Source organism: Urtica dioica, chromosome 1, assembly GCF_054948205.1.
Source record: "Urtica dioica subsp. dioica isolate 48M chromosome 1, U.dioica_male_clone48M_v1_H2, whole genome shotgun sequence".
NCBI classification, from domain to species: Eukaryota; Viridiplantae; Streptophyta; class Magnoliopsida; order Rosales; family Urticaceae; genus Urtica; species Urtica dioica.
This window is the reverse complement of record NC_142756.1, coordinates 1627789-1750227: the sequence shown is the minus strand read 5'-3', so window position 1 is coordinate 1750227 and position 122439 is coordinate 1627789. Positions and strand designations below refer to the sequence as shown.

The following is a 122439-nucleotide window of genomic DNA, read 5'->3' as shown; positions in this document are numbered from 1 at the left end:
TATAGTCGTAAACATATCGGACTTCTCAAATTACCGCAATTTCGGTGTAATTTTCACGCAATTTCCTGAAATTTTTAACTTTGGAGTATTTGTCTACATTAATCTCCATGCAACTCCCTTGCCCAATTTCACCTTAAACTTCAAATCTAATACATAATTGCCGTTTCATCTGATATTTTACAAACATTAATCACTGAAGACTCGGTGTATCTTCAAAAATGGTAAAATTTCAAAATTCGTATTTCATTTTCTTCATTGACTAATAATCAAGCTTTAGGTATCACAAGTAAATATTACATAGTGTGAAGAAAAGCTTAGTTTTAGATACTCAAAGCTTAATTAAATGTAGAAATTGAAATATAAAGTCTACAATTTTACTATTTTTAAGCTACATGTGAGTATTTTGTGACTAAATTATGTAAAATATTAGACGGAATGGACAATTATATAACACCTCAGAAATTTTGCCAATTTCAAAGATCACATACGAGACAAATTATGATCGACACATAAATTAAGAGAAAATTTATGTAATTTATCATATATATATATTAATATATATTCGTATACAAGGTAACTAACTTTAATATGTGGATATATATAAGGGTACAAGAAAGTCTCGAAGTTGATCAAGATATACAACAAACCAACAACCTTAGCAATATTCAGACAATATTCTTCTCTTATGCATAATATAGTCATATACACTACAATCTTCATCTTCATATATTATATATATATATATATATATATATATATATATATATATATAATTCTATGCATATGCAAATGAACATGAAAATCTAGCTATGTGATTCAAACTTCAAAGACATTGATGTCACACTTGACAAGACATTGGGTCGAAAGTACTAGAACAGTTTGAGGCAACTCTCCGCTTAATTAGCCAATTGCAGGTTCTTCAACAGTATTTGACATTATTATAAAGCCACTGTCATACTCATCGCTCTTTTCCCTCTTTGTACCCCCATATCGTAATTTATTACTCTCTCTCTCATGCTCTTTTTTTTTTCCCTTGCTTTCCATTCAACTTCAATATATTTTCCCTCTTCCCCACTGAAAATTCTCTTTGCCCTTTCTCTCTCTCTCTCTCTCTCTCTCTCTCTCTCTTCCCTGATATACCCCTTTTTTTTTTCTTTGTTACAGTATTTCAGGTCTTTCTTTTCTGCTCTCATAAAATTAAAGAAAAATTTAACCTGAAAAACTACTAGCTATATATAGCTAGGGTTTTTCTGGTGTATATTTGAAACCTTTACATCAAACAGTGAAATTGATAATCAATTTGGTTATCTCTCTTCTTCTTGAACCTCTTTTTCTTTTTCATTGACAATATATTTAGTAACTTTTCTACTATTTTTCAACCTTTGGGGAATCAGATCTTGAAAGCGCTGGTCAGAGAAAGGAGATTCAGAAAAAGGTAATCATACAACTGTGCTATTCACATCTCTTTCCATGGTCTGATCATAATAATATCACTGATCAAGAAAATCAAGAATTAATAGTGGCTTTGGATGTGAGATCTCTTGTGTAATTAATAAATTTGTTGGATAATAAGTATAACTACAATGGATCGATTTTCCAGGTTAACTGGCTTTATCTATTCAATTTTAAATTTTAATGTGTACGCACATACCAAATTAACCTAATTAACTTTGAGTACGCACAAAGCTTTGGTAGATCCATAATTAATATATCACAAATCTACGCTGGTGTAGAGATAGCTATATAGGAGATACAGAAACTCTGAAAGAATTAAGATTTGGTAAAAAAAATTGAATATTATAAGCTTATTATTAGGTTATATAAAGATTATTAACTCAAGGGGGCTATTAAAGATTTAAACCTCAGCTTAATAGTGGATTATGTTTCTGATTACACAAACTCTGGGGATTATTAACGAATATATACAAATTAAAACTGCTGATGTAAAATATATATACTTATATATATATATATATTCGCAGCGCAATAAATTATGAAAAATTATAAAAAAAAAATAGACATTTTGTAATTAATTAATTAATAAAATAGTTAAATTTTCAATTTTCTGCAAAGTAATCGGTTAATTTTTTTTTTACATCAAAATTAAAAATTTTAACGATTATTATAAACAATTTAATATTTTCACCAAATTTAATTCTAGGATCAATTTTTTTTTATAAATTTGATTATTATACATTTTAGTTATTTTATTAAATTTGGAATTTTTTTAGCTATTTTATAAATTTAATAGTTTAAATGGGCTATTTAGCTAAATGAATGGTTGAACGAGTGTGTGTCTATATGTATATGTATATATGCGCGTGTACTATTAGTTAGAGTACACACACGTCACACACACAATATTCACACGCACGAGGGATTCAATAAGTTCAAGAAAAGCTGCACATAAGAGGCCAAATAATAGTAAGTCAAAGTTTGACAACGAAAATATCATCGGTGAGATCAGTCTGCTCTTTCATTTTCTTCTTCTATGTCTCTTTACCCTAGCTAGCTAGCTCTTGAACATTTGAAAATATTCTTTTACAGCTAATTAATTTAGGATATTTATATATATATATATGTATTATATGTACATACACGCACACGAGAGGGTAGTCAATATTCAATACCACGCGACAACAATCATTTCGGTGAAGATCTTGAACTCTTTATCAATAAACAGTACTATCATGCTGTAATAGAAATAGATGCCTATGATGCTTGTTAAATGACATAAAACGAATCCTTTTTATTTGAGAGTATTCGTATCCCAATTAATTAGAAGAAGATAAAAAACAGAGAGCGAAAATGCTATCAAATGAGATAAGTTACACACACGAGTACACGACAGAGAAAAGCTTATCAGACTAATACGTTAGGGTATTGTAAAACGAATATTAGTAAACGAGTTGCAAATAAGACCCGTCAAATTATAAAAAAAAGTTGTAATTGAGTTTTTTAGATGTATCTAGTCAAATTGCCACTTATCTATAGATAAGTTAACACAGCGAGCTCATACTTTAGTAACTTAAGTTCTTTCTGTATACATAAAATCGTTTCGTTGGAGGGTATTCCTCTCTGGATAAAATATATACGTAATTACTCTTGAACAAAGCGATTAATGATAGATTTTTATTTCTCAGGAAAAAAAAAACTAACATTTATAAGATTATGAGTTATTATCTTATTGTTAATAAATTGATTTTGATATAGAATCTATGATATGTATCAGCAGAGTCCAACAAAATTGAAACGAGTATCCGGTCTAATTTCTTAGTAAGTGAAAAAAAAAAAAAAGACCGCTTGTACCAATTTTTAAAGATAGAAAACTCAAAATATAAGGAAAATGTCAACAACCACAACCTCTTACGTTCATAGACCACGAGACAAAGGAAGAATTGGTCGGAATTAAGACGTAATTATATTTGTAATTACATAAGAAATATTCATATTAACCCCGTAATAAAAAAAATTAACAATTAATTGAGTAACTAAGCCACTAAAATTTGGAGATTTTCTAAATAATTAACATTTTATATATTTTAAGTAAATAATTATTATGGTGATATAATATTTTTTGGACTTTTTAGCATTTCATTTATGCCCTTGAAGTCTGATGATTATTTACAATTATTAATGAATATTTACGATTACTAGTGTTTTTTTTGGATTCGTTACTAAAATCTCATAGTTATTTACTTAAAATTTACCAAAAACATTTGACTATATATATGGAAACCATAAGTTTTTATATGATTATAAATCTAAAGAGTTCAAAAATTAATATGTCATCTAGCTCCGTCCTGATCAGAACGACGCGTCAATAATTTTTAACGTAACCCGAAAAATCAATTTTTTTTTTTACTTGTATAGATGTCGGTGGGTAATAATTCGAACACGACGTTGTCAAGCTACTCGAACTCGCCGTGCGCGGGTTGCAAATTCTTGAGGCGAAAGTGCACGTCAGAGTGCATATTCGCGCCGTACTTCCCGGCCGAGGAGCCCCAAAAGTTTGCGAGCGTTCACAAGATATTCGGGGCGAGCAACGTTAGCAAAATGCTCAACGAAGTGTCTCCGAGTCAGCGCGAGGACGCCGTGAATTCCCTCGCCTACGAGGCCGAGGCTCGTCTCAAAGACCCTGTCTATGGCTGCGTCGCCGCTATCTCTCTCCTCCAACGCCACGTCATCCGACTCCAGAAAGAGCTCGACGCCACCAACGCCGACCTCGTCCGATACGCTTCCTCCGCCAATAATAATAATAATAATAATAATAATGATATTAATAGTGATCATGATCAATTCGGTCACAATATCTCCTCTTCTTCCTCAGCTGGCTACTATTTTGGCTATGATCCTAATAATAATTAATAATCAATTGATAGTAAAATCAAAGAGGTAATAATTAATATACTTTGTGTATGTTATAATTGCTAGTACTAGTTACTTTTTAGGGTTTTGGTCGATCATCTTCTTAATTTATACGGTACTGTATAATAATAATGATTAGTACACTAGCTGCTACTTCATTATTAGGGTTTTGATCGATCATCTCCTTTTTTTTTTTTTCTATACGGAAATAAAAGTTGGAGTATATAGTTGTTACTGCATGATAATAATGATTAGTGGAAGTTTACACTTTCGACATGTAAAAGTATAGTTATCATTGTATGTATGTATGTGTCCTTTTTTTTTTTTTTCTTCTTCTGTTGGGCCTATGTAAATACATTATATATGCAGGTACATATATGTATACGTAGTCTGTGTTCCTCTGCTGCCTCTCTATGTATATACCAAATAAGTAGTGTTGCTCTATGATACAAGAGGAAAGTTCTATGTTTATTATAATGATGCGATTATAGATTGTAATTTTCTTCTGTTTTGTGGTGTACTGTTATTAACATACAGGCAATTAGTAACATAACTAGCTTATCGAAGTTTATCAAGTATATTATAAAAAGGGAAAACAGCTTCAGCTAATTTGGAACTTAGGCTTTTGCATGGCTAATTTAATTCGTAATGATAATAAAAATGGCCGAAATTTACATATAATTGCACAATTTAATGGACTAGAAATATGGGAGACATTTATTTTGTTTCTACTAAATCTTTATTAAATTCACTCCGTATTTTTCCTGATAATATGCATAACGTAAGTAAAGAGATCTAATTAGTCCGACACCCACATATACTAAGGGGAGATTCGCAGCGACAGGCAAACAACTCATAGTCTTTTTCTTGAGTATTGCACGCCTGAAGTTGAATAACTTCAAAGAAATAGCGTACGTACATACTTGAGAAAAAACTCAGTTGACTATCAATAAAATAAGCAAACAAATATCTCTAAATAGAATAAAAATACTATTAAAAACACAAAATATTAATATAACTATTAATACTAAAATTCCCTAATAGACCCCCATTTCATGAACGGTCCTCCCTTAAAAAAAAAAAAAAAAAAAAAAAAAAAAAAAAAAAAAAAAAAAAACCCCAAATCCACATTACCCGAAAATATGCGGAATATAGAGATAGCGCCGTAGCAAGACAACGAGACGGAGCACCAAAAATATGCAAACTCAAAGTGGGGATGCTTGAAAACGCGGACGCCGGGCTGGTCACGAGTCTGAAACTAATTGACGATCTTATATTCTTGCTAAGTTTTAATTTTTTTTTTATATGTGATCTTGGCCATGCAAGCTTAAAGGATCATGCTCTTTTTAAATAGGGTGTGTGTGTGTTAAAGTCCAACTTAAAATCAATTTGTATCAAGTGGAGGGGTACAACCGATATATAAACTCATATTCGTTTACATACATAACAAATGTGAGACTATCCCACTTCAATAGTGTGCACGGCCATCTTAAGTTGGTTTGGTCTAATTTTATAAACCAATCTTAAACGGTTAGATCCGATTTCAAAAATTGAAATTGTAAGTAAGATTGATTTTTTTTCCCTTCATTTTATTAAGGCATGAACGCGTTAAATGATAGAGTGTTTACATAATAATTAACATAATGTAAATTTTGAACTATTTTTAAGTTATATTTATAAATTATATTTATCAAGAAAAAATATTTAAAGCGGTATAATCAGACCAAGTCCTCATGATCTATCCAGTCTAAATTTTTTTGTTCAAATTAAGGTTTTTTTTTTTTTTTTTTTTTTTTTTTTTTTCATATTTTGGAGATCTCATTATTTTCATTACTTCAATCTATTTTCTTTTTTCATTTTCTGAAGTATGATTTTATACCAAATAACAATTATTATTATTATTTGAAAAAATAAGAGAGAGAAAGTGACGAATATGTTAATAAATAAAGGCAAATCAGACCTTAATTATTGTCACATAAGCCATTTGGCTATATCCCTAAAAATTATCAAACATATGCTAGATCCAAAATCACATGTTTAAAGTGGCCTAATTACTTACAAATATCCTATTATTATTATTATTATTATTATTATTATTATTATTATTTAAATTGACAGTACAATGAAACAAATCGCTTATTATTATTATTATTATTATTTAAAGTGACAGTACAATGAAAGAGATATAAGTTGATTAATGCCATTACTAATTTTTTTTTTATCTTTTTGTTAAAGCAATAAAGTACGAAAAAAACTATTCACATCCTAGATAGTGGAAATAGCATAGCCATTTGTCATAATTTTTTTTCAATATTAGCCGTTAAACCTTTCATTTTTCATAAATAATCGTTTTATATTTTGAAGTATTTATTTTGACCTTAATAACTATTAGCCAGATTTCAATAACTGATGACTAAATTTCAATAGTTGTTAACCAGATTTCAATAACTGGTGACCAGATTTCAAAAACTGTTGACTAAATTTTAATAGATGTTAAACATATTTCAATAAGGTTGTGACCAGCTTTCAATAATTGTTTACCATATTTGGAACACAATGATTACTGTCGAAATATTTTGAAAACATAAGTGAGATATGAAAAGTGACGCACGTTTTAGGTTAATTATGTAATTTTTTCTATATATATTACCTATAGGATAAATAAAATAAGCCCGGCCCATTTGTTTCATAACTCGATAACCCTAGTTTCTTTCACTTGCCTTCTTTCGTTCTTTTATCGTCGGATTTCAGTACTCCTTGAGAGATTACTAGTCATGGTTTCTTGCTTTTCATGACTCTCTTTATTTTCCTTGGAGGTCTTGTCGAATCACTTTCGACATCCCTGAATTACCGTGTGAACAAATCAAACACAGCCTCGACTTCCTGGTCGATCTGGCCGTGCGGTTCAAGTGTCAAGTTGACGCTGAATATAACATTCTTCATCCGAGTCGCCGATGACTACATTGTGGAGATCGACCTTCCTTTTATGATGCTGGCTGTCTTTGATACCGCGCTGGCACTTGTCAGTGTTGTACCTACAACGATGTGGATTCACAAGATTTTTGGCTCGTTGAAGAAGAGCGACGATATTGAGGATGAAAAAATCAGCTGGGTCTCGATCTAGATCGAGATCGTTTGGTAAAAGGATGAGTTATGAATATTCTTAAATAGTAAGCTAGTTAGGGAATTATATCCTTATATTAAGCTAGTTAGTAATTATATGTTAATGGTCTAGAATATTGTTAATTAGGAAATAGCTATGTAAAGGCTTACGTCACTATAGTAAAAGTCAGTCAATGAATGAAGAAATTAGTCCCTCTTTTATACGTTTCTCAGGAGTTTAGCAGGGTCGCATTACCCATAATCTTTGATCAACTCTTCAAAAGTGAAATAGCTTTTCTGTACTAAATTAGTAGTCTTTATTTAATTACTATAGAGCCTCACAATAGGGAACATAATAAATAATATAAATATTTCTGTAATAAAAAATAATTAATATAAAAATATGTATAGGACCAAAATCACATATAACATATATAGATTCTACTTTCAAGTTTCAACACAAAGATAATTACGAATGTTTTTAAAAAGAAAAAACGAAACAACACATTCTTGTTCAACACTCATTTTGGTGTTCGTGCTTTGTATGAGTCCACGATCGTGATCATGTTTGTGAAACTAGGGAAGAAAAAAAACAAATTGCTTTTATCTTTATGACCATTATATGAGAAATTGAGAAAAAAAAACAAAGATGACGTGTGGCATTTCTGTAAATATGTTGAATTCTCAATTAATGCCGAGAACTTTATCTAATACTAATAAAAAATTAGCCTAACAAACCAACAAAAGTCTAAGAATTGTTTTAAATAGCCAATTTTTTGCAAATGTTTTGTAAATAACGACCTCAACTTATTTACGTCACTAAAAAAAACAAAAATACTCAAAAATATTCCCGCTTATTTTGAGTTTTTTTTGTTTTTTTGAATGTCGTAAATAAGTTGAAATGACTATTTATAAAAAATTGATTATTATACAAAACGTTATAAATCAAATTACTATATAACTAAAAAAAAAACCTATATTAATTGATTTTGCGTCTATTTTTCTTTCACCCGTATACATAGATATCTTGTGAATTTAACGTGCGTCTTCATAGCTTTCATACATTTTCAATGCCTATGTCCAAAACAGTGAACTAGCAGACAACTTTTCCAACTTAGATTCTCAAAAAGAGATTTTGCCCATGTGATAAGTTTCCACGAAACTCTCTGTATTATGCTCACCGAATTATATATATATATATATATATATATATATATATATATATATATATATATATGTGTTCCGCTATCACTCCAGTTATTTTTACAATAAAATTCAGAAATATATTTTGAACTTAATTAAGAGCTCATTTTAGAGATGGTCACAATCAAATTAGGAACCAGAAACGTAACAAGTGGTTAAAAGAGTATGAAAACATTATTAAAAATTGTTTATCTACCAAACTATATGTTAATACAAACTGTAAAATAATAAACAAAAATTAAAAAAACTAGGAACACTAGGGCTGGTGATTCGCGGAAAAATTATAGTGATGAGAAGGGCCTTTTTTTTTAGGCATATATATGATCTACCTTCTTTAAGATTTTAGCATAATGATCTATATATCTTAAAAAAATAATCAATTTAAGGTAACAGCATTTCAACCCAGACAATCTCGAAAAAAAAAATCTCTAAATTCTAAAAAATCTCTAAATTTGTATATATATATATATATATATATATATATATGTGTGTGAAATTAATTGTGAATTCGATCCTATGAATTCAGTTGTTAAAGATTTTGGTCATTTCTCTAATTTTATACAAACTTGAACTTGCAAATTTATAAATTTGATTCGCTATTAACTGTACATGTATAGATATAGTGTTTGTACTGTAAGTGAACAAGGCTTTGGTTAGTTGATCATAAAGTAAAATATCAACAAGAAAAACCGAAAGTTGATTTGATGAAGAAGTGTGGGGTTTAGTGAAGTGACAACATGTCCCACGCTAATTTGAAAAAGCATATATGCCCGGATCATGCTTCAAAATATAGTACCTCTTAGAAAAGAAAAAAAAAATGAAAGACCAAGAGCATCATTGCTCATCTAAAAAATGAGTGCATTCTTCGCATCTAAATTTGATAGGTCACGATAAATTTGACTATTAATTCATACATTTTCATTTGGGATTCTTGAATTCACTACTACAAAACTAGGATTCTACAACGCTTAAAAACAGTTGTAGAATTTTCTACAACGCTTATTACGCGTTGTAGAATCCTGCGTTGTAGAAGCTTCTACAACGCTTAAAAATCCGTTGTAGAATCTAACAGCTTTCTACAACGCTTAATGATCTGTTGTAGAAACTAAGCTTCTACAACGGATATGTAAGCGTTGTAGAAGCTTCTACAACGGTTTAAATCCATTGTGTAATTTTTAAATGTTTTCAAACATCTCGTCGCGACGAAGTATTTATCTCGCCGCGGCGAGAAATTCTACAACGGATCTTCAATCCGTTGTAGAATCATGTCGCCGCAGCGTACATAATACGTTGCCGCGGCGACTTCTTAATGGAAATCTCTTCCTAGAATCTCAATTGTGTACGTGTAATTTTACTTTTAAGATAAAACAATAAGCTTTACGTAAAAAATGATCATCACTACATACAAAGTATTATAATCTCAACAATAAAATTTGTGAATTACAGTTGGAATACATCCATTGATAAGATATACATATATATATATATATATATATATATATATATATATATATATATTTTATCGATTATCCATAGATAAGATTAATTACGCGAGTCACATATTTAGATTTTGTTAATATATTTTACAACAATTAGGCAAAAAAAATAGTATCAAGCTTTCGAAATCGAGGTGCTGTAATGACACAACTTTCTACGGCGAAGTCATCTATATTTTTGTCGGTGATGTCAAGCTATCATCAACGACAATGTCGCCACAGATTTACAAAATCATGATTAAATGTATTTGGCATTGGCAATACATGATTATGTAATAATCTTCAATGACAATATTATCGTCAACGATGCTTGCCAACTATTATTTTCAGCGATGCTGTTGGGAAAGATTGGTAAATAATCCAATATATAGTGCAAATTATTTGGATAATTTATTCGCTAAAATCTGCAAAAAACACTAGTCCAAAATATATGTTTTCGGCAAGGTTTGAAATTCCGGAGAATCCCGGCATCGGAATGAACAAAACTGGAGTTTTTCGTGTAATCTGAGGAAGCCGGGCAGGGAACCAGACTGGGTTCCAGTTCGCACATTTTGGTCCAGTTTAGTTCATTTTTTTTTTTAAATCGGGGTATAAAGTCTGAAAACCAGTCCAAAAATTTCATTTCTTATGGTAAGAAATCCTAAAACTTTCCGCTAAGGTCATATGTTTTCTTCACGTGGTTCTGTGAGTTTCCGGGGGATCTGTGTACTTTTCAGGGCTCCGAAGGCCAAATTTCACATCATACCGGCGGAAAATTCTCATGGCTTGAGGTATTTGCCAAGATCCCGAAAGTGCTAATTTTTTATGATTTTAAGTTTTTCTTTGAAATTTCTAGTTAATTTTTTATGATTAAGTTTAAATTCAGAGTTTTTAACTTGATTATTGTTTATAAATTATAAATTGTGATGTCTCCTCTAAAATTATAAATTATTTTTTGTTTGGGAATGAATTTGCAATTAAAAATTTTGGTGCACAAAAATAGTGTGGGTGATTAGTTTCACACCAAATTTGATGATACACTATTCACCATACCATTTTCTTCACTATTTTGGTGCAAAAAATAGTGTGTATTGGAGCAAAGCCTACACTAAATGTGTCACTACCCATACCAATTTGGTGTGAGTTGGAGCTGCTCTTAGATATTTACAAGTATAATTAGCGGTACCATAATGTGGTTCGCTATAAATTGTGATGCCTCCTCTAAATTTAGAGTGAAAATAGCAGTACGATATAATGTGTTAAATATTTATCAATATAATTAGCGGTACGATAATGCGCTCAATTTTTGGCTCAGAATGCAGTGAAATTTATAAAAAACTCTATATTCACGCCACTAGAAAAATGACAAAAGATGACGGATTTTAAGTTCTATTATAAATAAAAGATGGCACTTAAAAAATGCTACCAATAAGAGTGCTACTAAAACTAAGTGAATTTTTAGTGGCGGTCAAATTTAGATGATGGTTTGTATAAGTCTACTATTAAAAATACATTTAAATTATTATTTAATTTGTCACATTTATTTAGCTTTTAAATTTATTTTTTAAGATCTTATTTTTTTAAAGAATTATCGAATATTATCACTTAATATTATTTTCTTTATAAATACACGTTATGTATATTTTAATAATATTGTTTTACGATGAAATACGAATACCGCATGATAATGTGATTTGCTCTAAAATTGTGATGTCTCCTCTAAAATTACACACCATGCATAGAGAAAACTAATTATTTAAACAGAGGGGAAAACTTTCTTATAATAGACAATAAATTTCCTAAATATCTCACATATGAAATAATTATTTAAATATGATATCTAACGAGCTGAATTATCCGATCTCTCTCCTATTTTCCTTTCCTTTTTCTCGATTGTCTTGGAGCTTTACTAGTTCATTTTGGCGCCTCATTTCCCATCTGAGAATCATCTTTGGGCCTCGGCCCGTTAGTAAAAATTGGACTAGACTAATTAGCCTAAAGCTTCTCACATAATGGGTTTTTACACGACGGCTCTTAGGAGTAACGCGTATTCGTTTATGAAGCACAAGCGTTGACACGTGTCGTGACGATGAGTTTACATGTCAACAATGGCATGCATTTCCTTTCAATTCAGTCAGAGGTTTCGGAAACCTTTTTGTTTAGAAGAAGACCGACCTTTGAGCTCTATTCCATCTAAAATCAAAATGCTCATAAATAATCCAAGCCAATGGTTGGGTTCAATTCAAATTTCAAACAATCAAAAAGGCTAATAATGTGACAAAGGTTATGATTTAATTGAAAAAAAGAACTCAGTCTCTAAATTCAAATATCGTCTTTCAAGTGACGTCCAGCTACAATATACAACAATACCTACGTTTTTTTTTATAGAACAGACGAAAGATAACAAAAACATCGGAAATGGGAATATTTTTGCCTTAAAATAATAAAAACGTTGCATTGCAATATTGCATAACAGTTAAGAAATGAAAGAAATGTGTCAATGCAACTAACAACAGAGATTTCCTTTCTCATAGCCAGTTCATATATATTATCAAAAACTAATGTATACGTTTATGTATATACCATATAGTTTATACACACACTTGAACTTATGTTTGAACTTTTGATTGCCAAGCACTACATTTACCTAACAACAAAATACACAACTAAGTTTAATTAATCTAAAATGACAACTTACTACAAGTTATAAATTGCAACGTTAGACGTATAAAATTCAGCCATTCGTTTTATTTCCTAAGAGGAAAAAAAACATTTTATTAATAGTGTTATGTGCATACCGAGAGAGCGGAAATGTTTTTATTAAACATAGGTTAGGTGGCAAGACTTTACATATATTGGATTCTAAAATTCGATCTCCACAAAATATTAAAATAATAAAGAAAAACACTTTATATATATATTTTGTAATTTGGGAACATATGTCTAATATAATGGACGATATAATACCTAATAAAACAAAAACCTGCATAAACATAAGTAAATACAAACCAGGTAACTTTATTATTTTATTCATTTCATATCTTATTTGTATTGGGTTAAGTTACCGAAAGAAAAAGACATGGTTTGATAATAAAAAGCTTGTGAAACCTGTTCCTCATGCAAACAGCTTACTCACCATGTCACCCCATAACGTGTCACCCCCAAAACCCTACTCTCCTCACTATATATACACACACATAATATATACACAGCATTTACTCGAACTCTATTTACTCTCAAGTTCTCAACCAAAAAAAAAAAAAATCTTTTTATATCTCTCGAGACCAACAAAAAAAAAATGGCAGACCGTCCGACGCACGGAGCTCAGCAAGTCCAAGTCCACACCCAGTACGGCCAGAAGCACGGCGGCGGTCCCTTCTCCGGGCAGCGCGGCGGAGCGGAGGGTCCGTCGGCGGGGAAGATTCTGGCGGTGATGGCGATGCTTCCCGTCGGAGGAACCTTTCTGTTCCTGGCGGGGCTGACGTTCTTCGGCACGATGGTGGGTCTGGCGCTGAGCGCGCCGGTGTTTCTGATATTCAGTCCGGTTCTGGTCCCGGCGGCGGTGACGATGGGGCTGGCGGTGGCCGGGATCTTGACTTCCGGCGCGTTTGGGGTGACCGGAGTTTCGTCGCTGTCGTGGGTTTTGAACTATTTCAGGAGCGGAGCGGTGCCGGACTCGATCGAACACGCGAAGCGCCGGGCTCAGGATGCGGCGGCGTTCGCCGGAGGGAAGGTCAAGGAGGCTGGGCAAGAGGTTCAGTCCAGGGCTCAAGAAGGAAAGAGGACTTGAACTTGATGAGGGAGAGAGAGAGAGAGGAATAATAATGATAATTTGTAGTTTCTGATTCTGCATGGTGGGTTTTTTCTTTTTTGGTAATTTGTGTCGTATTAGTTTTTTTTTTTGTTGTTGCATGCGTTTGTGTGTTTTTTTATTTATTTATTTATTTAAATGTTGTGTGTCGCTATGTACTGTGTGATGAGAATGTTGCGGTGTTGAATTTGAATAGATTTTTATATTCAAGTGCTTTCTTCAGGTATATCATATTATCATATCAACAAATATTCGTGTTTTAAATCCGAAACACATCAAATTGATGTCTAGAATCGTACGGGATATATTAAAAAACATGCAATAACTTATATAAAAAAAATTTAAAAAAAAATTAACTAAATTAATCATAGTAACTCCTTGAAGAATCATACCAAATACGCGAAAACTTGTTGAAACTTGGTGAGAGAGAATGGGACAAAAGACGACGAGCAGAACACGACGGAGTAGGACATTCGAGTAAAAATTAGTCATATTATATCAATATTCGTTAAATTTAGACCCCAAAAAAAAAAAATTAAAATATCATGAATATTTTTAATATTATATCATATCAAATTTCTCCGTAAAAACTATTAAAAAAAAAAAATTGAAGACACGTTGCAATTTATCTTGAAAGCTTAAAGAGGGATATTTTGTTGATTTTTCATTTTTCTTCTATTTTTTGTTTGTGCTTCCGACTGAAACTTGCTGCTTAAGCAAGGATTCCTGGGCTAACAATTAAGTGCCCGTTATAACTGAAAGCAAAATATGACAATGGGTGCAAAAATATTCTCTGGGCTCAGATACTTATAAGAAATGTTTTTTTTTTTTTTTCTTTTAATTTTGCAATAGCAATACAAAACAGAACTCTACCTCATCAAAGTTTACAAAACGGGTCTAAAAAATGTCTTATTTGTTGAGAGAGGTAGTCGGTATTTGGGGCGTGTCTTGTTGTGTGTTTGGGATCCAGAACGTGAGCACCGTCGAAGCCGCCGCGAACATGACTCTTCGCGGGGCCCACTTCAGGCACGACGCCACTCCGATGTTGCTGCTCCAATTCGCCACCTGTCCACACACACACACACACACACACTGAGATTGTACATAATCCATTGCAAAAATAGACGAGTATGAGTATTGAGATTGCGATGAGAGCATTTTCGCAGTCCGAAAACTGACCTCGTTTCGTGTGTTGACACTCCATGCGTGCAATGTTCCGTCCCCCGACCCTTCAAACCACACTCAGAATTAGTGCCAAAGCTGATGGGATTATATAACAAAATCGGTAGCTTTTGAAAGGTTGAAGAAAATTCAAATTTACACAAGAAAAAAAAAACGTTTTATTGTGGTTGGATTGGAGTGGATGATGAAAGGAACATTCGAGGAAAAAAATTATATAATTTTTTATAAGAAAAGAAATACATGTATGTGGGATAAGATTTTTTATTTTATTTAGATTCCGATTTCTACATTATTTTATAGTTGATACAATCCCTCAAAATTTAGACTTGCAAAAGTATAAAAACAGTGCTCTCTCTCCCTCGATATATATAATTCTTGTAGTTCAGGCATTTAAGACTCAGATTGTGTAAAATAACCAAGGTTCTCAATAATTAAATCTAAATAAACTCAAACTAGAAATTATACAATCAAACACAATTAGAGTGGCTAGTTCATTATATTATAGCAAATGGAATTTTTAAGCTTGGGTAAAGCGGCTTTTTACAATGTTTCCGTATATATAAGCAAAGAGCACATGGATTTGGTACCTGACACCACATATTGGCCATCTGGTGTAAACGTAGCCTCAATATTTGCATTGAGAGATGGTTCCAAACTGTACCCACAACGCTGTATAACAAACAAACAAACCAAGTTTTGTAATAAAAAATAAAAATAAAAAAAACCCGAAACAGAATAGACCGAAAAAAAGCTTCTTCTCGTTAGGATTATATGTCACCTTCTCTCCAGCGTAAGCGTCAAGAACATACACATGGTTGTCGGTGCTTGTCAATAGCATTGATTTCCCATCGTTGCTGAACTTTATATCGCACACCTCTGCCGTATCTCCCCCCACCAAAAACGTGTCAAACGGACCCTGAGAGAGAGAGAGAGATGATATTCAGTTTAGAGAATGAGAGAGAGAGAGAGAGATGAAATTTTGTTGTGTATAAACGCGGGACCTTGTCATAAGATCGCGAATCGAACAGTTTGATTGCACCGCCTTCCATTGCCACGGCAAACACAAGGCCTTGTTGATCATATGCCACTGTGGGCCGGCCTCGGAGGTGTAAAATTCCCTGAAAACTAAATCGAATAAGCATTCTTTTTGCAATTAACGCCTCTGAAAAATATGAACATACGGTTGATAGATCTCAGAGTTTGGTGAGTGCTGTTGAGCGAGATAGTTTGCAGGCAAACCCAAGAAGCAAAGTGATACATTCCCTATGTACTATGATATTTTCTAGGATATTCTTAAGTTTGGTGAGTGCTTATTCGATATTTTCTAGGATATTCTTGAAAAAAGTACTATTGCGACACGAAATTCCAGATTTTTTCTATCAGAACTTGCCAGCCTGCACTAGAACATGAATTGCACACAAAAAAAAAAAAAAAAAAAAAAACCCTTGATATCAATATGGTTTGATAGATCCCAAAAGTATCGTACATACTCGTATTGAACGACGAAACCCGTGTTGCATCATGAGAGACAGAAAGTAATGAAAGATATAAAGCAGACCTGGCAGGCATTCACGCGAAGATCCCATATTCTGACGCTGTGGTCCGATGAACCAGACATGAAGCTATCATTAACTGGAGACATACACAGCGATACAATCCTACACAACGAAAATTGATTGGAAATGATAAGTATTTGAAAAGAAAGTTGTTGGACATCCATATCAATATAAAATTGAAAGCGAAAAAGCAGATTGATTTTTAGATCGAAATCGGACAGCAAGTTCAGAAACAAAGAGAGATCAACAATATTTTCTAAGGCCAAGTGCCTCAAAATATAGAATTACAGCCAGAAAAAAAAATACTGAAGAATTGCTAACCTATCTTTGTGCCCTTTGAAGTAACGAAGGCATCGATTGTCATACATTGATAGATACCGAAGGGATTCTGAGAAATAAAAATATATCAATCCTCGCAGTGAAGCAAATCGAGGTATTGATTACCAATTTACACATAGTGACGAGCCTAACCTCCAGTAGATTCCAAATTATATCTCGAAGAACATATGACAGAGCTCGGGTGATGCGTAAAGCATATTCGATCGGCTCCGTGTTTCTTATGAAATGTCGTCTTAAGCAACCTTTAATTTCATAGAGAAGAACACATTTTAGTATTTAAAAGAACAAAATACACACCCAAATGTGTAGATACGTTCTTTGGCAAGAACATGGCTTACTTGGCATTTGCAATGTCATAGAGTCTCACAGAATCATCCTCGCTAGCAGTGACTAGAATATCGTCCTTCCTATGAAAATCAATGGAATTAATTTTCCCACCCTGAAAGAAAACTATGATCACAACCCCAATCTTAAAGAAATACTCGAAAAGTTTAGTCTATTGTACCTAAGAAACGCATTTTAAATATTAACTTACAGTGACTCGATAAACAGCTAAAGCCGATTCAACGGAATAGTAATAATAATAATAAAAAAAATATTATTTCGATTTGAGCCTTGTGCTTCGAGACTGATATTCATAGACCTTAAAATTGGAACGGTTTATTTTTGCTTCACGATGAATTAAAAATCTTGATTTCAACGAAAAATAGAACTTCAAAGGATCACCAGTTTATTGTAGAATATAGAAATGGCCAGGGAACAATTGTGGAAGGAACAAAAACTTACGAAATCGGCGAAAACAGCTCCAATGGCCATACTGCGAACTGTATCGTCGTCTAGCTCCGTCACTGAGGTCATTTTCTTCTTTGATTTGTACGGATATTCTCTGAAACTAACAATCACTTACTTTCAACTCAGGTTCCGTTTTCTCTTCCTCTTCTTCTTCTCTGCCCCTCTTGTTGGAGAACTGAAAGGAAGCGGAGGGTTTCCACTGACGATGTCGTATAGCCGAATTAGTTGTCGTTTTTTCAAAAGAAAAAATAATAGTTGTCGTTTCTCGGCCTGCTAGAGATTGACATACGATCATGCCCCAAGATGGTATTAATTGTCCTAATGAGTAATGATAGGGTTTATGCCTTTCATATTAAAAAAAATAATTGCACAGAATCATAGTTTTGGAATAAAAATAAAATATTTTGGTAAAAAAAAATTATATCTTAAATAGTTATAATTTTAATAGGGTAATTTCATTTTTTTATGACTTGGGAAGAAAAGAGTGTAAATTGAATAAACGTAAAATTGTGTGTAAAGTGACAAAAAAAAAAAAAAAACTCTTTGACACAGTAATTTTCAAATTTTAACTATCTCCTCTCTAATTCTCATTCCCTTCTCTCACTTCAACTTCCCTTACTTTTATTGACCCTTCTCACCGCATGTCCTTTTTGGCTGCCATCATCGATCGACTCAACCTCTTTAAGCTGTCACTCTACTTCTCGGATGTCACCCTCATGTTATTTATCGTGTTAATTTTATTTTCCAGTGTTTTATGCTAGAGGTTATATTATATGTTTTTCAATTGATTTGGGTTAGTTTAACACAAAGTCATAAAATATTGATCTTTATGATGATTTAGGTTGAAATCTTAGTTTATTGATTGATTTTGGTTGATTTTTTTTTCAAATCTAAGTTTTTTCATTTGTGTTTCGGGTCAGATCAACGATGACCTCAAGCTGTGGCCGCTTGCGATCGTTCTTAAAAAATCAAAATTAAATCATTCTTTGGTAAAAATTATCGTAGGAAGTTGTAGCCCACCGCGATAGACCGCAAGACATTGTAACTTATCACAGTTTAACGCATATAGAATGTAATTTTTACAATTTTAAAAGTGCTCGTCAAAATTTCAGAGATTCACTATAAATGTTTATATATTTGCTCTAATTTTCACAGATTCAAGTTTGAAATAAAAAAAAATAACAAATTTTTCATAGATCTTTCAGATTTGATTCTTTGAGTCTTGTATCATAGAGAGAGGGAGAGAGGGAGAGTGAGATAACGAAAGAATGAGAAGGGATATGAGAATGGAAAAATAAGTCCGTAAGAATGTGTATCTACATATATTTTAATCAAAGTGTACAAATATCCCAAATTTATTAAACTTCTCTTTCTTGTAATATTTTATATTTTTTTTAAGGAATTTTTTTTTTGGTCAAGCGGTTATATAGCCAAATAGAATTTAAGCTTTTACAAAATAGCCATAGTTTGCCAACTATAAGTAAACTAGCCTAAGTAAGATTAATCTAAGCTGGATTAAATTTAATCCCAACGAACTATAAAGACAGAATGTATGCTTTATGAAAGCTGAATTAAAATTAATCGAGGCAGGATAAAAAGTCGTAGTACTCTCAATTAGCTATTTTGCTATACCTAATGAAACTATGACTATTTTGTAAAAATCATAATTTGAATTGGCTAATTCATATCATTTTTTTTTTTTTTTTTTGTATGTTTGACACATAGAAAACAATATTTTAGCCCATAACAAAAATAGTTAATTCCACATAATCCTATTCCTTTCCCTTGGGCCAAGCAACAATTAGAAAGCCCAATCTCGGAACGCTAACACTATTCATACGACGCCGTATTATGTTTACCGCCAGTACATCAACTACTCCTTTCAGTTCCAAAGTTTCAGACAGTGCGCTTTCTCATTTTTTTTTCTCTCTCCAAACTCCATCGATGGAGTTTTATTCTCCTCTCCTGGAGAAACTCCGGGTACCTCAACCCTCGATCCAGAAATTCGCTGTCACGTCCATCTTCTCAAAGCTCCGATCGGCTCCAAAGCACTTTGACGCCGATTCCAATCCCGGCCGGGACGCGATTTCCCGGTGCCTCAACTCCGATTCCTCTTCCGTCGTCGACCAGGCGGTCCGAGAGCTATGCCGCCTCGTCGAGGATAATGGAATGGAGGTTTCGCGCGGGATTATGGAGCTCCAGTCCGCTCTCGAAGGCTGCGAGTCGCGGTTCGCCGACCTGTTCGTCAAAGGCTTGGGTTATCTGGTACGGTTAGGGTTTCAGAGGAAGGCCGTCGAATTGCCTTTCGGCTCTGATGAGACTCATCCATTTTCCAAGGTACGAGATGTTGCTGTTATGGAGTTGTTCAAAGTGTCTAGTTTGACATTTCGTTTCTCTGAGGACTTGTTTCCGAAGTTCTGCTCCGCGGTACTATTACGTTTGTGGTAATGTGGCTTTTAGAGTGGTCATAATGATAAATAATTTTTATGTCTTTTAGATAATTAGCTTAATTTTGTTCCGTATTCTCGGTCTATAGGATTTAGCGATTTGTTCAATCAGTTACAATTGGGAGTTGTAGAAGTTGAGGCAATGTGTTTGACTGGATTGTAGATTCTGTTGAGCCGATCCGAGGTTCAATTGGAACTTGTTCAGCAAGTTTTACTGTTGATAGCACTTGGCAAGAAGTTGGAAATGAAGGAAATATGCAAATTTTTGAGACCCTTCCTGTATTATTCAATATTGCGGACTCCATTCTCGGATTCTTCGTCCTCTTTGTTTGCGAGGAATTTGATATCGTCCTTGGCTTCGCTTTGCTGCTCTCTTTCTTTCGACGTTTTTCCTGTTTTTAAGCTGTTAACAGGAGGCCTTAAACATCTGTCGTGCAAGGATTTAGAAGTAAGTATCTGTTTTTACCCGAGTAGTTAATTAAATTTAAAAAACGATTAATTGTAATTGACTTTTCTTCGATGTACTGAATCCTAAGAAGTTTGCGTTTTGTCTAATTTTTTTTTTTTTTTCATTTTTATCAGGACTCTAGGAACTTTATTTATTTTGTGGAACAATTGGTCGATTCACATATTGTGGTGCTTAGACATTTGGCTGGAAAGAGACTAGTAAGTTCTTTAAGATTTAGTAACACAGAAATTATTATTGAATCCTATTGTCTGAGACCTAACTACCTGTTTAAGCCAGTGATTTACTGCCTTGGAGTGTTAGGTTAATTTTACTTATTAGTTTTTCTGTACTCAATTGACAGCTGATTGCTGAGGCTCATCTCTGCTGTTTGGAACTGTTAGAGACAATTCTTTATGTATGCTCATGCCACAGGTACTCCCATTGGATTGAGCCAATAGCTGAAATTTCCAGGCGTTTATTATCTGTCCAAAAAGATATTGGATTTCAATACATACCCGAATTTTCCTCGGTCATTTCATCCTTGTTCACTATCCTCACCCAGTCAGAACTCGAGCACGAACAACTTTCAATAATGAAGCTGCTCCAGCTACTCATGAAATGGAAACATGAAAATGGTCTGCTTTACATTAATTCTACAAAATTGCTTTTTATTTATTTGTTTGATTGACTTGACTGTATGCCCTTATGTTTGACTGAATTCATTTCGTTGTTGTACTATAAATATTAACCGAGTGTTTTAATGTTATTCGTTTTGTTTATCTTTATTTCACTCGCTTTCTATGGATATGTGTTTTTTGACTCTGGAGTTAACCATATTCTTTTCAGAATTATCTGTTGGCAAGGGTTCCTGTGCTCTGAGTGAAGAGCTCTTATTAACGTTTCCTGTTGTCTGCCTTTTATCATCACCTTCAAAATCCGTCAAAGTAGTAGCAACTGATTTTCTTAGCATGCTTGAGAAAGTGTTAGTGGAAAAATTTGTATCACGTAATTATGAATCAATGATAGAAGACGAGTTTCCACCTACCAGCTCGCCTGGCTCTGTCGTTTTTAGGCTGTTGCAGCATATATGGTATCAGGTTGGTAATTTTTTTTTTTTTTTTTTTTCGCTCAGTCCCCATATGGTCATATAGGCATGTTTCTACTTCCATACAATCTAAGTTTAACCACCAGATATAAAGCTCTATAATCTGCTGTAATGAGTTATGACTTAGATGGTCAACTCAAATTTTACTCATGTTCTCTTACAGGATCAGAATTCATCATCCAGTTTGTTTATAAGCTTTGCTTCAATGGAGAGACCTGATGATAAAGAGAGAGATGATGCGCCAAGAGCCTGGGCCTACCAAGTGAAGGATTATTGTTTATCCATTGTTAATAGACGAAAGTCCCTCCTACCACTCTCTCCATCTCAAGAAAAATTTATATCTGGTAATTTCATTAGATGGATATCTTTTCCATATCCATATCCATGAAGTTCATGACTTGCATTGTCAGTTTTGTTAATATATTCCCATTTTACTTGCAATTTGGCCTTGTAGAAATGCCATTGTTACTATCTGCCCTTGCTGGTGTTTTGCTGATGCACGAGTCATTAGGGAGTGTTGCTGTTGATCTTTTGAGTGCTATAGCCATCATGGATCCTAAAATGGGAAGCCAATTTTTGGTAGCTGTGCTGTTTTACAATAATATATTTACCAAGAAAGATGGCATTGGCCCAAATATGCTGGTAAGCTTCCCTTCATTATTTCTAACTCTTGATACTTAAAAACACGATGTTGTGCATATTTTATTTTCTATTCTATGATTAGTGTTGTTATCAAAATTCTCTATGATTAATGTTTACGATTTACTTATTTTGACTTATTTTTTACAGCTGAAACTTCTTGAGATGCTTCCCACACTTGCTTCACATCATGGGATGATGCCACTCGTTGTACAAAGTATCATGCCTATGCTCCAAAAGGATTCTAAACCGTATGTAATCATATATTTCTTTCATCCTTTTGTAAACAAAAATTATACTCCCAATGGTCATTTGATCAAGCTGAAGAGAACTTTTTGAAGGCATGTCATTTATTTTTTCTTATATTAAAAAGCTTTTGCTAAATGAATTGATTTTGAGATCTTTCTCAATGCATTCTTCAGAACATTGTATGCCACAGCAATTCGCCTGCTTTGTCAAACCTGGGAGATGAATGACCGCGCCTTCGGGAATTTGCAAGTAAAAATCTTGTTTTATGTATATGGTATTCCTCCATACATTGAATTGCCGCCTAAAAAATAAAAATGAGGCTCCCACAAGTGCTCTGTTCTGCCAATTTATTCATATCTGATAGATTTTGCATTTCTTCTTGTATCTAGAGAGTATTACTTCCAAAACAGTTGACGGAGTTCAAGTCAGACAGAAATATATGCATCAGCGTTGCTGCTTCGATTAAGGATGTTTGCAGAAAAAACCCAGACAGGGGTGTGGACCTTATCTTGTCTGTTTCGGTATGAAGTTTTGTAGTAACAGACACCAACCCAACCACCCACACTTACATAGAATTTTTGTTACATGCAATAAGTTCTAAGTTATTTTCTTTCTTACTACCAGGAATGCATTGAGAGCCGGGATCCTACAATCCAAGCTCTTGGTTTTCAAAGTCTTGCTCATCTATGTGAAGCTGATGTAGTTGGTATCTGGATTTTCTGAAACCTTTGTACTTTTATCTAGTATTTAAACATGGTTACTTTGTGTTTTCTTCCCTCCATTCATTTCCAAGTGCGGTGAAATTTGAATGATTGAACTTCCCCGAATACCTTTTTTACAATATTCTGTTGGTATTCGAGGTCTCATTCTTTTCCCCCCTTTTTATTGGGTTTACTATGTTCTCTTCTCTTCTCTTAGGAAAAATAAATGAAGAAAGCTAACTTACAGATATACAATGTCATAATCATATTTTTTTTAATAATTTCTTTTCAGATTTCTACACTGCATGGGATGTAATCTCCAAAGATGTGTTGGACTACAAATCAAATTCAATTCTCGCGGACAGGTATAAATCTCTGGTTCCAAAAATTTTAGCTAGTGACGTATTTAACTACATTACGGGTTTCATCACTTGCTCATGGATTTTTCACGATTCGAATTCAACGGTTGATTTGTGCAATGCATCATTTCACTGGAAGATAATTTGTTTCTCCAGATATTTCCATAGTAAAAGCTCAATGTTCATAGCAATTTGAAACAACATTTGTGCTTATTTGATTATTATCAGCCTGTGCCTTCTCTTAAGATGGGGTGCAATGGATGCTGAAGTATATCCAGAAGCTTCAAAGGATGTTTTGCAAATTTTGTGGGGTATTAGCTCCTCTACTTTCAGTGATAAACAACTTCAGTGGGAAAAGACGAGAATATCTGCATTTGAGGCCATGTCCCAATATGCGGTAAATTGTTATTGAAGATTCTTTCTATTTCCCTAAGACATTTACCCTCCGCATCAATGGAACATCATATACCCTATGATCTGTATATAAAATAGGTACATATGCCAATGCAGTTCGTACTGATATATTATTATGGCCTGCACTATTATAATAATAGCTAGATAGATAGGGGTTAAATATGGGAGAACATGAACCACCTCTCGAAAGTCCGATATTCACCATTGTAATTCATTCTTTATTATTTCCAATCAATAAAAAATATATTAGTTCACATCATATATCCTCGCATGACATCTATATACTCACGAGACATCCTTTACTTGTATCCATGAGTTTTTCTAGGTATCAGTCATTGATCAGAAAATTCCGGATTTTAAGAAACTGTATCCAGAGCTGCTATTTTCTGAGACAAATCCGAATGTACTAAGTGCCATGAAAGAGCTTGAAGTCAAGATCATTACATATGAGCATAGGTAAATAGTGCATGTTTCTTAAGCTTATATGAATGTAGGTAAACTAATTCTATAAACCTTCAAATCTCTTCAGTGTCAGGAGGCGACTGCATAAAGAAAAAGGAGTTGCTGGGAGTAAAGTTGAGAAGTTGCTGGATGTATTTCCTCAGCTGATCTTTTCTTCAGGTATCACATGTTGTTCTATGGTAAATGCATGAGGGAATCGTTCTTGACAATTAGATTCATGGTTACTTCTCTTTTAAGTTCTTACTATGATACATGTGTCTCTCTGCAAGCAACTTGTAGGTAATTTGAACGCTTACATCTCTTATGCAGGGAAAGGAAACAAAGCTGCAGACTTAGCCGGTGCTGCTCTATTATGCCTTTCCTTTACCCCTAAAGATGTGAAGACCCAAAGGACATCCAAGGTGACTAATTGTGACTCATCATTGAGTTCTCTTTAAAGGTTTTCCTCTTTTTATACTATTTAATTTACAGGAAAAAAATATCCACGCTGGATATGAGAAGGCACTTCTGGAATTAGCTGCGTCACTCCAACTCTCAAGAAATATATTTGTCGCTCTACTATCGCTTCAATCCTGGAAAGCTTTTATGCGCCGCTGGATAAGAGCCGGCACTTCTGTTTTGGACGCTAAAGCTCAGCCATCCAGCCTGGATAAATCCAGTAAAGCTGCAAACGATATTCTGAAGGTAAAAATTGCTTTAGAGGGGAATCCACGAGGGAATGTTCCGACCCATGGTTTCTTCTTGTGAGTTCTAGTGTTTGATTTCTCATGAGCTACCAACGAAAAAATAGCTTGAGTTTCCTCTTCCAGAAGAAGATTATTTATTTACTTTATATGCAGGTTTGCCTTTATGGTGCTTACAGCTGCAAAATTTAAAATTAATATTTCGTGTTTTTTTGTTTTGTTTTGTTTCTTGTCCTGGGACGCAGAGACTTATACATATAGCAAAAGATTCTATCCCAAGATCTTCTGAGAACATTGCTCTTGCCATTGGTGCACTTTGTGCGGTAAGTGAGCTATTGCAGTTTGACATTTCCTCCAGTATCTATCTTCCAACTCAATAGGTATTGGTTTCGTAGGTTTTACCTCCATCTGCCCATGCCGTTAAATCAGCTGCATCAAAGTTTCTGTTAGAATGGTTGTTTGAGCATGAACATGAGCATCGACAGTGGTCAGCTGCAATTTCTCTGGGTCTGATATCCAGTTCCTTGCATGTTACCGATCATCAGCAAAAGTTTCAGAACATAACTGGACTTCTTGAGGTGAATTTATTTCGACAATCTTCCTCTTATTTTATTTTATTTTATATAAATGGAGACATTTTTTTTTTTTTTTTTTTTATGTGAAACAATGCATTCTCTTTTTTTTTTTTTTGAAAGAGGAAACAATGCATTCTATTGGCGTACTATGTAGATGCTCACACGGGTCAATTTTTTTTTTTTTTTAATGGGAAACCATGCATTTTATTAACAGCAAGAACATGTCGTGAACCTGTACTGAATTATATGTTATGTTAATAGGATAGAGAGGAAGTAAAAAGGTTATTTGAAACTATAGTCTGTCTTTCTTATTTGGAGTTTGCTTTTAGGTTTTGTGTAAGAGCAGAAGTACCCTTGTCAAAGGAGCATGTGGGGTTGGCTTGGGTTTTTCATGCCTAGACCTTCTTACCAGGGCTGATGCTACTGATAATTCTGACTTGGTCAAAGAGACGAATAAGATATCAGAGGCAGACTTGTTAGCAAATATAGTGAACACCTTATTGCTTGTAATTAGTCGATTCACTAGATTCTCACCTGATATCATGAAAAGTCTCTCTGCATGTCTCCCACCAAGTACAAACATTGTTGATACAAATATGAATGATGAACTGCAAAATGAGAACTGTCCCGACTTTGAAGAGGACGTATGGGGTGTCGCTGGAGTTGTTCTTGGTTTGGCGAATTCCATTGGTGCACTTTACAGAGCTGGGTTACACAATGCTGTGCTCGAGATAAAGAAACTAATTATGTCATGGATTCCACACGTGAATTCATTGGTCGAGAATTCAGGTTCCGACTACATGGGATCTGAGATACTTCTATCAGTTGGATCGTGTTTAGCCCTCCCTTCTGTTGTGGCTTTTTGCCAGAAAGTGGAACTCATGGCTGTGAGCGAAACAGATCAATTAATGAATGGTTACACGGAACTCATTTCAGAGCTAATATCTGTCGCAAAGTCTGGCATTTTCCATCAGAGCTTGTTGATGGCTTCTTGCATAGGAGCGGGAAGCCTTCTCGCTTGCGTATTGAGTGACGGGGTCCACGCTGTTAAAGTTCAATCGGTAAAAGATCTGCTGGGATTATTCAGGAAATGTTATTCTAACCCATCTCCACCGTTGGTCCATTTGGGCGCAATGCTTGGTGTTGTTAATGCTATGGGGGCCGATGCTGGAATCTTCTTTCAGATGCACCCTCAAGCCATGGAAGTCCATACTGGTTATGAAAAAAAGGTAGCTTCTTTTTCTTTTGACGGTTCTTTGTTCTTGTTATCTATTGTGTTTGATTCGTACTCCTCCTGATGCCTTGTAAATTTGTGTAAAAAAAAAGCAGGAATCCAAACGACTCGCTGGTCCTCTACTTTCAAGTTCGATCTGCGAGCAGTATTTGACATCATTACTTCAGGAGATATTTCTTATAGCTCAGAATCCCGATAAACGTCAACTTCAACACGATGCTGCATGGGCAATTTCTTTTCTGAGAAACCAATTATGGTCCAAGGATGTTCTGAATCTCGATGTCGATAATAAGAGTGACATGGCTGGTTCGAAATATCCTCTGCAGAACTTTGCCGATGACGCTGCAGTCGTGAAGCTTTCTTCATGGCTAATGCATCTCAATGTTTCCGAAGTGAGTCTCTTTTGCTGTGAATTATTCATTTGCGTTATTTTCTTTTATCTTCATCAGAACACCTTAACACTTTTACCCTTTCTTTAACCTCTCTACGTGTTTTCGAGTCAAGGCAGATAGTAACCCACACATAAACACAGTTGAGACAGTAATACGCTGCCTTTCACATGCCCCGAGGCTGCCAAATTTGGATTGGGGAGCCATTCTCAGGCGATGCATGAGATACGAGGCTGAGGTTTTCGATTCAATGCCTCTGGATTCAACAACGTACAAAAAAGGAGCTCTCAGGGAAGAATGCATTAATTTCTCGTTAGCACATTCGAATCAGTTCGACCCGCTCCTGAATTTCCTCGATGAACTTGCTGATCTACCGAGATTCAGAACGCTCGAGCTAAATCTTCAATCGTATCTGCTAATGCATCTTGCGGACCTCGCAAAAGTATTCTCCGGCTCCAGACTTGAGAAATTATTGGATAGTATCGCTATCTACTTCTCTTCAATAGAATCATCCCGTGCCTATGATAGCAACCAAAATATCATGTTGAGAAAGTCGTGTTGGAAGGGTCTGTATCGTTGTTTAGACAAAGCCTCCATTGACTCTCTAGACTATATGCCTTCCATCGAAAAGTGCATGGCAATGCTTTTCTCGCTGTTGCTAACACCACAATCTGATTTTACCACCGGGGTAGCCCAAGTGAACCATAAAGAGGAGTGGTCTGATTGCATCAGATGCTTAACAAAGGCTCGAACTAGTTGGTTACTGAATTTCTTAGAGGTATATTTACGTAACTTAATTCATCAATTTCTTTATGTTAATCTGTCTTAGAAAATATATCCACTTATAGCTTATGAGATTGAAATATTATACTAGCTTGTCTGATAAAACAAGATACAACCTAAATTATTGTTTGTTTGCTAAGATACAAGCAATGATCGTAATGCTGGTTGTCTATTGGTATCCTGGCGGAAATTTTAGAGTATTTAAAATGCTGATTTTAAATTTTTTCCGAAAGTTAGACGGAAATTTTGTTATTTTCTGCTTAAAAGAATCATGGGAATTTTGGATTTACACAAAAAGATCAGATCTATATTATTTACCGGATTCCGGCACGGCATTTTAAACCCTGGCTACAGTTCTTACTTTGTTTAATATATATATATAAATTCTCCAGGTGTCCTCGGAAGACATGCAAAAAAGAGATTGGGGCCCCGAGGTCTTGAGAAAGATTCAAGCCAAAGCTAAGCTAGTCAGAGCTGGTTCCCTTAAATCTGATGAGTTAGGGAAAATAAAAGCCTGTTTACTGAACTCCAAATCTCACGGTTAGCCCACTTCACTGTTCACAGCTCTTTTTTTATTCCTAATCCAGTCAAAAACTTCATTCATTACTATGATGTACTATATCAAACATTGCTTTTCCTTTCCGACTCACGAACTTTCAACAATATTTTTAGGTATATGGGATTTGCTCACCGAGGTCGTAGCTGCTTTGCAACACGTGGAGGGAAGCGTTAGAAAACAGTGGCTCGTGGACGCCGTAGAAACCAGCTGTGTCTCGACCCATCCTTCCACGGTACACACTCGAATTAGTTTTCTCGTTCAGAGACAGCCAGAAATCAAACGTCGAGTGGGGCGCGAAATGTCAAAAATTAAATTCAGGACGGCCAAAGTTAAACTTATAATGGTGAAATAATTTCATTTCATTTTATTAAATAAATTAGAAAGTACACATCTATTTCTTCTCGGGTAGGGCCAGAAATCAAACGTGGGGCGGTGGGGGTGAAAATGTTAAAATAAAATCAAGGGGGGGCCAAAATAGAAAGGAGGGATCAATTTCTGGTTGTATTACATGAATAATCAATATCCGTCCCTTCTCAAGAGTGAGCTTGGTTTAAATTTGCAGGCGCTGAGGCTTGTAGGTCTGCTATCTGGAAGCCGGAGCAAGTACATTTCTCTTCTGATTCTCGACAAACACTCTGTGCTGAGCGATTTACCGGTCACATTATGTTCGCTTCTGGCGGGACCCGCCTGGGAAGATATCGCGGAGCCCGTCGCTTCCAGTCTCTTGGCTTCGACGGAGCGGATTTACGATTGGGCCACAGATGCGACGGTCCTATTACGACAGCCCATCGATGAAACCGAGCGTGAAATGGCCGGTTTCATGTTGCACGTTTTGTATCGGACAAGTTTGTCGTTAAAAGACTATCTGCCTCTCGAAAAGCAGCTTAAGCTGGCCGACATGGCCGCGATTCTTTCCGGTAGAATTTGACAATTATTTAATTTATATTTAATTCACGTATGTTTATTTCTGTATTCAACGATTATGGAAGATGTGTGTCGTTTACTGGGTCATTTGGCTATCAAACTTGTTTATTACAAATCACATTGAAAAAAAATATATATATTAAATTACCAACAAAAAAAAATACAGGCTGAGAGTGAAAAATATCAGTAGCATAAAAAATTAAAAATGGGAAAAAATGACAATATTTTTAGAAGTATAAATATAAGCAAAAGACCTTTTATTTTTATGTCCTATATTAAATTTTAATGTTCCTTATCATGAAATGTCGATAATGTTCATATTTTGTGTGCTTCTTATTATATATTTTTATCTTTTCAGTAACCAAATTAAAAGTGGCATGTATCTCTGAGTAACGGATGAGTGGAATACAAAAGAACACAACATTCTTCTATTCCGATAATCCGATTACATCAAACAACTAAGCAGTTTGAATTAAAACTCATGCGTCTAATAGACATTTAAAATAAGATAAAAAATAAAAAAAATAAAAAATAAAAAATAAAAACCCCAAAGGAAACGACAGTGAAGATAAAGAAAAAAAGAAATCGGGCAGAACTATAAGCCTGTCGTTTTTGTTTTCCTGAAAATCACATTTAAAAAAAACTAAGGAAACGACAGCGAAGATAAAGACAAAAAAACGACAGAAATATAAGCGTGTAGAAACGACAAACAAATACAAAACTAATAAATAAATGACATTTGTATATAAGAAACGACATGATTATTTCTTGTCGTTTCTTCTATGAATATGTCGTTTATTTATTATTCATTTGTAGTTTTTGTCGTTTCTTTTATCCATGTGTCGTTTATTTATTCACTAGTATTTTCATGTCGTTTATTTATTCATTGTATTGTTCTTGTCGTTTCTTTTATATATATGTCTGTCGTTTATTTGTTTACCGATGTGATAATCTTACAAAAACCCAAAACCCTCTTTTTCGCTCTCTCACTTTCACTTTCTTTGCTTTGCCCAAAAAAAAAAAAACAAAAAACACAAATTATGAAGCTCAGCTATACGCAATGCATAAACAGAACGAAGCTTTTACGATCATCGAAGTTCTCTTCTTCATCCCTTCAAACCATCGACCACTCGAACTCGAAGCGAGCCCTAAATCCGCTCTTCAATCTCCTCCCTCCAAACCAGAACCCCAACAACATCGTCGACCTAATCATCTCCGCCCTCATGATCCGCAAGACCCACCCAACTCTCCTCCGAAACGACGTCGAATCGATCCTCTCCCACCTCGGCCCCGACGAGGTCTCTAGGGTTTTACTCAGATGCCAGTCCGACTACGATTCCGCTCTCAAATTCTTCAACTGGACTCGCACCGATCTGGGCCTCAAACCCACCGTCCTGAACTACTGCCACGTCATCCACATCCTCGCCTGGGCTCGCCAGCTCACCCTCGCCGCGAAGCTCCTCTGCGAGCTCGTCACTTCGCGTCGCAAAGATGACATCTTCGGAGCTCTCGTCTCGTCCAGCCGTGGCTGCAATTGGAGCCCCTTCGTCTTCGACATGCTCGTCAAAGCCTACGTGAGAACGGGTCTGGTCAGGGAAGCTTTCGTCGCTTTCGGAAAGAGCGTCGACTATGGCTTCGCTCCGAGCGTGGTTTGTTGCAATTTCTTGTTGAATGCTCTGGCGAGGATCGACGGGTTCGAGCAGTGTTGGATCGTCTACGAAGAGATGTCGAGGATTGGGGTTCGACCGAACACGCACACGTTCAACACTCTGACCCACGTGGTCAGCAAATCCTCTGGCGGGGACGGAGTCAAAGTCAACGCCTTTATCGAAGAAATGGAACGGCGAGGGTTCGTATCGGACGTGGTCACTTACAACATCTTGCTCGGAAGCTATTGCAGGCGAGGGAGATTGGACGAGGCGATATGTCTCTACAAGCTCATGTATTTGAGGAACGTCTCGCCGGATTTGGTTTCGTACACGGCTCTGATGAACGGGTTCGGGAGATCGGGGAGGCTCAAGGAGGCTCACCAGCTCTTCCATAGGATGGTCCACAGGGGATTGGAACCCGACGTCGTGGCATACAACACGCTCATCCGCGGATACTCAGAGGCGGGAAAAATGGCGGGTTGCAAGGCGTTGCTTCACGCGATGCTCGGGGACGGGGTTTGCCCTAATAACTTGACTTGCAAGTTACTCGTCAGAGGGTACGCCAGAGAGGGAAAGCTTCGCTCGGCGGTCAACTTGGTCGACGAGCTCAAGAGGTTCGGGGTCCGCGTCTCTTCGGAGAATCACGAGTTTCTGATGGTGGCTCTGTGCCGAGCGGATCGCCCGATCGCAGCCAAGAGCTTCTGGGAGAGAATCTCCGTGGAGGGGTTCGAACCCAACGGGCTAATCTACGGCGAGCTCGTCCGGTCTTTCTGTAGACGTGATTACGCGTCCGAGGCGTTGCTTGCGAAGCAAGAAATGTCGAGCGCTGAGATCAAACCGGACGCGGCGGTGTACAAAGCTTTGGTGGAGTGTTTGTGTCGGAGCGGTAGATTCGAGGAAGCCGAGTCGACGATGAAGGAAATGGTCGGGTCGGGATTCTCGCCGGACTCGGAGGTGTGTAGAGCGTTGGTGCTCGGATACTGCAGAGAGGACGAGAACGAGAAAGCAGAATCGGCTCTGGTCTTCTTCGCAAAGGAGTTCGGGATTTGCGACACGGAGAGTTACAACGCGGTCGTGAAGTCTTTGGGCGAGCGACGAAATGTGGCCGAGCTGTTTGATTTTCAGAACAGGATGAGGAGAGCCGGGTTTACGCCGAACGTGTTGACCTGTAAATACGTGATCGAGGGTTTGCAGAGAAGTGAGAGAGTCAACGTTTGAATTTATTATGATGTTGTCGCCGAGACGAGCTTGTAGATTTTCGAGATGGTTGTGTATGTATTTTTGTTGTTTAGGTTTCTCATGAACCCAAATCTCAAATGTAGGTTATGATGTTATACAATAAAGTTTTTCATTTAATTTGAGGAAGCCTTTTTTTAGTTGTCCCAATGATCTGAGGGTCTTTTGAGAAACTTTTTGTTTATGAAATGATATCAATATATATATAAATGACGAGTGAGAGTTATGACCAAGTTCGAAAACGCCGGTCATTATAGTTGTACGATCATTCTATAAAGCTATCTCTGTTTATTTTTTCTTTCAAGACGAGTGAAAATTAAGAAACAAAAAATTACTTTTCGGCCAGAAAGGCAACAACAAAAAGTTGATGAGGAAAGAAACCGAAAAAGGAATCAAATCCCATTTTATATATTTTCTTCTTTCTTCATGCAATCGTTCCATTCAATTCCCAACACAAAAAAATTGAACTTTCTAGTTCTCAGACATCTCTAAAACAGACGAAATTCACCACTCAACTATGTCAACCAGAAAATCCTCAGGTGGGCAGTCAAAAATCAGGAAAATTTCCTTTTTAAGACATGTCCAAGCATTACAAAAAGAGAGAACAGAAAAATCAAAATACAGAAACAAGGTGGATTTTTTTTTTTTTTTTTTTATAATAATAGAAAATTAGAGCTTTTCTACCATTTAAACATTTTACCTGACTGTACAATCTCGTTATAACTAGCCCCGTCCTTAACACGTGTCATCATCTTCATTCGGCTCTCTTGTTCCCGACATTGTTGTCGGGCTCGGGCTTGGGCTTGGGCTCGGATTCGGGCTCCGGTTCAGCACCCGGGAATCTTCCGTGTCCTCTTCTTCGGCGCTTCTTTTTTCTTCGTCTTCAGGCTCTTCCACATTCTCCAACAAAGCAACTTCTACTTTTTCTTCGGGCTTAGCATCATCGGGTTCAAATGATCCCTTATTTTCTCTCGAGCTCATTTCACTGCTTGGCGGGTTTGTGTTGAGCCACGCAAAGTTCAAATTATGGCCCTGCCAGCATCTCCCGGTGACAAAGGCTCTCTCGGCAGATCGACGTGTCACGAAACTCACACGAGCCGAGCAATCTTTTATTATTGGCTCTGCACCGCTAGAAGTTTCCACATCATCTTCAAGCTCCACGCTTGAAATATCTCCATATGGTAATAAGTGTTCCTTTATGGCAGCAACCTAAAAGGGCGTAACATTAGATTTACCCGTCACCCAGCCGAAAGCTTCTATGAAGGCTAATCAATTTGACACAAGTTTATCCCATGAACCCATTTTTTTAAACACTAAAATCATCTTTCACAGTAAACCAACTTTTTTTTACAAAAAATAGTAGTAAAGTTATGGTCTTTTATGCTTTTGCATGCTCAAATATATATATATATATATATATATATATATATATATATATATATATATATATATATATATAATAAAGTTGATCCAGAGATCATATTATATCTTTTTTTAAAACTCTCATGTGACTCGAGCCCATTTCTTACCGCTGAGCTATCTTCATCATGTTTATCTAGGGATTATGTGTGAACCAATTTGATAAACTTACGATTAAATATTTGATATTGAAAAACACAAAGATAAAGGAGGAAATAGGGAGAGGCTTACGTTAGCAAATCCAGCTGGTAAAGGTGGAAGGATTCTAAATGCCGTTGGGCGATTATCTATTTTGTATCTGTTCATCAAAAAGGGAGGCCCAGATGCTGCAAAAGGACGAATCTGGTGCTGCTTCGAGCTAGAAGACTCCACTGTTGCATTTGCTTTGGGACTATGGGACATGGCATTTTCTCCCGATTTGCTCTTATCAGCCTGTGGCGATTTCACAGCAGGAACGGAGTCTGAAGATCTTGGAGTAATTTCAGTAGCTTCTTCTGCTATTCCCAACTTAGGTTTTTTCAAAACTTGCTCTGCCTCCAGCTCGCCTTTGCTTCCTGTAGCCTGCAAAATATTTAAGTTGAGTCTGTAAAACACATTTATTTCTAAAGAATGAGACGAGGTAACATGTATCTGTTACGAATTCAGATATTGGAGAATGATCATAATAATCAAATAATAAGTAAGGGGTGGTAAATGTAGAATACTTAAAGTCAAGTTAGCCTATAAATAACAAGGATTAATAGATAAAAGATCATGAAAAACGTACGAGAGATTAGTGGGAGCAAGGACCTCTCTAATGTCCGGTAATTCTATCTATGATATTTCATCAATACAAAATATATACAAAAAATTGGCTACGTAAGCCACCTAAACTATAGGAATTGTAAATTAGCCAACATTTGGTAAATAATTTGTAAATAGTCAACTTGCATACGTGGCAGCCTATTAACTACCTAAAATATATGTTTGGTTGTGTTAAATAAGGCTTTTATTAATATGTTAATAAGTTTACTTGGCTATTTACAAGAAATTAATCAAAGGTGTGCTATATTTCAATCCACTATATCCGTGTGGCTATATAACTTAATAACCCAAATATATAAGTTCGTAACAGTATCGTAATGAATACACACAAACGGAACTCATGTGGGTGAGTCAATGTAATTTTATCTCTTCTCTCTTTCTTCCAAGTAATGAAATTCACGAAAAACAAAACTACTCGGGAAATACAAAACTTGGGTGCAAAAAAAAAAAAATGCAGTCGTCAAACTTATAAACAGACAATGATAGAGCACAAGACTTACTTGTTTCTCTAGTTTGACCAACTTGCGTTTGAATTCGTTTCGTTTCTGTTCCAGCAGTTCCTGCTTCTTGCGGAGCTCTTCCTTCAACAGCTCTAAAGTGTCCAGCTTCTTCTGTGAAGGAGGCACAACCTTTGGACTGTTTGTGAAAACGGGTTTAATTGAGTTTTCAGAAATAGGTACTTCAGGAGTAGGAACCGCACTACTGTTAGGCCCAGCAGATTGGAGATTCTCCCTCTTACTGCTTGCAAAAGATGAATGCGGTAGAACCGAAACAGCTGACACGCCATGAGGATTTGAACTCACGGTACTATCATCGGCAATGCTATCGCGATTTGCCCACCAAAGCTTGATAAAACGGTTTCCCATCACAGCATCGGGTGCCTTCAAAGCCTCCTCGGCTTCTTCCTTCCTCGAGAACTGAACAAAAGCCCGTTCGGTGTTTGCCGGTATGTAAATGTCAATAACCTCTCCAAACTTTTTAAAATGGGAAAGGAGATTCTCCCTCTTGTTGTTCTTTAAAGGAACCCCGTTAACAAACAAAGTACGCGTTGCTCTTTGAGTTGGCTTTCGAGGGTTTTGCATAACATCGAACTGCGACTTGGCTGATGGATCTAAAGAAGCGTCTTCTTTGACGACCCGCTTAGCTTGACGAGATGGATTTTGCAGCCCCGCTGGTGCCGCCACTTTATCTCCCTTGCTTTCATTTTGAAGATAATTAGAGGAACTTGCAGCGGGATCAAGTTTCTCCTTCAAGTCTGGTTTTCCTTTAGAATTGTGAATTCTACCCCAAACAGATGTTGCGCTTGAACCGACGGTATTTCCAGTGCCTCTCACCGGGAATTCATTGTCGGAAGGATCACCGTTTGGTAAGGATTCAGCATCCTCAATCTTATTTGAATGCAAAACATGGAGCGTATTTGATGTCTCGGGACCATTGTTATTCCAGAGAGGTTGATCTGGATCATACAAATCAGCTCCAGCCACACTAGCAGAACCGGGATATGAACCATTGATACCCAAACCGTCATCAGCAAAAGTAGTCTTGCTAGTCTTACTATGTAAGCCTTTGCTATTCATTGGCGGTACCGAAGAAGAATTCATCGATGATAGAGATCCAGGCCCTGCTCCGCTTGATGGTCCAAGTAGATGTGCACTTGGAAGTGAAACGGGTAGGTTGAACTGTGAAAGACTCTGTAGATTGGGATACAAAAAGTCAATTAGTTCAACCTAAACAAACATCCAAATGAATAAAAATAACATATAGTAAACAAATATCCTCTACATAACAACAAATAATAAGAAGATACTAAGAACCAGCCAAAGTTGAGGTAGGATAAGAAATACTGAGCATGGTGTCAACAAACATTGCTATGTTGACTAAGGGTTTCATCTTCAAAAAATTAAGGGGAAAAAAAAAATAGAAACTTTATTGAAACCAATGAAAACTTCGGAAGGCGGTATATTCACGTACCTGAACATCTTCGATAACTATTCGATTGACACCATGCTCCATCGGGCACATGTCTCCTCTAAGACAGAATCCACGCTCCTCGAAGTCTCTACAACGTTGGAGTTGAATGCCCATATTCAACGCAGCAGGCATCGGTGGTCTGAGTGGACCTTGCAAACCCATAGAATGCATAGCATCGAGGCCTCCATTAGGAATTCCAGGGATTATACCAAAGGCATTCCAAGGCGGGTTCGGTCCATTAGAAACATTTGGCAAACCTCTTCCAGGAAATATACCGGGAGGAATGGATCCCTGAACTACTTGAGAAGCGAGATCCGGAATGAACCTAGAATCATGGTTCCACAACCCAAGGTCTCTCATCCTTCCTCTAGCAAGACCAGGGTCTCCAGAAAATGTTTGATTCGGGCGAAATCTCTGATTTAGATCCAACGGCAAGCGAGCCGCTGATGCATGGCCGGGAGGGCGCCTCCGATCGAACTTTCCGGGAAAGGAATTCGCTGGATTATTGGGGTTGTAAGGTTTCCAATTCGAACCGGCTTGAGAATCGTTCTCTCTGAAATGGTTGTTACCGTTGAGAATTGGTTTGCTCCGCTTTCTGAATGGCTTTGCAGAGACTGTATCGGGTGTGTCCCTCTCCAAAGATTGGGAACGGGTGTCGCGTCTCCGATGCTTGTGATTCCTGTCATCATCGTCCTCGTCGCTGATTTCTTTCTCCTCGGGATCGCTATTACAGTCCAAAGGAGAAAGATCCCCAAGTTTAGGAGATGGAACTTGTAACTCCATTTCCAACAAATCGCTGTCTTATCGCATACGGGGGTGTTCCAAGTATCACTCCCAGTAATCAAGTTGCTCGAAAATCACCTAGTGCTAAATGTAAATATCCTACAGTTTCATATTGAGCTTTGTAAGAATTAGAGTCATGATGAAATATAAAATTTCATAATTTTAATAATTAATCACAATTAAAGTAGAGAGAGAAAGGCGGAGAAAAACATCAACACGTATAGATTTAAAACAGTTCTTCCAACGCTCAATCGTAGATAAGTAATTCCTAAACATGTGACAGAGTCTAGGTCTAAAATAAACTTACTTGCATACGTTTAATCCTATCAACAGAAAATAAACTTACGCATAACAATCTCAGTAGGCCAATCAAATTTCTGGGGGAAAATGGAGATTTAACTGAAGTTAGAATTATGTTTAAAAACACTACAATCATATATACCATCATCGCACAAGTCATTTTAACAACCATTTGTATCAACTCAGCTTTCCAAGAGCTAAAAATCATTCCATTAACCTCCAACAATCAATTCGGTTAAGTCAATCAAACAACAAGGCCACTCAAATCAAATTTTAAGATACGACAATCACACACAAAGCAAGGCATTAATTTCACGAGCCATAAGTTTCCATGGTCACGAGCGTGAAAAAATCACAACGCGAAGAAGCTAAAACCCCCTAAATATTCACATTGGACGATGATAATCTAGGTTTTTAAAAAAAAAAATTATTTCCTTGCTTGCTAGAAATAAAAATGACCAATTGAGAAACACCAATACAAAGAGAGGCCAATCAGAGAATCGAATTCCGGGAGTGATTACCAGAATTGAGCAGAGAATGAATGCCGCGAATACGTTGGAATAATCAGAGATTGGGAAAAATCAGCTTCTTCATCAACGAGAGAGGTGTACTAAAAAGAGAGGGGCAGGATCGTAATAAGGAAGTAATCGAAGGGCTTTAATTGAAAGCTTTGTCGTCCGCGAGAGATTTGTAGAGAAGCAATGAAATGTAAGAGGTTTTATGACTGTGACTCGTTTGGGGTTTGAAGCTTTTACGAAGCATATAAGGATTTTGGGTACGAGAGAGAGAGAGAGAGAGAGAGAGAGAGAGAGAGAGAGAGAATTAATATTGAATTTGTATATCTTTCATTTTATTTATTGATAATTTGCCTGAGAGAGAGAGAGTTGATATGGAATTTGTATATCTTTCATTTTATTTATTGATAATTTACCTCAGAGGAATACTATAAAATTATTGCTTGACGTTATATATTTGTTAGTTTATTTTATTGATAATTGCAAGATAAACAATTTTTATATATATATATATATATATATATATATTGGATAACATAACAATTTATATTCATCATTCATGGTGCAAAGTATAATTGTTTAATTGAATTAAGCACTTAATTACTCTACATAAGAAAATATGTTAATATACATTGAGACAGGGAAGAATATTGTAGGGTTGGAAAGAAAAAACAAAGATTGGAAGTAATACTAGACTTACAAGGAAACAAATTACAATACCATTGCTTTCTTTAGAATGAAATCTATTTAGAATTGCCCAAAAACCAAAATATGATATATATATATATATATATATATATATATATATATGAGCATATTAATCAATACTAATGAAATAAGCTACAGCTCATAAAAAATTATATATCATCTAATTATTAGGGTCCGAATATTAGATAATAATCATGTCGCCGATATGACATAATTTGGAGTCCGGAGGATGAAATTAAGACCCGGCCTAATTTGGAATTAAATTGGCAAAACTAAGTCCTCTATGATGCGGAGATTGGGAGCAAGCTGAAGACAATTCCAAGTCCCACGAGCTATACCAAGGTCGAGATTCATTATTTTTTCAAATATGAAAGAAATAAGGCATAGTAAATAAAATTGAATGACATAATTATAAATATTTTAAAGAAGAACATTGATATTTAACAGCACGTTGACGTGTCAGCGGCACTCACATATGTGAATCTCACCTGATGTAAATATATCACCGTGTCGGCGCGCTGATATATATATTTTTGTCTCAATCTATTAATACCATTTTTATCACTCTCTTAGCTTTTTTTTTTAGAAAAAAGAAGGGGAAACATATTATACCGAAGACAATAACAAAATCTGAGTCGAATATCAATAATAAAAAAAATACTCCGACAAATGGTGTTAAAAATCCTACAACATAGACAATTACAAAGACATGCACTAGGAGTTTGATATTAAATAGGTGGTTAAATATAAATTAAAAAAAAAACAAAAAAAGTCAAAGCAGTTTATAGGATTGATATTTTTCGACTTTCTATAATTTGATTTCAGTTTTGAATTTTTTTAAGCAAAAACAATGGTTTTTTTTTTTTTGAATAATTCAATTTTACAGAATATCATCTCATCAATTACATTGAACATTTAACACAAATTACAAGATCTAATCTTCAAACGTCAATATCGTGTTTCTTGGGGATTGAACTCCCGCCCTCTCGCAAAAGTCACCTCACAGGCAGCTAAGCCCTTTGGGGTAACCAAAAGCGATGGTTCGGTTTGATGTTTTACCCAAAATTGAACCAAATATTTTACACGTCGAATTCTTCTACACATTCTCTATATTTCCATTGCATTTATATCGTAGTGAATCAATACACGCCTTAAACAATTCTCTCTTATTTTCAAATAATACAAACAAAGAGAGAGAGAGAGAGAGAGAGAGAGAGAGAGAGAGAGAGAGAGATATTCTATTTTCTTTTCCCTCGTATTTTTAAGGTTTCAAGACCGGTACTAATTACTAATTAGTCTCAAGTCTGGTAAGACTTAATTATGACTTGAAGTAGATAAGGACAAGGATTAATTCATCGCAAGGGTAGTGCTATATTCTAATATGCAAAATGTTTTGGCCAAGGGGGTGGACATTGAAGCCATTTTTACTATATTTTTTGTTCTCATCGTAAAGTCGTTTTTACCTTTCCTGAGGAAACGACAACAATATTTCTCGGATGACAATACACAATTTTTTTTTTTACTAATATTCAACATATTATATAGGAAACGAAAAAACACCATGTCCAACAGCAACATTGAGCATAATCCGTTAAAGAGAAGGACAAAAAAAACACCTGAAATAGAAAAAAACTTATATAGTTCACTTTTTAATTATTTTGGAAGTATATATAAATAAAATGTAATTAAGGTACTCGAAAATAACCACAAGCCAGATAAACAACCGAGTGAGAAAGGAAAATGGTCATGAAAAAACACACAGCCATCTGAAAAGTTTCCCCAAAGTTTCTGTACACACACCCGAAGAACAAAGGGAACCGCGAAGGCACTACCGAGCAAACGGCCAACCTCCTCTGGGCTGTTGGCCATCACCGTCGTTCATCAGCTTGTCGAGCACTATGTTCAGATCCACCGTCTGCCCGTTCTCCGTGAGCTTCCTCACCGTCGCTCTCACGAGGTCCCTCGGGAACCCCATCGTCGTCACCTTATCGATCACGTCGTCCACCGGGACCCGGCTCGCCCCGCCGGACCCTCCTCCTCCGGCGGCCGCTCCGGCGGCTGGCAAGGCGTGAGGCAGCGTCCGGGCCGCCGGAATCTGCGGGTAACCTCCGCCGGAGGAAGGCGAAGAAGAAGACATCTGGTGCTGTTGCGGGGGTTTCGTGCCGTACTGGTAGTGAAACGGCTCGTTGGGCGGGCCCGCCGGAAAGCCCGAGCCGGGCCGGTCGTAAGAGCTCGGAGGCGGGCCCGGGTAGAATTGCTGGGGCCCACTGGACGGCGGCGGGTACGTCTGCGGAGGAACGTAAGAGAGCGGCTGCTCGGAATGGTGGGCCATGTGGGGGTGGAGCTCGGGCGGCGGCTGAGAGAATTGCGGCGGCGGAGGGGTCGGCTGGAATTGCTGATGAGGTGGCGGCGGGACCGGGGGAGGAATCTGCTGATGTGGCGGCTGGCTGGAGGGCATCGGGTACTGCTGACTGGGCGGCTCGTGGGTCTGCCCGGGGCCGGGGTGATGATAGTGGGTCTGAGGAGGAGGGTATTGGGTCGGGAGTTGAACCGGTGAGACTGGTTGCAGAGGAGCGTTCGGGGGAGGGAAAGAGGCGTGTTGTTGGACTTGGGGTGCGTGGCTGACAGGTGGCGGAATCTGGTGGGGCTGTAGCGGGGCCGAAGCGGTGGCTGCGATCGGAACGGGGTCCACGTTCTGGGTTTGACTTTCTTGGTGGTGGTGGTGGTGGTGGTCTGGTTTGGACACTTGTAGCTTTGCAAGCTGTAGAAGCTGGGCATCCACCGAACCTTGCTTGTCCTTCATGGCCTGAACCCCGGATTGGACCTGTGTGATGAACGACACCGATTGTATTATGAGCAGCGCAATGATGGTAACATTTAGTAAGGAATGTAGGTTTAGCTGTAAAAAAAATTATGGATAACTCTCGACCAACGACCCTGATTCAAATTTTTGTACCGGTTAGTAAAAAAGAGGAAGGAAGGAGAACCGACATTCCACAAAGAAGTCTATAGAATTTGCTCAAATGTGAGCGATTACACGATATAGGTGATTTTGAAAAAGAAAATAATTTCTGGGTTGAACCAGACACTCATTATTCTTGTGAACTATATCTTTGACTCAAAAAGGGTAGTACATTTGAAACAGGCAGTTCCATTTTATGACTGAGTTTCACTCCGCAACTGATACTAGCAAAGAAGCTCATACTTGATCCTGCTTCCAGGAAAGTGATAAGACCCTGAATCTCTCACTACTCACAAAATAGGAAAATACAAGATATTACAAGCTTTCGAGAGGCTTGATCTCTCCCCTGTGAAACATCCTAAAATTTTCACCTACACTCTACTCTTATCTATACAAGTGTTTTATACCAAACTATCATTTTCTAATTACAATACTATCCCTAAGGTCCTAAGGGAAAGCTTCACAGATAAACAACATTAAATCATGTGCAGCAGAAATGTGCATATTATGCTTTGGCTCTCCAATAACACACCTTTCCCACGTCAAAGAACTCATTCGTAACGAAACTATGTCGTATGTTTGTACTATCACCCAATAATAATATTTTAAAAAAGGAAAGGTAGATAGGAAAATACCTCTCTGAGAACATTCTCCAATTGCCTCATCTTCCCGTCGGTGGTCCCGTGGTTGTTCCCGACCGATCCCTTCAAGTCATCCACAGAGCTCTCGAGATGACGAGTTCTGGTCTCGAGCTGAGTCAACCGGGCACTAACACCTTCCAAAGCGTGCATCAAGTTGTCGGCGTGTTTCTTCATGGTCTTGTCGATCTCGGCGATGATCGATGATGAATCGCTTTGGTCCTTCTCTTGTACGAGCTTGCCCGGTTCGAGGGAGTCCATAGAGCTATAGTTCTGTATTGTTTCAAAGTTCAAAAACATCACTGAATATGTGTGAACAAACAAATACACCGTACAATGATATTTAAAGCATTTGAAAACAGACCAAATTTAACAGTAAAATTAGAAAGCAAAGCAAAACAAAAATTACGGACTTTGGACTCATATACATATATGCTCAAACACATCAAACCTAACGAATTCTACAATTCCCTGAATTGAAGAAACAAGCACAGTTAAGTCATAAAAAAATCGCCACATCGAAGCGAAAACCACAATTCGAACATTCATCTATTGAATAAGCTCAAGCCGAGATCAAATTCTTACCCTAATCGGAGAAGCGGCCTTGGGCTGAGAGGAAGAGGCGGCTCCGGCGACGGGTCTAATCGGCTGGAAATCGTAGCTGGCGAGGATATCGTCCTTGGTGAAATTCACATTCCCGCCATGGCCGAGCCTCCGATCTTCGTCTTCTTGCTCTTCCTCTTCGTCTACGTGGTGGCTGTTATGGTGGTAAGTGTGGACAGTGTTGTTGTTGTTGTTGTGGCTCATCAGGTCGATGAATTCCTTGGTCTGTGGGGACGAAGATCCCTGAGATAGATCCATAATCTGCTTGTCCATATATGACGCTGTATTCATCGATCGAAAACCCCAATCTTTTTCTTCTTCTTCTTCTTCTCAAGCAAGCGAGTCTGAAAAGAAGAACCAAGAGGAATAGTCTTGTAATGTATTGAGGTTTATTATTATTTTTTTTTTTATAGTTTTATATTGCTAATTTCTTAGTGACGACGTCTTGGTCCCTTGGAGTTGGAATATTACCTAAATATCCTGATTTTGCCCAAATTTATATCGAGGAATTTGGGTTTAATTTTTCCCTGATTTTGAGATATAGACAAAGACAGACTAAAAAACGACAACTCTGTTTTTAGTAAAACGACAGTAAAAAATATAAACGACAGTTCCGCTTACGCTAAACGACATTTTTGTCTATAAACGACAACTCTGCTGTTCCGTAAACCGACAGTTAATACAACTGAATTTTTTTTTTTGGAAACGACAATTAAGCCGAGAAAAAGCAGAAAATGACACTTTTACTCATTTTTTCATTGTCCTTGCTTTTCATCAAACGACATTCAAGCATTCAAACGTCAATAGCACTTTTTTCATACGACACTTAAGCCTATAAACGGCAATGCCGCTTTTTCATCAAGCGACAATTAATCCTATGAATAACAACGTTGTTTCTTATAAACGCCAGCCAAGTTTTGATACTTAACCTCAAAATTGTTGCAATGATTCAGACAATTGGTTTTTTCCCTTCTCTTTATTTTATTTTAAAAAATGCTTTATAATGAGTTACAGTAAATATATCCCCTCTCTTGACGAATCTATTGATCACGAATTCACGATGAAATTCTAATAACAAATAATTGGCCAGATAAGCCTTACAAACAGTGGCAATTGCGTTTTAGTCAACATTTGGTTAATTTTTTGTAAATAGCCATTGCGCCTACGTGGCAGGATATTAACTGTTTTTTTGTTACTTATTTGCCCTTATTAATTATCATCACTCATTATATGCGGCAGTTTTTTAAAAATTTAAAAAAAAAAATGAATAGGAAAGTAGTTATATAGGAAAGTAGTCATGTAATTTGACTCATTAAAATCGCATTAATTATGACGCTGGTTTTTTTTAAAATTTGGTATAAACTGAATTGAATAGCAGCTATTGTATTCCCGAAATTTTTGGACTTGGTTTGAGAAAATTTTGCGAGCTTATTTACACGTTATCTGATGTTAATTGATTTGACAGCTTATTTACAACACGAATACACTGTAAATAGGCTTTGTATTTACAGTGAATATACTGTAAATAAGCTTCAAATTTACACGTATATACTGTAAATATGATTTCTATTTACACGAACATATTGTAAATAGGCTATCTATTTACACAAATAAATAAGCAAGCACTTGCAAATTTCCAATCCCTTTTAATCCTATATGTACAAGAAAAAGAAAAAAAAAAACAAAAAGCCTTAAGCGTCATCGTCCTCGTGAGGCAAACCTCAACCCTCCCCACACACATCCACGCGCCACCGAGATTGTCTTCGTCATGTACGGCTCGCTCGAGGTCGGCTTCATCACCACCGCCAACGTCCTCGTCACCTCCGGCGACACCTTCGCTTTCCCGCGCGGCTTCGTTCTTTCCAGAAAAACGCCGGCGATTCTCTGGCCGTTGTGATCGCAGCTTCAACAGCCAGCTTCCGGGGACGGTGTTCATTCCGCTCACGCTTTTTGCCGCCTCGCCGCCGGTTCCGGACCACGTTCTTACACAGGCGTTCCAGATGGGGACGAAGAGGTTCATCCAGAGACTCGTCTCTCGCGGAGGCCTCCATCGCCGCCGCTTCGTCCACGATCGAGTTCCACAGCGCAGTTTCCGGCCTCCCGATCTGTCGCCTCCGAGCGTCCTCAGTCCGCCTCTGAAGGCACGATGTCGCCATGGATCCCGGCCATCCGATGCAGATGTCAGTGAAGACTCCTCTCGGATCCACCACGCCCTGGACGGTTTTGGAGTACGAGGTCTCTGGTTCTGCTCTTTTTTTTCTTTTTATTTCGTTTTGAATTTGTGGTTGAATGAGAGAGAATATTTGTGTATCTTTGGTATTAATTAAGGAAGAGCGTAATTATGGCCGTGATAACCCCGGTAGTTATTAGCCGAAATATTGATTTAATTAATTTATTTTGTAGACTGTATGGTCGGGAACGGTTATGAGGACATTTTGGTATTTTGTACGTGTAAATAAATTGGGCTGGCCATTTACCCAAAATTAACAGAATGTTGGCCATATCCATAACTGTATATTTATAGGAGGCTATTTAGCTATAATACGCTTCTAATAAAGATCAATATAGCACAAATAAGATAAAATTACCTTTCTTAGAGGACAAAAATAATTAGAGAAAACAAAATTGTCAAAATTTTCACCATTTTTTTTATAAAAAAATAAAAATAAAAATAAAAATCTAATTTACACGATCACTTTTCAAAGCAGTGGTCGGCTTGTTGTCTAGTTAACTAAATATCTTCAAAACACTTTATCAAAAAAAAAAAAAAATCTTCAAAACACTTTATCAAAAAAAAAAATCTTCAAAACAAATCAGTGGGGCACTGATTGACACATGATTTTACCCTTATTCTTTTTTTTTTTTCTTCTTTTTTTTAATAAAGACTTTACTCTTCAAAATGCAATTAAATGCTCTTAAAAAACAAAATAGGAAAGAAAAAAAATACTATAAAGGAGTCTATTCATTCTTCTTCAATGCACTTGATTATATTGGATGAACATCACATTTTTTCATGGCTCGATAGATAATTTGATAAGCCAATGATTTTTTTCCGTGTTTCAGAATACGGTTAACCAACATGTTAACTAATCGATTACGATAAATTGGATCGGATTTTGCAGTTTTTTCTTCTGCAGTACCTCGACGTGACATGAGCGTGAAAGGGGTTCAATAATCGGTTTTATTTTTATAAGGGCTAAAATAATTTATTTTGGCTTTTTTACCCCATATTGTAGGGTGGATCTTTCTTTCGGCTCAACTTTATCCCAGTTTTGCTGAGCTATTTTCTTTCCTATTTACTACGGACATCGGAATCAGAAGCTATCAGAAATTTTGATTCCAATGACTGGCTTAACGAACGGCTTCCTACCGATAATTTAACAGAAATTATATTTCCGTTAAGCTTATTAGAAATTATAATTTTCAATAATATCCGTTAATTTAAAAAAATATGTATTAAATTGAAAATGAAATGGATTAAAATATTAAAACAAGGTGGTAATATATAAAGTAAGAAAATGAGTAAGAATTTGTAGAAAATGACCTTGTTAGAATTGTAATGTTTTACTTCTACATTGTAATTTGAATTATGATTAATGAAGATGTAAGGGACTCTGTCCTCTACCGAAATTTATCCTATTGGGTTTGCTCAAAGAGGTTTTTCACGAGGCCGTTTTCGACAAATTCTTACTCTTTTCTTTACTTTTATATTAGCACATTGTTTTATAAATTTAACATTTTACTCTCTTTCAATTCCCATTTAAGATTGATTTTTTTTTTCCTTTTTTAATCAACGGAAATTATCATAAATTATCATTTCTCATAAACTTAACGGAAATAACACATTTGTTAAGCTCGGAATCCGATTTTTAGCTAATGAAAATTACTGTGTCCGTTAAGCACTAGAAGGCACACTAACGGAAAAGGTATTTTCATTAGCTTTCAATGCCCGAGATTAACGTCATTATTATAACAATGACTCTTTTTTACAATAGCGACGACAAAAAGAATCGTTGTTATTCTTAATTTAAATTAATTTCGATTTATTCCAATGAATTACGATGATGAAAATGATGTCTCTAAGCCCAGCTCAGCCAGCCATATTTGTTTTCTTTTTTTAGACTTATATTGTCTTTTTATCTTAATGTTTTACTTTAACCACTTTGGTACCGTTCTCGAACTAATTTTACTTTGCTCAGTACAAGAAGAACATCAAATGGAAACAAAAGCGTCTTCGTATTGCAAAAAGAGATTAAGTATAACAAAGCTTACATTTTTCACTTCAAAATACATTATTTTAGTTACTCAACAATGCATCTTAAAATACATGTAAGACAAGTATTTCTCACTTGTCCATATTATAAATACCAATCAACTTGGAAGGAAAAAAAAACCACATTATTTTTAGTAGTACACACGGTAGTTAATCAGAAAATTACTTAGAAAATATAGTCAACAATAGATGGAGATGAAGAGCCCGGCCATGGGACTTGAACAATCACCATGTTATCCTCGTATCCAAACTCGACTTCACGTCCATTGATACGACACGTCATCGGATTTTCCGACGCAAAAATCCTCATCTCTCCGGTGCCCCTGACTCCAACGTGCACTGAGCTTTTCTCATCATCATAGGCCACGGATTGGATGGCACCGCCGTTGTTGAGCATGTTGACTAGACCAATTAGAGCGAATCGGATGGACTTTTTAGGTAGAACGGTCACGGGTGAGACGGTAATTAGCTCAAAATTAAAGGGCTCGAGGGAAATCTCAAAATCTTCAGAGGGCTTGGAAAGGACAAGGCTTTTGGCTTGGGAAAAGAACATCGCAAATTCTTCCACTCCCTCGATTGAGATTGGATTTTCACCACTTTTCCACTCGATATCTTTAACGTTGGTCGTTGATGTTACCGAGACAGAACATTTAGAAGCGCATTGGTTACGCCTAGTCTCGCGACACCACCCTCCTCCTTGGCAATTAAATGCCCCTATAACTCCGGTGTACTATAAAAAATTAAGATAAATAAATAAATAAATTACACTTATACATGTGTATATATATATATATATATATATATTTCATTAGTAAAATTTGAGAAAAATTAAGTACCTTGTTGAGGTTCCAAATCTTGAGCATGGTTTTGCCGTCGTGAAGAGGGTTCTCGAAAAGGCAATCGCGAGTGGGAAGAGCGTAGTGTTGGCACCTGAGGATAGACCCGTCAGGTAAAGCGAGCTTTTTGAGGAGATCGAAGTTGTGCTGGCCCACCGAGTCGCTAATGTAGATTGGGCCTCCAGAGATGGCCCGCGAGGCTGCGTGGAAAGCTGCGCAAGGATGCGTGGACTGGAACATGTCCCAATCCGGGTGAATGAAGTTTCCCATCCAAAGGCTATTGTAGGCACAATGGACCATGTGGCAACCTTGCAACCAAAACGTCCCGTTTGGGTCCCCCGACGGATCCGTGCACCAAAAATCATCCCCTTTACGTCCACATAATTTAAAAAAAAAACAAATTATACTAATGTTTAAGTCAATGTATTTGTAAGTTCCATGTTTTTTTTTTAATCAATTTCGAAGTTCGTTTTTAAATTTATGCTATTTAAGTATGAAATCATATAGAAATATGAAACGTTATTAAGATAAAAGCATGAACACTTAAAAACTGAAGTAGAATTTATGTCATTTTTATCATTTTTCTAAAACTATTTGAAGGACAAATAAAAGATTAGGACAAGTGATTTGAAATCATTGACATAGTTATTTACTTACCGACGCGGCCTAGTGTGATGGCTTCTGTTCCAAGGAACATGAAGTCGTTGCAATGTTCCATGCTGGCAATCACACCGTTGCCCTTGAAGTGTTTGTTAACGGAGTCCGTTAGCGCTTTGTAGTACGATTTTGCAAGCTCTACTCTCCCACCGTAGTCCTCGCACAACATTTCCAATAGCTGTACACCAATACAAACATATATTCCCCTAAACTTTTAAAAATTGTAAAATTCACTCTAAATTTTTTGTATTTTTAATCCAAATTTTTATAATTTTTATGAATTTACCCTTTTAAAAAAAAATTCAAATTTGTCTCCCCGACTTCAATCACTTAATCCGTGAGTGATTAAATCCACTTCAATTTTTTAAATATAGATTTCAAGAGTGGATAGAATTACAACAATAATAACAAAATCAATCCAGATAAAAAAAAAAATTAAATATAAAATAGCAAGCTGACCAAATAAACGAGTCAAAGCCGTGTGTAAAAAAAAGAGTGAGTTGGTTAAGAAATCTAAAAAGCATTAATATAATATTAAATTTCCTTTTTAGAAAGAAGGACTCACGTGAATGACGTCAACTTTAACGCCGTCGATCCCAACCGACGCCAAGTGCGAGTGAAGGCCCTCAAACATCTCCGCCGCTTTCTCCGGCGGAACCATCCCGATTCCGGTCTCCACGATCTTATCGACGGCCAGGTCCTTCATCGTCATCTCAAGCCCAGGAGACAGTTTGGGCCTAATCACTTGGGCCTCAGGAAGCCCATCCATATTGGGCCTAAGCCCACCCCAATACCCACACAACGCGTGCCAAACGTACACGTGTCCAACGCTCGGAAACTCCTCTTTCAGATCCCTCACAAACGCACCCATACCCGTACCCGAACCCGAACCCGAACCAGACTCTTGCTTGGGGGACAAGTAATCCCTGAACTTGTAATTCTCCCGGAACTTCAAGAGCCGGCACGGCATTTGCTCGCCGGCGACTGTATTTCCGACGGCTTCTCCGGCGGAGGGGTCGGAATCGTGGCCGATCGACTGCCAGCCGTCGTCGATCAGGACCATCCCCGGCGGACAGCCTCCGTCGGAGAGTGCCCTAATTCCGTCCAAAACGCCGTGCGGGTGCACCGTAAGGTAGAACGCGTCCCACGTGCACCACCCGAACTTGTCGACGATCTCCGGCGGAGTCTTCTCGCTCAGGAGCCGGAAGGTCCCCAGGTGTGAACGCATGGCCTCCATGGCTTCGTTGACCAGGGAGAACGGGTCAACGCCGGCGTGGAGGTACACGGCGGAGCTGAAACTAGCGGATTTGACCTTCGTTGACCCGCTCTCCATGCAGACGGCGACGAAATCTCCGTCGGCGGACTGGAGCGAGGCTCTGAACGAGCCTTCGATGATCGGGAGAATCAGGATGTACGGTCGGTCCTTATTTTCCGGCGAGTTTTCGTTTTCGAGTATAACGATTTGGGTTTCCGATTCGAGATCTCGGCCCGAAGAGCCGGTCCAGTGAGTGGTCCACCAGACTTTGAACCGGAATATGCTCATGAACCGGATTCCATTCAGCTTTCCCAGCGGTGCCACGTGGCGGCTGCTGGGCTCGTCCGCGTCGAAGCCGAGGAAGCACCCTTTCGCGGTGGGAGCGGTGAGTGACACGTTGGCGGGGACGTCGGAGAGGATGACGTGGCCTTTCGCGGTGAGGCTCGTCCCCTTCAACGCGAACGGGGAGTGTGACGTCATGTCGGCGACGAGTGCTCCGGCGGTGATGTCATCGGACAAGGATTTGTTCAGGCTCGGAGCCATTTTTTTTTTGTGAATTTTGTATTTTTTTTTTTTATAATAAATCTTTGGGTGAAGAATGAAGAGAACGGAAGTGGGTTTATATAGAGAGGGAAAAGTGAGAAATTATAGTGTGGTTACGTGATGAATATATTTGTGTATGGGAATATTTATGCATGGATTAATATATGAACAAAGATGAAGATTCTTGACAATCTGTTATAGATGGGGAAAAAGAATCTGGGTAGTGTTTTTAGATATGTGCTTATATGAACTTCTGTGAAGATATATATATATTTTTTTTGGTATGGTAGTCTGACAGATTAGATAGGGAATTGTGCATTTATAGACAAATTTTTAGACGTGGAGTTTGTCCTGAGCTGGACGACAAAAGATAGGTTTTTAATTAATGTTTTAAGTTTTCTAATTTATTTTTTTCATTATTTTAAATTTGTATTTCAGGTTTTGTCATTATTCATTTTTTTTTTCTTGAGTGCTCTTAAATGGAAATGTGACGTGTGTGCATAAAATGAAGTAAAGGGTGATTTTTGACTATTATGGCTGGACAATATTAATCTAATATGTATCTTTATTTCGGAGAATACTATGCAGATCCTCCGAGTTTTAATCGACTAATATTTTCATATCCTACGTCAGTTATTTATTTATTACGAAAGTGCCTCTTCATTTCATTTTATTAAAAAAATAGTCCATCAAATCTAAATAAATTAAATTAACTGTTTTAGCTAATTGAATTTTGAACTATTTTCTTAATAAAATAAAATTTTATCTAAAATCTCAAAAGAAACTAAAAGACTGGTTAGTTGAAAAAAAAATTATACTACTAATTAAATTAATTTATATTCATATATTCATACCACAAATGATCTATCAATGCACCACGTAGTGCAATATGTTTCTTGTTGAATGTATTGCTATTTGTTATTCTATAAGTTTAACTATGTTTTTTTGTCGTATTTTATCGTTGTAGTAGTATTTTATTATAATGTTAAAATTTTTGTAATAATAATATTTGTAATAGTATTTTTAATGATCGGCTTAATTTGGTTTGACATCTATAAATTACTATTATTAATTATATTTTTAATTTGGTGTGATATCTATAAACTTTTTTTTTAATTAGCTTAGGGGCCGTTTGGTTTAGTTTTCTAAACTCGTTTTCTGTTTTTAAATTCTGTTTTCTGATTCTAATTTTTAAATTTAAAAAACAGATTTAGAATTACGTTTCAGAATATTTTAAATGTTGTTTGGTTATGTTTTCCATTCAATTGTATAGAGATAAAATAGAAAACAACTTTTCATTGTTTTCTGTTTTCTAAACAAATTTCAAAGAAAACAGAAACATGATTCTAAATATGTTTTCTAAATTCATAACCAAACAGTTTTTCTAAAACTGTTTTCTAGAATTTAGAATCAAAAAACAGAAAACGGGAACAGAAAACATAACCAAACGGCCCCTTAATTTAAGTGGTATTGAAGAAATAAATTTGGATTATGTATAAAGATCCAAACAGTTAAAAAATATTTTGATTTATTGGATTAACTAAAATATGTACTTTTAACTATGAAATAATGTTTAAATATTTGGTTTAATTTTTACATCAAATGAACAATGTTATATCAAATTTGTTGCAACACTGATTATTTGATGTAAAAGTTACACCAAATATGAAGTTATAGAGTTGTTACCATTGAAGAGGTTTAAATAAAGTTATAGAGTTGTGCATTGGAGAAACTCTAATAAGAGATAGTTTAGAAATAAACATATAACAAGTGATATGATTGTGATATATTTCAAAATACAAGATACGAAAACAATATTTAACTAAAGCTCATTTACTAAAACTCATGATATATATGGTTGATATTTTTTTTTGAAACGATATATGGTTGAATAAATCTACTGTGGACATTTATAAAATAATTTTTTTTCCTGAATGTGACTATTCTAAAAGTATGATTAATTGGAAGATTTATTTTCTCATTATCCAGTAAGAAGCATTATTCTACCGTTATGGCTACGGTTATCATTTAATACAGTTTTTGGATGATGTATTTGTCATTCAATGCAAGTTTTTCATTACATAATTTGTTGTCATAGAAGTATAAGAAAAAATACTTTGCTAATAGATAATGAAAAATATATTCTATTTTGAATAAACCCTAAACCCTATTCCATCAAAAGTTTGAGCAAATATATTGCTACAAAAACATTTAAACCATATTTATGCATATTACTTCAAATATTTATGCAAATAATTAATAAACATGAAAATATGTACACAAGTTTGGAGTCAAGAAATTTATTTATTTTTTGTTTGAAGAAGATTATAAAGACTAGTCTTGTGTTTTAAATTTTAATATGATCATTCAATATAATTGAATTCATATACCTAATATTTGTACAGTATTTGGAATGATTTCGTATGATGCATAAAACATTTATTTTGAAAAAACCGCCTAAAATGCATGACACACACACATATGTATATAAATATATATATACACAGGTGTATATATACTATATATATGTGTGTGTGTGTGCACGCGCGTTTGTACATCATCATTTCTGTAATTCTGTTAGAAATACATTACTATTACTTGAAATAGTCTGATTATTATATAACACAACGCATGTGGTGTTAAATCATTTGATACCAACGTGTATAGTAGAATGATTTTATTACTAATATATATCGTTTGATTTTCACACAAATGAATAAAATAAGACGATACGCAATTAAAAGAGGATTATGTATATGGTTTGTACAGTATAATTACTCACTATTCATATATGTCGCTTTTACTAAAACGTGAAACACATCCCAAGCCTATTTTACGGATTTTACAAGCCACACCCAAAATAATAATTCAGGGTCATATAGCCTTGAAAATTAATCCAATGGTGAAAAAAGGCCTCAAAATGTTTTTTTTTATTTTTTTTTTGGGTACAAAATATGGTTGCAAGCCTATAATACCCTAAATTTGTGTATAAAACCAAGTCACTCAAACTAAGTTACAACTACTTTTAACGCTCATGAGCTCCTTCTGCAATGTTGGATTAATGCATATTGGGTCGATGAAGAGAGTAAACTTGATATTTCATATACGCGGTCTATCTTTCAAAATATAATTTTTTCCCAAACTATCCTCACTGATTTTTTTTTCTTTCTTCTGAGCTAGATTTTAGTGTTTAGAAAGTAGGTTCACACAATATTTTCATTTGTGGAAGTATATAGCGTTTTCATCATAATTTATGATGAAATGTATAATTTGTGCGTCGGTGATATTATACAAGATAACATGGGGTAAAGTTGGAAATTAAACGTCTAGAGCCACTGATTTCATCAAGTATATATATATACATGGGAAAATATCTAAAGTACCCCTCGTGTTTAATCGAAATGCGAGATTTATCCCCTCTATTTCTAGAAATATTAGATATATCCCTTCAGTTTAATATAAATGACATATACATCCCCTAAAAAAATGTTATATTACAATTATCACCCTTTTCGTTTATTTTTTACAAAAAAATAATTTGAACTACTCAAAATACCCTTAATAGAATAAATATTTATTTACTATTTTAATAAAAAAAAATCAAAATCTCTCTTTATAAAAAAAAACCTTAACTTTTTATAAAGAAATTTTTTTAATTTAATTTTTTTGTATATAGAATAGAAGATAAAAAATTATTTCATTAAGGGTATTTAGGGGATTTCAAATTATTTTTTTGTAAAAAATAAACGAAAATGGTGATATTTGTAATATAACATTTTTTAGGGGATGTATATGTCATTTATATTAAACTGGAGGGATATGTCTGATATTTCTAAAAATAGAGGGGATAAATCTCGCATTTCGATTAAACACAATGGATACTCGTGATATTTTCCCTATATACATCAATACATATGTGTATGTTCTTTCTTTGTAAAAAGAGATTTGTAAGTAACTAGGCCACTTTAAACATGTGATTTTGTATCTAGCCTATGTTTGACAATTTTTAGGGATATAGCCAAATGGCTTATGTGGCAATAATTAAGGTCTGATTTGCCCTTATTTATTAACAAATTCGTGACATTCTCTTTCCTATTTTTTTCAAATAATTTTTTTTACATCAAAACTTCAAAAATTCGTATATTTCTCATACGAACTCGAAATTGAGTGATTTCAGATCCTACAAATTCGTGGCGTCGAGATCTTCAAAAATAGATCCATTGAGTTCGATGAAAAATTATGTTTAATGCATCATAGTTACGTTTCCATTTATTTATTTTAATAATTTTAAAAATTTCCAGTTATTTCCATATTTAAGTTAGTAACGTGATTTTTCTACATCTATGGTATTAAACATGATTTTTCATCAAATACAATGGATCTATTTTTGAAGATCTCGGCGTCACGAATCCGTAGGATTTGGAATCACTCAATTTCGAGTTCATATGAGATAGATATGGTTTTTTGAAGTTTTTATGTAAAAAAAAAGTGTAGGAAAAAAATAGGAGAGAGAAAGTGACGAATTTGTTAATAAATAAGGGTAAATCAGACCTTAATTATTGTCACATAAGTCTGTTGGCTATTTCCCTAAAAATTGTGAAACATATGCTATAAACAAATTTCATAGTTTCATTTTGGTTATTTCGCTACAGTGCCCTTGTAAAATAGCGTGTCAAAGACTCCCTTAATTAATTATTGAGACTACAACATATATATATATATATATATATATATATATATATATATATATATATATATATATACACCCTACGTGACATATTGCTACCTCTCAATTAAACATTTGATTCATCGAGGAAATACCGTCCTAACCATAACTGTACTTTTTATGATTCTATTTCACAATCTTAATGAAAAGTATAAATCCATAAAAACATCATTGTTGGAATGTTAGTGCCAATAAATGAATCAAGTATTTTTCAAACGATAATTAAGAAAACAATTGTAGTGCGATCATTATTTACTAACCTCATACGATATAATATATAAATATATACAAACTTATTTATAATGTGATTAAAGATTTTGGGTAGTTAATTAACACATATAGAACGCGTATATTATTTTTCACAATTACGTATATTTTTAACAGCTCAATGATAAAAGTAAAAGAAGCAAAAAGAAGAATCCACATTCCACACAATAAGACAAGAAAAAGAAAAACACTTATGGGATGGGACACGTGCATGCAAATTTATTTATTGGTCAAGTTGCTTTTTTTTTTTTTTTTGAGGGAGTCAAGTTGCTTTTTTTTTTTTTTTTTTGAGGGAGTCAAGTTGCTAAATATATAAACTTTATGAGTTCATCTTATCAACTCCTAGAGAACTCTATAATATTCAGGAATGAATTAACGCGAGTTTTATTTTGATATAAAAGTGATCAAGGGTGTTCTAGTTAAGATATATCAGAATTTTTTTTTATGTCAATTTTTTCCTTTGGAAACTAACTATATGGACCAAAAATTTATCAATACTTTACTGAAAGAATACTATATTGTATATTCCTTTACAAGTCTGGCTAACCACGTAACGAAAAAGAGTATCGATGCAATGCAATGATCAAGATATAAAAAATAAAAAATAAAAGTGAAGTGACCAATATCATTGAGTAGATATGAAGAAAAATGCGGGGACAAATTAAAGTTTTCTATTATTTTTGGAGTCACCGAAAGTTTGTGGTTAAGATAGCCATGTGTGGGTACAAATTTAAGTAGATTTTCATAATCTACATATTTTTAAAGAAAATGATTTTATCTTTTAGTTATGTATTTTTGTCTTCTCCTCAAAATTTTCAAACACTAAAACGAAAATACAATAAGTTCTAATATTTTTCCATCTAATTTTCTAGGTCCCGAATAGATCCTTTACCCAACGCGAATATAAAATATTGCAAAATATTCTCTTTATTTTTTATACAGTTATAGTTCTCTTATTCTTATACACGTGTCTAATATGGAGGATAACTGTTGAGTAATATTCTAAATATATCTTATGTAAAAAAAAAATACCAAATGTCTTACTAGCAGCATTCATTCGAATCTCTTTTCATATTCGTGATTTTGCTTTAGAACTCATATATACATTACACTAGAATCGAAAGTAAAATGTTTCTTCTTCTTTTATCCGGAATCTCTTTTTTTAAGGACTTTCCGGAATCTCGTTCGCTTATATTATTATTAGAGATTTCTTTTCAACTACGAGCCAAAACAAATTCAATAAGTCGATCGTTCCACCTTTTTTTTTCTTTCTTAATTTGTATATACATACATATATATACATACATACATATATATACATACATATATATATATATATATATATATATTCTACAAGGCAGCTAAGAAAAGCTTGGAAAAATGAATATTCTAATTCTAACACTCTCAAAGTAAAGAAAAAGTATCTCAGCTTTTTGAAAAAAGTTAAAAATACTCTCCACCATCATATACCTCTTAGTCTCAATTGCTAATTTAATTAGTGATTTCCTAACTAACTACCCCTTTTTCAGGGATTTTAAATTCATTATTTTCTCTTAATATATTCCAACTTCCAAGCTCCCTCTATCCATTGAATTCCCAATTTTTTTAGAAAATAATAGTATCCACTATCCGTTACTTGATTGCGTGCCGACTAAAAGTATTACAAGAGGGCCAAGTCTACCGACACTCTGAAAAATGCATAAAGTTTTTCTCTTAAAAAGAAATAATAATGAAATTAATAACAAGATAAAGTGGGACCGGGCAACGTGGACAGTCCTACGAGGTAGCTTGTTGGGTAAGCAAGAAATCTGAAGGAGTAAAAGCCAACGGTCAAGAGTCAAAACCGTTTGCTTGAACTACCAAATGGATCAACTAACTTTTGTCGTTTAGTCCCTTAAAATGGTTACCACCTTAGTCCTCCAATGGTTACCACGTAATCGATTTCATTTATGTGTGTTTTATTTATTAAGAAAGAACGATTTTCGTGTATGTTTGAGTTTACACTTATCATCGTCTCAGTGAGCCATCAAGTTCATTATTTAAGAGTTTCTTGTAATGAATTAAACGCCACGATCAATATTGAAGCTATTTTATAATTTTATCTACAAAAACCATTGATGAACGCACATGCTCGCAAACGTGGCATTGCCTAATGAATAAAAGGACATTGATTTGACCCTCCTAGTTATGTGAGATTTGTGAAGTTTAGTTTTTTTTTTCTTCTCTTTATTTAATAATTGATACATGGTATTATATGTATATATAAAATATAAATTATCAACTCCAAATATAGGAATTCAATGTTTAAGATGTTATTCGCTTATATCAATACGTGTTTTACCCGTATTCTATTAAAAAGTCTAGTGCAATTCTACAAAAATTGAATAATTGTGTCCATTTTTATCCTTTAAAATTTTAATGCTCAAATATAATGGTATAACAGTACTAAAGAGTAATTTTTATCAAATATGATTAATAGCACCTTAAATTCAGTTTGTGTTTCAATAGTATTAAAATTTCGAAATATTTAACAAATCAAATTATTATTACTTTCTGCCGCAATAATTTTTGTCCGTCCCACGGCCACCACAGCTATATATGGCGACGGATCGTAGAATTTAGAAACTTATTAGTTTTTCTCCACTAGACACATACTTTATAAACATAATTATAAAATTCTAACATTTTTTCAAAGTTTTACGAAAATGTAACCACATATGCGCGTGCAATACCGTGTCCATGTACTTTCCTATATTACATTTTTTGGGGGTAAAATTGTAAAACAAACAAAACTCCAAACGATCCGTCTCGTTGGAGTGGTTTGGTAATGTGTTGTGGTCGAATTGATTAGCGAGATATTTTTTTTGTTAAAAAAATTAGCGAGATATTTTTTTTTTGCAAGTTTGGGTTTAAATTAATTGACACGTACGGACTAATCACGCGGCGACCTATATGTGTCTCTCTCCACGTCAATGCAATCCTTATTATGGAATAGAAAAAGTATGTTTATTTTATTCCAATTGGTTATTTATTATAGACATTTGGGGAAGTATTAAATCCAAATACATATCTAATTTAATGTGTTTTTTGGACTTTCATTGATCCCGCATTTAAAAAATGAGAGTTGCAAGGCTTACAATGACACTTGTGGACGATAGAAAGTACTAAGAAATTTAAAATATTCACCATGTGAACAGATAATAGATCTGTGAAAATCTCTATAACAAAATTAGTAAATACATTTTTTTCTTCGTAATTATAATTGTGTTTGTAACAAAAAAAGCAAACTATTTTTTTTTAATGAGCTTTTTAGGCTCAAGCTATGTACCTCCACTTATTTTCGCACCAGTGCTTTGCTCCTCTGCTTAGCCAACAGTGCCAATTTGGGAAGTCTCACTTAAATGATCTTGAGTATTCTAAACCCAAAAGAAATCCTTCGTATATATGCCTTCCACGTTAAATCTATAGCTTAGAAAAATAAAGTGGAAATTAATTTTTGTATTTTCTTTTCAAATTTAATTTCTCAAATATGTTAGTTATCTTTTTACTCCATAAATCTCTTTTATAATATGTTATTTGTTGCTTACTCTTTTTTTTTTTTTTTGTTTACTATTTACCCTTTTATTTAGCATTTCCTTTCCATATCAAAAGTTTTATTCAGAATAAGGAAAAAGCAGAAAATTAAAAATGAGGTATTTATGAAAAATTTAAAAATATGAGATATTATAAAAATTATCGTCTTCAAATAAAATATTTGTTGAACTTCCCCAAAATAAAAAGGGAAGGCCCCAGTAATGTCGTTTTAATGGGCTATATTAAATCGTGGACTTAAGAAGCCACTAATGCATTCTCTTGGAGTTCAATATAGATTGTGCAAAGTAGGAGTATTTTCAGGACAATATGTACAAAAGTTGCAAAAATTTCAAATAGACACTTCTAAGTCTTTTATATATAATTTTATGCTTCTGTTTTTCTGCATAAAATTGCATTAAAATTTGAAATAAAAGGACAAGAAAACCCTTGTCTGATTTAGACGTCGAGCAAAACAAGTTATTCGTTGTTTTAGAGAAAGAAAGATGTGCTATTTTGCTCAAACAAGTTATAAAATAAAAGTAAAAGAAGAAGAGAGGTATTAACTCTTTTATTGACGTACGAAAACAAATCTATACACCATTATATTAATAAGAATATTTAACTTTTCTCTCTTTTTTTGTTTGTAAACTGATGGCTTTTCCTAATTTGCTACGGACTCGCTCATCTTATTTGATAGGAGGTTTAAGAATAGACATTTTAATCTACATAAAACTTGGAAGAAGAAAAGGGCTACACATTAACTTTGACTAGTTTAGGCTGTACGTCTCGATTCACCTAAAGCTCCAGCGCAGACTGTCCGATGAGAAACATAAATAAATAAATAATTATTAAGTGAAATATTTAATATGCAATGTGTTCGAAAATCGCTTGGCAAAACAAATGGAAATGGAATATTCAGATTAAGACCAAGATTCCAGATGTGAGAACTTACTGAGTTGATGAGTCTCAGAGCGGCGGGTCGTGTGAATTTCCTGGCGAAGAGAAAACAAGGGGCGGGTTTTCCTTTGCTAGTACACCATTCTCGTCGATACTCAGTGTCATAGTTGATAAATTCTATCTCCTGTTTTTAAAATAAATATTTAAAAAAAATATATTTCACAACTTCAGCTCTATAAAAAATAGTCGCGCGCTATTCGATATGACACTCTTTTCATTAATAATGACTCACCTCAAGGAAACCAAAATAGTAATTGACAACTCTTTCCATATCTAATGACTCACACCTCAATGACTTCGAATAAGTAAATTACTTATTTATCCCTCCAGTTGACATATTACCTTTATGGACTGAATAAGCGTTGCAGTGGCATCGGAAAACTTGTATGTAAGTGGGTGCCATCCCCGGCGTTCATGCTCCCTAGAGGATGATAGGTCCCACGACGTATGTGTCAGCGATCTTCTTGTTATTTCTCTCTCTAGTCCCTCTTGCTGAATTTATTTTCCAGGAGAAAGAAAGTGGTGTTTTTATTCGCAAGGACTCACCTTATTCTCGTTTCTATTGGACCAAAAAATAAAAAAAGAGATCACGAGACACTTTGATGGAATAGTAACTTACAGCTAGCAGCGTCTGAACATAATGTTCGTCTGGTATACAATTATGCTCCTTGGCTGTATCAACTGGCTGAAAAGAAGATCAATCTTTATAATTAGACTTCAGCTCAGATACTACATGAATTTTTATGAGTGGCAAAATAGTTCCTCAAATATTGATTTTGTAGCATTCTAATTTTTAGAATATATTATGCACCCAAGATTGATGTCCTTTTAAAAAATCACACGGACTATGCCACTTGATACATTGGATTTGCAATCTAGACAACGTTTTAAACATGTTGAAAATCTAGTCACATTTGCTGACGTTGCCTCACTAATCAGATAGTATTTTACATGATTGTCCTTAGCATTTTCATACGTTAATTTTGTAAATGGCTAATTTACCAATATAAACGAAACGTTAGCTATTTCCTTAAGATCAAGTTTGCAATCGGCTAAATAGCTACTGCGCCAAAAAAAAAGTAATTTGTAAGAAAATACATATGCAACAAATCACTAGTTTGTAGACCATTTTTGTAAGAATTATTTGTGCTAAAAATACATTATAATTAAAACTTTTAACAAAACTTAAGAATTTACTAAAAAATTCTAGAAGGTAACACTACTGGGTTGTTAGAGATTGAGAGAACTCACAATGGGACGCTCCCGCCAAAACTCAGGTAGTGACTTCCTCTGCAAAGTTATTATGGATAAAAGTAAGTGGACTGAAAATATGTTTCATTGGCTAAGTAATCCAAATATAGAAACTGACTGAGATATAACTGTTTTACTTTTCTCATCAAAACAGTAAAGATATGAAAGTAGGAGATACAACATCAACTAAATTAAATTTTGTTGCTTTACAAACTCCGGTTTTACGATTTTTTAAAGGAATGTAAAATTATCTTATTCTGGTTGCAGACAACTTCTCCAGTTTCAGATGCTCTCCTAGATTTTGGGTGTTTGCAAATCACATTGTTTAAAACATCAAAACAGGTCTCTTGTAAATTCTAAATAATTCGGTGAACGACCAACCATTGGGGATCAAAATAATACAACGCACTTAATCAGTTAGAAGCCCCAGTGCCCACCATAACGCAAGAAAAGTTGCAAAAAGAGATATCAAAACAAGGTTGCAATGGTCAAACATACAGCATTAAACTAACGTGAAGAAAAACATGCCTTGCAATTCCCTTGAAATGTAGTGAAGACAGTATCGTCGTTCACCACAATCTCTGCGTGCTTCCTGGTCAAAACAGCCCACTGAGCAAAACACGAGTCAGATAATCAGTTCAAGCAGAGATAAATGATGTCAAGTTCCTGAGTATTTTCCTTCAAATCATTTAGTTTGGGTGAAAATATCTGAGCTACAATGTTACCTGAGATCCTTTTCTCCAGTTATCGACAGGAATAATAGGATCCATTTTGGGGTTGTATCGACCCTCCTTTGTATCAGCGAAACTGATTCAAGTATTTGAAAGTCAACATCAGAAATTTACCAAGTCAACTCACATCTATATATATGTATACATTCATAGCACGGTAAATAAGTATTACATAATTACACGACTAGGGTAAACAAATTCACCCAAACACTAATTATATTGATCTGAAAGTGACTAACCTGTCCACAAAACTTGTGGGTGTCGACATTATATAGTCATATACATAGCTGAAATTGTAAAGGGGGATACAGCTGCAAAAAGGCCAAGACACTGAAATTCTATCAGAGACAGCAAAAAAACAAACAAAAGAAGATCAAAGCAACGGGACTATTTGGATCGATCAGTGACCAAAATAAAGAAAACTCGACCTACTTAGGCAAACAATTATCTTGTAGTGTATGTTATACGTACATTGATAAAAGAATAATATATGTAGAGGACACAAAGAATCACCTGTCAGAAAGAAAAGCAAAGCGTACATTGTGAGTATCCTCAAGTGCGTGCCTAAGCAATATACGCTCAGCCTCGATCATACTCGCTTCTCCCCAATCTATCTGAAGTAGAAAAAAAGGACGAAAAATTAACGAACGTGTAACATTCTATATGTATATCAGTTGCCGAAAATAGACGCATGATATAAGTCTCAAGTTTTTTTTGTAATTTGCCTAAGCAACTTCTATAATAACTGAAACTATGATCTAATGAATATATAATGATTATAATTATATGCTGAATTGGTAGTAAAATTATAATTAATGGACTAGTTAAGCTTGGGAATTATACAAATTTAGATTAAAAAGCAGAACCTGTATGCTATCATTGACTTGACGATTCAAGAAATGAATTGATCTCGTGGTCGCTCTGTTGAACAAAAACCCAGGCCTTGAATGTACATAAACTGAGAACTTATCTTCACCACCCTGGAAAATATAGTAAAATAAAAATAAGAATTTGCTTCGTTAACAAGCATTGCATAAGAAAGCAAAGTTTAACCAAAATCAGACTCACAAATTTTCTTTATGATTAGCTCCGGCTTTAATTGGATATTTCGAAGAGATTGTATTACTTTTGGAAAGTTCGGAATTTGATTTAATTCACCATAATTTTTTTTTTCATAATTACTAGAAACAGAAACGAAACTGAAATAGAAACTCAGAACTAAATCCACACTACTAAAAATAAATCAAAAGAAGAAAATGAATTTTCAGAAGACAAAATGTGAACCTGAAAGAAAACATCCCAAACTATGTCCAATGGAAGCCGATTCCGAGCAATGAACAAGAACGCGATCTTTGGTTTCGGAGCTCGCAGAGAAGAGAGAGTCATAATTTGACTGTACCGAGTCTGAGTCAGCCATAAGCTTCCGAAGCAAAAACCTAGCAATACCACAGCCAAAAGCTTTCTCTTCCATCTGTACGTTGATTTCTGCTGAGCTAGTTTTCGCTTCATTCACTCGCTGAAGCGAAAACCACAACAATAGGTAGAAAGTAAAACAAAATCAACCTTTTTTTTCCCAGGTCTAAACGAAGCTCGAACTCATTGAAATTTCAACGATGAAAACGATTCAGATCCGATATATGGATTCTGAGAACTCCAAGCTCATTGATTTGTGAGCAATTTTGGATACGAAGCAAAGCTCTTTCGGGAGTCTCGTGGTCAGTGGTGCACTTGGAGAGAGAGAGAGAGATGATTTTGTGAATTAATGAGAGTGTTTTTGGTTTATTGTTGAATTGGAACTGAACAAAGCATGTGAAGGTTTTTGGGATTGAAAAAGAGCAATTGAGAGCATAGAGAGAGTGAATAAAAAGAGAGTTGAACTGAGACTCACTTGCCAAAATGCTAGTGGGAATAATTTTTAGTTTAACTTTTATTCATTTCATGGTGTGTGTGTTTTTTTTTTTTTTTTTTTTTTTTTTTTTTTTTTTTTTTTCAGGTTGCGTGTAATGGAGAAGAGCGAATTTGTACTCTCAAATGATTGGAATTGGAATTTTTGTATATCTTTTTTATTATGTGAATAGTATAATTCTTCTTGGTTTGGTAAATTATGAAGTAAGATTACAAAGAATTAATTTGAGTATAGTGTGATAAAAACAGCATAAAACATATCGTTGCATTAAGATTTACTCTAACTCACATCTTCCGCTTTCTATGCTTTTGCCTTTATATGCATAACAAGCAATTTAAGGAAAAATAAACTTCTTAAAGCCTTCTTAATATGATTGATTGCAAGAAGATGTGTGGACAAAAGGATCAACTCTAAGTTTAAAACATAAAGAAGGATAAAAAAAAATACAATCAAGCACTTTGCTTAAATTTTCTCAAAAGATTCAAAACCAAAATTTGGATTTGTACTTTGTTGAGGGGTGGTTTTTTTAGATCGTTGATGATTATGGATTGAATATAAAACACATAACACTGACTAGATGATCAAATATGAGCCATTATTCAAAAATAATAAACCGTAATAAAGGGAGAAATAGAAAGAAAAAAAAAATGTACCTTTGATAGTATGGTTTCATAATCTGAGACAAATGTGAAGAAATAGGAAAGACACCAAGCTACCACCAACCATGAGTTGTTACAATAATATAATGAGCCATTTGTTGGGACTTGGGAGTCAATGTCACACTTTATAAATTAAATTATAAGCAAATAATAATTTAGTCAGCTTTGCGATAGTGGGTTTTTTATTTATTTATTTTTTATAATGCAAGCAATGAAGCAATTCACTCACCAACTAATTGCGGTCGTTAGCTTGAAAATATAATTTATTAACTTCATATATACAATATTAACCAACGAACCAGTTTAATTGAGCATTATCATTTATTTATTTATCAAATTGAGCATTATTGATTTAGATGCCAATATTGGAATCTCTATATATTATTCCCATCATATAACTTTCATTTCTAGTGCAAGTTTCTACAACATTTAATTTACCTTCTCACTCAAGTGGGTCATATACATCATAATTCATAATTTCATTTTTTCTTCTTCTTTGCATTATTGTTTTTGTCTTGTATAATCTTAAAGGCAATACTTAACCTGTATTTCAAGTGATGCTTAATATGATCATTAAAATAACAAATATACAAAATTCTGCATAAGTTCATAATAAACCTTAAACCCATGAAACTTCATATTGTTAACTAACTATAATGTGATTTGGTGTAACAAGCAACATTAATTACAAACAACACAAAATGACATCCTAGTGCACTTTGTTCTTTTTACATTTAATATTTACTTGATGAAGTAAAACTACAAACCCTATATATTTTCACACTAGTAAAACCACAATATTTGCAAGAGAGACATAATGAACTAGAACCAAAAGGCTTCTTTTGCCCAATCCAAGACCTTTGAAAATCTCTCCATCCTAATTTCCTTGCTTGCCTTGTCTCGGGCCTCAGCTTGAGCCGGGGTTTCCTCTTCATGTACGACTACAAAAATAATTTAAGAAAAATAAAAAATACCATATTAAATCTTAGCATAGACGACAAAACATAAAAATCAATATTTCAATAGCATGTTTTTTAATGTACAATTATCTCCGTGTTTGGACTCTTGGTTCTTGATTTGCTTGTTGAAGTATTTAGCTGCGTCGAAGACATTTTTGTGTGTTTCCCAACCTCCTCCGAACACTCCATACCCTTCTTTGGGCTGAGGTTGGATTAGGAACTCGAGCACCGACAATTCTTCTTTGTTCACCCAATGAATACAATTCACCGGGCACGATTCGACCGAGACCTGAGATAACGTTTTTTTTTTGTATTACGTACTCAATAAATTAAATTAATAATAACTAAAAATGTAACTAGTTTGATATTTGCCTCGATATTTTGGTAATCGTCCCCAAATTGTACTTTAACCCGCGCACTTCCTATTGCCTCATCCATCATGAATGTGTTGCTCGCGTAATGGACACATTCTCTACACCCTGTCAAAGTAGGACTCTAAATCTCAAAGCTAGGTGGGGTGGAATATTAAATAACTATAATTAAGAAGAAAATTGAAAGAAAAAAATCCGGCTAGCTAATTGTATTTTGAGCATATTTTTTACACTTTTAAATTAAACTATCAAAACTTGACATACGCGATCTCTTTTACATAATCGCTGTGTAGTTTTTTTTACGAATAAATAACTATTTCTCGTGACCAATTATTTTCATGTTTTTTAAAAGTTTATGAACTAATTTGCATCAACTCGAAAAGTTTAAGGGCTAAATTTAAAGATTAATTTGTTCGACATACACCATTGTTACCAAAATAAAAAGTTAAAGTCACATGCCAAGTTTTGATGGTTTAAGCGTCTACAAGCACTAGTTATGAATAATTAACGGTTAGAGTGCAATTTATAGAAAAGATTAGGGACATAAATGCAAAAATGCGTACAAGAACGGTAAAATATAGAGTACCTACCTATGCAGGCATTTTGGTCGATGAATAAGCCTTGGGGTCTCATAGGTCCGTTCCACACGCTGAAACCCGACCCGTTTTTATTGGATCTGTCGAATCGTCTGTGCGCTCTCCCACCGGAAGCGTCGTATTTCCCTCTCAGATCGTCTCTCATCAGAACCGTGTACGCCTCATTTAGTTGCAGAGTGTACTCGTGACCCTTTTTAATCATAAAAAAAAAACTATAAATATTACTCAGGAAAAAAAAGTCAAACCAATTCCCGTTGACCGATCTGATGATTCAGAGACACCTGTTGGCCTGCGATATCGGGGTGGTGTTTCTTCTGTAACTTCCGATATGCTTCTCTGATTTCCCGGCGATCGGAGTCCTCGGAGACTCCGAGCAATTCGTAGTAACTCTTCTCTGCTTCTTTCGATCTCTTCACTGTGTTTTTTCCACTGCAACATCTGATCGTACAACTCGTCCGTACTCCTGGTGATCTCGAGCTGTATAAAAAAAAGTATTATATATTATTTTGTTATTATCAGTGACGTGGCGTGGATGTTTATAATACTAACTATCACCTCCATATGGGCGTGGAATATGAATATCCATGAGCTTGGGAAGATTTTGGCGCAGAAAATTGGCAGAATGAAGAAGATAGTGACGTGGCCATTATTCTTGAATTCTGTTTTTCAAGATATTCTTAGGAAGAGCTTTTGTAAGTGAGGTATATAGATATATAGTCGTATGACTGTGCATTTGGTGTTTTGGATATTTTGCCACTTGGTGTTTAATGGATATTTTCTGTATGGCTTTGATCCTCTAGCCAATTCTAGCTCTCCACGTCAAAACTTTGAAAAGTAAAAAAGGTATTTCGACGTGGCAAAAACCTTGTTATTTAGGTTCTCACCGAGTTGAGTTGTCCATACAAAATTACGATAAAATGAGAGACATCTGTAAAAAGCCCTTATCTTAAAAAAATAGGTTTTTATTTTTATATGTATATATTTTTGGTATTTTTTAAGCATGATTTATATTTCCATATAATTTTAGATTAAGAAAAGATATGGACTTAAAAACAATTTTAAAATAAGGCATAAAGCTTAACGCTAAAAAAAGAACAACCACGTCTAATTTTCATCTCTTTTCTAGGGAGAAAGAATATTATCAATTTTTTGTTAGAATTTTTTTTTTTTATATAGAAAATTTTAACTAATAAATCACTCTTTAGTTTAGACTTTCTTATTAATGAAAAAATACGAATAATTACCTAAACACTATTTATCGTCGTAATTATTGTGACAATTTATAAATTTATGACGATGATGTTTCTCATGTAGAGAGTTTTTCATACTCATTGTATGTTGAAATTAGAGCGCTTATGAACTCAAATTATGATTTTTGTTCAAGGATATATTTATATACTTCTTTAACCTATGAGATAAAATGGTTTTAAAGTAATTACAATATTAAGTGCATAATTTTTTTTTTATATAAATAACAGTTTTGGTTTTTGAAATATCTATTTTACCTGTAATAAATATTTATCAGATTTCAAAAAATATTAACCAAATTTCAACTGTTAATTATATTTCAGTATATCAATGTTTTGAACTTAATTTTAATAATTATTAACCAGATTTCACAAATCGTTAACTAGATTTCAAAAAGTGTTATTCGTATTTCAATAATTGTTGACTAGATTTCAATAACAGTTAATCAGATTTCAATAACTAAGCACTAGATTTGGAATACAATAATATTTTTGTCTGAACAAAAAAAAACGATTACTGCAAAATATTTTGAAAACTTGAATAAGATATGAAAAATGACGCACGTTTTAGGTTATTTACGTAATTTGTGAAAAATCATTTCTAACTATTTCCATTTAGGGAAAATAACACATATATACCATGTGTTTTAGTGAAATACCAAGTTTAACATTTGTTTTTCAAAAATGTTGAGTTCATACTATCTGTTTAATTAAAATGATAAATTATACTCTAAAATAGATAACAGTATCATAAATCTCTCTTTCAACGTTAACGTCAATGAATAAAGATAATTAGATTTTACATATAAATATTATAGTCAACGTCAATGGAAAATCAATAAAAAGAAGATTTGTGACACTGTTGTCTATTTTAGAGTATAATTTCGTGAGATATGGAAAATATTGCACGTTTTAGGGTAGTTATGTAATTTATGAAAAATCGTTTCTAACTATTTTCATTTAAGGATAAATTACATAAATGCCCCCTGAATTTTTGACCATTTAACAACGTGGTCCCTATTTTTATTTTTCTTACAGCGTCGCCCTTGAACTTTGACAATCTTACAAACTTAGTCATTCTGTCTATTTTTCTCAACAATCAATCCATTTTTTCCCATGTGATTGGCATGTGACTATTTAAACAAGGACAAAATTGTAAAATAAAAAAAATATTGATTTTATAATGATTTAATATTATTAAAAATTATTGTTTATTATATAAAAAAATAAATAAAAATAAAATAATTATGTAAAATATGAATTTTTAATAAAAATAAATTGTAAAAATGAATTATTATTTATTATTAATTTTCTATTATCGTGAAAAAAAAAGTATAATGGAAATGTATAAAAAAAGTATTAAAAAAATACAACAAACAAAATGAAAAATGAAATTTTTTAATTTTAATTTATTAATTTTAAATATAAAATAATTAAATAAAGGATATATAGGTAATTTTAAATATTCAAGTTATTACACAAGTTAAAATAGACGGAATATACTCCCAAAATTTGACGGAAGGACTAAGTTTGTAAGATTGTCAAAGTTCAAGGGTGACGCTGTAAGAAAAATAAAAGTAGGGACCACGTTGTTAAATGGTCAAAAGTTCAGGGGGCATTTATGTAATTTATCCTTCATTTAATTACATTTATATCCGTAGAAACGGTCTGTCGTTTCGATGCGTCCCTTCCTCGGTTTTATTTTTCCAAGTCAACATACATGCGACAGAAAATTCGAGAGATCGTCTTTCAAGCCTTTACTTCTTTTCGATGAAATAACAGACTAAAAATGTCGTCTTCCAGAAATTTTCTTCATCCGCTCAAGCAATCGCTCGCTGCAATCACATATTCGAGTTCCTTTCCTTCTCTTCCTAGAAAATTTCGTAACTCAAAACTTTCTCGTGCTTCGAATTTTTTCTCGTTACTGATTCTTAAGCTTTGCTCTTCAGTTTTATTTTCTCTGATCACTGAAATCGAAACTTATCGTATTCAATTCGCAGTCTATGCCAAATATGGACTTTTTACAAGCCTCGCGAAAGGCTCTGGATCTGTAGTTCGAAGTCGTTTCTCAGGAATTCAGTGCAATTTGAGTACTCATGGAGTTTCTTTTCGCAAATGCTGTTCCTCAGGAAAGTGTATTTTTTTAATTTTTTTTACACTGCCTTACATTTGAAGTGGCCTAATTGTTTGGATAACACTAGTAAATCAGTAGCTATATTGATGCAAATAAGTGTTTTATTTAGTCCTTATTTTGTAGGTTTTATTCCTGAGTTTCTAGAGGATGTTTGCAGAGTTTATCCTATGCTTCCAATATGATAAAGAAACGCTTGTAAGGAACTCAGATTTTATGATTGGGAAATGAAAATTTAAAGGAAATGTGAGGGAAAATTAAAATTCTCTATTGTGTTTTGAGGTCAAAAGATAACTTGAGAGAATTTTTTCTTGGATTTTTATTTCTCACACATTTTTTCCCCAAAGAAAATAATAATCTCAAGTTTAGTTATACATTTTCCCTCAAATTTTCCTCGATCCAAACAACACAAGAAAATACAAACCTCAGGGCCTAGATTAACTGTTAATTTGACTCTTTCATTTTTTGCTTTCTTACAGGAAGTAATAAAGTAAGAATAGGAAGTGGGGTTCTTGCTGTGTGCGCTGTAGTTGGGTCGATAAGCTTTTTGTCTCGTGTTTCATACGCTATGGATGGTAAGTAAGGACTAATAAGCTGGAATGCTTTTTATTGTTGTTGTTGCTGATTTGGGATTGAATCTTTTATTTATTTATTTTTATTGTAGAACTCGATGTTCTGGGTCATGATGATTCAGAATCGTGGAGTTCTTCAGGCGAAAAAGACGATCCAAATTTCATATGGAGATTCATGAAGAAACTATGGCTTCCCGTGTTTTTCTTTCTCACCATGATCTCCCACTCGGACGACCCTTTGGCGATGATTGCGTTCAAAGCCGTTCTTTTCCTCCTCAGCACTAACCCTAGTCCTTTCTCAGTCTATGTTTCTGTCAACGAGGTTAGTACATATTTTTTTTAAAACTGAAATCATAACCGATGTAGTTCTACTATTTGATAACACGAGTTGAAATGTTGGCGATGTGTTGCCTATTTTTTCTTCTTCTTTCTGAACTGTGTACCTTCGACTTCAAATGTTGCAGCTTTGCCGTCTATTTATGCATCAAGAGCCTCATTTGTATCATTCAAAGGTGTGTTTGCTTTGTGCATGGTTGGAACTCTTAAACATTCAGTTTTTTTTCGAGTTTTGGACAATGATTTCAATGTTGCTAGTGATTGTACGGTAACACGGGGAACCCGGCTTGAACATATGAGCTGAAATCACCTTAATATTTTTGTATCATATGAGTATGTCCCGTGCTGATATTTTGCTTGCCGATAGCCATGAGAGACCTGTATAGTATTGTTTTCTGGAATCAACTTATAATAAATAAACAAAAAATTAGGAAAATAGCCAACTTAAATGTTTGACATTGCTAAATAACGTTTGGTAAATCTTAGGTGAATAGCCGTGAATAATGACGCGGCCTAATATATGGAGATGACTATTTATCTAAGATTTACGTCCGTAAATACATGAAAATGACTATTTACCTAAGATTTACCAAACGTTAGCTATTAAGCAATATCAAACGTTTAAGTTGTGGCTATTTTCCTAATGAACTCATAAATAAATCAATAAAGGGAAATACGTTCTTGGTATTTGAAATCACATTATGCTAGTCGATATTTTTTTTGTTTTTTTGGGAAAGTGCCTCTGAGCTTACTGTTGAATAAAAATCTTCTATGCTACATTTTTCCATGGTTTTCACCGCCGTTTTTCCTCGTTTTCCAGTCATTATATGCACACAAAGTCGAAGTTCGAGACTACAAGCTTCTCTGTTTGGCGAAAGTGGAAGTGAGAGATCAAAAGTTCACGCTGGTCGGGATTCTCGGCGGATGGTGGGCTTTGCCTTCTTCTTCTATAAGAGAGGGATCGTTCTCTCTTCTCAGAATCAAGCAACGTCAATACACGAGAAACATGGGACGCTGAATTTACAGTTCCATTTTTTTCTTTCACTGTACAGTCAAGCTCTCCGAGGTAACAAAAAACGCATACCATTACTATGATTCTGAAGAGATGTAACCATGCACATGGTTGTTCATACGATAAATTAGAGTTGATAAATTTTTGTTTGCTTATAGAATTTCCAGGCAGCCTCAATCATACCACATTTGATAACGTTTCTGTTTTAGAACAAAAATTAAGGGTGAATGTTTTTTTATTTATTTTTAGAAATGGTGCATCTCCACCATTCAATTTTTTTTAAGGCCTAACCTTTTGTTGAACTGACATTCAAAACGAATTACATTATGTATAAAGTCGAATTAGGATTTTAGTAATACTAGTTCAAATTATACCTATCAAATTGTGAGATTTCTTCAATCTCCTTATTAGGATAAGAATATTTTCAGGATTCTAAGTCTTCCATAAATAAATATTATTATTATTTCATGTTTCTATATCAAGCAATAACAGAGATCGTTTTCTTCCTCTCAATAAGTTAAAAAGCTTCGCATAACACCACAAAATCGTGTTGCATATATATTATTGAACAAGCATGTTTACTTGATATATATGCAGATAATTCTCCAAACAATAAAATCGTCTCGATGAGATATGTACGGAAGAAAAAGATAGCTCAGTGGTAAACACATCCACTTACACTGACAGAAGGTCATACTCACTAGCCCCACACAAAAACAACTCTTATCGCTCATATTATTGAACACACATGTTTGCTTGATCTATAGATACACTAGCCCTCGAATATATTAAAGAGAAATTACCAAATTTATCACCGATTTCATAACATTTTCTCACTTTCCACCAAAAAACTAATTTGGCCCAAAATGCCACCGATATGTTAACAATATTGACATCTATGTCAACAATGTTGACATCTAATAGTGAAGGGCAAAAATAGATGTCAACATTGTTGACATAGATTGTGACATTTTGACCCAAATTAATTTTTGGTGGAAAGTGGAAAAATGTTATAAAATTTGTGGCAAATGGGACAATTTCTCTATATTAAAATCATTTCAAGAAAGGAAAAAAAAAAATTAATCTGTCAAGACAGAATAATGCGGTTTGAACTTTGAAGCATTCTCTCCCATAAAAATAATATTACTTATTTATTACGTCAAGACGATCATACATGGTAAAAAAAAAAAAAAAAAAGACTACTAGACGACGGGGTAAGCATTGTACATAGCGATCCCGCAATGTCCCTCAGGCGGGCCCGCGTTCCTGAGCAGCCTCATGTACCCGTCCTCGCCCCAGTCACTACCCCACGAGTTTCTCAAGAGCCAATAGGGAACCCCTTCGTCGGTCTCCCCGTACCCGACAACAGCCACGACATGATCGAGCGTGGTCCCGCAGGGGGCGTCGTAGAGCCCGCCGCCGTAGAACATGAACTCGTCGCCCCTCGAGTCCACGAAGGCCGCCACGGGCTGGCGGGCCACCGCGTAGCGGAGCGCCTCCTCGTCGTTGGCCGGGACGTCCACGTAGCCCGAGACGCGGGCCGCCGACCCGTGGGCCGTCCCCGAGCACGGGCCCGCCTTGGCCTTGTACGGGTAGCTCGAGCGGGAAGCGATCCCTTTGTTGTCGTGGATGTACGCGTAGGCCTCGTCGTGGTTCCCGCTCGAGCAACCGTGCGTGTAGGTCCCGCGGGCGCAGTCCACCAGCTGCTGCTCCGAGAGCTGCGGGAGGTTCCCGGTCTTGATGTACGTCGCGCTTTCGACCGTCGCTACGGTCGCGAACGCCCAGCATGATCCTGTGTGCGCGCGTGTATCGTACGTACGGTGAGTTTGTGTGATGTGTAATGCAAATATATAAGAAGGATAAATTGTCATATCTACCACCATTTCAATAACATTTTCCAATAATCCACTAAAACATAATTTTGGCCAAAAATACTACGTGACTTTGTGTGGAAAACCTAAAATACCATTCGCTTTAATATTCCTTACATTTTGACCAAAATCCAAAACAATTAATATTTATCTTTATTTTGAGAAATCGGTGAGAGTGAGATTTTGAATAAACTCGGTTAGGGAGAGAGAAAGAGAAATAAAATCAATTAAATGAAAAATAATTAATAAAGATAAATATTAATTGAGTTTTGGTTTTTGATCAAAATGTAAGGAATATTAAAGTGAATGATATTTTGAGTTTTTCACACAAAACCAAGTAGTATTTTTAGTGGATTATTGAAAAATGTTATTGAAATGATAGTAGTTGTGACAATTTCTCATAAAGCCTAATGGGGACGTAACTTAGGCCACAAGAAACTGATGTTCATGTGTAGGACAAAATACTAGATTTCGTTTGTTTTTTTTAAAAGGAAAATGACTGAATATTATCTCCTAGTTTTATGCAAGATTTATTTCATTTTTTTTTTCACTTTTGATTTCCAATGAATAAAAATTGTAATTATGAATTAATTTAAATAAGTATATTAAAATTTAAAATATATAGTTTGTCTTAGAAGGAAGAATACTAGATGCGTTTTTTTTTTTTTATACTAAATATGTCTCCTAGTTTACGCAAGATTTATTTTATATTTACTTCTGATATTCGATGAATAAAACTTAAAATAAGTATATCACATGGATCTATTGTCTTTTACGTACAAAGTCTTTTTCTTTACTTGTAATTTTTTTATTACTTTTTTTATTTTATTTTGTTGAAGGAATATATTTGAATCAATGAGAGAAACATAAGATTATATATACATATATATTTGAAAATGTTAGACTGAATTAAATATTAACTTGATTTGGAAATACATTTGATATTTTCCTAAGGGTTGTCTACATATATAACAATATGAAAATTCTTATTTTTTTCATATAGTTTGTAAAATTTTAAGTAAATAGCCACGAAATTTTATTAACAAAGTTAAAAAGACATTAATAGTTATAAATATTCATTATTCATTAATAATTATAAATAAACATCAGACTCCAATGACAAAAATGAAATGTTAAAAACGTTTAAATAATGACACATCACCATAACGAATTTACAAAAAATTAACCATTTAGCAAATCTCTAAATTTTAGTCGCTTAATTAGTCACTCGATCAATTATTTCCCTAATTGTATTTAAAGTTGAATGATCATGCAGAAACAAAAAAAAAAGGAAAAATATACACAAAAATTAAAAAAAAAAAAAAAAAAAATTCTCTCTACTGCTTACCACATTCGCCTTGGTTCCTGATGGGATTGACAGCGTTCCTCCAATCAACAGTAGAAGGAATAGAAGCCGAGTCGGAGGAATAATCTCCGTTGTCTAGGGTTTTATACGCCGCCGGAAAACTCATCGTCGCTGATGTCACTTCCCTCGTTAGGTTTGTCATCTTGAACCCGCCGGTCCGACTCTTGTGGAACTCGTCTTTGCTCTGATCCGCAAACTTGTTGGCTTTCAACTTGAACGACCTCTTCGGATTCGCGTTGAATTTCTCGATGAACTCCAAGTTGGTCTTGAATATCTTCCCTCGTTTCTCCTTCTCCGCCGCGCTCGCGTAGACCTTTCCTTTGCTCGAAGCCCAACTCTCGTGCTTCTTCTTCGCCGCCGCCGATTCTTCTAGAAGCCTCCGTGGCTCGGCTAGGGTTAGGGTTGATGACCCTATGATAACGGCTAGTACTACTATTAGGGTTCGGTGGAATGTGATGATGATCATTTTCAATTTTTTTTTTTCTTCTTTCTTTCTTTCCTTTGTTATTGTTTTACTTTCTGAGTTCTTCAGAAAAATGATGAGAGGTGATTTATGTGAAGATTTGGTTGTGTGTACGTTCAAATAAATATGTTACTATATAATATAGGGCTTGTAGTTGTGCTCAAGACCTGTGGTGAGAGCCTTGTAACTCGCAGAAGTTTACGGGAGACTATTTCTTATTATATAACGTTACATATGAATTTAACGTCCAAGGTGACTAAAAATAATTAAAGCCAGTGTTTGAAAATCAGTATGAGACTATTTATAGTCGATTCGGTTCATTAATTGTTACACCTTTCCCGAGATAAATTAAATCGGATTGCAGCCATTCTTTGAGTCTAATTTCAATTTGGATGATACATATGCCATGTGATTGACATATGATCTATAACAAGAGGGTTGTTATTATAACAATAGGACGGTTTTATGACTAAAATTTTGAAAAAAAATTTACATTGTTTTGGTCAAAATACTTGAATACTAAGTTTTTTTTTCATAATTTTGTTAAGGTTGCTACGGTAAACTAGCTAAATTGAGACTTGAGTGTGACAAGATATTTAATGTTTGTTATATAACAAAAATATAAAAAAGATTTGATATAATTACCCTTATTAGTTACCAATTAGATTACAAAAAGAGAAGAAAAAAAAATGACTTTCAAAATTTAAAAAAAATCGCAAAATAAAATAAAAACACTTTTACACGACAACAAATCAAATCAACTAACAAAAAAAAACCTAAAATCATATCGGTTCGAAGGTTAATATTAGTTAATATATGTTAACCATTTGAAATTTTCGAACAACTTCTTCATTAGAGTCATAATAGGAATTGTAAAACCAATTCGTTGCACATAAAATAATAAAGACCAATTATGAAAGATGAAATGAGACGATATGTACACCTAATCCCCATTTTTTTTCTACATTATCTCGTTTTTATCCGAGAAAACTTTATGCAAATCTTAAAAGATGATTGTTGAGTGTATGTGATTGAAATTATTCTATATTATCATAGAAATGCACATTTTTTAAGTAATATGAAGAATAATGATTCGTCATCTTCAATCACTTTTAACATATCCAGGACTTGACCTCCATACTTTTTGACATTTTAAAAGAGGATTGTGGAGATTATGTCATTTGTTTTAGGTTTTTTCTAAATGCAATATATAATGGTTATTAAAAATAAACATTTACCCTGAATGCTTCCTTTTTTTTCTATTAATTATTGAAAAGTTATATACATCTTTTACTATTACAAATAAAAAAAAACCTCCAAAATTAATTCATATCTTCATTCTCTTGGGATCTTTTTCTCTCATATTCACTTTCAGACATACATATACCATCATTCACCAGTAGAGACATGAAATATTATACAAAATAGTCGTTTAAGATTAATTAATTGACAAAATAATAAAAGTTTCAAAATTTCAGGAAAATAGCTAAAATTACGTTGTTAAAAAAATCTTAACACTCAAATTAAAATTTTTGACGATTATTATAAGTAATTTAATTAGTAATTAAAAAATAATAATTCTATGATCAAATTTTACTTTAAAACTTGATTATTGCATATTTTAGCTATTTGTAGTAGTGCTATTTTGCAAATCCATTACTTTAAAGGAAAATTGTATAAAATTCCATTTGAAACTTTTTTATTAGCAAAACAGTCAAAGCATCAACTTTTCAGCAAAATAGCCAAATTTACGTTTTCAAAATTTTATTAACAGCCAAGTTTAAATTTTTTTTACGATTATAGCAATTTATCACTTTAAAAAAAATTAATCTTAGGGTCACATTTTTTTTAAACCAGATTGTTTTACATTTTGACTATTTCACTAAATTAAGACAAAACTTAGCTATTTTGCAAATTCATAATTTCAAATCAGCTATTTAATTACATCACCCTACTTTAAATTAGCTATTTAGCTATATGATATACTCAACTAAATGTGTCCTATGTTCTAAGGGATCGTGAATACTTACATTACTTGAAGAACCAATCGAGGAACACTTCTTGTAGTGGTGTTTTAGACAAGAAGTTCCTTGCACGCCATTTTGAGCTTTGATGACATTTCCAAATGCTAGACATTTTCCTCGACGGGTAGAGCCCTCGCCCATTTGCTCGAAGAATTTCCATACGTGGGATCGAGCCTTTCTTTTCTTTCGGTGTCTTTGCTCTTGTTGTCTTGGTTGTGGTATTTGGATTGGAGGATGATGTGGTTGCACCTCTTCGGTCTCCTCCTCATCGTCTTCCTCCTCATTGGCCTCCTCCTCCTCCTCCTCGGGGTTAATATGTTCACTTTCATATTGTCGATATACTATATAAGGATCTTGGGTTTCATCATCATCCTCTTGTGGTATTCGAGCTTGTTGGGAATTTTGGACTTGAAATTGAATTTGACTAGGTGGTTGAACATATAGGGGATTTGGGTTGAACTCGGTTTCGTAATGGGTTATGTTGAATGATGGAGGTTGGTAAGAAGATGAAGGTAATGGAGTCGGGTCAAATTCGGTGTTTTCAAAATTAGGAATTTGGTTTAATCCTAACCAATTTTGAGGAAATTGGATGGTCGGGGAATGTTGGGGTGGTGGAGGAATTGTGAGAGGTGTGTTTTGGGGTAAAGGAGGCGGATGATGGGATCGAGACGAGTTAGACGATTTACGGGACATTGAAGTGTATAATAAAATTATTACTATATGATAAAATTTATAATTATGGGAAATGAATTTTGAGAGAGATGTAGAAGAATGAGAGAATTTGAGAGTGTTTTGTGAAAAAAGATTGGAGATATATGAGTGTATTTATAGAGAAAGAAATGAGGGGGTTAAAAATGAATTTTTTTTTTAAATTTTTTGGAGTTCCAACGGATATAAAACGGTAATATTTGGACTGAAACGGTCAAAAGTTATGAGCCATTGGATCTCCAACGGTCATAAATCCAATGGTTCAGATTTAAAAAAAAAAAAAAAAATAAACCTGCGGTTTGGAGAAGAAGAGAGAGAAGAGAATATATTTTGAGGTTTTTTTTCTCTTCCCTTAAATGCAAAGAGAAGGGACATTCTCTTTCCACATTTAAAAGAGAAGAGAAATTTCTCTTTCCCATAAAGAAAGAGAAGAGAATATAGAATTCTCTTAAATTTCCCTTCCCATGACCAAGTTTAGCCTATATCACACTTATTTTCATCTTCTCTGAATTCTCCTTTTGAAGACGGCAGACAATAGAAGTCATAGAGGAAAAGCAATCGATGTAGTCAACCATCTTCATCAATATCCTAACCTTTTTTCGTTGTTGAAGTTTTGTTATCTTCATTATTTATCTTTACTTGTGTATTTCTTAATTTTCTACATGTATTTCTCGTTTCTCTCGGTGGCATTCGATAGACCTTACATTAATATCAAAATCCGACAGAAAAGAGAGACAAAATATATGAAACATTTTAGTGCAACCTTACATTAACATCTAAATCCAACGGACAAGAGAAAGAAAATATATGAAACATTTTGGTGCATAGAAGTCAACATTTTAGTGCAACATTACATTAACAACTACATGAAACATTTAAATTGACGATTTTCCTAATTTTTTGGAAAAAAAATTGCAAATGAAAACTCACTTCGGGAACTAGTTCAATGTTATTACAAAATCAAAAGTAAACAAAATCAGAATCCCACCTCAGCTCAGCTCAAGGCGATTCGAAATCGCAGATAAGGAGTTGCGGAATCAGAAATTAAAAAAAAAAACAGAACTTTATTTTCGAATATGAAGAAATGTGTGTGCATGTTTTTTATGTAAACGCGATCAAGGGGTACATTAGTCTTATTGCAACTTTATAAGCTATTTTGCTCTTCAGTTTAAAACTTCGTCATTTTGCTAATTAATTTGAGCTAAAAAGATAGTTTGTTAAAATTTTCAACCAATTTATTCATTTAAAGCATTTCTTTACCGCTGATGGTTATTTTTATTTTTATCTTATATATATATATATATATATATATATATATATATATATATATATAGCGTTGATGGCTCGTTACGTTGCACTTTAGTCCCTAAATAAATTTCGCTTTTGGTTTTACAGGTCATGAATCTCCCGCCAAAACGCCCCCACTGTACAATACAGGCTACAGCTACACTTCAATTTTGACACAAACTTCCAATTTTTGAATAACGTTTTGCTCGTCAAGGTCTCTCTCTCTCTCTCTCTCTCTCTCTCTCTCTCTCTCTCTCTCAGATAGATATTTCGCTCAAGAATCGAAGCTGTTTTGGAAGGTTCATTGCTAATTTCGATACTTATGGCTGTAACAGTGTAAGCGATCATTGCACATTTTAAGTTTTATGTCGATTGCATATTACTTTATTTTTCTGGAATTCGGATATCGAACTTATAGAATTTATGAATTTCATACATGAAACTAGGTTTTTTTTTTTAAGTCACGAAATTCGCGTAAAATCTGACAGACTATTAGCTTAGTTCCGAGAATTTTCCTAACACTTAGTCTTCGAAGTTTTATTTGAGGCATTTGATTACGAACTTAGAGAAACCTGATGAGATCTCGATGCATTTGTTACTGTCTGATTCGATTAATTAGCTTCCAGCTCAATCAAAATTGAATTCGACTTTCCACCTGAGATTGAGAGAATCAACAGTTCGGATTCACAATTATTGTTCCTTCATTCGTCTTGCCTCAGCTGTTTGAAGAAATAAGAGCGATGATGGATTCGTACACATTGAAGTCTGTATTGGATTTGCCTACTCTGTTTCGATCCGCTTTTAGCTTTAGGTAATAAGCAAGTTATATATACGCTGTGAGAAAAAAAAAAACTCGCTCTCTGTCTGTATTAATGTGTGGGAATTAGTGACGAACTCGTTATTTGTGCAGGTATTTCAATTCGCTGCAGAGCGAATGTTTTCCAGGCTGTTTCTATTCGGATGTGAATATGGTCGTCTCAGCACCGACCGGGAGTGGTAAAACAGTGCTGTTTGAGCTTTGCATCTTGAGACTTCTCTCTCGGTTCATCTCCGAGGGTACCAAGACTATACATGCCAAGGGAACTCTCAAGACTGTAAGTTTCTTTTCTTTCTTTTACCTTGCCATATCACGAAAACGGTTTGTGATCAATGTTGGTTTTGTTTTTATTATTTGTAGATATATATAGCTCCGTCTAAGGCTTTAGTTCAGGAGAAGTTTCGCCACTGGAGCGAGAAATTTGGGCCGTGGGGTGTGAATTGTTTGGAAATGACTGGAGATAATGAGGCTTACAACATATCGAATGTACAAGAAGCGGACATTATTCTAACCACTCCTGAGGTGACGAGAGGATTCTTTGTTTTTACTCTGATATGGATATGAACAAAAGAAGAAGCAAGTTTGTGTCTAATAATTTTTTTTTAAAACTAGAAATTTGACGCGGTAACTCGACATGGAATTAAAGACGGGGGATTAAGCTTCTTTAGTGACATAGCGCTGCTACTTATTGATGAGGTTCATCTTTTGAACGATCTACGCGGAGCAGCTTTGGAGGCGATTGTCAGTCGGATTAAAATGCTTGCTCGAAGGTCTGATATGAGTTCGAGTTCCCTGGCTCGAGTTCGTCTACTCGCTGTGTCTGCCACAATTCCAAATGTCGAGGACCTTGGTAAGATTGATTTGGAATATATGAATCCTTTGTGTTTCAAAGCAACGACCAATCTGATTTTTTTCACTCCTTTCACGTTTGAAATTCAGCTGAATGGCTCGAGGTTCCTCCACAAGGAATCAAAAGGTAACTTTCTTTCAAGTATTATTACGACGCATAGAAAGATACATAGATACAGAAATATACATGTATATGTGAACATTGGTGAGATGTTGGGGCATTAAAAATTTGAGGTTATGTCTTCACAGGTTTGGGGAAGAAATGAGACCTGTGAAGTTGACTACTAAAGTTTTTGGTATGCCTGTTCTCTGCATTGACCAGCTTAGAAAAAGCTTTACCCCAGTGATAATACAAGTAGGATAATGAAATATATTCATTTTATGATCCAACTGCATGGTATTAGGCATATCCCATACAGGGTATTTTGTTGTCAAAATAGAGTCCTCATAATCCCAATTCATTTATGTACTTCTTCTGCAGGTTATACACCAGCAAAAAATGACTTTCTATTCGAGAAGGTAAGCTTTTAGTCCTGAACTTTTTATAGATAAATTTCTTGTTTTCCATCAGTCACGATTTCTGATGGTTTGTTCATGTCCGTTGTTCAGCGCCTTCAAAACTTTATATTCGGTAAGAAGAGAACTTCAACTTTTTCTTATTTAATACGTAAATTATGGTATGAGAAAATGATTTATACGTGTTTCTCCAATCATATGATATTACATCTACAGATATTCTCATGCTGTATTCAAAAGGAAAATCTGCCCTAGTCTTTTGTTCAACTAGAAAAGGAGCTCAGGAAGCTGCACAGCGACTCTGTCAGTCAGTAATGGCTCTTGGTCACTCAAATCCCTTCATTAAAGACAAAGACCAGCAAGAGAGGCTTAGGGAAGCTTCTCTAACTTGTGGTGACAAACAAATGCAGTCCTATATTCTTTACGGTGGTACGTAGATAGTTTAAATTTTTTTGGAGGATTTTATCCGTTGCCCGATTGGTATCGGTTATCATATCGCAAAATATATTTGGTTTTTCAGTTGGATATCACAATGGGGGACTTAGCCTGAAGGACCGAAATCTCATTGAAAGTCTGTTTCTTAAGGGCGACGTTCAGATTCTGTGCACAACAAATACTTTAGCCCATGGAGTTAACCTACCAGCACATACAGTTGTGATCAAGTCAACGCAGCACTTGTATGTCGAATAATCAATTTTTTTTCCACGAAGTGTTCCAAACTTGCTCACCTCTCCGAACTCGTATTTTCTCACAGCAACAAGGAAAAGGGTATGTACATGGAGTACGACAGGTCCACATTACTACAGGTGTGTGTGACGATAATACTCTGTACGCTTTCACAATAAGATATCATATCACTTCTTCATCTACTACTAAACCACTGTGCTTATTAGAACGGTTAGTTTAATTTTCTAGTCATATTACACTATGCAGTTGAGTTTGATGTCTTGCAGATGTGTGGAAGGGCAGGCCGGCCACCCTTTGACGATACGGGAATGGTTATAATCATGACAAAACGAGACACGGTAATTTATACCTTCTTTTACTGATTCCATTTTTTCATCTCTACATTAACCAGTTAGCTCTCCCGTTTTTAGCTACATATGAATACCGAAATGCACTTTTATCGTATTGGGAAGATATCATTCATTTGTCTTCTTTTCTGATTTTACACAGGTACACCTCTATGAGAATCTGTTGAGTGGGTGTGAAATGGTGGAATCACAGTATGTAAAAACTCTTGTTATTTTTTGCAATGCGATGAGCCTCGACTTTAGAAACCAGACCGATAAGTTTCTCCTAATTTGTATGTCTTACTATAGATTGCTTCCATGTTTAACGGAGCATTTAACTGCTGAGGTAGTTCAACTGAATGTATCTGACATTACAAGGGCAATTGAATGGATGAAGTGCTCATATTTGTACGTGAGGATGAAAAAGGTACGAACTTTTTGCCACCGATAATAGTATTCCACGTGGACTTTCTCATCTCCTTACTTGTGGGAGTGTGACGTGATCAGAACCCTGGAAATTATGCGGTCAAGAAAGGGACTGCTAGTGATCGCATAGAAAAACATCTTCAAGGTACAAATCACAGTTCACTGGTGGAAGAAGGAAAAGAAAAACCACATCCAATTTTTTGTACGATTCCTGACCATGCTACATTGATCAGAGGTTTGCATTCAGAAAGTGAACGAGCTATCCAAACATCAAATGATCTGGACCGATGAAGATGGGTTCCTCTTAAAGCCATTAGGTATCATTAACACAATCCATAATGATTTGTTAAGTAGCGAAAAATAAATTCTTCATCTAACCATTTACTTTCTGTAGAGCCTGGAAGGTTGATGACGAGATATTACTTGAAATTCGACACAATGAAACTGATAATGGAGACCCCAACGAACTGCACGTTGGAAGACGCGCTATGTGTTGTATCACGGGCCGAGGAAATTTCATGTAATACTAAAATCTACTCACAACTCATGTCTGTTAAATATCTTACTGTTTGTCTGAGTTGTTGATTTGAAAGAGTGGTTGATTGGGAAAATGAAAGGGATACAACTCAGGCGCAACGAGAAAAAGCTTCTGAATGACGTCAATGCTGATAAAGAAGCGCGGCTGCGCTTTCATGTTCTCAGTGATAACGGGAAGCGGAAAAAGCGAATCCAAACTCGAGAAGAGAAGTTGTTCGTTCTGGTCAATGACTGCTTGACCGGAGATCCTTCTATCCATGATTTATCTCTTACCCAGGTTTTGTTTACTATCTAGGCTTTTTTTTAGTGTGAGTACTCATAAAGATTTTATTTAGCGTTTTAATGATTAGATCACTAAAATGACACAAAATCAGAACTTTATAATCTTAGATTCTATGTATATACATTCGCTGTGTAAAAGCTCAATCTAGCTTCACTGAGGAGGAAATGCAATGGTTTCTGTGTCGTAGGACTTGAATTCTGTGTGCTCAAACGGGTGCAGAATCTCCAAATGCATGAAGGAATATTTCATTTACAAGAAGAACTACAATGGAGCGTTAAACTGTGCTCTTCTATCCAAGTCATTGCATCAAAAACTATGGGACGATAGTCCTTACCTACTGAAACAACTACCGGGAATCGGCATGGTCACAGCCAAGGTCTAGTGGATATATATACATATATATATATATATATATATATATATATATATATTTATAACCTGTGGCTGACTCTCTTGTTCTCGTTTATACAGGCATTACATTCAATGGAGATTAAATCGTTTGATACGCTCGCTGAAGCTGATCCACGGAGAGTAGAGATGGTCACTGGACGAAAATACCCTTTTGGGAACCAAATCAAGGACTCTTTGCTCTCTCTCCCACCGAGAGTCGAGATTAAGCTCGAGGAAAGTGAGTCGCAGAGACGAGGGAAGTCAAGGCTCGTGCTGACACTAACGAGGAAATCAGAACCTGTTCACTCCACAAAACGGCATTACGCTGACATGGTGCGTCGATATTCCCTTGACTATTTTTCATCAATTCGGAGACGAGATTTTGGTTGATAATTTCTTATCGGACCCTGATTTTGACAGATTGTTGGTTCTGAAGAAGATAACACAATCGTCTTGCATGAGAAAATAAGGTGACTTGGACCATCCTTTTTTTTTTCAAGACTTTGTTCATGTTATTCCAGAATCATGTGTAAACTAACTTTTTATCTGATTTAACCTTGCAGAGTTGATGAGTTCTCAAGGTAAGAAAAATTATTTAAAACCTTGATTATATTTAATTTCATGCAATCTTTACCTTTTTCACTGCAGCCCCTACAGCACAGTGATTCATGTGTCAAACCCCCTGCAAGGAAAGCTGACCGTGAAGGCTGATTTCATATTTGAAGAATACAGTTAAACGCCTCTTTCCTTACTTGAATTGCAAGTAAACTCAGTAGTGATTTATACGCATTTTTTCTTCTTCTTTTACTCTTGTAGTTGGCATTGATCTCCACCAAAAGCTTATATTAACAAGATTCAGCAATATGAACTCAAACTACGTGAAGGGAATAAAGCCACAATCTTCCTCTTTCGCTCCAACTCGGGAAGTATATCTTATAGACGATGACGATAACAATGAAACACAATCTCGAGCCGTGTCCGAAAATCTTCAGAACTCGACCAAAGTTGTCGATGATTCAATGCAAGTATTTTATCTTCCTTACCAAGTTTTTTTTTTTTTTTTTTTTTTCTCGCGGGTTGAAATTTAATTTTTTTCCCCTTTATTTCAGGCCGAGTTTCAACCTTCTAGACGAGTTCGAAGACGGTATACAGATTGGACAATTCGTTCTTTCCGTAATATTTTGTATTTTCATTTGATTAAAGATCACATTTTCATCTTTGACAGTTGAAGCTGACCGTGTTGTCGAAGTCAACGAAGGTGGGAACAAAATGGCAACGGAGGAGAGTATATTCGATCACATACGTGAAAAGGCCAAAAGTTTCCCTGATTTCGCAGCACCACATTCATCGAGTCTGTCGTATTCTCCTTCAAATTACGAGACACTGAACTTGGCGAGGAAACGCACTCGAGAGAAGCAGTTTGAGTCTCTGGAAATAGAAGTGGTTGAGCAAATGGAAAGAAGCTTGAAAGCAAGAAAGAATCCGTGTCAGCCTTCGACACTTCCCGAGGATAGACAAAATGTCGAAAATCATAAATCTTCCGAACAAACAGGTGAACAATACCAAGCTTTTCATTTAAGTAAATAGTCTCTGTACTTTTTATCTAACGATATTTTAGCGGGAATAGTCTGAAGGGAGGGAGAGATGTTTTGATTTTTAAATTAATTGATTTGTAGCTTTTTAATCTCCTTTATATATAGTCTCCGTACTTCATATATATTTCGAGAAAATCTAATACCTGAATGACACTAAATTATATTTATAATTAATATACTTTATTTCTAGTTTACAAAATATTATTAAAAGAAATTTTAAGTATAACAATCTGAAATTGTTTAATTTTTAATTAAGAAAATATTGTTTGATTCTTTTTTGTGCTTTTATTGTTAGAAATTAACTTACCTTAGTGTTACGTTTTTATCAACAAATTATGTTGTTTTCATTTTGTAGGTAATAAATAACTAAAATATCACAAAATCAATCATTGAAGAGTATTTTGCTCGTGAATTAGTTTTTTTTTAATCATTAAAATTTCACAAACGTGGGATAAGTTGTAATTAGAAACTTCTGTTATTAAAATTCTTTTATCAGATATTACTGCAGATGAGCTTTCTCCGGAACGTGAAGATTGCATCGTCAAAACGTTGACCGAAACAACCATATTCGATCACATCCGGCGGAAAGCAAAGGACTTTAAACTCTTGAATGAGTCAAAACAACCCTTGGCTTCGAAAACGTACGATGATGACGTGTTTGACATGACGACGATGATGACGTCAGACCCAGAAACCAGAGAGTTCGTAAACTACGAGACCGATTTCGGGTCGGGAAGGAGAGCGAAACACGACCCGCATGGACTTTCCAAAGCCGGCGTTGACTCTCCATTGACTGAAACGGTGTCGTTTTCAGTATCGAGGCCGAAAAACGACACGGGAGGTAAAAGGAGTTCACCGAGCTTGTCGCAGAGTCAGCGCTGCTCTATGGAAACGCCGAGGAAAGCGAAGGAAGTACAGTCGTTTCTAGGGTTTGAGAGTGTCTTTTCATTTCTGTGATTTTTCTTGATTAGTTTTCCTTGCCTTGTTCATGAGAAAACGACAAGAGATAAAAAACGACAGGAGATAAAAACGACAAGAGATCGAAAAACGACATGAAAATTATAACGAGAGGACTTCGATGTAATGGACACAAATAGGAAAACTATCACCGATGACTCTACTAATGGGAATGAAGTCAATGAATTGGACACAAATGTAGATCAATTATCCACATCATCTACGCATTTTATTTTTAAAATAAAAATTTACAAAAAATTGTCCTCGTTCTTTTTCAATTATTTTCCACGTCAGTGAATTACACGGTCAGATCGTTACAACTTGCATACCTTATCAGATATTGTTACCAGACGGGTTTATAATTCGTAATGCACGGTATCAATTTTTGTTGCTCGATCCAAAAAAGAAATTAAGTTTGAATACTACATTAGACGGTATGAGTAGCAGTGTTCTTCGTAATCTTTGAAACTTCTGAATACAAAAATAATACAAAACGACAGACAACCAAAAAGAATTGAAAAAAGAAAAAGAAAAAAAAAGATAAACTTAGATGACGGTAGATAGAAAAACGACAGAAAATGAGTAGATTTGTAGCTTTAGGCCTGACATACGTGTCTAAAAATACTCAATTGCATGTTCGACATGAATTCGAAAAACATCAAAATTGACTGAACCAACTCAAACTCTCCATTACTCGCTTCAGATAATCGAATTTGTAGCTATTTTCAATTACTATCAGCACATTTATACCCCTCCTTCCCATCCGAGGTACATACATGCATAAATTACAATCACTAGCTAGTTCAAAGCTTAAAGATCGTTTTGGTATTATTATTTTTTTCCCTTCAAGATTTGTGTCATTTGGTAACCAATCCAGTTCATACATATTTAAGTACACTAGTTAATTTTTTTTTTATTATTAAGTACTACTAGACATGACACGACATGTTGTGTATAAAGGTCCAAGTATCATAAAGGAGATAGTGTATGGATTAAGCATTTCGCTATTCGCTGGCTTGCTTTGGAAAAGGCATCATTGGAATGTCCAAAAAAGAAGAAGGGAGTTTTATGATATGCTTGATAGAGGTGAAGCCAGTGTTGTGGTTCAAGAAGATACTACTACTTAATCATCCCAAAACAAAGGAAATAAAGAGATAGCATTATTATTATGTCTTTTATTTATGGTTCTATCTAAATAGGACTTTGTGCTTTGTTTCAACTGTTTAGAAGAGACACTAAAACTTGTTAGTAGTTTGAGGGTCTTTGTACATTGTACTAGACATGAGATGAGAGGGAATCTAATCTAGAATAGATGTGCGCTTATTTACTCTATGTTTGCATTGAACTCTTAAATTTTGGTATCAATAGCCTTTTTATTCTTTATTTCTTCCTAATAAAGAAAATAAAGAAAGGAAGAAATTGTTGTAGAATTGAAAAGAAATTAAATATAGGTGTGTTACCTACTATAGTGTATCCACTAGAAAAAATTACAAGAAAATGTGTTCACTAAAAGAAGAAGAAAATAAACTATGGATGTTTGAGATTATGTGCGTGGAAAATACTACATAGAAGAGAAACTAATGAGTAGAGGTCCTAATATTATATGTAAATGATACTAATTGTCCCTAGCCAGTTTCATAATTTTTTTTCTCATAATAATGTGTCACATTTACATATAATTTACCCGAACAATACACTGAAAATAATTTTAAATTGGGTATAGATGTCATGATTAGAAAATTTTCACCTCTTGCCTAGTGTATGAACTTCACTCTCTCTTGGTGTAATATGAATTTATGTTTGTGTATATTTGTCTATAACTTTCAAGACGTTCGAGAAGTGCAAAGTTACACTATAAAGAAAATGTATTCCACAAGCTTGACTCAAGCCTGATTTTGGGCATGAAATTATTTTGGCCATTCTAGTTTTGGTCTTACCGAAATAATACTGCATAAGTTGCTGATGCCGTCAAGATTGTCTTCTAAAACTATATTTTGAAGAACAATATAATAAAAATGTGCGTAATCTTAAAATTTATGTGAATAGATATAAAAATTGAACTTGACCCCAATGAAAATTCTCTTTTTCTATTCCTATATATATATAAATTCACACGTATTAGTTTCGATATAAAGTTACCATATTTATTTATTGCAGGTGGACAAGGAATTTATTAGATTTTGTGACATTAATTAACATAATAAGTGGGTGGGTCTGTATAACTATATGTGGATGCATTATTATCAATATACGTGGTGTGTTAAAGAGTAGAGTGTGGGCTATTTTATATTTAACTAAATAATGTCATTAATTATAGCAGCAAATGTAAGTGTTCGTGTAAAGGTGTTGTGTGCGAATGTGTGTGTATATATCCTTCAAGTACTTCTAAAATGTCTTCTAGTTCATGTCTTGAAATGATGGACATTAATGTCATGAAAACATGATTTGAAAGGTATATTTTAATTTTTCGCTGTAACGAATAATTTCATGCAATTGCTACCATATATAGGATTATCATTTATTATTAATAAAATTTATTTATTTATTTTGATGTGGTGGATAGGTATGTTACTGTTGAGGGCTTCTGTCTAGAAAACCGGCAAAAATGGTCCCAGAAAATTATTTCTATTTTCTCAACTTAGATATAGATACATTCTCTTTATTCAGTGTGACACAAACAATCTTATCTTGATTTTTTTTTTTTTTTTTTTTTTTTGTAGAAGCAGAAAATTGCGTACTACAAATTATTTTGTTTATTCAAGCTATCATGATGCTAATTTTAGTAATGCAATTCTTTTGTCTTAAAAAGAAGGCTATTAGAGAAAAATGTAACATCATACATAACTAATTAGCGGTCCCTTACCAACTACTACCACTCTATTGCTTTTGAAATTTATGGAGGCCTACAAGTTTAGTAGACATCAAGTCATGGCAAAAAAATGAACTGTGGTCCCAAAAAATTTATAATAGATTTTCTTACTTAAAAAGAATAATAAATTTAAAAGAAAATACCCGCAAAATTAGTCATTGTAAAAATGTCAACAATATCAACGAAAATCATATCAATTCGGAGATCTTTTGCGACAACTTTCAAATTTATTTCATTTTCATCAACATTTATGTAAAATTTTATATTTAAAAAAAATGTCACTGAAATTACGGACAACAAAAAACTATAGCGAAACAAAAAAAACACAAACAACAAGCAAAAATCGGCGTAATTTTGCCGCATTTTATTGCTTGATTCTATTCCAAAAATTGTAGTTACAAGGTTTTACTATGGTCCAAGCTCTTTAAACAATTTGTAAACTATATCTACATGACTAAACTAAATTTAAAAAAAAAAATAGCAGGTAAATGAGATTCTCTTTCTGTTTTTTTTTCTTTTAACTTTTCCACTACAAACAATCAAGTGCTTGCTTATAATAACGAGACTTGGGTGTGAAGTTATCATTAGTGACTTGGTGGTGCTACTAATTATGAATTTGAAAAGCTATATTAATTTGATGATTTTGATCACACTCTTGAGGGACCATCTGAATTGTTTGAACTAGAGATCTCTGTGGAAGTGTATGACACTTCAGCTTTGGTTTGAGCTGTGTTTGAGTTTGAGACTAGGCTTTGTGAGCTACAAGACCTTGTGGAACTACTTGGTGGGTCCAAAACGCTGGCGTTTAGGAATGGTGGCTGATTTGGGTTTGGAATTTCTCTCTCTTTGTTGCACAGCATTGAAACCACTTCAGCCATGGATGGCCTTAAAGAAGCCGAAGCTTGCGTGCAAAGCAACCCGATTTGGAGCACTTTCGAAGCTTCGTCCGCCGTGAAATCACCTTTCATGCTCGGATCCACGGCTTCGGACAATCTATCCGATTTATAAAGCTCCCATACCTGAATTTAAAAATCACATATTTAATATTGAAATTTAGGTAAAAAAAAAAATCAAATATTATATTTATTTAATATTTTCCTAAACGTTTAAAATTAATCAAATGGTTAAATTATATTCTCTAGACAAGTTTTTAAAATAGTTTAAAAAACTCTTCTAAGATTAACCTAGGTTGACAAGATTTTTCTCTTTAATATTGACCAACATTGTGTGTGTGTGTGTGTGTTTTTTTTTTTTTTTTTTTTTTTTTGCATAGCCTTTACTTTCTGCTCAATTTCTTTTCATTTTAGAAAGAAAAAAAAATCTACCTTAATAATCAAAATCCTATATCTAACAGGATCTTTTTGTTGCAAGGTTTTTGATAGAGACTCAAAATACTAATATAAGAAAAAAAGAATGGAGTGAAAAAGGGTAAACAAATTATTGAGATCACCTACAACATTTTGCTAGAATAATTACTAGCTTATGAAATTTCAAAAAATAATTATAATAAATAGTAAGTTCAGTCAAATCCAAATTTGCCTATTTTTAGAGTAAAAGTAACTTTTTTTAGGTCCATTAAAAAAAAAAGCCCGTTAGCGAAATCTTCCAATTTAGTGATTAGAGAGAATTGGTTTACTCTTTGTAGAAGAGAAGCAGAGTCTTGTGTGAAGGCACAGTTTCGTCTACCACAGACGATCTCAAGAACCAACACACCATAACTGTACACGTCAGACTTATCTGTGAGCTGTCCTCTAACCAGATATTCTGGAGCCATATATCCTCTGTATCACAATTCAGTTCACATCACATTAATTTGGTTGGCAATTACATTATCATATAAAATAAAATCCCATTTTGTTTATGTAGTGGACCATGATACGTGTAAAAAGAAAAATTTGTTTGAATATTTTTGGCATTTCTGTAGTCATATATATCTGAAATGTAAAAACTCACAATTTTTTTACCATTGTAAATAGGATTAGTTTAAATTTTTCTAAAATTTACGTAGGACTAATATTTTGAAGTCATTCATCATCGGAGCAAAGTATGGTCAGTTAATATAGAAAATGTGTTTATTTAATTTTTTTATTATTAATAATATACTTACAGTGTACCGGCAATTCCAGTGCTGAGGTGAGTCTTGTCTGTTCCAAAACTCCTGACAAGCCCAAAATCTGCAATCTTTGGAGTCAAGTTTTCATCCAAAAGCACATTACTGCTTTTGATGTCTCTGTGGATTATTCTCAATTTAGACCCTCCATGAAGATATGCAAGCCCTTTTGCCGTCCCAACTATTATGTGAACCCTTTGTTTCCAATTCAGAACTTTAACCTTATTCTTATCTGTTCACACACACACATACATATAATTAAGTCATACATATAATTTTTTTTTTTTTTTTTGCTTTAAATGCTCATAGAGTTTTATCCGGTCTTAATAAATAAATAATCGGCCCGGACAAGATCGCTTACGAGTTCGGTTTGGTTTAAATTTTAATGTTATAAATTATTCAAATTTCATAAAGTGTATCACATGAAATGGCTAAAAAATTAATAACTTCTACAAATCATAATATAAACATGACAATAATAAACAAATATTCATTCCATTAATAAATTTCAAAGCCTTAAAATGATATATAACTTGATCTGAAATCGGACTAGATCGTATCACAACCGGAAGAAAACTTAGGAAGAAAATAACTAATTTGTTGAATTCCTTTTATTGATTTCCATTATCATTACTTAAGGCTTTTATATATGTATTTGCATAACTAATTCAATCTCTAGCTAGTAATATTATAGACTCTCAGCTAAAGGGTGTGTCACGATCCAACTCATAATTTTTTTTTTTTTTTTTTTTTTTTTTGCAAATGCATACACAATTGAATGTTAACGGCTTTTATGTAGGTATTTGCATAATTAACTCACTCTCTAGCTATTAATATTATAGACTCTCAGCTAAAGGGTGTATCACAATCCAACTCATAAATATATTTATTTATTTTTTTTGCAAATGCATACACAATTGAATTGAATGTTAAAGAGAGAAAGAAACGATAATTACCGAAGAGAAATTGGTCAAGGCTTTTGTTTCGGATATACTCGTAGACCAACAAGCTCTCCGGCCCTTCAATGCTGCAACCGAGAAGCTTGACGAGATTTTCGTGTTGAATTCCGCTAATGAGATTGACCTCGTTGAAGAACTCATCGACCCATTGCTTCGTGTTGAACGTTAGTCTCTTCACAGCCACGGTCTGTCTGTTCGGGAGCGTTCCTCTGTACACCGACCCTGACCCGCCCTGTCCGATCTTTCTAGAAACCCCAAAGTAGTCCGTAGCCTTCTCGAGTGTCTCGTATTTGAAACTCAAGCTCGACTTGTTGATCGAGCTTGAAGCACGGCCGAGATTCTTTCGCGCTACTCGAAGAGAAAATAGGTGACATATTAAGCATTAATAAAAAAAACAAAAAAACAAAACAAAAATTCGTCTTTTATTCGTAAGATTAGTTACAACTTTGTACTAAAATGTTACTTTTTTATTGATTGTGGTTCAAAATAAATGTTTGATATGTTTTAGCACAAATTTATAAATAAAACATATGTTTAATTGATGTATTTTAATAGTATAGGAAACATTAAATGTTTGCAATAACTTTTTTTTAAATATGACAATGACATAGTATTTAAGACAACGTGACGAATAAGATTTAAAAAAAAAAAATACAATTTACCTTCTTTAAGCTTTCTTTGTCTTGCGTAATACCCATAAGCACCAAAGAGACCCAAAGCCATGAAGGCAAATCCTCCGACAAGACCAATTGCTATAATCACTCTTCTTCTCGAGGAAAAGGCTGAATTATAAGTAGAGCAGATATAAATATCAATATCAAATTTACTATGAAACAAAAAACACACGTGTAAAACATTTATAATAAAAAATTAAAATGAATTTAATTAATTTCACTTGTGAACATTCTCGAAATTTTGACAAAAACGTAAAATCAAGTGAAAACCAGAAAAATCTTATCCATTTCCGACAAAATCCGATGTTTTGTTGAAACCGAATTTCCGTAAAATTTTCTCTGAAAACCGATAACGTATAAAGTTCCTTGAAAACCTTAAGTAATTCAAAAAATTCCACAAAAAAAAAACTCGATTTATAATAAAACCTTAGGTATTCATTATTCACGGTTGTCAATTCCAAAAAAAAAACTTACTGTCCACGTCATCAACGTCAGCGTCACCATCATCACCACTATGACGCCGATCTCCATAAAATTTATTGGTAGAGAATCTCAAATAACAACCGGCATAGAAAGCCCTCCCTTCCCTAGCCCCGCGACACGTCTGTGTGACTGCATTCGCAGCCGCAGCTAAACACTGGCGACAACCTCTCTCCCCGACGCTCTTCCAACACTGCGCCAAAGCATACACTCCTCCGACCCCAGCCGTCCCAAACAACTCTTTGTCTCTCTCCGCCAGACTCACCGCCCTCTCCACCGCCCCTTGCACTCGCTCCTTTCCCGGCGCCGGTCTCGATTCTGATCCGCCAAAAACTAAAATAGAACCCTCAATCAACTAATTATCGAAAAAATTTATGTTCGGGGTTGAGTAATTTTATCCTTGAAGATTATAATTAACTAAGCCACACGAAACTTGTCGATTATAAAACTGTTTGGTTAATAATTACGTGGCAAATTATAATAAGAGTAGACAATTTAGATGATAATAATAAGAGTGACTAGCTAATTTCCAATTATTAACAAACCCTTATAATACAATTTCAAAAAAAAAAATAGATAACTCTTGAACAATTGTATCAATTTAGTACAATTTATAATAATAAGCGGAAATGGTGGGAATAATACCTAATATTTGGTCAAAATACTATTTATATACTCAATTTTTTTTCTTTGGCAAAAATATCACATGTTACAGTATAGTGGGTCCGTTAAGTTCAAACAAAAATTTTAACGACAAAGTATTTACGTGTAACTAAATTTGAAACTTTGAGTATTTTTGCCCAAGAAAAAAAAATGAATATATAAATAGTGTTTTGTCTAAAAATCGGGTATTTTTGCCACCATATCCCCTAATAATAATAGAAAATATGGTCCATTAAATATATAGTCATATTTACACTTTTAAATTACTATTTAGTCAACATTTAGTAAATATTTGATAAATAGCCACGTTCACGTATTCACACACGTGAATTGACTAAAATACCTCATTTTATTTACACACTGGACGAGAAATAAAATAGGGTATTTTAGTCAATTTACCGACGAAAATACGTTGACTAGGCTATTTATCAAATCTTTACTAAAAATTGGCTATATTAGCAATGCAAATATAGCTAACTTGCTAATTATTTGTAAAAAAAAAAAAAATCTCCAAAAAATCTCCAACAAAAATTTAATTCGACGGTAAGAGTTTTTCAACGATGTAAAAAGTTACAAAATTTCCATCCAGCGGAAGTATTTCCACGAAATAGAACCATCCGTCAACCATCAACAGCCGACGTTATAATTACATATTTGGAAATTTTGTTAATTTATTTTCTGGTTTACTTTCCTCAAAAAAAAAAAAAAAAAAAAATTCTGGTTTACTCAAAAAATTAAAAATTAAAAATTAAAAAACAAATCAATGCTAAACTGTCCGGCGAAAACTAAAAATCCTCATAACAAATTTTTCATCAACCGGAAGTATTTCATGGACTTCACTATCGACTAACTACCTGTTTGGATTGAGTAATTTTGTCAATTCATTTCTGGTTTTTTTACAGACACACTATTAACGACTTAAAAAATAAAAATAAAATAAATAAATAAAAAAACTCACTAGCGGCGGAGGAACAATTGACGGAGTCTCGGGAGGGGTCTAAGGCTTGGCGATAGAAGCTGTGATCGTCGTAACGGAGGAAACAGCCGTCAAGGTAGATCCGGCCCGCCGTCGCCGGAAGGCACCGCGGCAGGGCGGTCCGGAGAACGGCGAAGCACAGCAGGCAGTCCGTACGGGACAGGTCCACGTGGCACTGCGCGAGGCCGTACATCGGCGGCGTCTTCGTCGAGTTCACCAGGTGAGTCGAGAATCGCGTCCGGTTCAACTCGTTCGATAGGTTCTCCATCTCTTCCACGAACGTCGGAATGAAGTTCGTTCCCGCCGGAGGTTTTCCCTTGCCGCAGAACATCCGGGCCTCCGTCGTCCGGGGATCGGAAAAGCACCGATCGATCAGAGCCGAGACGAAGAAGAAGAGGAAGAAGAAGAAGGATTTCATTGCTTTACCTTCTTAATATTATTTAAATTATTATATTATTAGGGATATTTTGTTGCAGAGAAGAAGAAGAAGAAGAAGCAAAATGGAAGCGGAAGCGAAGACGCGAAGGCAAAAGTGTTGCCAAAAGCAAAAGGTTATAATTGCTTTACTTATATTAATATAATTTAAATTGTCAATATGAATATCATTTTTATTGTGTTACAGAGCAGAGATGAAGAAGAAGAAGTAGAAGAAGAGGTGTGTGATGGTTTCTTTTAAAATTCTTCTTTATTTATTTATTCGTTTATTATTTTAATTATTTGAATGTTGGGGACTTGGGACTTCTTCAAGTGATTCTTTGTTTCTTCTCCTTATTCTTTTTTTTTAATACGAAAAAGGAAATCAAACAAACGAGCTTCGGTTGGTAATTTTTAAACAGTGGCGTAATTAGGACCTGACTCCAAATAATTAAATGTAAATATTAGGACCTAAAATAAAAAGGTTGGATTTAGTCTTCTTCCATGTATTATTTAGCAGCCACGCTTTCTATCTACGTCTCTGTCGTTTTGTTTGCATGATTTGTTTTGTTGCTGTTTTATTTTTTATTTTTTTTATTTTACTCGGTGCGTGTTACGTTCCTAATAATAATTTATTCTAGTTAGTTAGTCCCTTGATCATTTTCTCTTAGCACATGTTGGACTTGGACTTCATTTGAAATAATATGAATAACTCTACAGATAACACACGTTGATTTTTCTTTTCTTCTTTTTTTCCTCTTTCTCTATATTTTGTCCTATATATCCTTTTCTTCAATTTGGGAATTTTGGATTACAATAATAGTTACGCTCATTGCCACGTGTCAGTGACTCTCCACTGTGAACGGCTTTCACCAGCCACCACCGTCTTTGTGGGACCCACAGTCTTTGTATTTAAAATTAAAATCCACTACAAGAGTCGAGACTTATTTTCTTTACAAATTTGGAAAATAGATTAGGGACCCAATAGATTATGAGTGAGATTTCAACAGCGTGATTTTCTCATCATTATTTTCCTATTATTTGGGCTATAAAATGAAGAATATAATGAAATTCTACTTGGTTTAGTCGCCTTGATCATTTGAACTGTGTTCGAAGCAAATAAATCGTTCCTATATTCTTACAAAACTACACTAAAATCATTTTTAGTATAGCAAATTTTTTATAAAAAAAAAACATTCTAAAAGCAAAATTCGTAGACACCAAGACCCAAACCACTAACTTTTTTACTAAAAGTTTTTAATAAAAAAATTGATAAATGAAATAAGGTTATGCGACTATTTAGTCATTTTTAAGTTTAGCTTCGGTAAAATAGCTCAACTTTATAAAATTAAGGCAAAATATCCCAAAAATTTAAAAATCTCAAAATCTCTCTCCTCTGCACTGGAAACCTTCCTTCCAAATCCATGGTTTCGATTTCCAAGACCTAATCCACGAGTCTCGGTTCTACGAAATCAAAGAGCTCTTGATCGTTCGGTCTCTAGTCCATCGCTATTCGAGGCCTACAATCTTGAGAGATCGTCGATCTTGACGCTGAACGACTATGCTTCTCCGTCGGCGATCGCGACAATGGAGCTCGGATGGGTCATCGTCGCTCACGGAAGCAAATCCCCAACCGCCGCCGCCGCCGCTGGAGCAACGGATTTCTCCGGCATCCAAGTGATCGACCTCGTGAGGTCAACTCTTATTTGGCAGAATGCGACTCGGTCCGACTCGACGGTTCAAGCAATCAATCAGGGCCGAGAGCTTCTCTTCGTGAGCTTCGGGTCCAACCGAAGAAAGTCCAACACGATCATGGTCTAGAACGAATTCTCTCAGCGTCGTGAAGGAGATTTGTAACGGCAGAGCTGAGATGTGTGTTGGTATCGCCGTGAGTGGGCTAACAAGTCTCTGGCACTACTCATCTTCTTCTTCTTCTTTTTCTCATTTTTCTTCTTCTTGTTTATCAATCAGTGATTAAATTTTTTAAAAGCAGAATTATATTTTTTGACATCTTCTTCTTCTTTTTCTTCTTATGATTTATCGAAGGTTGGATTAAATTTTTAGAAAGCAGGATTAAAATTTTTGACATCTTCTTCTTCTTCTTCTTTTTCTACTTCTGGTTTATCGAAGAGTGGATTAAATTCTTTGAAAGCAGGATTAAATATTTTGACATCTTTTTATTCTTCTGGTTTATCGAAGAGTTGATTAATACATAAAGTGCAATTAATTAAAATTTTGAAAACTTATTAAATTAATTATTTTAAAAATAATTAAAGGTATATTAGTATTTTTACATTATAAGTGTGATTAGAATGTATTAGCTTATGAAACTTTGACTATTTTGCTAAACACTTAGTTTGAACTTTGAATTGGTTACTTTGTAAAAAAAAAATATGGAAGAGGTAGACATATAGGTTTATCTTCAAAATTTTAATTTAATTATCTAAGATATAAGAAAATAGTTCAGATGACAAAATGTTTAGAGAGATCTAGGTATGTAATGAGCTATATTTGAATGACTAATTTTAATCGAGGGTAATTTTTGACTATTTCATAGTTTCTTATATAATAAATAAAATCATTATTAAAATCATGTGTGTATATATATATATATGGATATTCTCTGTCTGACTGTTATGTTTGAATGAATTATAATACGCACTGAGGGGTGAGTAGTATTCTACTGGGCACTGGCTATCTAAAGTCAAAGTATTCCATTTAACTAATTTATTTCCCTCTCAGTGGTGGAGATATACAGCCAAAAATTAGCGCTATCAAGGAAAGTCCTTTGCACTACTGTACCATATTACATCTTCACATTTTTCTCGATTCCAAAGTATTCAAAATATTAAAAAAAACAAAACAAAACAAAAAAAACCAAAAAAGAATACCATCTTTAAGGACGCAAAAATATGTTGAATTTGAAAACAACTCTCTTAAAATTCAAACATTTCGGCTCCGCTATATACAGTTATTATTTTTAACAAGGACCACGATATATATATATATATATATATATATATATATAGAGAGAGAGAGAGAGAGAGAGCTTTAATCTAACAATTATGAAAATCATGAAAATTTTATGTACCATTTAGATTAGCAATTACAACGTTAAACCTAATGAGGGTTGCCACCTAAAAGAGCCCAAGGACGAAGAAAACTCCAAATGTTCGTCGATAAAAGGCGGTTGGGTCGGCAAAGGCAATTCGGAATCGCGATCTTGTTTAAGCATTCCTATTACCATCGTCATGTTTGGACGCAAATCCGGTGATTCTTGTGTGCACAATAGTCCCACTTGAACCACTCTTTTCACATCTTTCTCAATGTAGTTCTCTTGCACCTCCAATTCCTTCGCTATGATCTCCGACACCGTGTCCGATTGAAACTTTTTCCACGCCTATTGTCAAGAATTATGTAAATGCCAAAAGTTACGATAAAATTATTTAAAGAACGATTATTAGTACTCTTGACCCCTTGGACTCTTCGAGTAGTTGCACTCTTTTAGTATTTTGACACCTACAATCCTTCTATTATTAACTCATGTTCGTATTTTCAAGGAAAAATTATATGCTCCGAGCACATAAAAAATTGCAATACGCCATTAATTATTTCATAAGTTATGAAGTAATTAATGACATTACTAAAATATTCAATTATAATTAGTTATATGCTCGGAACATCAATAAAATCAGGTTTAAATGATAAATTTCAAGCATGACTATTAAGGGGTCACTAATACAGAAAATAAGATATTATAAAGTTAGTCGGCTTATAAATAATTACGGAATGAGGTTAGTGAGAGTAGTGATTTACGTAAGTGACTAGGGTTTCGAAAGTCGAGTCGGACCACAACTTGTTGTTCCTCACACCGCTTACGATCTCCAAAAGAAGAACTCCGAAGCTATATACGTCGACTTTTTCGGTAAGTCTTCCTTGTGCAAGATATTCCGGTGCCAAATAACCGCTACAAAAAACAAACATACTGATAATTCAGTTTTACTAGTCCTAAAATGACATTTAAGAGTTAGTGAGACATTACAATGTTCCTGCAATGGTGGCACTAGAAATGTTTTGGCCACAGGAAGAGAATCTGGCTAGCCCAAAATCGGCGATTTTCGGCCTCCATTTCGCGTCCAATAAAACGTTGCTCGCTTTTATATCTCTGTGAATTATTCTCAATTGACACCCTTTGTGTAGATATTCCAATCCCTCGGCTGTGCCTAAAATAATCTGCCATCTTTTTTTCCAGTCCAAGTCTTTCTTCTTCTCCGAGTCTTCCTTCCAAATACAGATCATGTCAAAAGATAAATGTTAAAGATCTAACTAGTTTTGTGAAAAGGAAAAAAAAAAAAAAAAAAAAAAAGTAAAAAAAAAACCAACAATGATGACAAGAAACAGGAACGCTTGCCTTTTCAAACATTACTTTTTTTCTTCTTCTTTTTAATGTAAAGTTGAAGATAGACAAGATTCACAAACATGTGTGAATGTGATGAGAAAAAAAGTGAATAAAAAACGTACGGTCACAACTCATAATTAGTCCTTTTTGATATCCTGACTAACCATATGATATTCAGGGCAGAAAAAAAAAAGAATGATTTTTTTTAATTTTATAAGAAATATTGGAGATTGATGGGTTACCAAATAAGATCCGATCGAGACTTTTGTTGACGAGGTACTCGTAAACAAGAAAGCTGTTTGCATTGGTGAAGCAACAGCCGAGGAAACGGACCAAATTTTTGTGCTGAGCTCTGCTTATTATGTCGATCTCATTGCAAATCTCTTCGCTTTGGCTATTCCCGCTCGTCGCAAATAAACGCTTTATCGCTATTTCACGCCCGTCCGGCAATGTGCCCTAACAAATATAAATGAATAATACATGTCACAAGAATTTCATATTTAATATTGTTTTATGTATATATTGATTCTAGGATTCGAATATTATTAATTAGAAAATTAATTGAAAGCTCATGGCGAAAGAAATTTGAATTGCCGAAGAAATTTCATCAGCATTTGGTTTTCCCGGGGAAACTGGCAGCCGAAAGGCAAAAAATGACCGTTCCTTCAAAACATTCGAAATCTTGTCTACATAAATATCCGCACAACATCTAATTTTCTTGTTGGTAAAAAAGATAGCGCGACAAATTTCTCCAAGCTACAGTACAAATTTCTATCGGCAACCGAAAAATCCTTTAAAACCGACCATCAAAATTGGCGTTTTTTTTACCCTAATTGGATTAAAATTGAATATTACTATTTTTTTACAATTGAAAATTATTTAGTTATATACCTTGAACACTTCACCATAACCTCCCTGGCCAAGCCTGTGGGAATCCGCAAAGCACTCGGTCGATTTCTCGAGTGTTGAGTAATTAAACTCCATAAAATTCAATCCCTTTTCAGATAATTTGAACTTTATATGCACTCGTTTAACTCCTAGACGAAGAAGAAGAAGAAGAAGAAGAAGAAGAAAAACGTTATCATTATCAATTCAAGACAATCTTGGCTAAGATAGTTAACATTTATTTCAAAGTTGCTCACAAAAAAATCAATAAATAAAAAGTACATTATTGCAACTATTTTACCATTATTTTTGGTCCTTCGGCTAGCCCTCCGTTTGTAATTAACTCTGCTTAAATAGATTCCCACCGCAGCTATGAATGTACTCACGGCAAGCCCTCCGAGAACGTAACTTGTATATAGGGACAAAATCTCTGCAATCAACAACGAATATTGAGAACTCTTACCCTCGGTTCACAATTCTAGTTCTAATAAAATCATCAAAACAAGAGCACAAGAATTTCGGTTAGTCGATTTGGTTTTGAAATACGATCTTGAAAATGTAAAAAATTTAAAATGGCGTACAAGAAGAATGACACAAAGAACATTTCAAATCAAACTCAATCCGGGCCCCACAGACAGACAGACAGAAAGACACACAGATTTTTCAGATTACCGATTCATTTTTATAATGATATTGAAAATGTAGATTTTAAAACAGCATAGTACAAGCATACATAATACAACACACAACATTTCAGTTCAAGCTCGATGTGGTCTTGGAAAATGTTGATTTTATAATATCATTCAAGCGCCTTTTTCGATTCAAACTCAATACGAGACCGACAAATGGAGTGAGACCTTGGAGGAGGTGCTTTTGGGGGTTGTTCGTGAAGTCATAGTCTGCGTAGCGCATAGCGCATCCAGAGTTGAGGAGGCGGCACTCGGTGCTGGGAGCCAAAAATGAAAATTTAGTGGGGGACCAAATGTCAAAAAAGATTATAACGGTTAAAAGAGTAAAATAAAAGAACATTAGAAGGAGTAAAATTTCAATTCAAGAAGAGTTTAACAAAAAAGGGATATTGACAACAATAATATCAATTGTTTGTCACATACCAAAAATCAACCAAAATACAAATATTGACACATCTATTACCAAATCAGTCACGAACTGGGGTGATTTCGTGTCACATTGGTCGCAAACTGCAACCAGATCGTGACAGATTTGGTATTAGATGTGTCAATATTTGAGTTTTTGTTGATTTTTGGTAAGTCACAAACAAATAGTATTATTGTTGTCAATTTCTCTAACAAAAATTTAAAAACAATATATATTTGTACTAAAAACTACATTTACAAAGAAATTTAGGAGCCATCAAATACTAAATCTATTGTAAAAATCAATAAATAAATGGGACATCAAATGTTTTTTTTTAGTGGGGAAGTACCTCATCCCATTGAGGCAATCCATGCAGCGCCTTTTGGCTTCAACGAGGCAAGACTCGCAGTTTTTCTTGTCGAGGCTCCGCCAGCACACGGCAACCCCGACAAACAAGATATTCGAGTCCCTCTTGTAAACCACATCGTAATCCTTCTCCGCCACATTCTTCACCAGCTCATTTATCTTCGTCTGCCCGATTTTGACAAACTCCTTATGGACAGTCCTCGCGTCGCTGCACTTCTGTATAAGAGTTCAAAAGAACAAATAAACAGCTTAGTGGTAGTAAACACTCACCCTCAAATAAAGAGATGAGTCTAAGTCGGGGACGAGGGGCCCTAAGGCCTAGATGGGAGGGCTTAAGATTATTTTTTTTCAATTAGCCCCTCCTAATATACACCTCGGGCAACACACACCCACATATACACTCCTAACTTACCCGTATATATGGACGGAGGTAAGTAAGGCCCAGCACGAGCTTAAGTCCCCCTTCAAATTTTTTTTTTTTTTACATAAATTTATTTTTTTCTCTTCTTTTTACCCTGAAAATTACAAATTAGCCTCTTCCCCCCGTGAAAAATAAAAAATAAAAAAAAATAAAAAATAATCACCTTATCCCCTAAGTTTAGAGTCGGCTCCGTTCCAGGACATAGTCAACATAGGCCCACTAGGGGTCAAGCCCCCCTACCCCAATTTATTTATTTTTTTTTAATTTACAAATTAGTCTCCCTAACGATTTGGCTAAATAGCCAATTTAATTATTGCATTTGCAAAATAACCAAAGTTTGTCTAAAATTAGAGGAATAACCAAAATATACAATAATCAGGGTTTCAACATAATAATAATAATAATAATAACCCTCGGATTAATATTTTTTAAAGTGATAATCAGGGTTTCAAAAAAAATAATTTAACCTTCGGATTAATAACCAAAAACGTTATTTTAACTACTTTGCTGAAGAAAAAAAAAATTCAAATTTTTTGCTATTTTGTATAAACTTTCCTTTGATAAGTTTGGAGTCTAGCTCCAAAGATCCCTATATACATATATATGTAAATGTATATGTAGATGGGTATATGTATATGTATATGTATATGTACCGTCATGCGGGTATCGCCGGGCTCGGTGTCTAGGGTGAAGAAGGAGTAATTCTCGACGCGGATGTAGCATCCCCAGTAGACGATGCGTCCGCCGGTGGCGGGGAAGCAGTTGGACATCATGCTGTGGATGGCCCTGAAGCACTGCGTGCAGTTGGCCGGCTGCAGGTCGTCCATGCACTGCGACAGCACGTAGATGCGGTCCGGCGCCTCCCCCGTCTCGAACTTTGCGAACCCTCCCCTCTCCATCCCCTCCCTCATCCCCTCGATCGCCGCGTCGAACCCCCTCTTGTACTCCTCCGGCCTCTGCGCCACCGTGTCCCTGCATATCCGCAGCAGCAGCTCCGGCCTCGCCGGCTTCGGCGGCGGGACGATGTGGTGGGCCCCGCCGGAGGTGATGACGTGGACCAGGACCGCGACGACGATGACGTGGACCCTCCTTGTTGATGATGATGCCAATGCCATGCATTCATGCATGTCCCACAGACAACATTTATTGGATTGGCCTCTTTTTTTTTTCTTTTGAGGGGTTTTGTTTTGTTTTGTTTTTTGGTTTGTTGATGTATTTTTGGGGTGGTTATGACATGAACGGTGGTAAATTTGGGGGAGAACCAGTTTTTCTGTTTTTTAAATTTTTTTTTTTTAAAACGTTAATGCGATTATTATAAATAATACGAAAGTTAAACAGCGAACGTAACAAGAAAAGTGAGGAGTATATAACCACTTGTTGAAAGAAAAAATGTGACAAATGGGAAGTGAAAACTCTCAACGAATGAGAAAACGACAATGACCCACGTAAACTACCTAATTGTGTGTCCAAAAGCATGGGAACAATTATTTTCTACAACATACGCTATATATTTTATCATATAGCAAAACTGGGCAGAAAACTAATAAATTACAAAGGGATTAAATTAACGATCTAATAGCAAGACTAGTAACAAAGTCACCTCTTTTACCTAAAAAAATAAATAAATTAAAAAAAAACTTTATCTAATGTGAGCCCCAAAATTGAAATCCTCTGATTATAACTCTTCACAGTGACCCTAAAGTAAGGCAAGAATTTTGTACTGTATCGTTTTTTTTTTGTTCTTCTATTCATCAAAGCAAAGTCATCACCGGAATTCCCTTGCTAGAAAAGCCCGAGCACTTGACCCGTAATTTATCGCCTACTTCAAACTCCGTTACATTCTGCAAGGCAAACCAACATTTTATTTAGACGACCATTTATTAAAATTTAACAGTTTGTTCGTGACATTTCTTTTTTTAACGTTCATACCTCCTTTCGTAACATTCCCCGAAGGCCTCCACCTAAATCGAGGACTAACCCGAGGGTTCGAATCTGATCGACTTTGGCAGTAACTTCCGTTCCAAGCCTCAGGTTTCCTTTGGTGATCGGACTTTTTGTTTCGGCCTTAATCACTTTAACATCACACTTCAGATCTTCGGTTTCGACTTCAGTCTCTACAAGATCACGCTTCAGACCTTCGGTCTCGACTTGGGTCTCTATAATACCACCCTTTTTAGTAATCTTCAAATTTTTGGTCGTGTCGAGTTGAAGAAGCTCGGTGATTCGATCCACGTACTCGGTTTTCAGCTTCTGGCTCGATCCCGCCGCTCCGATCTTTAACGAGAAAGGAGATTTTCCGTTGCGCCTCTTGTCGGCGGGATTCGTTTTACTCGACTCTTTCTTAGCGAAACCGTTCGCTTTCTTTTCCTCAGTTTCTCTGTCGCTCGGAAGTTTATTATTAGATTTAGTTTTAGATTTCCGGGTCGTAGCTGCGGGCTTGTCCTTTGACTCTGCGGCATCAAAGGGTTCCGGCTTAGTTTTCGATTTCTGAGTCAACCCGAAGGCTTTTTCCTCTTCCTCGCACTCGGCGGCACTTCGGATTAGAATCACCGGCACCGAAGAGCTCTCGGGTGTCCCTACTACAACTTTGGTTTTCACGTCGGAGATTTTAATGCTCTGTTTCTCTCCTCCTCCGATGGGGAAACTTTCTTCCGAAATAGAAGATGATGCCGGGGCGGTCGGAGTTTCCTTCGGAGGCGGGGTCGAGGGTTTAATCTCATCAGCTTCAGCGCGATTACCGAGGATCGGCGACGAAGTTGCTTTGAGGGATAACTTGATGTTACCGCGAACATCTTGGCCTATGCACATTAATGAGAGGGTTTGACCTATCGATACTATGTCTGAAACACGGGTAACCTGAAGAGATGCAGCAAAAATTCAGAGATCACAGTAAGAAAAGAAAGGAAAAAAAAAAAAACACCGACAAAATGGCCCTGAGTTATACGAGCACAGTTAAACTTAGCACGCGAGGCCCTAAGTTATGTTGTCCACTTTACTTTAGTGTTGATCGATTAAGTCTCAAAACTATTTATTTTTGGGAATTTGAGTAATCTTGTTGCTAAGTTATAATTTTTGGACGACAATTGACATGTTATAGAGACGTGAAATGTAATTAAACCAAAACACAAACACTAACACAATATAAATACTCAGTTGTGGCCCCTGAACTATACTGGCAGAGTTGCACAAGGCCCCTTTACTGAAAATTCGATCTATTTAGTCCCAAACACATTACTTTTGGCAAGTTAAGTTGTAACGTTAGTACTTTTTTTTCAAAAGACAATTGACATGCGATAGAGATATGAAATGATATCTTTTATTTTGGGGGACCTAACTAACCAAAACTAAAGTTTGAAGGTCTATAGACAACTGCGTGTATAATTAGTTTGGGAGCCATATCAACCAAAGTTAAAGATTGAGGGCCTATGTGTAACTGCCCGTATAATTCAGGGTGGAAATGAGTGAAAAGTACATACTTGCCCATGTGCCAACTCAGAGATGTGTAGAAGGCCTTGCTGACCGCCATTGAACTCAACGAACGCTCCATATTCTTTTACTGTAGTTACAACACCTTTGTAAATACCACCAACTTCAATCTCACGCCCAAGCATAAAATCAATCTGAGTAGAAGAACGAGATCGTAAAATATTATCAACGATAAAAATTATTGAACTTTTCAGGCTGGGAACTTATAAAATCGCTGCAATATTTTTAAGCACATCGAATAAAATTTTCACACCCTTGGGATTCTGAACATGAAAACTAGATATTCCATCCTTAAATCTAAAGAGATTATTAATTTTTCTTTTCCTGCTTTCTCTAAACCTTGTCAAAGGCTAAAAGACTTCAATCCACGTTCTGAAACACATAAAAATTGGAGGATCGATACATACCTTGTCTTGCACTAACTCCATTACAGACTGATTCTTAGCCATTATGGTAAGTGATCCGTCATTAACAGCAAGGCGTGCTCCTAAAAAAATATAATATGTTAAGACTGTTCAATTTGATGATTGCAGAGATACAAGATAATTTCAAGGCTTTTGAAAGAACTGACCTCCTCCGAAATGTTTTTTTTTATTCACAGTAGGAAAGGGTTCATTAGGTATATAGCCATATTTATAGTTTCACATTGCTATATAGCCAACGTTTCGTAAATCTTAGGTAAATAGCTACGTCCATGTATTTACACGTGTAAATTGACGTAAATACCCCACCATTTTATTTTAATGAAAGGGCAAACCAGGAATGCCACGTCATCTTTATGGCTATTTACCTAAGATTTACGAAACGTTAGCTATATAGCAATCCCAAACGTTATAGTTGGCTAGTTATCTAATTTTTTGTTAAAGATGTATGAAAGGTGCTATGCAGGGTTTTATTCTGACAGAGGGAAACTATGACATGGCTAAACAATCAATTTAAAAACTAAAAAATAAAAGGTGTTATGCGTGGTAAAGCAGGAAACATGTCTCAGAGAGTTTGTGAGAAAGACTAGAGCGTATTTATTATTATCAAATCAAACCTGTTTCCTCTTCAATTTTTCTCTTTATAGCCCCAAGAGGTCCAACCAAACGTCGAAGAGACTCATTGCTATACTTCATTGTAACTGCAAGCACAATCCACATCCCAAATTCAGCTACAGTTGTGACAATTAAAAAAAAAAGTAGCACAGGGCAACAAAAGTCAAAAACCTATTTGAGGGGCGTTTTTGGCATCATGAGAACGTGGAGCTTTAATCGTCCTCTCCATATGATCAAGTATTTGAAGACGGCCTTTGAGAGCAGGTTCTAGGCTCTCACAGATTATGTCGAGAGGAATCCCAGCAGGTTTTATATCCAATTGAATTGACGTAACACCTTTTCGAGTTCCAGCGATTTTGAAGTCCATGTCTCCTAGATGATCTTCCAGACCCTGAATATATCGAATAAACCTCTGATTACAACATTAAGAGAGCTTAACACATGGTGTAATTGATAAGATCTTTGGGGTGGGGTAATCCTAATGATTAGTATAAGGGGTTAAAATAGAATACTTAGAGTTGTATTAGTCCAGATATAAGGAGATTATAAGAGGAGAAGCATTGAACATTTTAGATCAGGATTGTACAAAGGAGAGCACAGATTCGTGGATTTACCCCAATTTATAATTTTTCAATCAAATAGCTCCCTAATATCCCAATACATCACTCTTTGCAATTCCGATTACCAAAGTCTTAACAGCAGAGCATAAAATAGTAGAAATGAAATGGTTGAGAGAGATACCATTTATGTCAGCAAGTATACTATTTGTGAGAAATGTAGTCGGAAGAAAAGAAGAAAGAAAAACAAGAACAAACAATAACACAAAATATCTCACCAGAATATCAGTTAGTATACGATAATCCAGGATATCACCAGTTGATGGATCAACATCACTAACGAGGCCCACCGAGACACCAGCAACATGCTCACGCAGTGGAATTCCAGCGTCCATCAAAGCCATACTGCCTACGAATGAGAAGAAAAAAATAAACATATTTATATGGCTTTTAAAGGAAGAGAGTCCAGGTTTTACACCTATACAATACATGCAAAACCAACTTACGGAGTTGAAATAATTCTAAAATGCCATGAAAACTACCCATACGATTGTTTTTAAAACCAAGCTATTACTTTCTGTCAAGTATTTCAAAGAACCGTGCAGTGCGAGGATAAAGAGTGGCTTTAAAAATCAGCAAAGTAGGAAATAAATTTACCCCCACAAACAGTTGCCATTGAAGTTGAACCATCAGATGCCATGACTTCAGAATTAATACGAATTGTGTATGGTAAGTCATCCTCAGGAGGCAACACTGCCAACAGAGCCTTCTCTGCAAGAGTGCCTGTGAACCCAAACGAATTATAACTTTTTAGTCTTTTTTTCCCGTAATGTAAACCTTAACTTAATTGGTGAAGTAAAAACTTGTTGATAAAATATTCAGGCATATTATATCAGAAATAATATACTCAAAACTCATATCACGCCCGTCAGTATTTATTAAGATAACTGTTATCATGAGTGGGAAAAAAATATAGTCTGGCATACTGCCTTTTTTGTTTATTTATCACACACACTTCTATACACAAATGCGCCAACAATTACCATGCCCAACTTCACGCCTATTCAGACCACCTCGTTTGCCAACTTCGTTAATACTGAAAGGTGGAAAACTATAATGAAGCATGAAGCGCTTCTTTGAAGGACCAATAATGGAGGTCAAGTTTTGCGCATCAGCTGGTGAACCAAGCGTGACCGTGCAAAGAACCTACTCAAAATAAATAAATAACCCATCATATATGTTTATGCATAGGCTCAGAAAAAACAGACTTTTGTAAAATTAAAACTATCTGAAATTATGCTCACCTGAGTGTCTCCGCGAGAAAAAATTGAAGAGCCGTGCAGTTGTGGTAGGCTACCACTTTCACAAAATACAGGCCTTACTTCATCAAGGCCTCGTCCATCGAGTCTTAATCCTTTGGAAATTATCCTTCTACGGACAATCTGAAATTTTTGACACATCTTACGGTACTCACTCTCAATATTCAAAGCTCTACCGCTACTTAAAAAGTGAAAGATGTTGATGCCATACCTCATGATGAGTCCAATGATGAAAAAAAAAAATTTGAAATCGTTACAAAATTATCAAAATACCTCTTTCCTCACTGTATCGACTGCCTTCGGCAAGACTTTTAAGCTTTCTTCATCACATTCTTCCAGAAGGTGACTTTTAACATCTTTTGTGATGCTCTCTAAAGCCTCTCCACGTTCAAACTGAATTAAAGTACCCCATAAGCTAATAATGTGATGAATTGAAAGACTGGTCTCAAAATAAAATATCCATGAATCTAAATAAAAAGTACCTTCCCATAAGTTGAATCTGTAAAAACAGCTTCGATCGGAGCTTCAGCCAACTCACGGACTCTTTTCATCGTTCTATCTGAAATCATCGACAACGTATATGCCTTCTTCTCTTTACCTGCTTTCGCAGCCAATCTGATTTGTGGGTCAATATATTTAACCGCCTGAACAGTGAGAAACATAAACCAAAAATCTCATGAGGGTGTTCTAGCAATATATATATATATATATATATATATATGAGAGAGAGAGAGAGGCTATGCAATGTAGTCAAACAGTTTCAAAACTTACCTCGGGATGGGCTAGTCTCAACCCAGCTTCGAGATCTTTCTCTGATATCTCCCGAGCTTGGACATCAATCATCAAAGTCTTGTCCTTTGTGCACGCATAGATTAAGTTAAGATCGCTCAAGCTAAGCTGCACAACATTCCAAACTAAGTTAAAATAAAATTTTGAGTTTTATAGTCATTATTATTTTTCATACCTGCCCCTCTTAAAACAAATTATAATTATGTTAAGTACTACTATATTTTATATTATATAGAAACATAGTTAACTAGTCGCTTGAGTGTCTAGGTCTCTGAGCATTGTGAACCTATGGCTGTTTTGCAAAATATCAAGTTTCAAATGGCTAGATTGTTAAGAGTGCCATTTTATTTTAAACCTCTTTCTGAAAAAAAAAAATGGTGGCTCTTCCACTGAATCTCGGCATGTACGAAACAAAAAAAATGCTTAGCAAATATAATAAACAGGATTAGATTAAGCGCACCTCGTCCATAGTTGGATTAACGATAAACTGACCCAATATCCGTCCAATTCGTACCATCCCGATAGGACCACCCCACGGAATATCCGACAGCATGAGAGCCGCCGATGTTGCATTTGTCGCCATCACATCCGGGTCTTGTTTTCCATCACAAGACAGAACACTAGCAATAACCTATCACACACAATCATTGCACGAAAAAAAAATATTATATATATATATATATATATATTAAGTGAAGTAGTAACATTATTGTAAACTGAAAATGATAATTAGCTCTCTGTTTTTGTCAATTATCAGCTAATTTGCTAAATAACTAAAATCTCTCTCGTGTATATCACATATTTCATTTCCAATGTACTGACCTGAACTTCATGGTAAAATCCCTTGGGAAAGAGAGGACGTATCGGCCGATCGATGATTCTACCGCACAGCAATTCCCGCTCTTTCGGAGCGCCTTCTCGCCTCATGAATGTGTTTGGGATCACACCTTGCGCAAATTGCTTCTCTTGATAATCAACCTATATAACAATTTTACATCAAATTAGTCTCGGAAGCAGAAATGAGAAGCGGAATCAAAATCAATTTCATCGACGATGATCAAATTCGAAGTTCGGAGAAATTCGTACGTACAGTGAGAGGCAAGAAATCACGGACTTCGCCGGATTTGGAAGACGTGACGGTGCTGAGGACCTTGGTCTCGTCCATGGCCATGACCACGGCACCGTTGGCGAAGCGAGCGATCTTTCCGGTCTCGAGAGAGATGATTCGCGATCCTACCTCGAATTCTTCTCTGTGAATATCGAGGATTTTGGTTCCGGCGACGGAAGGGCGATCGGCGGCGAGATTCTCCGACTGCGTGGCGAAGCCGAGGCGGCCGCTGCATACGGTGCGGAAGCCGAGGGATCTCCATTGGAGGAAGTTTGGGAGGCGTCGGAGGAGAGGGTGGTTCGCCATGGATGTGACTTTGAAGTGTGAGTTTCTTTGTCTGAAGGGTTTAGGGTTTAAGACGCCATAGCATCACTACTATGTAATATGTGTACTGTACACATCACGCACGAACTTAAAAATAAAATTTTGTTTTTTTGTTTTTTTTTCCCTCGTGTTCGAAACGACATGCCGTTTCTAATGTCGTCGTTTTGCCTTCTTTTTCCGTGGGGATAGTAATAGTAAGCACCCATAAACAAATGAAATCCCGTCATATGTTGTCAAATGACTCAATCGTCTGAGATGTTGAATATAATTACACTTTTGCCATTCAATTTCACAATTTTCTTCCCGTTCTATTTATACATCACAAGCGGTATATACCGGCGCGTTGTTGCGGGAATGATAAATACATTTTTATTATGACTGATTATGTAAGTAGTTTTTATCTTGTCATAAGAATTAATGCATAGTCATTATCAAAATATATAGTGTTAATTTATTTTGAATATATTTAAGGCATTTCGGAAATTATTCTCGCTCTCGAGACTCTCATTAATACTCGAGGATTCACCAAAATCTCATTCGGAAAAATAAAATTCATTCGAGTCCAACTCGAAAATTTTCAAAACTCATTACGAAATCTTAAATAGACCTTAAATATTTATTTTCTAAATTCATGATCATTCATGGTCTCATGGACGTCCTATTTGCAACAAGCACTTGATTCAAAGAAAAACTTGTGCATTGATTACAAGATTCACAAGATGAGTTACACAAAAAGTCTTACTTTACATGATATAAGTAATGATCATATTGTATGAATACTTGGTTTGAATTAGAGCTAAGATCACCTAAAAATTTGACGATCGATAAACATGCTCAAAAAATAATAAACAAAGAGAATGAACATTTGAGAAATGTCTTGATACGAATAATTGCAATCGTAAAAAAATTAGCTAAAAATAATTTTGCATTCCGTGGAAGTCTGAAAAGATTTATCAAGAAAATAATGGAAAGTTTTTTATTCTTGTTGAAATGATAGTTGAATTTGATCCAATAATGCAAAAACATGTTCGACGTATTCAAACTGGTGATATTCATAATCATTATCTATGACATCGGATTCAAAATGAGCTTATACAAATGTTAGCACATGAAGTTAAAAGTAAAATTATGAAAAATATAAAAGATGCAACATACTTCTTTGTTTTAACAACTACATATTTAAATCACCAAGAACAAATGTCTATCATATTAAGGTGTGTTTGTATGGGAAAAGAACCAATAATTGTAGAAGAGTATTTTTTGGGGATTTTATAAGTGGACGATACATCGGGTAAATGTCTTTTTGATACACTTCTAGAAGAAATTGAAAATCTAGGACTTGACATACAAGATATAAGGAGACAATGTTATGATAACAGATCTAATATGAAAGTTAAGCATCGAGGTGTTCAAAAAATATTGTTTGATATAAATTCTAGAGCATTTTATACATCTTATGGTTTTCATAGTCTTAATTTGTTGCTTTCTGATGTTGCAAACTTTTGTGTTACAGTTGAGGATCGAAATACCGTTACCGTTACCGTTTCGAGGTTCAGAATTTACCGGTAACCATTGGTATCCGAAAGGAATATCGTGGAAAGCAGAAAAGTAAAAGAAAAACTGTACCATGGAGAATATTGTTACCGTCGAGAAATACCGTCAAATATCGTACTTACCGAGAGGAATGTAGTTAATAAATATATTAAAAAAATTCATAAATAACATAGGATGAAAATTGAAAATATCTACAATAATAGCTCAACAAAAATCCAACGCAAACTTAATGACATAGTTCAATACAAAGTGCAAAATCAAAATAATGATGATATCATGAAAAAATCAACTAATTATAAATAAAATTTCATACTCTACAACTAATAATTAAAAAAAAAAGTCAAAAAGACATTCAAATCCAAATCCTATTTTCTAATGTAACCAAAAAATTGAAAAAAAAATTGGATACAAACTCCAATTAAACACAATAATGAAGTTAGAAACTAAGAATTTGAATTAAATCATAAAAAACTAATGATAAATTTCTTGAAGAACACTAAATATCATTTTTTTTGAGTTTTTCAACGCATCTATTCATAGTTTTATTCTTCTACTAAGAAATGGAAAATAATAAGAGATGACATATCGGATTTGACCGTTAAATCATTGGCACAAACTCTTTGGAAAAGTCGAATTGATAGTATTAAGGCAATTATATATCAAGCTCGAAAAATAAGAGATGCCTTGTTTGAACTAGGATAAACATGTGAGATCCTAAAATCAATAGTGAAGCTAAATGTCTAGCAGAGTATGAATTATATAATTTTGAATTTTTGCTAGGCGTGATTATTTGGCTTGATATAAATGTTTGCTATTGATTCAGAGAGTATAACCTTACAAAGTGAAGATATGCATATTGAAAGGCCTACTCAATTATTTTAAAAATTATAGAGGAAATGCTTTTACATGTGCTATGATTTCAGCGAAAGAGATTGCAAATGAGATGGATATAGAATTAAATTTGTGAGAAAAACGTGTGATTCGTAAGAAAAAATAATAATTTGGTGAAAGTGTTGATTGCGATAAAAACAAAACTTCCAAAGAATCATTTCGAACTGAATATTTCCTCTACATTGTTGATCAAGTTATTTCTTCGCTTACGAGTAGATTTGAGCAATTTCAAGCATATTAAAATATTTTTGAATTTTTATTCAATTTTAAAAGCTGAAGTCGTTCAATGAACGTGATTTGAAAAAATATTCATTGAATCTTGAAGATGTATGAAATTTAAGGGACTTTCGGACATTGATGACTTGGATTGATTTTTTGAATTAAAAGTGCTTAGAGGATTTTTGAAATAAAAAATAGTCTGATGGAAACACTTCATTATATAAAAATTGTCGATTATTTTCCCAATGCATATATTGCTTACCGGATTTTATTGACAATTTTGGTAACCATGACTTCCGCAGAAAGGAGTTTTTCAAAATTGAAATTAATAAAATCTTATCTAAGATCAACTATGTCACAAGAAAGAATGAATGAATTAGATATGTTGTCCATTGAAAAAATTATGTTACATGAGCTTGAATCCAATGATCTCATTAGTATTTTTGCATCGGACAAAGTAAGAAAAAGTAAAGTTTACATAAATCTTTATTGTTTAACTTCTTTTTTTTTTTTTTTTTTTTGTGTATCCTGCTTAGGTACATGGATATAAAATGGACAATTTGAGACACACAAGACGGTTAAAATATCAATGGACGTTTTGTTTTAATTTATTAAGAGTATTGTATTCTCCTATCTTTATTATTAGAAATGATAGTTAATTAACTATAATGCTTCTTTTGTTTTTTATTTGGATGGCTTGTAAATTTTTTATTTTGTATAAAAAATAACTATTTTCAATTTTTACCTATGGCCACAATATAATAGATATTAGGCCGGCCCTGATCCGTGACTATGTCCCTATATTTTCAGCCATGTTTATCTCGTGAGCCTGTTGAAATCCCAAACGTCAGGCCTAATAATATTATATATATATATATATATATATATATATATATATATTGTATAAAAACGTGGGTGTTTTCGTAGATCACAATTCTATATACACAAGTCAAATTTAATATCTTTGAGAGTCTTTTCATTATATTTTGTGCATGTATTCTATTCATTAATTAATGGATTTCCTTTTCTTCACTAAATTTAATCATGGTTATAAAATTACTATAATGTCAAAAACTCAAGAGTAATTGTTTCATGACTAGTTTGACCTTTTTTCCTAAAAAATAACTAGGGGAAGAGTTCAAGTCTGACACTAAAAGTCCACTTTCTTCTTCCTTTTTCTTCAACGTAACCAAAGCCACAGGCTAAAGTATGACTAAAAAAGTTGGACATATTTATCATCGTACGAGAAACACAGAGCTTAATGGCATATCTAAATTATAACTGCTAAAGAATCTGAATCTTTCTGAAGTTGATAGCAACCAAAGAGAGGCATAATATGGATAATATTAATAAGCGATATACAAGAGGTTTCTTTCAAGCAAAATTGAAAAAGCCTTTTTTATAGCTGAAATCTCTTTGTCCACTTCTTCTTTCCTCAACTACGTATCAGAAGAATCACTGATCTTCAAAATCTTCCATCTTTTTCTCTTTCTAATTTTTTTTTATTTTTTATTTATATATCATTATTAATTAATTGAGTTAGGACTTAGCATTTTTTTTTGGGTTGAAAGTTGAATTGACTTTTCAACTTAAACATGTGAGCTTAAACAGAAGGGTCAGGTTAAAATCGGTACGTTTGATCTTTGATTTTCATTAATTTTCGCAGATGAAAAGACAAAAATAAACAAATAAAAAAAAAAAAAAAAAGGGGAAATGGCCACATCTAGTAGTCATTTTATTGTTTTGGACCAAAATATTGAGTTCATTGTTTTTGGACACTTTTAGTAGTGAGTTTAGGAGAGATATACAATTCATACCCGGTTTGTCCTTTAATTTTTATTTTTGTTCATTCAAGCCCTGCAGAGACTTTTTCTATTTCGTTCTGAATTTGAACCCTTTGCTTCTCTCAATACCTCGCACATCTTCAGCATCTTCCTCTCGTCCTCGAACTCGCTCCTCATTCCTACCATTTCGCGCGCCAAGCCATCGCACTCGTGCTCCGCCGATTTCCTCGCGCGTCGCTCGTCGCTGAGCTCCTTCGTAAGCTTCCTTCGTGCTATGCGCTCGATGTCGAGCTCGGCGTGGAGATCGGCGATTTGGGCCTGGGTTGAGTCGAGCTCAGAGGCATCCATGGCCGTGGGTCTGAAGAACCCGAGCTCCCATAATGGCCTCCTCGTCTTATCTCCGCCATCTCCCAAGCTCCGATCCGAGAACGACCTCGACGGAGCCCTAAAACCCTCCGTCCCCGCCGGAAGACTCGCTGCGTGCAACAACTCGAAGCTCTTCGAGAAAGCACCCCAACTGTTCGACGAAATTCCCAAGAGGCTCGAGTTTTCCCCGGGCGACATGTTATATCAAGAAGAGAAATTTCAATGCTATTTTTCGTTTCCACTTTCAAAGGTATTCCTCTTTATTAATCTTTTTTATTATTGTTTTTGAACTCTATTGATGACTATTCGTAGCATGACCATCAAAGAAAATGCTGATATACTTCATGACTTGTTATTAATTTTTTTTTTTTGGAATTTCGTTATAGTTGGAGATTTACAAGTCTGGAGACGCTGAACATGAATGGGCTATGGAATGTCCTTTGCTGGAAAATGATGAGCTCAAGAAGCAGATCAGTGAACGGCTATTTTAATTAAAAAATTACTCATGTTGTATGCAGTTAAATACATAAAATCAACTATTTTAATGTCGTTTATTTCTCTACTGATCTTATGGAAAAGTGTAAGCCTGCATATAGCTTACTATCTTATGGAAAAGCGTAAGCCTGCATATATCCAGGATTTAGATCAACTCCTAACACGGTTGAGTGTACGCCTTTGAATGTGTATTTAATATCTTTTTGGAACTTGGAGTGTATTTACTCTGTTTTGGAGTTTGAATGACGACTTATATGATAGAAGTATGTCTTTTTTACGTCTTGAATGCATTACATGATAGAAGTTGTTCAAATTATAGACTTTATTGTCTACCAGTTGTGGTGATTATAGAGATTTATGTCTACAATTGTTGTGATTGTAGACATTAAATGTCTACAATCAGTTCAAATTGTAGATATATATGTCTACAATGACTACAAATGTAGACATCACTGTACACATCGTTAGACACGGCTATAACAAAACAAAAACTACCAGTTGTGGTGATTGTAGACATTAATGTCTACAGTTGTTGTGATTGTATACATAAAATGTCAAATTGTAGATATATATGTCTACAATCACGACAACTGTAGACATCACTGTATACATCTTTAGACACGGCCAGAACAAAACAAAAACATACCAAAACCATATAGCCATAACAAAAAAAACCATACCAAAATAGATAGCACTGTTTAGGCATTCAAGCTTCAAATTGTCATACAAAGCCATACAAAAATATAAAACATAGTTTTAAAAGTAACTTTATAGTTTGAGATTGAGTTCATGTAAACATAAAAATCTAGTCCAAAGATGTCGGAAACTCGTCGTCATATCCGTAGCCGGTCGCAAGTTTCACCGCCCCATGACAGAATAAATCAATCGTGAGCTTCCGTCTAAACATGTTCATGAGAGATGCGTCTAAACCAGACATGTGTACGCCGTGGGTCAAGTACTCAACTGCCTTGATCACGAACATGCCACAATCCCCGCTGCAAATATATATGTTAGTATAGTATAAAAAAGAATATGAAATACACAAGAATTCTAGCGAAGAACATTACAAGTTTACAATTATATGAACTGTAAATATAAATGACTACATTCACAAAACTTTTAGACATAAAAGTCAACAATTTCAGATATTGTAGATGTCGAAATTGTATGAAATTGTAGACATAAACATCTACAATTCTAGTGACTATAGCTTTATATGTCTACAATTACATCCTTATGGCCTATGACGTCTTCCAAACACAGAAAATGTAGATCAAAGAATTCTACAATCACATACATAATCACCCAATATTGTTTACATAAATAATAACTCAAACTCACTCGGCATGATATCAAAAAGTTACCCAAACGCTCAAAGTGAAGAAATGTACCTCATTTATACTTGCTTTTCTCTTTCGGACCTTCAACTCGAATGGCGATGTCTCTTCTTCATCTGACGCCGGCGATTCAATCACTGGCTTCGTCATTTTCTGCGATTTAGGTTTTTAGGTTTCCGGAAAACCAATGGAGAAGAAAGAGGGTTTCGTAGATATATGAAAAAATTATGGAGAATGTAGAGATATACTTGAGAGAATGTTTTGTTGCTGTTGTTGTTGATTTCCGGACGATTTCGGAGACGTGGGTGTGATGGTTTTAGAGAGAGAAACCGTCGGAGGAGAGAGAGCGCGAATGTAGAATAAAGTGAAACCCAGTTTTTTTATAAAAAAAAAAACCTGAACCGGCCAAAATTGTGGGTATTTTTAATGAGCAACTACTAAAGGGCAAGATTGTATTTGCTCACATGAGCAACTACTAAAAGTGTCCAAAACAAGAAACTCAATATTTTGGTCCAAAATATTGAAATGACTACTAGATGTGGTAGGATCTGCATCCGTGTGAAGATGGGTTTATATTAATTAGCAAAAAGTCAACTCTCTGGCGAACCAAGGGAATACGGAGTGGTGGGGTAAGTATCCTCTGCGGTGGCGGCTACAGCATATAACCGTAGATCCTCATTTCCTTGCTGTTCATCTTTTTGCCATTTTATTTAGTTTTAGACCAAAGCCGAACAAAATTACCTGGTTTTGGTTTTTATTTATTTGTTGCTTTGGCTGTCTTCTTCTTTGGAATTGAATTACTACACTAAACCAAACCAGGATGACAAGTCATGGACTCTCTCCTTTGCTTCCGCTTTATGGCAGCGTTATTTATTTGATACATCCCTTTTAACTGTTTTTTTATTTTATTTCTTTCCATCCAAAATCTTTTCAGTTTTCAATACCAATCAACAAAGAATTTTGATATCTACGCCCAAATAAAATCTCTTCGAAAACTGTATCATGCAAATTTGCCTTTTATTCTCTTTTGTAATCATCTTTTGATGATTATATACTGCCTAGACGTGAAAAATATACCATATTTAAATTATTCATCACCAACGGAAAAACAACACAAAAAAGGCTTTTATTATAAATTTTTATTTTTTGGCTAGCTTAGATGAAAGAAAGGCCAATGAAATAGGTAAACTGTGACTCTTTAACACACGCAAAAAAAAAAAAAAAAAAAAAATTACAATAGTCTCTCAAGCTCAAGTAATGTTCATAATAATCCAACACAAGCCAACTTACAGGATAAGGAAAAAAAAACATACAATTTAGTTCAAAATTGAGACACAATAATATACATAAGTACTACATACATACAATATATAGCCAAGTGAGTAGTTATTATATTGGAACAAAATTACACCGAAAAATACATGGTCTGAGAGAGAGAGAGAGAGAGAGAGAGAGAGAACGTTCGGACTAATAAAAAAAAAAAACGATCACCTGTTGTGAAGTGGGTTCGCACCGTTGGGAGTGATTCTCTTCTGTTCTTGATCAGAATCTATATTATTATTATTATCATTATTACTGCGGTCAAATCTTGCTCTTCCTCTTCTTCTGAAGCTATGTTTGCCAATCTCATCGTCTCTGTAATTTCTCGCCTTGAAAATCACAGACTCGGAGCTTGAAGAACTGAGTTGACTCTCCGGGTTTGTGCTAATTGCAACCGAGCCTTCTAAATGCATGAAGAAGATGGCCAAGTAAATTATTAGTAGGAGTGAATATAATTTAATATATTTCATTGCTCTGTTTCTCTCTGTAGTCTCTCAAGAATATTTGCATATACAATAGAATATAAATGGATATAAAATATAGTTGGTTTTGTTGATGAAAAAGTGACTAACTAATCAATCCTCGGTGATATCTCAACCTCAACACTATCGTTTGTTTGGTTGTGTGGTAATGCAACGGTTAAGTAGTTTATTTATACTCTTTAAAATATGTAGTCTTTATATTTGTGCCCCTCCATTCATTTATCAATAACAGCTTTTCTAAGTTTATTTTATTTATTATTTGCACCCCTGACCTCTGAAATTTATATGTACAGCAGATTGACCCATATCTTTTTTTAATGATAAAATGGTCAATTCATGCTATTTTCATGGATTTTTTTTTTTTTTTTTTTGTTTTTTGTTTTTTTTTGCTCGGATTCGCCATCTTCCACTTCGTATATCTACAAATATACTCTAAAATAAGGTGATATTAGCCACTAGTTCAAATAAGCTTTTTTCTTACTACTTTTGCGCAAAATATTATCCTATTTTAGCACTTGCATTAATTACATGTACAATATTATCAAATTATTAATTTTGTAGCCTTAGTACATTTCATAAGATGCAATTGATAATGAAAATCAAACACACGACAACTTAGAAACATATTACAAACTTAGATAACTTGTTTGTACTAATAATTTACTCTCTCTCGCAGAAAGAAAAACACTTTTCTCTTTCTCTCCTTAAGAAAACTCAGAACAGAAGAAACCCTACTTCTGAACCGCCGCCGCCGCCCCTCTGGGTTCGGACGCCGTCGCTGTCGCGGCTCCGGTCCGGAGGGGAGGGCGATTCTTCACCCTGTCGTTATCGCGGCTCAAATCCGTCGATCGCCGAGCTCGAAGGCGGTCTCAGCCACTCCGACCACTCTCCAGAGTTTGGCCACCGCCTAGAGCCCCCCGCCCGGCTCTCGAGCACCCTTTCCACCACCTTAGCTCCGGTCAGCTCCACTGCGTCCACCACCAGCCCCGCCTCGCCGCCGTCGCCGCCAGCGCCGCCGCCAGCAAGGCTCAGGATCGCCATCCCCGCCCAGTGCAGCGGTGTTGTTGTCGTTCACTGGACTCGTGGGTTCGTTGACGCTGTGCACCGCCGGACTCCTACGGTGCGACTGCCGTCCGCGTACGACCCCCGGAGTGTGGCTCTCAGCGTGCCGTCGTTGTGCGCGTCCGCGTCCGAGCTACCGCTCCCCGACCGTAGTACGACCGCCGTCGGTGTGCGCCGCCGGGCTCTTGCTCTCCGATCGTTGTGCGACTGACGAAGGTGCGCAGATCTGGGCTGATTGGATCGGTTTTTGTGGTTGGTCTACTGGTTTGGTGGCTGTTTTTGTTTTCAGTTTAGCTTTAGGATTCTTGATTGGAGTATGGATCCTTTTAATTTTTATTATGCTTGTTTTGTTTTGGTTTGTTTTGGGCTCGGATTAGTCGTAGTCGCGTCTCCCGTAGTGGATTTCCTGTTAGGTTTTTATCTATGCAGGTTGAATAGCCACCCTATTCGTGGTTATCGGACCGAGTTTTGTTGGATTTTTCCATCGCCATTCTTTGGGTTTTTTAACGAGCCTCTTGTGTGCTCTATTGGTGCTTGTAATTCTTCCCGTTGCCGGAAGTTTGCACATATCGTTCTTTTACCGGAATTTAGTGTTAGATTCACCTCGACTTAGGTCTTGGTAATCCATGTACTAAGGTGTTATTCTCCTGT

At 35.1% G+C, this 122439-nt stretch overlaps 16 protein-coding genes, 1 long non-coding RNA gene and 1 pseudogene across 26 annotated transcripts; 7 read left to right on the top strand and 11 right to left on the bottom strand.

Moving 5' to 3' along the window:
• The first annotated feature begins 3873 nt into the window (after positions 1-3873).
• LBD25 (LOB domain-containing protein 25) lies at positions 3874-4868 on the top strand. Its single transcript, XM_089610445.1, has one exon. It carries the CDS (start codon positions 3874-3876, stop codon positions 4366-4368), a length of 495 nt encoding a protein of 164 aa, XP_089466571.1. The 3' UTR covers positions 4369-4868.
• An 8490-nt stretch (positions 4869-13358) lies between these two features.
• On the top strand, positions 13359-14148 carry LOC149406175 (oleosin Cor a 12-like). Its single transcript, XM_089626184.1, has one exon. The coding sequence runs from the start codon at positions 13447-13449 to the stop codon at positions 13936-13938; it is 492 nt and encodes a 163-aa protein (XP_089482310.1). The 5' UTR covers positions 13359-13446; the 3' UTR covers positions 13939-14148.
• Positions 14149-14738: 590 nt separating this feature from the next.
• On the bottom strand, positions 14739-18025 carry LOC149406174 (Transducin/WD40 repeat-like superfamily protein). The gene is made up of 10 exons (XM_089625404.1): positions 17823-18025; positions 17375-17475; positions 17169-17278; positions 17019-17085; positions 16700-16799; positions 16143-16259; positions 15920-16057; positions 15729-15810; positions 15139-15188; positions 14739-15024 (listed from the first exon to the last, which is right to left on the bottom strand). The coding sequence occupies exons 1-10, from the start codon at positions 17892-17894 to the stop codon at positions 14869-14871; spliced, it is 993 nt and encodes a 330-aa protein (XP_089481530.1). The 5' UTR covers positions 17895-18025; the 3' UTR covers positions 14739-14868.
• Positions 18026-19733: 1708 nt separating this feature from the next.
• RST1 (ARM repeat superfamily protein) lies at positions 19734-30344 on the top strand. Of its 2 annotated transcripts, XM_089618893.1 has the most exons (25): positions 19734-20165; positions 20439-20723; positions 20858-20941; positions 21085-21358; positions 21570-21820; positions 21992-22172; positions 22283-22470; positions 22618-22718; positions 22890-22965; positions 23106-23237; positions 23341-23422; positions 23710-23782; positions 24005-24173; positions 24516-24646; positions 24720-24811; positions 24962-25053; positions 25124-25336; positions 25581-25658; positions 25731-25913; positions 26240-27139; positions 27240-27536; positions 27649-28311; positions 28709-28856; positions 28989-29107; positions 29438-30344. In XM_089618893.1, the coding sequence occupies exons 1-25, from the start codon at positions 19773-19775 to the stop codon at positions 29801-29803; spliced, it is 5571 nt and encodes a 1856-aa protein (XP_089475019.1). In that variant the 5' UTR covers positions 19734-19772; the 3' UTR covers positions 29804-30344. The 2 variants fall into 2 exon arrangements, with proteins under 2 accessions (XP_089475019.1, XP_089475084.1); XM_089618958.1 differs by lacking the exons at positions 19734-20165; positions 20439-20723 and having other exon boundaries at positions 21156-21358.
• Positions 30345-30823: 479 nt separating this feature from the next.
• Positions 30824-32895, top strand: LOC149406172 (Pentatricopeptide repeat (PPR) superfamily protein). The gene has a single exon (XM_089618137.1). It carries the CDS (start codon positions 30840-30842, stop codon positions 32664-32666), a length of 1827 nt encoding a protein of 608 aa, XP_089474263.1. The 5' UTR covers positions 30824-30839; the 3' UTR covers positions 32667-32895.
• A 166-nt stretch (positions 32896-33061) lies between these two features.
• Positions 33062-38770, bottom strand: LOC149406171 (zinc finger (CCCH-type) family protein / RNA recognition motif (RRM)-containing protein). 2 transcript variants are annotated; one of them, XM_089618019.1, is made up of 5 exons: positions 38483-38770; positions 36879-37760; positions 35408-36598; positions 34335-34664; positions 33062-33893 (listed from the first exon to the last, which is right to left on the bottom strand). In XM_089618019.1, the coding sequence occupies exons 2-5, from the start codon at positions 37659-37661 to the stop codon at positions 33420-33422; spliced, it is 2778 nt and encodes a 925-aa protein (XP_089474145.1). In that variant the 5' UTR covers positions 37662-37760; positions 38483-38770; the 3' UTR covers positions 33062-33419. The 2 variants fall into 2 exon arrangements, with proteins under 2 accessions (XP_089474145.1, XP_089474173.1); XM_089618047.1 differs by having other exon boundaries at positions 36879-37745.
• A 2012-nt stretch (positions 38771-40782) lies between these two features.
• LOC149406170 (basic salivary proline-rich-like protein (DUF1421)) lies at positions 40783-43795 on the bottom strand. The gene is made up of 3 exons (XM_089618188.1): positions 43370-43795; positions 42782-43057; positions 40783-42008 (listed from the first exon to the last, which is right to left on the bottom strand). Exons 1-3 carry the CDS (start codon positions 43676-43678, stop codon positions 41013-41015), a joined length of 1581 nt encoding a protein of 526 aa, XP_089474314.1. The 5' UTR covers positions 43679-43795; the 3' UTR covers positions 40783-41012.
• A 3809-nt stretch (positions 43796-47604) lies between these two features.
• LOC149406169 (Raffinose synthase family protein) lies at positions 47605-51249 on the bottom strand. The gene is made up of 4 exons (XM_089618089.1): positions 49719-51249; positions 49154-49331; positions 48497-48864; positions 47605-48390 (listed from the first exon to the last, which is right to left on the bottom strand). The coding sequence occupies exons 1-4, from the start codon at positions 50949-50951 to the stop codon at positions 47827-47829; spliced, it is 2343 nt and encodes a 780-aa protein (XP_089474215.1). The 5' UTR covers positions 50952-51249; the 3' UTR covers positions 47605-47826.
• Positions 51250-59271: 8022 nt separating this feature from the next.
• Positions 59272-64363, bottom strand: LOC149406168 (Core-2/I-branching beta-1,6-N-acetylglucosaminyltransferase family protein). Of its 2 annotated transcripts, none has more exons than XM_089618271.1 (11): positions 63741-64363; positions 63323-63436; positions 62970-63070; positions 62696-62767; positions 62451-62532; positions 62254-62334; positions 61726-61764; positions 61094-61159; positions 60817-60966; positions 60470-60598; positions 59272-59412 (listed from the first exon to the last, which is right to left on the bottom strand). In XM_089618271.1, exons 1-11 carry the CDS (start codon positions 63963-63965, stop codon positions 59407-59409), a joined length of 1065 nt encoding a protein of 354 aa, XP_089474397.1. In that variant the 5' UTR covers positions 63966-64363; the 3' UTR covers positions 59272-59406. The 2 variants fall into 2 exon arrangements, with proteins under 2 accessions (XP_089474397.1, XP_089474365.1); XM_089618239.1 differs by lacking the exon at positions 59272-59412 and adding an exon at positions 60081-60330 and having other exon boundaries at positions 63741-64362.
• Positions 64364-65627: 1264 nt separating this feature from the next.
• On the bottom strand, positions 65628-67658 carry LOC149406167 (chaperone protein dnaJ C76, chloroplastic-like). The gene is made up of 6 exons (XM_089618329.1): positions 67503-67658; positions 67229-67424; positions 66942-67137; positions 66353-66459; positions 66065-66269; positions 65628-65962 (listed from the first exon to the last, which is right to left on the bottom strand). Exons 1-6 carry the CDS (start codon positions 67592-67594, stop codon positions 65844-65846), a joined length of 915 nt encoding a protein of 304 aa, XP_089474455.1. The 5' UTR covers positions 67595-67658; the 3' UTR covers positions 65628-65843.
• A 2276-nt stretch (positions 67659-69934) lies between these two features.
• LOC149406166 (uncharacterized) lies at positions 69935-73026 on the top strand. Of its 6 annotated transcripts, none has more exons than XM_089618494.1 (6): positions 69935-70077; positions 70195-70327; positions 70809-70900; positions 70990-71219; positions 71362-71409; positions 72054-72572. In XM_089618494.1, exons 1-6 carry the CDS (start codon positions 69984-69986, stop codon positions 72249-72251), a joined length of 795 nt encoding a protein of 264 aa, XP_089474620.1. In that variant the 5' UTR covers positions 69935-69983; the 3' UTR covers positions 72252-72572. The 6 variants fall into 6 exon arrangements, with proteins under 6 accessions (XP_089474620.1, XP_089474590.1, XP_089474525.1 ...); XM_089618399.1 differs by adding an exon at positions 72843-73026 and having other exon boundaries at positions 69944-70327; positions 72054-72299; XM_089618565.1 differs by having other exon boundaries at positions 69969-70047.
• Positions 73027-73337: 311 nt separating this feature from the next.
• Positions 73338-75948, bottom strand: LOC149406165 (senescence-specific cysteine protease SAG12 pseudogene; annotated as a pseudogene). The gene is made up of 2 exons (XR_016296297.1): positions 75465-75948; positions 73338-74037 (listed from the first exon to the last, which is right to left on the bottom strand). The product of XR_016296297.1 is annotated as a senescence-specific cysteine protease SAG12 pseudogene (transcript).
• A 4741-nt stretch (positions 75949-80689) lies between these two features.
• Positions 80690-87454, top strand: RCK (DNA helicase ROCK-N-ROLLERS). Its single transcript, XM_089618794.1, has 27 exons — positions 80690-80775; positions 80875-81058; positions 81142-81303; positions 81394-81631; positions 81721-81757; positions 81880-81926; positions 82112-82149; positions 82240-82261; positions 82363-82575; positions 82667-82823; positions 82901-82952; positions 83100-83171; positions 83323-83372; positions 83469-83586; positions 83667-83730; positions 83819-83902; positions 83980-84105; positions 84203-84399; positions 84593-84781; positions 84877-85128; positions 85216-85265; positions 85359-85376; positions 85444-85526; positions 85612-85816; positions 85905-85939; positions 86021-86347; positions 86887-87454. Exons 1-27 carry the CDS (start codon positions 80705-80707, stop codon positions 87345-87347), a joined length of 3552 nt encoding a protein of 1183 aa, XP_089474920.1. The 5' UTR covers positions 80690-80704; the 3' UTR covers positions 87348-87454.
• Positions 87455-88180: 726 nt separating this feature from the next.
• On the top strand, positions 88181-88656 carry LOC149406163 (Cytochrome c oxidase subunit Vc family protein). Its single transcript, XM_089628795.1, has one exon. The coding sequence runs from the start codon at positions 88283-88285 to the stop codon at positions 88472-88474; it is 192 nt and encodes a 63-aa protein (XP_089484921.1). The 5' UTR covers positions 88181-88282; the 3' UTR covers positions 88475-88656.
• A 1914-nt stretch (positions 88657-90570) lies between these two features.
• Positions 90571-96725, bottom strand: CRK42 (cysteine-rich RLK (RECEPTOR-like protein kinase) 42). Its single transcript, XM_089617960.1, has 7 exons — positions 96061-96725; positions 94434-94772; positions 93948-94067; positions 93283-93633; positions 92324-92558; positions 91853-91997; positions 90571-91235 (listed from the first exon to the last, which is right to left on the bottom strand). Exons 1-7 carry the CDS (start codon positions 96494-96496, stop codon positions 90864-90866), a joined length of 1998 nt encoding a protein of 665 aa, XP_089474086.1. The 5' UTR covers positions 96497-96725; the 3' UTR covers positions 90571-90863.
• A 2805-nt stretch (positions 96726-99530) lies between these two features.
• On the bottom strand, positions 99531-104773 carry LOC149406161 (cysteine-rich RECEPTOR-like kinase, putative (DUF26)). Its single transcript, XM_089610352.1, has 9 exons — positions 104312-104773; positions 103221-103453; positions 102634-102722; positions 102078-102206; positions 101783-101928; positions 101134-101347; positions 100535-100769; positions 100309-100459; positions 99531-99892 (listed from the first exon to the last, which is right to left on the bottom strand). Exons 1-9 carry the CDS (start codon positions 104771-104773, stop codon positions 99599-99601), a joined length of 1953 nt encoding a protein of 650 aa, XP_089466478.1. The 3' UTR covers positions 99531-99598.
• Positions 104774-105081: 308 nt separating this feature from the next.
• On the bottom strand, positions 105082-112307 carry LOC149406160 (polyribonucleotide nucleotidyltransferase). The gene is made up of 16 exons (XM_089617901.1): positions 111937-112307; positions 111669-111824; positions 111307-111477; positions 110829-110954; positions 110540-110701; positions 110331-110450; positions 110043-110180; positions 109782-109944; positions 109396-109521; positions 109017-109147; positions 108353-108572; positions 108184-108267; positions 107552-107631; positions 107135-107278; positions 105588-106514; positions 105082-105499 (listed from the first exon to the last, which is right to left on the bottom strand). The coding sequence occupies exons 1-16, from the start codon at positions 112258-112260 to the stop codon at positions 105410-105412; spliced, it is 3162 nt and encodes a 1053-aa protein (XP_089474027.1). The 5' UTR covers positions 112261-112307; the 3' UTR covers positions 105082-105409.
• A 6182-nt stretch (positions 112308-118489) lies between these two features.
• LOC149406159 (uncharacterized) lies at positions 118490-119275 on the bottom strand. The gene is made up of 3 exons (XR_016297093.1): positions 119173-119275; positions 118979-119077; positions 118490-118582 (listed from the first exon to the last, which is right to left on the bottom strand). It is a non-coding gene; the product is annotated as an uncharacterized LOC149406159 (long non-coding RNA).
• Between the last annotated feature and the right edge of the window lie 3164 nt (positions 119276-122439).

Coding starts and splice junctions, on each gene's coding strand:
- LOC149406160 (XM_089617901.1), bottom strand. CDS start 112,260: ATGGCGAACCACCCTCTCCTCCGACGCCTCCCAAACTTCCTCCAATGG. Junction 109,522..109,781: donor TAGGCGTGAAGTTGGGCATG/GTAATTGTTGGC, acceptor TTGGGTTCACAG/GCACTCTTGCAGAGAAGGCT. Junction 109,148..109,395: donor AATGGCAACTGTTTGTGGGG/GTAAATTTATTT, acceptor TCTCATTCGTAG/GCAGTATGGCTTTGATGGAC.
- RCK (XM_089618794.1), top strand. CDS start 80,705: ATGATGGATTCGTACACATTGAAGTCTGTATTGGATTTGCCTACTCTG. Junction 81,304..81,393: donor TTATTCTAACCACTCCTGAG/GTGACGAGAGGA, acceptor TTTTAAAACTAG/AAATTTGACGCGGTAACTCG. Junction 81,758..81,879: donor CCTCCACAAGGAATCAAAAG/GTAACTTTCTTT, acceptor ATGTCTTCACAG/GTTTGGGGAAGAAATGAGAC.
- LOC149406166 (XM_089618399.1), top strand. CDS start 69,984: ATGTCGTCTTCCAGAAATTTTCTTCATCCGCTCAAGCAATCGCTCGCT. Junction 70,328..70,808: donor AAATGCTGTTCCTCAGGAAA/GTGTATTTTTTT, acceptor TCTTACAGGAAG/TAATAAAGTAAGAATAGGAA. Junction 71,220..71,361: donor TCTATGTTTCTGTCAACGAG/GTTAGTACATAT, acceptor CAAATGTTGCAG/CTTTGCCGTCTATTTATGCA.
- LOC149406169 (XM_089618089.1), bottom strand. CDS start 50,951: ATGGCTCCGAGCCTGAACAAATCCTTGTCCGATGACATCACCGCCGGA. Junction 49,332..49,718: donor TTAAAGTTGACGTCATTCAC/GTGAGTCCTTCT, acceptor ATTGGTGTACAG/CTATTGGAAATGTTGTGCGA. Junction 48,391..48,496: donor AGATTTGGAACCTCAACAAG/GTACTTAATTTT, acceptor AATTTTTTATAG/TACACCGGAGTTATAGGGGC.
- CRK42 (XM_089617960.1), bottom strand. CDS start 96,496: ATGAAATCCTTCTTCTTCTTCCTCTTCTTCTTCGTCTCGGCTCTGATC. Junction 91,998..92,323: donor ACTGGAATTGCCGGTACACT/GTAAGTATATTA, acceptor ATTGTGATACAG/AGGATATATGGCTCCAGAAT. Junction 91,236..91,852: donor CTGCTTCTCTTCTACAAAGA/GTAAACCAATTC, acceptor TTTTAAATTCAG/GTATGGGAGCTTTATAAATC.
- LOC149406174 (XM_089625404.1), bottom strand. CDS start 17,894: ATGACCTCAGTGACGGAGCTAGACGACGATACAGTTCGCAGTATGGCC. Junction 17,476..17,822: donor GAGCTGTTTTCGCCGATTTC/GTAAGTTTTTGT, acceptor GTTTTCTTTCAG/GGTGGGAAAATTAATTCCAT. Junction 15,811..15,919: donor ACGCTTACGCTGGAGAGAAG/GTGACATATAAT, acceptor TTTGTTATACAG/CGTTGTGGGTACAGTTTGGA.
- LOC149406172 (XM_089618137.1), top strand. CDS start 30,840: ATGAAGCTCAGCTATACGCAATGCATAAACAGAACGAAGCTTTTACGA.
- LOC149406167 (XM_089618329.1), bottom strand. CDS start 67,594: ATGGCCACGTCACTATCTTCTTCATTCTGCCAATTTTCTGCGCCAAAA. Junction 67,425..67,502: donor TATTCCACGCCCATATGGAG/GTGATAGTTAGT, acceptor TTTTTTATACAG/CTCGAGATCACCAGGAGTAC. Junction 66,270..66,352: donor ACGATTACCAAAATATCGAG/GCAAATATCAAA, acceptor ACGTTATCTCAG/GTCTCGGTCGAATCGTGCCC.
- LOC149406171 (XM_089618019.1), bottom strand. CDS start 37,661: ATGGAGTTACAAGTTCCATCTCCTAAACTTGGGGATCTTTCTCCTTTG. Junction 36,599..36,878: donor TAGTTATCGAAGATGTTCAG/GTACGTGAATAT, acceptor CCCAATCTACAG/AGTCTTTCACAGTTCAACCT. Junction 34,665..35,407: donor TGGTCAAACTAGAGAAACAA/GTAAGTCTTGTG, acceptor AATATTTTGCAG/GCTACAGGAAGCAAAGGCGA.
- LOC149406170 (XM_089618188.1), bottom strand. CDS start 43,678: ATGAATACAGCGTCATATATGGACAAGCAGATTATGGATCTATCTCAG. Junction 43,058..43,369: donor AGGCCGCTTCTCCGATTAGG/GTAAGAATTTGA, acceptor GAAACAATACAG/AACTATAGCTCTATGGACTC. Junction 42,009..42,781: donor TGGAGAATGTTCTCAGAGAG/GTATTTTCCTAT, acceptor TTCATCACACAG/GTCCAATCCGGGGTTCAGGC.
- LOC149406175 (XM_089626184.1), top strand. CDS start 13,447: ATGGCAGACCGTCCGACGCACGGAGCTCAGCAAGTCCAAGTCCACACC.
- LOC149406163 (XM_089628795.1), top strand. CDS start 88,283: ATGACACGACATGTTGTGTATAAAGGTCCAAGTATCATAAAGGAGATA.
- LOC149406161 (XM_089610352.1), bottom strand. CDS start 104,773: ATGGCATTGGCATCATCATCAACAAGGAGGGTCCACGTCATCGTCGTC. Junction 101,929..102,077: donor CCGAAGGACCAAAAATAATG/GTAAAATAGTTG, acceptor TTCTTCGTCTAG/GAGTTAAACGAGTGCATATA. Junction 99,893..100,308: donor TCGAAACCCTAGTCACTTAC/GTAAATCACTAC, acceptor TCTTGACAATAG/GCGTGGAAAAAGTTTCAATC.
- RST1 (XM_089618893.1), top strand. CDS start 19,773: ATGGAGTTTTATTCTCCTCTCCTGGAGAAACTCCGGGTACCTCAACCC. Junction 22,719..22,889: donor CTCCAAAAGGATTCTAAACC/GTATGTAATCAT, acceptor TGCATTCTTCAG/AACATTGTATGCCACAGCAA. Junction 22,966..23,105: donor GCGCCTTCGGGAATTTGCAA/GTAAAAATCTTG, acceptor TCTTGTATCTAG/AGAGTATTACTTCCAAAACA.
- LOC149406168 (XM_089618239.1), bottom strand. CDS start 63,965: ATGAAGCGAAAACTAGCTCAGCAGAAATCAACGTACAGATGGAAGAGA. Junction 61,765..62,253: donor CATTTCAAGGGAATTGCAAG/GCATGTTTTTCT, acceptor ATAACTTTGCAG/AGGAAGTCACTACCTGAGTT. Junction 60,599..60,816: donor CGCTTATTCAGTCCATAAAG/GTAATATGTCAA, acceptor TTTTAAAAACAG/GAGATAGAATTTATCAACTA.
- LBD25 (XM_089610445.1), top strand. CDS start 3,874: ATGTCGGTGGGTAATAATTCGAACACGACGTTGTCAAGCTACTCGAAC.